Source organism: Cygnus olor, chromosome 16 (genome assembly GCF_009769625.2).
Source record: "Cygnus olor isolate bCygOlo1 chromosome 16, bCygOlo1.pri.v2, whole genome shotgun sequence".
NCBI lineage: Eukaryota > Metazoa > Chordata > Aves > Anseriformes > Anatidae > Cygnus > Cygnus olor.
The window spans coordinates 5,909,794-6,046,845 of record NC_049184.1 but is presented as its reverse complement, the minus strand read 5'-3'; the positions used below and the strand labels follow the sequence as shown (position 1 = coordinate 6,046,845).

The window sequence follows — 137,052 nt, the reverse complement described above, 5'->3', positions numbered from 1 at the left end:
AGGGCTGTCAAGGACAGGCAGTGTTGGGACACCACCACAGCCACGTGCTTTCCGTGGTCCCCTTCCCGTCTCCACTCCCACCGTCCCCACCAGCTGCTCGTAGGGGCCGCAACGCCAGTGCTGGTGGGGCAGCACCTACAGGGGAAGAAACAGCTGAGTAGGATCTGGCTACACCCAGGAATAAGCACCGGTATTTAGACAGGAAGCAAAAGGGCCAAACATTTAGCTGCCTGGGACGGATCCTGAGTGCTGGAGTTGGTGGAGTTTCTTTGTGGCTGGGCTCAGCAGAGCCGGGGATGCTCTGATCACACCGAGATGCGCGACTTCCACTGCTCCGGGGCAGCCCCTGGCTGCTATTGAAAACACATTGGTGCTTTTACAGAGGGGAGCGAGAACAGCAGTGCTGCTGTCACCGGGCAGTGAGACCCAGCTCTGGCAGGGGAGCCTCAGACTCCCTTTGAGCCCCCCCGAGGCAGGTGGAGGTCCGCTCTCCAGAGGGATGCGTCGCCCAGAACTGAGAACTCGAAGTGAGCGCAAAGGGGTGGTGAGTGATGGTGATCCTGCAGCCAGAAAAGCCTCTTTCCTGTAAATATTTCCTGTCAATACAGCAATACTTGCAGCAGGAGCAGGGCCAGCGGCGGCAGCCAGGGTAGTTCACGGGGCAGAGCAGGGCGAGCGTCTGGAAGTGTCGGAGTTAGAGTGTGGCAAATACTGCAAAAAAAAACATCCCTGACTGTTTGTGTTCAGGCTCCTTCTCTGTTTGCTTTCCTCAAATATTCGAGCAAACAAATTTCCTGGCAGAAATGTTTGTGGAAACAGCAAATGTTGCAGAATTTTCAGGGAAGGCGTATTTCGAGGTAGTGGCTGTATCGCGAACCCGGACCTGACAGCTCTGCTCACCGGCGCTGGGCACAGGCACCAAATTTCCACCGGGGTCCCTGAGCTAAGCCAGGTCCCAGAAGCAATTACTCCCCAAAATAACTCATGTCCAAGCTTCGGCCTGAGCATCAACAGAAATCACTTAGCAAATCCCTTCAGGAAGTGCAAGCCTCAAAAAAATAACGTGCTCGAGACAACGCACCAAAGCTCCACGCGAAGCAGCTTCATGCAGAGCTGCAGCTAAGGAAAGGCACCAGCAGCCGAGGAGCAGACCCTGGCTCAAAAAGCCACGTGTCTGCGTGGCCGGACCGGATTCCTACCCCAAAATGCTGCAGCCACTAGAGGGACTCTGGCTGCGTCCCGTGGGACCAGGAGCCCCAGTGCCGAGGGGCGGATGGGGACCATCAGCGTGGGCTCAGCCCTCCAAGGCCCCCACACGGAGGTGTCCCCGGGGGCTCAGCGGGCGCTGGCATCTCCCCAGGGGAAGAGGAGTGGAAGTGGGGACGGTGACACCGTGGGGCACCATGTGGGCTGCCTCCTCCATGACAATGCGCTGGGGGCTCCGACACCTCCTCCAGCCATCCAAGCTGCTTTTGCACGCTGGTTTTCATCGCAGCCCTACGAGGGCTCTCCCCTCACCTTGCTCATCCCACCCCAGGCTGCCAGGACACAAGCCCCCGGCAGCACCTTCCTTGCTGCTTTGCCCACGTACCCCAAAACTCAACCAGGCTCAGCTCCTGCCACTGAGCCTGGGCACCCGAGCCCACCAGCGAGGGACCAGCGGGTATCTTTCACCTGCCTCCGCATGGGAAAGCTGTCCTGGCCGTCCCGGCCATGGGCGTGTGCAAGATTTTATAGGTGATAGCCCCTGGGAAAGGGGGGAAAAGCAGGGAGAGCTGTACACTCAGCTTCTGGCGTGGCTCTGCGCTCTGCTTAAGAGCGCCAATGTCAACAGATAGACCTGGAGGAAGGAGCGAAACCAAATACACGGGCACTTCTCAGAACAAGAGCTGTAAAACCTGCGCAAACCTGAACAAGTGGCACAACGCTCTTTTTATATGGTAAGAATCAATAGTCGAGCCCACTCAACATGTTTGCCGACACATAAATGACAGCCACCGTGCTGCATTTATGGCCCAGCGCCTTCAGCGGAGCCGGCAGAGCTCAGCTCCCACCGCCACGCTCGGTCACCTCTCACCCTCTCCGCTCTGACGGGATGCTCCGAATTTTGCAGCATGGTCCCCACAGCCTTGACTCCACGTGAGAAGCTTCTGCTCCTCCTTCCACCGCACCAGCCCGCTCCACATTTCCAGAGGATGCACAAGTCCCACACCCTGCCCTGCCCTGTCTGTAGGGGAACCAGGGTCCGACCCCACCGCCCTGGTGAGATGCAGCAGCCTGGCATGAAGATTCATTGGTGGTCACCCCAAGGAAATTCAGCCACAGGCTGTGAGGCCGGACAGGGTCGGGTTAATGGATAGGGCAACAGCAGGGGACAGCAGAATGCATAAAAAAACAAGCGCCCCACGGAAAAACTCCCCTGCCCGGTGCTGTAGGTCCCCAAAGGGACTGGCACTGGCAGGGCAAAGGCAGCACCAAGAAATCAGGGTAAGGTAGGGGGTAAGCAGCAGGGCTTTAGATCCACAACCCTCTCTGCTCCCCCTGCCTTGGAGGGCTGAGGTCAAGGAGTAACTGGTGGTGGCTTGGTCCCCACGGGGACATCCTGGTGGAGGCAGAGGCGGGTGCTGCCCGCAGCTCCATCCCTGGGTGTGTGCCTGGTGACTGCCACCGTCTGGGAGAAATCTCTGTGTACTGGGTGTGTTTCCCTGCTACGGGAGTTAACACACCGGTGTGGAAACAGACGGGTGAAGGGAGGTGTCACGGGGTTACGCGCAGTTCAGAGCCGGCCCTGCCCTCCAGGCAGCACGATGCTGCTCCCAGCCCCGCACAGACGCGCTGGGCATCTGTGCCCATCACCAGCCAGCATGGGGCACGGGTACGGACCTGCTGGGCTGGGGTCCCCTCCCTGGCTTCCTCGGAGGGACTCAGGCTGTCCCTCCAGGCCCCGCATCTCACATCCATCGCACTTCTTGAAACCTCAAAGCCAAACTGAAACTTGCCTTCCCCTCCGAACAGCATCTTCTGTTTGAACTGAATCGTCATTCCCCATCCGTGGCTCACCAGGAGCCTTCTGGAAGCCCCTGGCAGCTGTGCTATCAAAATTAACTCTGATGAGTCCCAGGAAGCCCAGGGTGGGAGCAGAGGCTTGCAGAGGTGGGACAGGGACAGTTTAGTCACGACTTTGCCATTAGAATTGTGCCTTTGAGAGGGCAGCGAGGGGTCTGGCATCTCTGGGAGAGCAGAAAGGAGCTCTCCTCCTCTGCACGGTGAGAGGAGGGGCAGGCTCGGCAGGAGGAAAGCTCCCTGAGGAGGAAGGAAAGTGCAGGAAAGTTTGTGTTTCAGATGGGCTTGGCCATGCCGATGGCTCCTCGAGGTGTGGGGGCTGACCAAGGCCACGCTTGCTCCTGGCCCTGATCAGGGTGGCTGCCACACAGCATGCGGATGCATTGCAAAGTCACCTAGTTCTCCGTTTCAGCATGTGAAAACTCAGTGAAGTGCCACTCTAATCCCTCACCTAATTTTACTCCTCCAGGCTAAGCAGGGCCACACAGCGCCAGCACACTCCTCGCAGAGGGGACTAATCTCAGCGCTCAGCAGCTTCTGTGCTCCCCGCTGGACCCGGGCCATTGAGTCAACACGAGTGTTGTAGCAGCAATATCTCCAGAAAAAAAAAAATAGAAAATTCAGTGCTGCAATGGCAGAGAGGGTTCTCTGTTGGTACTTGGAAAATCCCTGTTCTTCCCAGTGGGCTTGACTCGGCTTGGCCACGGTGTAAGGCACATCCAGGGACCATGCTAGCCAAAAGCTCAGGCTGCCCGGGACATGGAGACTCCTCAACTGCCCATCAAGAGGAGCTGGGTGAACCAATACGCACCGTCTATTAAGAAACCTCAGCCCTGAGAGCCTTCCAGGTCCCAGTTTCTTTAGGAGAGGAGGGCTCTGACACAGGGCAGCAGAGCTCGCACAGTGCTGACACCAGGGCCGTTTGAATCATCGGAGCTGCTGCCCGGGGCTTTGCAAGACAAAAAGCTAAAGGCTGCCCAAAGGTGGGGAGCACCACGCACACAGCTCCCCGCCTGCTAACCCGCTGTGCCTTCGCACCTCCCTTCTCCTCCTCTTGTAATGGCAGCTGCCTGACATCGATTGCCCATGCGCGGCTGGGAGGTGAAACAAAGGTTGTTTCTCAAGGATATCGTGTTATGGGTATTTATATAGAAACATTTTAAAGCGAAAGCTCCCAGCCTCTCCCCACAGAGCCTGACCTGCTCCTGTTGTTAAACGTGCCCAGGCACATTTTGCGGCGCAGCCTGCACAGCTGCACGTGCAATCGGGCCCCCTGCCCTGCAGAAACGCAGCAGCAGGCCGGAGACCAGAGCGAGGGCACCTCAGAAAGGTGGCTCAGAAAGCACCGAGCATCGCTCTGGGCACCAACAGCAGGGCACAGACCCAGAGCCACCTTATAATTCCCCTCCAGGCAGTGGCCAGAACCCTTTAAAACCTGCAACTCTGCAGCACAAACTCCTGCTCCCCATCAAATCTCATTGTGACCAGCATTAAGGGATTAGCTGAGCCCTGCTGCCACACGGCAGCCAGCTCCCCTGCGCCCGCTCGGGCATGGCTCTCACCCCGCAGCCCACTGGGGGCTCGCCGGGTGCGCGGCCCCGTGCGAGGGCGAGACTCCCCTAGCTCTGCCTGCAGAGCCGGGCACCCCTGGAAGATGCGTGGCAGCAGATACCACCTGCTCCAGGAAACACCAGGTACCCCTACGTGTCCCCAAAGGTTCTCTTAGCGGGAAGAGAGCTGGCTCTGTGCGCTGCTCCCTTGCCCCAGCACCCACGGGGACCGTGGTGCAGAGGAGTGGGGCGAGGGGAGAGGCAGCGAGGAGGTTTCCTGGAGTCGGGGTGCTCATGGGGAAATCCTGGGGGTCCCTCTTGCATGAGCAATTCCCTGCAAGCAGGTCTTGTACTTGCAGAGGCTGCTCCAGCATAATTCATGCCCCCTGCGTGTCCCCAGCCACCACGCCACGGGACGGGCTCCCCACACCAGTGCTGTGCTGGGAGCTGCTTGGGGAGCCACGAGCTGCTCCCAGCAAATACCTGCACTCTTTATCAGCTGATGATTGATTTAGAAAAGTTCATGGCTTTGGCATTCCATGATACGTTTACTAGAAATGGTTCATTTCCTCAAATGATGTAGTTTATGGTCATAATATATTTTAATGTCTTTATGGCAGAAGAGGCCAATGGCACTGGGTCCTGCAGGATTGTAAAGGGACAAATAATAATGTTATTCTCTCTTGGAGACATAGGTCAAATACTCAAAGGGGAATTAGCAGCTTGCCATGCTGTTTGTTAGCTGCGAGCCAGGCGGTTGGTGGTGTCCTGGCCGTGCGGTTTTGGGACTGGTGAGATAAGTAATTCCCTCCCTTTGCTGCCACCCCACGCAACAAAACTTGCACGTAGAAAGTTCAGATATGTCCGTACCTTGCTATCTCCTGCAGTTTTTTATTTCTGTGGCAGTAAACAGGACAGGAGCATTACGTAGATGAGTGTCGTGGTGTCCACGGGCTGCAGGTGCTACCAGCAAGCTCCCAGTGATTGTTTTGTGTCCATTTTCTCCTTTGGCACTTGTTTCCTTAGGAGATCGAGGACATTAGGGCCAGTCCAGGCTATTCGGTCACTCTGCACACTCCTGTGGAGAAAAAGCATTTTGCACTAACTTGTTTCTGACTCCAGGAACTAGAATCTCTTAAATCTTACCCATCCTCCAAGCACACAGGTTTAGACCATCCCTCCACCCCCTCCTGATGCCTGCAGCTCTTCAAACCCTGACTAGTTTTGCAGTTGTTTGCCTTAATTTCATCAGCCCCCCGCCCCGGAGCTAGTGAGGGCCGATCCCGAGAGTCCCAGCAGTGACTGGAGGTCACTTCCAGCAGGCATGGCGTGCTGATGAAATCCACCTTTGCAAAAAGATAAATTAAAAAAAAAAAAAAAGCAAAACTTGCTTTGTAACCTTTGTTGATTTTGGCTGTTCTCCTCCTCAGCCTATTTCTCCACTGGCTGGATCAATTCCGGGGCTGTTCCATGTGTAGAAGGAACATCGGGTATAAAGTCAATGAAACCTAAAAGTGCTGCAAACAGCTGGCAGGGGTGCACGGACAGCCCGGGTTGTCTGCCAGACCATAGGCTGTGTAGGGATCTTTTACCCTGAGCAACTATAGGATTACTTCAGTTCCAAAGGGATCGCATTCACCTGTTGAACAAGTTCTCTAAAGGTCCAGGCGTGTGCTGCCAAGCTCCCTGTCATGCTAAATGTGTGAGCTGGCAAGGCACGGAGCGATAGGTGCTCCTTGCTCCCTGCTGAACACAGCTCTGCAGAAAATCTGACAGCAAACTTTCCTTCCAGTGCCGCTGCTTCCCCACGACTTCTGTTCCCCTACAGATTGGGGCTGAAATGGTTGGATTCGGGCTGAGCAGCTGCCAACACAGACAGTGAATCTGGACCATCACGTGGCAAGGTGGCTCTGGAGCTTTTCTTGATTTCCTCCTGAGCAGGCAGGAGAGTATTTTGCTGGAAAGCTTCCGGGTTTCCGTTCGGTTGTGTTTGGGATCTGACGCAATGGTCACAGATTATAGGGATTTGGGTGGGGCAGCAGGAATCGGAGGTGGAAGCTGTAACTTGGGCCAAATGCAGGCTGCGGTGTGATGGGATAAGATGAAATTAATAGTTCCTCTTCCTCGCTTGGGCTCATTGCTTGATTTTGCACAAAAACACACCGGCCAGATTTTCAGAGCCAGAAGCACACGCTTGTGGCTACCGACACGCAGACACCGTTCTTGAGGGCTGCCATGTAGCCAGAGCGATTGCAAATACAAACAAGATAGGCAAATGCACTGACATTTCTGAGGGCAGCTGCCATGCTGAAAACAGCTCCAACTTTCTTTGTTTCTACTGTCCTTGCAAAACAACAGCTCCTAAGAGTAACAATAATTACTTCCTCAAGGGCTCAGAGCCTTTGTTAGTCAGCATAATAAACCCCTTTCTGATCCCGGGATGAAAGGCACGCACGGTGTTATCGCTAAAGCAGTATATGCCAAAATGCTCTGTCTGTCCCCGTGTTTGCAGTTCTTTTTTTGCCGCTTTCACATAGCAGCTATTTATTTTAGCTCCATTAGTTGCCTCCAGCTCCAACATCCATCCCAGCTTCGGTTGAAATGCACATGTTGCTTTTGGAGAGGATTTCAAGCAGAGTCGTCTGCATCCTTTGAAGCACACGTCCAAAAATCGCCTTGGTTCGCTGTTCAGTGATTTTATGTCCTGGGGGCCTGGACTGTTCGGGTTGGTTTGGCTACCTTTCACAAATTTTGCACCAGTGAGAAATAACCCGAGTTTGCAGCGAAGCTGTCTGCGTCCTCCGTAGCTGTGCCGGGGAGCCCTAAGCACTGCTGCATGTCCCAGGGCTCACCAGTGGCAACGTGCCCGACGTCTGCTCGGGAGCTGCTCTGCCTTAGCTATTGCACTGTCCCGTGCAGCGTCCCAGCTGACACAGCAGCATTGCCCCAAGGCCTCCGAACAACATCTGTCCCAACCACAGCTACAGGAACTTCAGCACTGGGGAGAATTTGTCATTGAACAAAACGCCCGCATCTTCCCCAGGGCACAAATCTCACTCTGACATGTCGCTGTGGTCACCTCCTGGGGCCGGATCTGATCTGCTTCCCGGGTGAGCCATGCCCCACCAAGGGCTCTTCTGTGTGTTTTGCCAGGGCAGGGATGTGCTGCATGGTGCTGGCAAGGGGCAGACAGACCCTAAACAGCTTCTGGTTAATGATCTGTTTTCCTGGAGACTCCTCTCTGCTGCCGTGGACGTTTTGGGAACTGACACCTGTGCGTGTGTCAGCCAGATGATTGCCTGGAGCTTAAACGAAGATCCTCTGCTTCAACTCGGGGCTTGTTTCAGCTGCGCTGACCTGCAGTCCCCCGCAGCCCCTGCAAATTCCTTGGAGCTGCTTATTAACACGCCGGCAGCTCTGCCCCGTAAGTCATGACTCTCTGCAGTAGAAGGCAAAGGGGCTTGACAGTGTGGCCTAAATATCCCTGTTTACAGAAAGTCTGACAAAACACTAGCCCTTGGCTTTATCTTTCCCCTTTGGAAATAGCCACAGAGCAAATATACTTAAGGCACGAAGGCAGGGGGATTTATATTGACTTTAGAAAAAGCTGTTCTTTAAAAACAGGAAAAAAACCTCATCCTCGAGCTGCGCAGACTGGGTGCTTCACCCAAAAGTCTTGTGTTGAGGCTTAAAGCCTGCCTGCTAATCTGTAGCATTTCTGTGTGAACAAGTCATGCAGTAAACTGCTCTCTGTTAATTTTTTAATGCAGAATAAACAGGTCAAGAAATGATTAGCATGAGAATAAATTGAGCTTAATCAGGAGAATCAGAAAAGATGAGAGGAAAGAGGCAAATTGGAGTTATCAGTTAACCATATGGAGTGGCTTTGCCTCCAAGAGCTAATGTGCCCTCGTGTTTTCCATCCCTTCTGAAGCTGCCTTTTTTTTCCCCCTTCCCTAATTTAAATGATGAGCTAAAATTGCTAGTATAAGCACAATGGAAGCCCTTGTTTCACCTTCTCATTTTCTATGGCTGCCCAAATGAATTGCAGGTGATAAGGCTCCTACCTGGTTATTACAGATGGTCCTTCCCATTCCGCGTTCAGAAAGGAAGATACTGAAGATAAGGTTCAAATGCGCAAAATCCACTTTCTGCAAGTATGAGCGCTCTGTTCTGGTGCAAAAGTTTCAGTGAGATCCTGGCAGATCCAGGGACTGAGCGGAGGCATCCATGGGCAAGGGGAAACGCAGCCCTCAGGACTGCTTGGAGTGGAGTTTGGTCAGTGGTCGGAGATCTATATTCTCAGATAGGCAGGACTTTGTCCACAAACTGGAATTTGAAATTTCAAAGGGGAAAAAAAAAAAAGCAGAAGGGACCTTTGCATGTGTGGAGATGACTATGCTGGCGACGTTCCCCTGGGACTTTTGGTCTTCGTCTTGCACCTCAGCTTTGTGCTTCCCCACCAGCTTGACTTGGCGATACTGCGGTGGGTTTTGCCGGTGCGGTCCCTGAGCGGTGGCCCTGGGGCTGGCTGTGAAGCCCTGACCTTGTTCAGGGCTTTCCTGGACTGGAGAGATTTCAGACCCGGAGCCCAGCTCTACTTCACTTGCTTGCCAAGGAAAAGCCACTCCAGTTGTGGAGTGACATGGTAGGAGCGATCTGGAGCGGTGGCTGCCAAGTGGCAGGAGAAGCATCGCCAGCGTTCTGCGAGGTTTGTCCCGCTGGCTCCGGGCACTGGCACTTCTGCCAGGGATTTCCTGAGAGTGCAGAGCTGGAACAGGGAAACCCAAAGGTTTGCTCTGAACAGGAGGCTGGATCGGAGATTTCTGAGGTCCCTTTCAGCTTGAATTGCCTCTTGATCCTACAACACTCTGTGCAAGAAGGGCAGGAGGAGCCCTGTGAGAGGAGCCTGCTCACCCACTTGACATAAAGAGCTAGAAAGCGTGGAAGCTGATGGTATCCTTCCCATAAATGCTCTATTACAGAGTCTATTCCCCATCCTCATTTACTGAAAGGCATAGATCTTATTTTCAGGGAATTCCCTTTTGCTTTAGGTTAATTTGCCAAAGACATACAGATAAGGCAGAATTAGTGTCATGAGGTGCTAGAGTGGAAAAAGGCTGAAGGATTTATTGCTCAACTGATAAAAATTAAATAATTACTTAGTGCAGAAGGCTTCACGGCCTGAAGCTGTAAAATTTTCCTTTGCAGCCATCTTCTGGCATGGGTGGAGGGGACAGAAAAGGGAGGAGGAGATGGCCTGAAAGCTAAAATTTGCCTGAGCACCTGGCTTGGAACAGCCTTTGCTTTACCAGGGCCCTGCTTGGGATACAGCGTGGGGTCCCTCTGTGCCTGTACTGCATTGATAAAGCCCCTCTAAAACATCCTTCCCTTCCTACAGGACGCACCAGCCCTGGGTGCTCTTCCAGCCGTGCTTGTGGCCCTGGAGCACACCCTGCCTTCCCCTGGGTTTACATCCTGGCAGCCCAGCGAGGACAAACAGGCTGTCCCCAGTTGATTGCCAGCTTAGAGTTGTCTCTACCTCAAATAGAAAAACCCCAAACATCTTCCGTAGGGCAGAAGTGTTCAAATCAGCCTCCAAACCAGCTTCAATTCAGCACATCTCCATCCTAAAACAGCTGCAGGCCATCGTGGTCCTATTAACTACTATAGGCCATGACTACATTTGCAAGCTGTCCCAAAAAACCACCATGCAGGGATGTCAGACAGAGACAAGGACTCCCCAGGCAGCCTGTCCCCAGGGGGACGTCAGCCTCCTGCAGCAGATGCATTTCCAGCTGGGGGCTCGGCCCCGTGCTGTGAGCCCATCTCCGGGGCAAAGGAAGTGCGCGGTGTCCTTGGTGGTCTGGTCCTTCACCTCTGTGCTAAGACGAGCTTTGTGAGGGTGCACCAGGCAGAGGACACCGGTAACGAGAAAACAACAGTCAACACAAGCCTGCGGATGGAAAGCTCCACGTCCCATTGACAGCTCCCTGCCTCGTGAGCCACCTAATGCTCTCCAAACTTCCCCGCTCCTTATCTGCCTCTCTCACACACACACACTGCCTCCCCGTCTTCTATTCCCGGCCCTCTTAATCCTTCCTGTCCTAGAAGCAAACGGCCTTTGCAGTCCTATTTTGTCAGCAGGCTATTTAAGCAAAAGGCTTGTTTTGCTGAACAGAGCAAAACAGACCATGCTTTTATGATATTTTACTAGACACTGTGGCAAATCCTGCACATATTTGACCTAGTGTCTGTAGCATTTATCTAATCAAAGGGATCACTGTGGCCTGAGCAGGACTGGGACGGAGGGCCCTGAAATGAGGCCACAGCAGGGCTACACTCCACCTTACCATCTACACCCTGGTGCACATCATTAAATTCATTTTTAGCCCAGGACTCTTCCTGCCGAATGAAAGTACAACCAGCCACGTGAGTGCAGAGAGGGCCCAGCCTGTCTCTTGAGAGCACAGAGCAGAGGACTGTTTCCCCTGCAGAAAAGGATCACTTGTCACCAGTCCCAAATAGGAAATCAGGGGCTTTCCCCTGTTCCCCGCTTTGCTCCTGCAGATCTGTCGCCCAAAGGTAAAAGTGCTATTTGGAAGTGCTACATACATCCTAATTTAGCCACCATGGTGAGGATGGCTCATGGAGCCAGGGCGGTATTGGTGCACCCAGGAGGCACAAATACAAACATGTTTCAATCCCAAATTGGCAGCGTGGACCCAGCCGATTGTGAAATCAGGGATGTTTTCACTGCAGAGCAAACTGATACTGAATCATCAGTTGCTTGTTCTCCTGAACAATCCAGCTGACGCCATTCAGTGATCAATTAAATACCTGCTTGTTGATCTTGCATTTTTAGGTGGTGCAAATTACACTGGAACTTGTCAGTCCTGGAGAGGGCTGACATGCCCTGGATGAGCTGGGGCTCGGCGAGCACGAGCTCTGTCGCTTGTGTACCCCCTGGGGTCTGCCCCAAGGTGCCGGCCATGCCGGCAGGCTGGAGGCCTGTAAGGCAGCGGAGGTTGAATCCGCAGAAGGAAACTCCACACAGCAAAGCCCTGCTGAGCTGTAAAACGCCCAATGAAACTTTTAAGACGTGTCAGTCACAGCAGGGCTGGGGTGTGTCTGACACCAGGTGGCTCCAACGCCGGGATGAAGGGGACAGGAGCAGGCCCGGCCGTGCCTTGGGTGCCCGTGCCAGCCCCGGCCTGGCTCGGCCCCTCGCTCGCCGCTCCGCTTGCGTGCCTGGCGCTCGGCAAACCCTCACCCCGAAGGTTGTTTGGTCACGGCTGCAGAGTGGGACCTGTTTATAGGGCACTCAGCCCCTGTAAAACTGGGTTTATAGGGAAGTAAAATGAGCCCTACGTTGTTACTTTGCATAGCAACGTGTAAATTGCAATGCAGGCGCTGACCTTCTCGGAGAGGAAAGGGAGAAAAAAGGAAGAGCTGTGGGAGGGAGGGAGCGAGAAGGGGAAATCGGGGGGCGAAGGCAACGAACGGTGGAGAGGGGAAGGCGATGACAGAAGTGAAGAGCAGCCTTGTTCTCTAGGCAGGGTTTTTTCCAAGTTTTCCACCCCAGGTACAATTAAGACCAACAGCAGCAGCTCAGCATCAAGGTCAACAGCCCCAGGAAGGTGTTTCCTGGGTGGCGAGCGCCTTCTCTCGCGGTCCTGCGTGTGCCTGGGGCTGAAACGAGCACAGCGCCTCAAGATTCAATAATAAACAGTCAACAAGAATCACTGCTGCTCCACCAAAAAAAAAAAAAACAGCCTAGCAGCGTTCAGCAGTGGGTGAGATGATTAAAGATTAACCCCCTGCCTCCTGCCTCCACCCCTCTGGGGAGTATAGGCCTTGAGGCTCAGCAAATCCTTTCAGAGAAATATTTGAAATAAAAGACAACAGATAGGGGACGCAGCGAAGGCAGAGAGAGGCATAAGGGCCAATAGCCTCGGACAAGGGAATCAGTACAATCTGGCTGGTGTTTGCCGATGATAATGCGCCTTTCCAAAGCCCTGATAGACATGGAGATGGCAGATTATAGCGCGGCACTGGACCCGGCGTATACCACTCTGGAGTTCGAGAACATGCAGGTGCTGGCTATGGGCAACGGTAAGTCCCCGCGCCACCTCCTCTCCTGAGGGAGGACGAGTCCCCAAGGTGGTCACCGAATCGTTCCTGGGGAGGGCTGGGGGCACCGCGGGGCTCTCTGCTGCGTGGCTCATGGAGGCTTCTTGCTTTACCCAGAGAGAAATAGAGGTGGTGGAGCGGTGCCGGGCATGGGAGGGATGGTGCCCAAATACCTCGGGGATGGGCGCGCAACAAGAGCGCGGTGGGATTAGTGGTCCGCAACGGACATCAAGCCATGGCCCAGGGCCTGAGCTGAGGACAGGTGGGTCTCACTGCCCACAGGCTCCGAAAGAAAGAAAAAACCCCAAAGCTGCAAATTGAAATGCTGCCTACCACTCACCAGAAACTCCACTGAGCCCGTGACTCGAGCGGAAAGCCAGTCCCATCCCAGGAGTGGCTGTAGCTAGGTTTTCCCCAGCCCAGAAAGCTTCTTAGTGCCTGGTGAGGGTGGAAATCACTTTAAAAAAGTGATTCAAGTGCTGCCTCAGGAGCTGCCCTGAGGCCACTGCCCTTCTCTGTGCAGTGCTGCGTGGAAGCGTGGTCCCCGGGAGCACTGCGGGGCCGGGGGGCTTGGCCTGGCTGGGAGGGGAGCAAGCAGAGCTGGCAGGGGGTGATGAGAGCTCCCATCCCTTCGGGAAGGTGAAGTCACACTTAACCCACCAGGATTTGCAATGCTGGCCCACCCACCCATTTGGGGACCAACGAATCCTGTTGATTAATGCTCGGCAATAAGAGGAGATTCCTCTCCCAGTCTCCCTAATATCTCTCTAAATACATGTTAATGACTAAACAAGTAACGCTGCAGAAAATGACTCCCTGAGCCCTTTCCTCTTGCTTGCCGTATCACTGAGGCTGCTTGGGCACCCCTGTCCTGGCAGGACCGTGCCAGCAGCACAGATCTTCCCCCAGCTTCAGCTCCGCTCCCCGCAGATGTCGCATCGTGGTGCCAAAACCGTGCAACCACCTCCCCCCCTGCCCTCTGTGCCCAGGGCTGTCCGTACCCACCTGGGGGACTTGGGGCTGAAAGCAGCCCCCTCGGGCTCTGCCAGCACCCACCGGGACCTTTGAGAACAAGCCCAGGCTTTGCTCCCTGCGCTCCTTTCCTAGACAGCACACAGAGGTTTGTGTGTGTGGGGAAACCAGAAAAACTCACCCTGCACGGGACTGTGAGCGGGGGCTCCATGAGGCAGAGGGACTCGGGAATTTCGTACAACTAGCTCAGGGACAGCACGAAATTTGCCCTAGGGGCAGATGAGTCAGCAGCGTTACAAGGCACTGACATCTCTCTTCATCATGTGCCTAGATCCTGGTGAGGGGCTGGTCTCACCCCAGGGCAACTGCCCACGGAGTGCCAGAGAGCTCGGCTGGTGGCCTGTGGGGCTCCCCGGCTCCAGCCTGGGGTGGCCACTCAGCCCTGGGAAGTTTGCCACTGTCCCACTACAAACACATCCTGTGTTTGGGCTGGCTTGGGACCCCCAAGTTGCTCCTGTCACCCTAACTCAGCTGTGAGCTCACAAACCGTGTTGTTGTTTTTTCCTTCCTCCATTTACTTTAACTCCAAACCTATGTCTATTAAATTCCCTTCAATGCAGCAGCCAAAAGCACATATTTTTGGCACTACAAAAATAAACTTGATAGGAAAATTATCCATTAGATCACCAAAAATGGAACCAGCTCCTATCAGGTGAAGATTTCTCCAGTAACAGTTTCTCCTATTATATATTCCTCTGTTTAGAGCATGATACACCACTAGGAGGGATGTATCCGGGCTGTCACTGATAGACAAGTACTGTGACAATGGGCGCATTAGCTCTTTTATCCTCTCTGTTGCAAGCTCTATATCTAAACATAGGAAGCAAACTGAAAAGCTAACTTTCTGGAACAACATTGAGGCAGCTGAGCCCTCAGGATGCATTCAGAGGAAGGTTTTTGGAGGCAAGCTGTTTTTTTTTTGTTTTTTTTTTTTGAGGCAAGGGACACATGGGCACAGGGGAAGGGGCTCGGGGTGCTGGGAGCAGGGGAAGGAGCTTCCCGAGCAGGCAGGGCAGCACGTACAAGAACACAGCTCCTCCAGCCCCGAGGTACAGCCGGGTGTGCCAGGCTCAGAGAGGGAGCAAACTGTGACTCAGGAAAGCAATATAGGAGGGACACAAGGAACCAGAAAGCAAGCAGGGAAATGAAAACTGCTGCCAGAGCCAGGGGAGGGCCGGCTCGAGACGCCCTATGTGAGCTCACTGCCAGGGTCACGACATCCACTCCAAGCTACTTGTGCCCACGCATCTACACCAAGGGAAGGCACGAGTATGCTGTGCACCTCCCCATGCTAAATAAAAGCCAATATTAAAGTCCCAGGAGCATTACCTTAGCCTTCCCCCAGCACACAGACTCCAGCTAGCAAAGGCAGCTGCCCTGGGACCAGCCTTTTTATAGCCCCCAGCCCCCCTGCAGGCCCTTTCTGGTGGGTGCCAATTGGGAGCAGCTGTGGCCCTCCTCAGGCAAGCATTAACTGCCAAATCCAGGAGGAGCACAGCGAGGGAGAAGGCAAGAGGGGGATCAGGAGTACAGAGCTGTTCCCCACACACCTGGGGAGATCAGGGCTCACCCTGATCAGGGCTCACCCTGATCAGGGCTCACCCTCAGCGACTGACTGTCAGGCCTCCAGAAATGGGGGGTGAACGTCCTCTGGGGAGCCCCACTCGTTGTGCAATGCCCATCTCTGTGTTATGGGATGCAGGCAGGGTCACGAGTGGTGCCTGAGGACGTTCTTTTAGTGCCTCTGGCAGAAACTGCTGCTGTCTTGGTCGGAGCCTCCATTGGTCCTGCTGATCTCCATGACTGTCCTTTGATGGGGGCTGTCGGGATCAATATACTCGGGTATTAAAGTCTCAGCAGGTTTCTATGGCTTTGTAAATCCTGGGTATCATTTGCAAATGGGATTTCCACTGAGGCAGGGGAATGTGCCCATGCTGATACAAGAAAATGTGCACGGGAGGGGACAACTAGATCAACTGAATTACGAGCTGATCCCTTCAGCCTTGAGATTTGTTTGGCTTGCTGGAGGGGTGTTAGTGTGAGGCTTGTATGGTTTTGAGCCTTTCAGGTGTCCTTTCCTACAGAGACTGCTGCAATTCCCCACCCTCCCAAGAAAGCCCTGCACATGCCAGTCCCCTCACAGTTTGTAAGGACTGTGAGACACATCTGTCCCAGCAGTGGTGTTACCAGACTGGAAGATACCCAGCATACAGCCTCCTTCATGTTAGTGTCGCCCTTTCTTTCTGTGTTAGCTTGATCAGTCCTTCCTCGTATGGGTAGTATTAGCCCATGGGTTTTCCAGCACAAGCCAGCTGAGCCTGTTGTGCACTGAAAGCCTCGTTCAGCTGCAGACATGCTGCGCAGGCTGGAGCTCCGTGCCTGGCAGAGGCTTTACAGCAAAGGGAGCTGGTCACCTCATTTTTGTAACAGCGTCTGCTCAGGGCTGTCTTGGGCTGTTTCAGGGCTATAACACAAACACCTTGCTCATAACCCAGCAGCTCACCCTGAGCTGTAATGCCTCAGCTTTAACTCTGCACTAGCTCACTCTCTGGCCACACTACAGAGGCCCAAAGCATCTGCAAATCCCCCAGGAATTTTGGCTGCGCTCTGTTAAAGCTGGGTTTCCGTGTAGTCTGAAGGCATTGCTGGAGGCAGGCCTTTGGGGAGAGCTGTCTCACCCTGGCACACCAGCAGCTTGAGCACGTTCAGGCTGCAATGACTTAGGCCGCTCGGAGCACCACCACTCCTCACGTACATCTCTGACAGCCCGCTGCCACACAGCCTGGCTAAAGCTGCCCAGTTCTCCAAAAATCAGGTCTCTCGCTGGAAACTGAGCTAGGAGATGTTGGCTGTCTGTCTCACCCTCTTCTTCCTGTGTCCTTCCCCAAGCAGACACATCTCCATCAGAAGCAGCCAACCTCAACACCTCCAACAGCATCGGGGTGAGCGCGCTGTGTGCCATCTGCGGGGACCGCGCCACGGGGAAGCATTACGGGGCTTCCAGCTGTGATGGCTGCAAAGGCTTCTTCAGGAGGAGCGTCCGGAAGAACCACATGTACTCCTGCAGGTAAGGACAGAGGGGGACGAGATGTGTGGCAGAGGCTAAACAGTCCCCAGCAGCAAAGCTCTGTACAGCAAAGCTCTCAGAGCACGGCAGCATGTTCCTTCATCCCCTTCATCCTCCCTGCATCCTCCACCATATTCCCTGACCTCATCCCCTGGCTGGGAAGGGCCAGAGGCACAGAACAGCTCTCCCTCTGGCATTGCCCTCATGGGATCACTGAGGGAAGACCCTGTGAGCTCATACTATAGAGACCAAACACAGGTTCTTTGCAAATGGGTGTTGCCAACCACGGATGCGAAAAAAAAAAAGCCGGGTGGTGCTGGTGGAGAAGCCCCATTTCAGGGGCTGAGCACATTGCTGCCCTGTGCTCTGAGTGCAGCACAAACCCCATTCACTCCCTGGGCGCACTTAAGTGGCCTCCCTTCCCTTCTCCATCACGAGGTGGAAGTGTGTCTGCCATCTCCCTGCTGCGCTCTCTGAACACCTAAAGAGGCAACAAGTTGGGTAACGCGGTGTGCACGTGGCTGCGCGTCCCGTGACGGGACGAGACATGTGCACTGCTCGTGCACCTCACGCACTTCACCTGATGCTGCTGGCAGGAGGCCCACGGCTCTCCCATGCCACCAGTGGCTGTGACTTGCCTGCTCGCTGCTCTGAGCGACCGAGACCTGGAGTCGCAGTGGAAATTGAGGAATCCTCAGCTCAGCATGTCTGACTCCCTCAGGATCTTGGAGTGATCCATTCCTGGTGTCCTGACAGCCACTTGGACAGCGTGAACAGCAACATGACTCTAAAATCTGGGTGACAGAAAAAAGCCCCAGATTTAGCATGTGAAACATATTTTTGCCTGCACCCCAGGGTTATTTAGCCTGGCTGCCCAGGGAGTCCCCTCCGCACAGCTCCAGTGAGAAAAGCCCGGGTGCCCCGCTCTTTTGACGCTAAACCTTCTACATAAGTGTTACACAAATGCTTAAAGGGCTGCTTTCAGTCATCCATTTGAGGAAATCTTAGCTTGGGGCTTCCAGAAGCACGGTAGAAACAAGCCTTTTCAAAAGCTACAGAACTCAGCATGGCTGGGAGCCCTTTCCCAGTTCTGTATGCCTTTGTCTTTGCTTTGCAAGCTCGATCAATCAGCAGCAAATTAGAGCAAATTTGCAAGTGAAATTCCTGCTGCAAATGGCTACCCGGCTTGTGTTGCATACAAGAACCACACATGGGAGATCAGTGTATGTACTCTCATGTGTGATCAATGTGGTAATACAAGTGTGTAGGGCAGGATCTGGCTGCTTCCCATCTCCTCTCTGAAGCACAGGTGACTGCAGAGCTGTCCAGAGGTCAGGAGCAATCTCCTTGGATCCCACACTACCTTGGGAAGATTCAAGGACTTAAACTCACATCTATTCTTTTTTTTAAATTCGTAATAAATGCATTCTTCCTCCCATCTAACTGGATTCCAGCTTACAATAGAGGTTACCAAGGTGGCTCTGACCCTCCTGGCTCACAATTTGAACTTCCCTGGGGCTTGTCGCTCCATCTCAAGTACCCTCTGCCTCGTGGCCAGCATGTAGAGCAGCAGCCTGAGCTCCTGCGTGTGACTGTCAGATCTAGCCTGTCCTTATTGCTCAGCCAGGGCTAGAGCTGAGGGCTGAGGTGCTCAGTTTTAATCAGTTCAGATTAAAGCAAGCATGGAAGTGGCACAGACTGGGGCTCCTTTCTCAGGCTGAGCCTCAAGGAATCTGCTCTGAGTGTATCGTGGAGCCTGGGGCTCTGCCTTGTCCTGTCACCTCATTTCTGTAACAGGCTCTGTCTTGCTGCTCCTCACACCTCTGTTTCTTCCCAGGTTTAACAGGCAGTGCGTGGTAGACAAAGACAAAAGAAACCAGTGCCGATACTGCAGGCTTAAGAAGTGCTTCCGAGCAGGAATGAAGAAGGAAGGTGGGTCACGGCGTGGCTTCCCCATGCTGCCCTCAGCAGCGGTCATGCTGTCTGTCTGTCTGTCTGTCTGTCTGAGGAAGCCCTTGCAGCCAAAGGCCAGTCCCTGCCGGTTCGTGGGCACGCTCGCTCAGCCAGCTTAGCCCTGTCTTCCTTCCATAGTGCTCCCCTCTGCACGGATCCAGGCCTCCATCACTGGGTGTTAGGGGGAGTTTTGTCCCCTCATCATGAGCCCTGCACATGCTCAACCTGCCCTGCTGCCATCTGTACCAGGGCTTTGCAAGCAGCTCTCATCCCAACAGTCAATTAAGCTTCCAAGCAAAGCACAGGGACCCTGTGTACTCCTAAATTCAATTTCAGAGGCCCTTTTCAGGGGTCAGCATAGACATAGCCAGGAGGGTGCCACAGGGCCATGCCCATGGCACCCATGGCTCTTTAGCACACTCTCACACTGACACACACATCACATCTGCTCCCACATCCGAGCGACCTGGGAACGCTTCTTAACATCAGTGAGATGCAGGAACTTCAAAGAAGGCCTGGACAATTCGGAAACACTTTGGGAACATTACTGTCAGTGCTAGTGCCCACAGTCACCATCAGATCCACAGCGGGACAGGTGCCTCCAGCAAAGGGTCCAGCTATCATTTTGCCCCTTTGTTTCCTCATGTGCCTGTAGGTTCTTGTTGGCCCGCTGTAGACAGTTGAGTTTTATCTGATACATCAGCCATGGCAGGAAGGACCCAGAGCAAGGCGAAGCATTTTAACTATACCTTTACTCAAAATGAGTTAAGGCATCTGCCTGCCTGCACAGCCCTGGAGCACCCCACAGACTTGCCTGCATCTCTGTCTCTGCAGTCCTTCTGGGTCCCCTGCCCCAGACACGGCGGGGCAGGATCCACCCCCTGCTCAGCCCTGCTCGCTTCTCAGAAGCACTCACAGCAGCGGGGGCACCTGGGGCTGCCGGTGGTCCCGCTGGTGACCCTGCTGGTGGAGGCACCAAGGCCCTGCCCCGGGAACACTGGTCTGTGGGAAGTTCTCTGAGCAGGAACATTTCACCCCCGTTAAAGCGGATGAGGTGTTGCAAGGAACTGGGCTTGACTTTTCCTGAAGAACATAGGAATCCTCCTCTCCCTGCACAGCCCGCTCATCCCGTGCCCAGAGCTCTGCTGCTGTCTGTTAATATTCAATAGAAGTTACATTAGGTGCATGACCAGCTAATACTGAGCAAACATTTGGAAAACATCATGGCGTGACTGAACTCGGGGGCCTGCTACTGATAACAAGCGGCATAACCTTGAGAGCTCCTATTTACAGCCGCTGACTGCAGAGCTTTGCTTCTGGCCCAGCCTCATTATTGCTTTTTATCAGGCGGATTTATACATTGAGAACGTATCAATCCAGAGAGCCAAGAGCCTAAGGCAGAGACTGTTCTGTTTCCCCTGCCGTCGATCAATACCTTATTTGAGCAGATGGCTTTGGGTGACTGGCTTGGCCGTGGTGAGTTATGGCCAGCCCACGGCCTCGGAGCAGACAGAGAGGCAAATTCTCCTCCTCAGCATTCCTGCAGCTGCTCCGGCTGCTGCTGCCACTCAGACTCGGAGCTCAGGCCCTGCTCAAGAGCTGACCAAGCAAGGAGGCATGCTGGGGCGATACCTGTCCTGGGACTCTCTTTGTGTTAAGGTATGAGAGCATTGTTGCTCTGGATAGATACATAGGAGCTGTTTCACATTTTCTTCCTTATCATAGCTGAGAGAGAGGTTTGCAAACTGCACCTACCCAGTGCAGGAGCTTCCCAAATGCAGCTCACAGAAGTCGCATGGACAGACAGAATAGCCGTGCAGGTACTCAGCTGCTCAATTTCACACGTATGGGGGCTCCGTGTGTGAGCATGGCCACAGTCTTAGAGATTCCTCTAAGAGACTGATCCTATGTCTTGAAATCAAAAACCTGAGAGCCAGATCCTTTGAAATGAAACTCTCCCGTTGAACTCTGCAGGTTTCGAACCAAGTCCTTGAGCTCTGAAACACCCCAGTCCCAGGAAAGCCTAACAAAGGCAATGCGAAAACAGAATGGCTAAATGTAGTCGGCTCTCGCAGGCATCACATCACAACCCAGAGACAGCTGCACCCTGCCCTGCCAGGCAGGGAAGCTGGGAAACTGCAGCTCAGGAAGCAGTCCAAAGCACTGCGAAAGGGAACGCCAAAAGACTGTGATAGTTTTTGCTGTGCATTTCCATGAACAACCTGCAGCTGTGCCAAAATACTCTCTTGCAGCTGTACAAAACGAACGGGACCGCATCAGCACCCGGAGATCAAGTTATGAAGACAGCAGCTTGCCCTCCATCAATGTCTTACTGCAGGCAGAAGTCCTGGCACAGCAGGTACCTCTTCTTTCTTCTCTGGCAAATTCACAAGCACCAGGCACTATCTGGCCGCTAGGGCCTGGTGAGTATTTAATAGCTGAGTCTTCAAATCCCTGCCTCTTTTCTAAGCAACTTATCTGCCAACTCAGTGCTGGTTTTTCAAGGCATTTGTTACCTGAAACCTTCCCCTTAATGGTCCTTGGTCTGGAGCTGCGCTGTAATAATAGGCAATGTGGGGCACACGGAGGCTGGAGAGCCTGCTGGAAGAGAACAGGGGAGAGTCATTGCAATCCAAGGAGCTGCAGCAGTCTCTGCCAGCCGAGGGGCTGGCCTTGCACAGGCAGTTTCCTTTCCCCGATGCCTGTTAGGAACTCCTGGTTTCTAGCTTCCTGCATAGTTTCACAAGGAATCGGTTTTGTGCTTTTTTTATGTGGATATTCTTTCCAGTGTTTGCTTGAAATTCCTCATTGCCACAAACATGCTGCCAAAACTTATTTCCTAGAGCGTTCACTGAAAAGAGGACTCCGGTTTAAAAGTCTGCACACAGTGCATGTCAAATTGGCTTTGTGTGGGAGGACACAGGACAGGACACGAGTTCACAGGCCATGGCGAGGGCAGGGCTGTGGCTGGAGGCAGGAGCAGCCAACCTTTGTGGGAGCTGAGGAGAGCAGCACTCCTTGTCCTCCTGAAAACAAAGATGGGTTCAAATTGGTGGTCCTTGTTCTTCCTTGCTCCAAGGCTCATGATGACTGACCAGGGAGATGCCCCAGGACAGGACATGCCACGCTCTGGGCTCCGTGCTCAGGCTGTAAGGTCCTCCTCCTTGAAGAGGGGATGTCAGAAGGGCTAAGGGCCAAGCCTTGACAGCAGCAGTGTAGCCACTGTCATCCCATGTCTCACTTTGTCCTACACAGGTCCTAATGTATTTATATACCCTCCAAAAATAACATTGGTGCTGCTCCTGGAGAGGTGAGATAACGGGGTCTCAAGTCACCAGACCTACAAGGGAAGGGCATTTCTGGGCCCTGCAGTGACATGATATGTAAGGCTTGAGTGGGGTCTGCTGATAAAACTACAGCCATTGACAAATCCAGGGGAGCTGTTGCTCTCCCACAGAGCACAGACAGACTCATTAAACAAGGCAGGCTCCGGCACACTAATTGGTAACTTTTATGTTCCTAGTAATTAGAACAAGATACTGCTGAGGAGCTGTTTTCTCCAAGATCTTGGGTCACTCATTCAGAGGTCTTTATTTATTTGCTAAGCCTTCCGGGGCTCTCTGATTAGGGTAATACGTGGTGAGATTTTTACAATCTTATTTATTCAATAATAGCTCTAGAGCTGGAGAGCTTCCAGGTAATGCAACCTGAAAAAAAAAAATAAATGCAGATGGCATTTGAACTCCATTTCCTTAGGGAGGCTGGCAGGGTCCAAGCTGAAAATGCTGGCAGGAACAGGACAGGAAGAGCTGATGTTGTACATGAGCGGACAGGGCAGGCAGAGGGCAGTGACGGGGTTGAGTTAATTGCTTACAGAAGCATGAGGATGAAACAGTGACTAAGGGCAAATTTTCAGATGAGCTGGGTGAGCAGCTATGCATGAGAACCAGGCAGGAGGTTGGGTGCCTGGTTTGGGGGAGATGTTCTTTCTCTGGGTGAAGGGACTTGCAGAGTTGTCAGGCTTCTCCTTTACATATGAAATGGCCCCATTTGCCTCTGCAATCCCAAATAATTCTCCACGAAGAAAAGGGATCTGCGTTGTGGGCACGTTTGCACATGTGCAGTTTTGCAAAAAAAGGCTTAAATTCATGTGTGGGGGGGTTAGAGGGACACCAAGAGGGAAAGGCTGACTGCTACATGAGCCCCTTCGTTCCCCCTTGGATCTTGACCGAGCACATTTGTTCAGTGGGAGGAAGATCTTGGCTTTGGAAGCATTCGTACTGTAATTCTACTGAATTCTACTGAATTCAGACTATTCAAGGCATGACAGTTTACCAAGATGATCCACGGTCCCAGCTTTGCAACATTTCGTATTCACAGATCCCTAAATTGACCTCAGTTTGAAGTGAACTGTGCTGCATATTCTGGAGGCTGGATGTTCAGCAGAAAAAAGTAATCATCTCACCTCTGGAGTCTGCATCAACACACAACCCTGAGCCTCCCAGGCCTGGGATTTTCCTGTCTGCGTTCCCTCGGCGGCACTGAAAGCTGAAGGATCCTTTCTTTCCTTCCAGATATCATCCCCGGTTCCCGTGATGAACGGAGACATCCGAGGGAAGAAGATCGCCAACATCGCTGACGTCTGCGAGTCCATGAAGCAGCAGCTGCTGGTGCTGGTGGAGTGGGCCAAGTACATCCCCGCCTTCTGCGAGCTGCCCCTGGACGACCAGGTGAGTGCCCGCGGCCACCCGCCTCGCTCTGCCCCGACGAAGGCGGCTGGAAAACGAATGAGAGCCGAGACCTTCAAAGAAAATGCGCATTGTTCGCTCCGTTATCGGGCTGCTGCGGCTGATTGGGAGCCGCGTACATACAATGCCAGCGCAGGGCATTTGCATGTGCAACTGATCAGTCGATGAGCACTTGCGTGATAACAGTGAGCTGAAATTAGGCACACAATCAGGCGAGCATTTTGTATGGATCTATCAGTCGATTATTGATTGATTATAGTTTATGCAGCACTTTGAAAACCTGAAGTGCTATACAAATGCTCAGAGTAATCAGAATTAGCAGGAATTCTCACCTAAAGCCTGCTCAAGACTTAAAAACAAATGTACCTGTCTGTCTTTCTTTCTGTTTCTTGCCTGAGGATTTGTTGGTATTCATTCTCCTAGCGTGAAGTTATTGAAACTAAACACTATTTTGCTCCCAAGGCAATAAGAAAATCTCTCTTCAGAGCTAAAAAGCAGGAATATATTTACACTTAACACAAATAACTAAAATGATATTTATGGATTTCCTAACCAAGATAAGCACCGTGCGTTTGAATTCCTCTGTAAAACTGTACTGCAAGATCTCACGCTGCATCACAGAGACACAAAGAGCTATCTTCAGCTAAGTCTAAATTTCAGACCAGATGTCACAGGACATGATGTGCGTCCTGGCTCGAACAGTATGTGAGGATGGTGGGGAAGCTCCAGTGGGAAGGGAAACTTCTGGCAGCGGCCAGCACAGCTCCTGTCACTTGTAGGAAGGCATTTCCAATCTAGCCACTGTCCAGTCACAAAACCAGCCTAGGTCCTCTTCATCTAGGATTAGTCTCCAGCCCAGTTCCAGAGAGTATCCACCTGATGAAACTCCCCCCCCAAATGCTAAAACTGAGGTCTTCAGTAAAAATTCAGCAGCCCAGAGCTCCAGGGAATCTAATGATTTTTTAAAGCACAGTTAATTCCATTATTTTTGTCTGCTGTGTGAAAGTGCTAAATTGTTTAAAATGATAGTCTGCTAAACTCCTAAGGCAAATACAACAGAAAAATTATGAAAAACAAAATGGAATCCAACAGCAAATGACATTTACACAGCAAACAGGCTGCAGCCCAGCGGAGGCTTGGGGCAGCTCGGCATAACCCCTTCTGCCATTTGGAACAGAGGCAGTAAACCCGGTTAACAACTCTGGAAACTACAGCAATTTCTACCTGAGCTCATTTTACAATTGCGGGGCTGTCAAACCTTTCAGAAGATGAAAACAAAACCTCTAGAAGAGACTGAATGCTGCCTTCCCAGAGGGGAAAGGCCACGCGTGGAACATGCCACAGAAAGAGGTCTGTTATGACTTCCATGAGCAGCTCCCCCGTGATGAGCAGTTCCCCAAAGGGCTTGAAAGGAAAGACTGTGTTGCACTAAACCTAATCAGTTAATGACATCCGTGCTTTCGAGGGACAGTGTGAGAACAGAGACAGCAGATACTCAGGGGAGTGCAGGAAGAAGGACAGACATGCCAGGGAGCAGGAATGAACAAAAATACACGAGCCAATTGCCCAAGGGGCATGAGAGCTGGTCAAGACATGTCTGGTGGGAACATGTAATGCTGGGAAACGCTGTGACGCTGCCATTAAAATGCTGCCTGAGAATGAATCATCTCTGCCAGCATATTTATAGGAAAGGTCACACCCAACTCATTTTTCCTCTGCACCAAAATGTCAGAGTACTGGGTTTGATGGGGCAAACCATTCCATATCAAAGTTAAAGTTCTACTTTGTGGTGTTACAACTTTTATATTTATCGTTAAAGTTCTACTTTGTGGTGTTACAACTTTTATATTTATCCTAGTTGACAATGGAATGATGTGTCTCAGGGTGATCACTGCAAGAACAAAGAACAGTAAAGATGTCTTTGCTTTGCTGAAGTAATTTAGTTTAACTTTAAAGTAAATTGTATGGACACAAAAATGGTGCTTCCAACCTGAGCTTTTCTTGAATTCGTATTAGGCAGGAAATTTCCACATGGGGGGTTTGTTCCCCAGTGGGACTTGCAGTCTTTCCAACCTTCTCAAATTTTCAGCAGATGGGAAAGCTCAGCTTTGTGCAGCTCTGCTAATGACGAGCAGCTCAGTTAGCACACCCACCCATGTTTGGATAGCGATAGAGAGAGGCTAGATTTTGGCATACAGATAAAGGTTCCCCAACATCATGTGTGCATAGTCTTTTTGCAAGGACCTCCACTCTGTTTATTTTGCATAACTCTTTTACACCCCCTAGAAAAAAGAAAAAAAAAAACCATCTCTCAGACATCAGCATCTTTTTTAATCAGCGCTTTCTTCCATAGGTGACACACTTTCCTGACATTTCTGGTAGGGTAGGACTTTGCTTGGCTTTGTCGGATGCTGAGAGATAACACACTGGAAAAGGGGACCATTCCCATCAGGACAAACTTTTCAGAATCTCTCCTTTAATGTTTAATGATTGTTTTCTTCAGCAGAGTTTCCTGGCTGGATATTAAGGAGCCTCCATGTCAGGCTGTCCAATTGTTAACTTCTGTTTCTGCCTAAATCTCTGAAATTTTTAACCGAAGGAGGGCAAAAGATTCAGAACATTCTCAGGAGCCAATGAAGGGTGTAAAATGAAACACTTCAATCATTAACGCCAAGGCAGAAAAACATCCCTTTGGCTTCCCTGGCCCAAACGCCCACTGCTGCGGAGGGAACAAATGACCAGAGGGTGACCCACCCCAGCCAGTGGACGTGAGTCCCTGTGGGCACTGCCCAGAGATACAGCAGCCATCCTCCTTGTCCTGCGAGAGACAGCAAAAGCCTCGTCTCCCCTCACACAGGCACCTCGGGGAGACTCATTCCTGGGCCTCCGACCCCGGGTCACTGAGTGCAGCAGGGAGCTTTCAGCGAGGGGCGCGATGCACGTGGGCTGGGTTACAGGAATCCCCCCGTGCTGCCCCGGTAGGGCCCTGCTGCCCCATCCTACCCCGCGACCAGGCTGCTCTGCAGTCTCTCCACTGCCTTCCTCCACGGCGATCGTGGTTTCGCCCAGTCTCTCCTGAGATGGAGCCTTGTGTTCCTAAGCACTCACTCACTTCCCCCTCCCATACATCTAGCCAGAGGAAGGGCAGCTCTCCCCATCTCTAATATCACTCTGGGTGCAGAGCACTGGATCGTGCCTCTCCCCATGCCCCAGGCTGGAGCTGGAGCATCACCCCTGGTTCTGCACTTGGCAGGAGCTGCCTTGGCTGTAAACTGCCCACTGTGAACACGTGCTGCTGCTGGCACACGGTTCTGGGACACTCTAGCAGGGTCTTCCTCATGACATGTGCCACGAATATAGGATGCTTCAGGTGCTGTCTACTATCTACTGGTTCTGCTGGATTTAGAGCTCTTTATTCACAGAAGCAAACCATTTTTGGCCTTTTCCTCTGACTGTGACTAGAGAGAGGCTCTCGCTCCTCATTCTTGAGTGTAACACAGATTCTGGGCTTCCTCTGCTGCTTACATGAAATCACAGCCTTGTGTGTCTGTCTGTGCACCATCCAAGTAACTTGTTCCTACCCTTGCAGGTGGCACTGCTGCGAGCACATGCAGGCGAACATCTGTTACTGGGAGTTGCCAAGAGGTCCATGGTGTTCAAGGATGTCTTGCTGCTAGGTAAAGAGTGCACTTCTGCTCCCTGCCGATCTGCTTCTGCTAAGCTTCCCAGTCGGGATAAAGGAGTGTGTGGTTCAGTGTTTGCAGGACACCCTTTTTGCAGGTGCTTGAGCTTGTAAGGAGCCCAGCACAACCTTTGGGTGCAGCCAGGCCTGACACACATTCACACCCAGGCCGTGGCATGTTGCTGTGGCATAGGTGGGTGACAATTAACATCCCCATCGCCCCCTCAGGTCAGCGTAAGCAGGTTGTGGTGTGATTGAGGACGAATCTCTTGCTCCTCAATCAGCTTCTCCTCACTTGAGTGACTCCTAAGGGAGGAGAGGCTGCTCTGGCAGCAAAGATCAGCATTTGTGGTGGGCCACGCAAGGGAAAGGACAGAAGCAGGAACTTCTTAAGGCTTCCATCTCAAAATTATCTCAACATTAGTTACCTGGGTTTTGAATTCCTTGCCACCCTTCTGATGTCCTGGGCAATGACGAGGTGATGGTCTCTGTGCTGCTTGTCCAAAGGAAACGACCATATCATCCCACGGAACTGCCCCGAACTGGTGGAGGTCAGCCGCGTGGCCATCCGCATCCTGGACGAGCTGGTCCTCCCCTTCCAGGAGCTGCAGATAGATGATAACGAGTACGCCTGCTTGAAAGCCATCATCTTCTTTGACCCAGGTATGCTCCAGCTTGCAGCAGGCAAGGCTCATCGTCAAAGGGAACTAGTCGGCGTTATGCCAACTAATACTAGTTGTGAGCTGTGGAAGTGCTGCCTGGTCTCCTCTTGAGGCCAAACTGTTCATAGAGGGAGGGGTGAAGTCAGCCTAAGAAGAAAAAAAACGTCCACTGCCACAGACAGTGGAGAATCAGAGACAGCTCACCTCAGCCTGTGCCCAGACTTCATGTTATTACTGAAGGACAGTTCCTAGGGAAGCAGCCTGGATAGTTTGCTCTGTGGGTTGTTTCAGATGCCAAAGGACTGAGTGACCCCTCCAAGATCAAGCGGATGCGGTACCAGGTGCAGGTCAGCCTGGAGGACTACATCAATGACAGGCAGTACGACTCACGGGGCCGCTTCGGGGAGCTGCTGCTGCTGCTGCCCGTGCTGCAGAGCATCACCTGGCAGATGATAGAGCAGATCCAGTTTGTCAAGCTCTTCGGCATGGCTAAGATTGACAACCTGCTGCAGGAGATGCTGCTGGGAGGTGAGTGTTTGAGGGTCCTGCAAGAGGCCTTCCAGTGCTCCCTGATCACCATTCCCTTGAGAACCCTCACAGCCATCATTCTCCATCTGAAAAAGGTGGAGATCCATCCCGTCTGCAGGTCAGCCCTTTGACATGCATGCAATCTTATCCTCCCGGCATTTGCAGTGATAACACAGAGCACTCCACTTCTATTCACCTAAAGAGATGCTTTACCTGTGCAACTACTTACAGAGAGGAATCCCCAACCCTCTGCACATAGGCTAGTTTCACAGTGCAACCCCCAGACTCCTACCAGCCAGCTGTTTCGCTAATCCTCCTCTGTCAGAAGGGAGCCGTCAAAACTAAAGGGTCTGAAAGATCAGCTTGAAAGTGCATCCCATATTTTCTACTGGAAGCATCCAATGGGAAAAAAAATGAAAAAGACAAATAGAGAGAGAGAGAAGTTGCCACTGTGCTATTTTTTACCACAGAAATGTGTCTCAAGAGGAGAGGAATGTAACCCTATATAAAAGTAAATGCAGGCAGCAGGCAGGGTTACTGAGCCCAAGGCATCCGTGGAGAAAGATGGGAAGGGTGTGCTCTGATCACACAGGTACAAGCTGATTGTGCACAACTGCTGGGGAGGCCTGGGCATTTTGGTGCAGTGGGTTTCCACCCATCTGAGATGTCTCTGTTGCTGTAGTGGCAGCTAATGTGATATGCACATTTGTAGGTTCATCAAGTGAAACGCCGCATGCTCACCACCCCCTGCACCCTCACCTGATCCAGGAGAACCTGGGAACAAACGTCATTGTGGCCAACACAATGCCTCCTCAGATGCACAATGGGCAGATGTGTGAGTATCGCCAGAGGGAGGGGAGCCCCCGGGAAAAACTGAGAGCTTTCCAGTGTGTGGAGGTAGTTTCTGCCTTGCAAGGAAATTTCGATGCAAGACAGTCTCTGATAAAAGTCTGCGACAGAATGCAGAAAGGAGGGAAAGACAAACAGAGAAGTGGATTAGATCAGAGTAGGATAGACTGATTCAACAAGATGTTCCCTGGCAGACTGTAATTTTTACATAGCCCTTAAATTTAGAGATGAACGATCCCACCCAGTGCTTGCTGAGATCAGTGGAAAGGCTCCCCTTGCCTTGAATGGTCCAAACACATCTCACTTCGCCCTCTGCAAAAACACAGGAGAATCTGATCCAACACAAAAGGTTACCACGTGGGAATTTGGGCTGAAACAACCTCAGCTGACCAAAAATTGTGGCCAGTACAGACTGAAAGACCAGTAGCTCCCCTCATCCAATGTCCATTACTGTGGCTCTCCCAGGGCATCTAACCAGGCCCCTATGTCAGGGCTGCCCTGCAGCCAGCACACCGGCCATTAGGGGCTATTGTTTTGCTACGGAGCCTTTGTCTGGCTTACACCTGAACCTAGCTCGGATAGGGGATAGATCCCATTGCCATCAGGTCCATGTGGCCCTCTTCTAATTTTGTGTCTCTCTCTGTAGCAACTCCAGAAACTCCCCAGCCGTCTCCACCCGCGGGCTCAGGGCCAGAGCAGTACAAGCTGCTGCCCGGAGCCATTGCAACCGTGGCAAAACAGCCCAGCTCCATCCCACAGCCTGCCATCACAAAACAGGAGGTCATCTAGCAAGCTGCAGACCGGCTGGCCTCGTTTAGAAGACCGTGTGGGAGAAAAGCCCGAGCAGACTCTGTCACTGTGAAAAGAGAAGCCATCCAGAGGTCCTCGGGCACAAACACATGGACTTGCTTATTGGACTAGTCCACCACTACCAAAAGCTGTCTTCCTGCAGCTACGGGCAGCGCGTCCCACAGAGAGCCTCGAGTCACAGAACTAAGGTTGAAGCCTTACTGAAACCCTCATTCCTCGTAAGAAGGGCCAGATTTCTGTCTGCCTCCATCGGGAGGTTTGCAGGGACTGGCTGGGGACCATGCAGCTGGCTGTTCCCCCATTGCTGCCTCTCTGCGTCGGTTCAGGATACACCAGATCCTGCGAACAAGCGATTCTCCAAACCAAGACACTGTGCTGTGCAGAAGGAGGGCTTCTACCTGCAGCCATGCCAGCTCCCCAGGCAGCCCCCGTCCTGCCAGACTTTTCAGAGGTGGAAGCTCCCCCAGGAGCATCGCTACAGGTGAAGCACACTGGGATTTTCCCAGGCAGCACTGAGAGAATGGCCCCTCAGCCTCAGCTCACCCCAGATCTTCCCATGGTCACCCTTCAGCAAACTAAGCCCCCAGCCAGGTCTACCAAACCTTTTCAGCTTATACAGGCACAAAGTCTGGCCCACTGGGATTTTCCACCATTGGTATCTTGCTGTATTTGAGGGGTTTTGCTATTTCCATGCCATGGCTGCTTTCCCACCACAGGGCTCAGAGAGGCAGCCAGATCATTCCTTTACACCGCTGCCTCATTGCCACCCAGCCTGGGAAGTTAGGGGACTGTGGGATTCAGGGGATTCATAGGATGGGGCCACCTCAGCACAGGCTGTGAGGGTGAGAAGAGCCTGGGCCTCAGAGATAGGACCAAGGTCTTGGGCTGCCAAAATACCGGGAGTGTTGTAACCCAGGAGTTCAGCTCAGACCCTTAGCTTTAACGCTAAGACATGCCATATGATCTACGTGTCCAGTTCAGTGACACTCCCTCCGCTTAGAGTGAGTGGCTGATAACAGATTTATAGGGCTTCACAATGCGATAAGAACTCATTATGGCTCCTCCAGACCTCAGCGGGTTTGAGAGCAGAGCCTCAAAACATAGTGCTTCGAGTCCTGCAGCGAAGACCGACAGAGGTCAGGGAACGGCCGTCTCACCAGAGCCCCTCGGTCTGCCCCAGCCTGCACTGCTCCTTCCCTAGCCCCCGTTTCCCTGTGCCTGCCTATTTCTTTTGCTCTCTGAGGCCTGCCAGGACCGAAACCACGCAGGTTTGACCTTTGGTTTACAGCTGAAATCAGGCAAGGAGCCCTCCCGTTGCCTCTGTGGGCACGGCCTCCAGGCCTCTCCTCAGGTTCAGTTTTGGCAGCAGCACAGCGGAGGTGCCGAGAAACCCCGGAACGAATGTTTTTCGTCAGAGAAGGCCGACAGCAGATGCACAGCATCTGTGCCCTGGAAAATCCAGCAGGAAGGAGAATGATCCTGGTTTAGCACTGGGGCAACAGCAGCTCTAACTAACCACAGACCGCGTTCCTGCAGGCCCTGGCCCTGTGGGGTGATGTGGGCCCTGGCCCTGTGGGGACATGAAGCTGGTGGAATTGCAGCTAGAATGGGGCCTGGGAGAGGTCCCCAGAGGGGACGAATCTGAGCCAGCAAACCGGAGAAGCTGCAGATCTGTCCCGTGATCGCCAGCGCAAACATGAAACACCTCGCCTTGCGCCGACGGCGTCAGAAGTGTTGTATCGTCTCTCAGAGCTGGTGGCATTATACCGAGTAATTTATTGCAATGATGAATCCAATCATTTTCTGTAAATTATTTTGTAAATCACATTGATTATTTATAATTGGGAGATTAAATGCAAAAAAAAAAAAAAAAAAGTAATAACCAGGCTGTCTTTTCCAACTGCAGCAACCTTTTTTCCCGTATGTAGAGATACTCTGTGGGGAATCATTGTGGTCCATTTGCACCGAGCATTCCTCGATACTGTACATTAATTTTTGCTGGTTACTGCCTTCCAATGGAAACAGAGGAATATTTCTTCACCAGAGTTTGTATTCATTAAAAAAAAAAAAAAGAAATAAATGCCAAAATATTTTCTAACTTTTCCCAGACAGATGGATTTCTTTCTTCTGGGAAGATTTATTCTAAATTCAGGAGCTCACCTCCCTGTTGGTCTGAGCACAAAGCATATGCGTATTGGGGAAAAAACTAAAAAACAAGTGTTTGATGCCACTGCCAGATGTCACTATTTCATGGGGAGCCTAATGTTAGCTGGTGTCTGTCCTTGAAGCCATGTATGCTGGAATCATAAGGTTGAATGACAACCCCAATTTTCATTAAAAAAACAAAAACAAAAACAAAGAATAAATATTTACTTCCGTGATTCCAAAGAGCTTAAAGATTTCAATTAACCACACTCTGAGTGCCAAGCAATGGAAGCTAAAATATGTTATCAGCATTTTGAACCCATTCATTTCTAAGTCCCTCTTGTATTTTAAGGGACATTTTTGAGCACTTTGGGCCGATGATTCTGCTTTGGTTCACACACAGCCAACCTACAGCCGACAGCAGGTGCAGTCAAAGGCAGAGTGAGCCAATAGGGCACAATAAGACAATAAAGTGAAAGTCAGCTTGTCACCGGTTGTAAAGGTGAAGAAATGCACTGACAATTAGAGAAGACTCTTAATGACCTGCTCTGATCACGGGAGCCTGCTCTCAGCTGCAGCATTCCTGGCAAGATAACAGGAAGAGAGGAGAGAGGTCTAGATTGCTATAAGGATTTGGTATCTGGGGAGGAACAACATCTAGCATTTTCAGCGCTGACCCACGGGAGATGCCCTTCATGTCCCCCCACCTCCTGCCCCTAACGTGAAGTGAGGAGGACAGTCCCACCCCAGGTAGGAGGGCTTGAGGGGCAGCCTGGTTTTCCAGCCCGCTGCTTACATCACGAGCCTCCTTGCACATCCAGTGACCTTCCAGTGACAGTCACGTTGGAGAAAACTGTCAGCAGGTATGAGATGCAGCTATGTTTGAGGACTGTGTGGAGACAGCACTTAGAGTTTGCTTTCACTCTGCCACCAAGGGCCCAGAATAGGGCAGGCCTCGAACAACACACCCCAGCACCTGCGCACCCTTCCCTAGCTGATGATCCAGAACCCCAATGCCATTGCTAGACACGTTATATCAGCCCAAACACAGTGGCTGAGTGATTAGTCAAGAAAAGGAAAAGGAGTTAGTTCCTTGCCTTTAATGTGGAATAAAAACCAGGACTGCTCTGTCTGCCACAGCAACCCTGTGACCCACAGTTGGTTTCACCTGCATATATGCCCTAATAGCTCTGCATATGCAATATCAAATCTTTGAAGCAATAAATTCTCCTGGATTCCTTCCCGTGAACTGTTCTATCAAGGTTGCCCTTTACCTGGTTAATCTTAAATCAGTGCAGTCCCTACAAGAGTTTTCTCATTGCTGGATTCAGCTCACTTGGAAAAAAACCCACAACCAGCCCCAGAGACAACCTTGTCCTTAAGCGGCATCCTCAGTCACAGCCCTCACCCCTTCAGTCACTCCAGCCTGGAATCACACTGAGACACTGGTCGTGTCATGCATGGGCTATGTTTTATCCTCCTGGGCTCCCTGGAGCCTGCAGGCAATGTCCCATGACACAGGGGATGGCTTCTGTAAGGACAACTAGTATTGACTTTTAAGACAACTTCCTTACATTGTTTTTAGACAAGAGAGCCTTTTACTGTTCTCTTCTGTGCTTGCTACCTAAACTGAGCACATTATCCCAGAGATTAGCGTCTCCAGCTGCAAGACATTTTCATGATGTTCAAGCAAAGATCTGCAAAAGTGGTATTTTTAGGTACTCTGGCCACTAAGAAATGCATTCTTTTCATATTCCTTATATAACCCTCATCTGAAATCGCCAACAGGCTTTGGAGCCTTTTCCACAGCTTTCATATCTCAGTGGAAAGAAACAAACAAACAAAAAAAAATGGCAAATGAGCTTTATGGCCTGCATATCATCTCTGACAAAAGCAACTATTGCTGCTATTAAGCTTGCAAGTGCACACAGAGGCACAGATAGTCATGAAAAACAAGAGGCAGCTGGGACAGCTCAGCAACGTGGCACTGCTGAGCCAGGCAATTCTGAGTGCCAGGCTGTCCGGTTCCTTCAAGGCTGAGTGCAAAAAACACCAACCAGTTTGGGAATTCAGGCTGTGCACTGCACAATCCCCTTCCACTCTGAGAGACTGGAGAGGGAAGGGTAAGGTGTGGGTACGTTTAAAACCCCTCTCCCCATTCCTAATTCAGGTGTGACCCTGACAGTCATAAACACACCTAGCACCTGAAAAATTGCCAGCCGGGCCAATAAAGATGGCAATATACTGTCAGCTTCATTACGTGCGGAGTGAGCAGGGGAGCTCGGCCCAAACACGATGGCAGTCACTTCCTGCAGTTCGGTGCCCTGTGTAGGAGAGAAGAGGCTGCTGCGGTCACCAGCGTGCTCCCCGCTAAGGCCCTGGAGGTGAAGAGCTCTTGGTGTAACTGTCTTGGGAAGGAAGGTGGTTTGGGAACTGTATTTCCAAGGCTTACTCTAGTTTTGGGCCTGGAGTGATGCCAGGTTTACTGCTTCATCATCTTTCAGAGGCCTGGGGCCACCCCTGCTACAGGTGGTTACTCACAGAAGATACGGGCTACACAAACTGCTTCGTTCCTTCCCACTGAAATAAGGGCTTATGACGGGTACCAGGTTGAAAATCCCAAGAGCAAAGCACCCAGTCCAAACCAGGGAGTAGCAGCGTTTGTTTCATCCTGCCCTCACCATTTACAGGCTGGCTTTTGGAGGAGCAAAACCGAGTGCTCGTGCTGCTCTAACACACCCGGCAGCACTGTGCCATCGCCACAGAGGTGCTGGCAGGACACACGTGTCCCCGAGCAGCACATCCACAGCACCCAGCAAGGGCTGATCCTGCCAGGGACCCATCCCACCACAGAGCCAGCTGCTTTCCTTCCGCTGTGCAAAGACACCGGGAAGCGTGATGGAAGGCTGAGAAAACACGGTCTGTTCAGAATAAATAAAACTACAGAAATCCCATAATATTTAAAACAGTCGGAGGCCCTGCCAAGCACATTCCTCACCAAGCTTTTGTGAAAACATCGTTAGTCTTGAAGCTAGTAAAGCCAAGGAGGAAAGAAGTCTTTTCTCAGGCCCTGGGATGGGTACGGCTGTGTCTGTCACACTGTGACCTGGCTGCATGTTAGCATGACTTTACGTGGCTGGGGGGGGTCTCTGCCTGCATACAGCTGCTTCCACGGCAGATGTGACAGATTTGAATGTGTTTGCATATTACTGACTGTTTTCATAGCTTTGCATGTGGCTCTGGCCCGCCACACGTGCAGAGCAGGGGCAGAGCTCTGCAGAGGGATGCTTACTTCTCAGAACCAAAGTTGAGATCCCCTTCTCACATCGAGACACACAGGGCAAGAGCAGGCATGGAAGACTGGCTTGGAGGAGTTCTCCAGGCTTTGAGACCATGAATGTTTATGGTAATTTAGGGCATATTTTCGCTTCACCCTCATTGGGCCTATAAGCACGGGGAAATAGCTGTCGGATTTTATCACAGCCGAGCACACCACGGGCCAGCTACCGCGTTCGGAGCAGGCTTGCACCAGCCTGGCATGGCCCTGCTCAGTGGATAAATAGCAGCTGCCATTCCCCAATGCTCCTTTTCACCCTCCTGCACTGCTGCAATAGCAGAAACTCAGGCCTGGGATACAACACGGCCCCACACGTGGGCAGGCCTCACCCAGTGTCACGGACTGCTGGCTCTCTCTTGTGGTGCCCAAAAGGTTTGTGTAATTCACGGGGCGCCGAGGTCCCACCTGCACCCCGAGGGCCAGAGCCCCTCTTGGCCTGAACTGTACAGAGATTATCTTTATTACAGGACTGTTATGTTTGCACAGTTTAGCGATTTAATATCAGTTTAAAGCCTTCTCTGCTAGCAGTGCTGTTTGAAGTCAAGCTCTCTTCTCAGCCTTAGCTTGCCAAGACTGTAAAATGTTTATTGCTAATGGTGGAAAAGCTTGAAGAAGCCAAGATAACTTTCCCAGGCTGGGTATTAAGACTGTTTGGATAAGTAAATGAGTGAAGAGTATTACATGGGCTTCATTAAATATCAACCAACACCAACAGCCATACATTTATAACACAACGGCAGGGTGTGGGAGCACCCAGGAGCAGCAGAGCTGAGAAAGGTATGAACCACAAGTGATAGGAGAGAGGAACACGAGAAAGGCTGGATTCCCCATGGGGTCCAGGTGTGGCTCCAAGGTCAGGCAACACAACTCCTGACTGAAACTCATGCAAAATATGGTAGATTTGGGGCTGATGAAGTAGTAGAGCAAGTAGCGCTCATCCCCTCTCAGCTGGGGAGGTTTGCACGCATGTGATGCAGTATGTCCTCCTCCCTCCTGCAGCCACAGGTAAGGACAAAACTCTCCAACTAGGGGAGGACTATCAGTGTTTGTTTCCATTTTTTTGGCTTTACTTCCTTATAGGCATGTTTTGCCTTTACTGGTTTCTAGTCACAGGACGCCACACCACTTAGAGTAAATTACAGAAACTCTTGCTACTGTTTCTATGATTTCACATGCCAGCACTTTAACAGTCCCCCTGTAACTTGGCTCTGAGCTTGAAACCTTCACTTCGATTCACCACCACCCTTGAGTTCAACATTCTCCACATAAGGAAAATCAGAGCCAGACAGTTACTTCATTTGAGGACCACCCCCAAATTATGTTTCATTTCTAGTTCTTCTTCATTACACAGCATTCTCATTTCTACTTTCCTTCCTTATTCTCCTTTATTAACCTAAAGCTCCTGCTCTTATTTTAGTACTCTTTAGTATCACCAATCATCCCTGCTTGGTCCCAACACCCTGTTGCAGCAGCTGTAAACAGTTAGGTCTGGTACTTTCTCCCTGCTAAACCAGCCTCACTGGTACAAATTCCAACCAAATTCCACACCTTGTAGCACAAATTCATGATCACAACTCCAGCATTTCCTACCCCTTTGGTGTTCTTAAGCCTTTTCTCAGATCAGCTTTACCTCCTGCTAATTTCAGCAGTTAGCTGGGATCAAATGCACCTGAGAATCTCCTTCAGCTGTGATGCCACAGACCTGCCTTCCAAACACGCTCCATCTCCCTCCTTCCAGAGGGATTTTACCTGCTCAGAGACAGTTCCCTCCAAAATTCAGCTGCCAGTTTCAGGCTCTCACCTCTGCCCTGGGCCTCCACGTCCTGACTGTCTGCTTTTCTCCTTGTGCTTCACGGCTCTGTACCCAGGAGCTGTAAGAATGTAAAGAGGGGCAATGTAAGGCCTCTTGTTCTCCCAAAGTCCCTTCACAACCTCATTTATTCCCTGATCTACTGAAAAGGGCACAAAATAACATCACAAGCATGCTTAATTCACAGAGGGCATCCCAGCATGGGGCACCAGCTTGCCCAGCTGCACCCAGCTCTGAGCTGGCTGGACCCAAAATAGCACTGGACTGGAACACTGGCATTGGGTCAAATCAGTGTATTTCCCTTCCCTTGAAATGCCTCCCTGCAGGTAAACACCTGCAGCACATTAAATTTGCTGACGCATTGGTGTATCTCTTGCCTGGCATGGTGTCATTGCAATCTTTTCAGTTTTGGAAGGGTGAATCCTCGAAGAGGAGTAAATCAGGGCGGAATCTCAGGTGCTATGAAAGGCCTGGCTTCCCACTGCGGGCTCCTGGGATTCCCACTCTTTGTCCAACTATCCTCGACTCCCTCTCCTGGCTGCAAGCACAGGCTGCAGCCCAAGCCAGGAGCAGCGCCCACTGCCCCCCCGGGACCCTCCAGGTGGGGCACAGAGCCCAGTGTGTGCTGAGCCCCTAACGCCATCTCACTCTGTCCATTGATCAGCGGAGTTAAACGTGAGCCCTTCTTTCCCTATACCCTCACTAGCCCTCCCTGCTGGACCCTTTTTAATGCAGCAAGACTGGGGTGGGGCCATTAGTAGTAGTACACCACATTTCATGCCCCGCAGTCTGCACTCCTAGGTTTTCTGCCCTCTCAAAACACAAAGCCAGATCTCCGTTAGTGCTATCTCCCTCCGTCCACACTAAAATCCCCATTTTGGCCCAGTTCCCCACCCTGGGAGCTGGCTCCACTTGCCTGGACACTGCTGCGGGACCCCCCCAGCCCCTCGCGAGCAATGGCTGCTGCAGGGGGGAACGGACAGCAGGTTGAGAGGTGAGAGGTGAGAGGTGATCCTCCCCTCTACGCAGCTCTGGTGGGGCCACAGCTGGAACATGGTGTGCAGTTCTGGGCTCCCCCGTACAGGAGGGATGGAGAGCTTCTAGAGAGGGTCCTGTGTAGAGCCACAAAGATGATTAAGGGAATGGAGCACCTGTTTTATGAGGAAATACTAAGCAAGCTGGGCCTGTTTAGCCTAGAGGAGAGTGAGAGGGGATCTCACCGACCTCTATAAATACCCGAGGGGACCATGTAAAGAGGATGGGGTCAAACTCTTCTCTGTGATAGGACACGGGGTAATGGGTATAAATTGAACCCCAGGAGGTTTCATCACCATGTTAGGAAGAACGTTACAGTTTGGGTGACAGAGCACTGGAACAGGTCTGCCCAGAGGGGTTGTGGAGCCCCCTCCTCTGGAGACGCTCAAAACCTGACGAGATGCGGCCCCGTCTGACACGCTCTGGGTGACCCTGCTGGGGCAGGGGCCGGACCAGAAGATCCCTGGAGGCCCCTTCCCACCTCAGCCCTCCTGCGGCTCCCTGACCCTACACAGGAGCCCGCCCGGCCCCGCTCCCATCGCCGCGGCCACACGGGGGGGCCCGCTCCCGGCTCTCCGGGCTCCGAGCGGGGCCGGGCCGGGCACGGCGCTTCCTGGCGGCCGCTTTGGTTCCGGGGCGCCGCTGCCTGGAGACGGCGCTGCCGAGCGGGGCCGCTCCGGTACGGCCGGGCCGGTGGGTTTGGGGCCGAGAGGGATGGAGGCATGGAGGCATGGAGGGAGGGGCCGCAGGAGCAGCCGTCGCGGGCAGCGGAGGCCCGGTCCTCCCCGGGGAGGCTGGAGGCTGGCAGCCCCGCGGCCGGTCCCCGTGTCGCAGTGCTGTGAGCAGGAGCGGCTCGGGGGTGGGGGGAACACGGCTTGTTGTCCCCTCTTGTTGTCCCCTCCCGGCCCCAGGTGAGGCTGCGGGACGCAGGCCGGGCTCCTGGCCTTGCTGTTTGGCACGCAGCTCGCTGCTGGGTTTGGGAACCGAAGTGAGGATGAGCAGCGGCCTGCCTCGGTGTCCCCGCGGCGGTGTGTGACACCCGCGAGCGGTTCTCTCGCCTGTCCGCTGCAGGCCGAACCTGTGCCCCGAACTGTGTGCTCTTGGGGTGCTGCTGTGCCGCTCAGTCCTGCGGGTGGATGCCCAACCGATGTGGGGTTTTGCCGGAGAAGCTCATACAATGTCCTGGCTGGGTCTGCCTGGGAGAGCTTCTCAGAAGAGTGTAATTTGACAGGTTTTTCTTACGGAATCCAGCAATCCTGCCTAACCAGGACGTGTTCGCTTTGCTTCAGTTTCCAGTCGGATGTAGGAAATACACGTTAAGGCAAATTAAATTCTGTGTTTTGCAGTGGAGCTGCATAGTTCTTGTATTAATTCTTTTTGGATTTGGCTAGGTTGCTTTATACCTGCTATGCAGCATAAAGAGATTAGAGAACCTGCACTTCCTAATCCCAGGAAGAGAATTAGAATGTCTGGGCTGTTCTGGCGGTAGTGCTGGTTCTTGCAAGGATTGACTCTTTGGCAGGGAAATGGAGGGATGTGGGACATAAGAAGTATGTAAATATTGAATACTAGTCCATGGGACTGTTTGTCACTTGTAAGCTTGTTTTTTGACAGATTCCTGCCACATCATGTCAGGAGACAGCGACTGCACAAGGACGAGTCCATCAGCAGGGTCTCCATCCGACAATGAATTCTTGCCGGATCGGCCCAAGTATGTTTGCTCGCTGTCTCCTGATCTCATTACCAAAGCCCGTGAAGAGCTCCAAGAGAAACCTGAATGGAGGCTCCGCGACGTGCAGGCACTCCGAGATATGGTGTGCAAAGACTATCCCTCCTTGGGGACGTGCCTGGACGATGCTTTTTTGCTAAGATTCCTCAGAGCCAGGAAATTCGATTACGATCGAGCGCTTCAGCTTCTGGTGAACTACCACACCTGTCGGAGGAGCTGGCCCGAGGTCTTCAACAATTTGAAGCCGTCCGCAATAAAGCCTGTCCTAGAGTCTGGTTTTGTCACTGTGCTGCCTCGTCTGGACCCAGAGGGACGCCACATCGTCTGCATCCGTCCAGGTACTGAAATGCATGAATATCTTTGTTCTCCATCTTCAAGGTGTTTCTGGGCCAAAAATCTGTTTCCTGCTCTTCTGTGAACACTGGTTACTTTCACAGAGTACGTGGGTTCTCTCTGAAACTTGAACAGCTAACTTGCAAAGGGACACCTCTGTCATTAGCCAACGTTATACCAGTTCCTTTTCCTGTTTCAACAATAACTGCAGTTGAGTAAAAACCAAAATGCAGTGAGGTGGGCTGATGAAACATTAGGCGATTCAAGAAAAAATGTGTAGTAACTCAAATTGAAGCAGGGCTGCTGGCTTATTATTTGCTTTTACAATGAGTGGAGAGAGGAGCCTGTGGCTTTGACTCCAGTACAAATAAGCAGAGGCTTCAACGTGCTTTTGGTGCTGCCAGGCTTGCTGTAAATTTGTCTTCATTCATCCTCCTCTTTTCCATTTACCTGCTTTCTTTCTGAGCTGAAGCTGCTTCTAATAAGCTGTGCTGGGTGGAGAATGGGGTTCTTAAAACCATTGCCTTGACTCCTTGAAGTAAACACGAGTTGCCATTTATCTCTTTGCTTAAGAAAGGCTGCTCTGAACTAGGACTGTGGCTATTAAAGACTAACTTTTAAGAGTCCAGTAAAATAGAAAATCAGTTTTTGGAATGTGTATTGTTAGCTTATCTTTACTTTCCGACTTACCATCCATGTCTTGTAACCTCAGACAGATGGACACCCAGTAATTATCCGATTACTGAGAACATTCGTGCCATATACTTAACGTTAGAAAAACTCATTCAGTCCGAAGAGACCCAGGTGAATGGAATTGTAATCCTGGCAGACTACAAAGGAGTCAGCTTATCTAAGGCGTCTCATTTTGGTCCTTTTGTAGCCAAAAAAGTGATTGGAATTCTTCAGGTAAGACCAGAACTGGTGGGAAAATAAGCTTGTGCATTGTAAATGACTGCTTCTGTGTCTAGAGTTCTTGACTATGTCACCAGAAACTTAAGCAACTTGGCTTTTACTAGAAGAGTTAGAACATGTCCCTGTCCAACCAGTTTCTTAGATCCTTGCCAACTTAACTTGCTTGTCCTGTTTTGACTCGTGCTTCCCTAAACTTAAATTTGCATTAGAAATGCAAACATTGAGTTGGAACAGAAAAGGCCAGTTCTGCTAGCTAGTGATGAGGAACGGAGCAATGAATTGCAGTTAGGCAGAGGACTTCACTTTGCCTGAATGCTAAGGAATGTCTCTTGTTATTTAAATGGTTCCTACCTAAACATGTTTCTGTCAGCCACCGTGGATGGAACATGTCACTCGCTGACTGCTGGGCAAGTGTAAGTTCAAGTCCTGCTGCAAAAATTTTGCAGAGAGGATTCTTGAATGAGTGTGATTTGAGGAGGATTTCCATCCAGCTCCTGAAAGAGAGAGTTCTTCAGCACAGGGGTCAGCAAGAGACAGCAATAAAAAGGATCTCAGACTACACATTTGGAAGGAAAATGACGACGAGCAAGTTAGAGCAAAGATATAAGCAAGCGGAGCTGTAGAACATAGGAAGGTGAAGGCATAACCTGCTCAAAGTGGCAGGAAGTTCTCGTGAGTTTAGCTGATGTTCTACCCTGCTATATGAAGGAGTAAGATGAAGAAAATTTCTCTTGAATGGATTTGTTTCCTCGTTACTTTCTGGTCTGAGCTGGTTCTATTTTTTGCTGTGTCAGTGGAGGGATAATGAAGGATAAGGGCAATCAGGAGAGTTTGTGGAGACGAGACTAGTGAGTTTATGAATGTCTGTATAAGAAGTCACATAATCCTTAAAATTATGATCTAAATGTCATTAAACTGTCTGAGCCCATATTTAATTTGCACAAATACAGCGATGGCTGTCTGCTACTGTCAGTGGAAGCTATTAACAAAACAAAGAAGGTAAAGGGCGTAAGGTATGGGTAACATATAAACATGTTGCATCAACCTTGCTGAACTGCATCTCCTGGAGGAGGAGCCAATTCTCTAACCTTCATAAGGAGAAAAATACTCCCACAGTGCATGTATCTCCTTTTCAGCCAAAAGATGGACTGCTTTTTTTGTATAGGTTGAGCTGATCATAAGGGAAAGAAACTTCTCTGAGGCACATGAGACCCTAATAGCTGATTATGAGCTTTTGGCTTGGAGAGCTTTATGGAAATTAATCCCTCAGTACACAACTCGTAACTAATTGTTTTAGACCGTGGGCTGTACAGGAGGCGCCGTGTGCTCTGCTGGCAGCAGATCTGGTTGTCAGTCCTGCCTGACTGCATGAAAGGGCAGGGAAAGAAGAAGCCGTAGTGGCAGAGCCTGGTTGTATTTTGCAGTTAGCATGACAGAACAGTTGAAATGGCAGAAAAATAGGGCTAGAAGATTTCCTCCTCGTATAAAAGTATGTTTTAGATGTGCTTGGTACCCAGATGTCATAGCTGGACACACAGGAGCAACCTGTGCTGGGCTCCCAGCATAGTGCACTCACTCCTCAGAAGCTAGGAACATAGGGTCACAGAACAGTTTGGGTTGGAAGGGACCTTAAAGACCACCTAATTCCACCCCCCTGCCATGGGCAGGGACACCTCCCACTAGACCAAGTTGCCCAAAGCCCCATCCAGCCTGGCCTTAAACACTTCCAGGGATGGGGCACCCACAGCCTGTGCCAGTGCTCATAGTAAATCACGGTGTAACTCTGCATCCTCATCAGGGTTGGGAATACCCAAAGGACAGTGCCTGTGACTAAGCACAGTCACTAGTACCTCACTCAGCATCTTTCTTCAGGGAGAGAAACAACGTAAGAAAGGAAGACTTAGTGGCAGCAGTGTTTCCCAATGTTTCTTGTGTCTCGCCTTTATTTTTATGCCCACAGCCCTCGTACTGCTCCCCGTTAGAAGGTGCATTTTTGTTACCTTACCGGCTTATGTTGGTATCTCAGATGAAGTTTGGGAGCCAGTGGGTTGTACAGGCGGTCAGTCTTGGGAGATTTTAATAAGAGGAAAATGGCAGATGTTTTTAAACTGCATTATAAAAATCTTCTTTACCCTTCAGGATGGATTTCCCATTCGAATAAAAGCTGTTAACATAATAAATGAACCTCGTATATTCAAAGGCATTTTTGCAATCATCAAGCCTTTTCTGAAGGAAAAGATAGCAAACCGGGTAAGGATCTGCATCATTTTAACATTAATGCTGGTGTTTTTAAGTTCCTTGCTTATATCTGTTTAAAAATCTCACAGCTAGAAAAATCTTGGTGCCGCTTACCTGATCTAACCGGTCCTTTCTGCTTTAATCTTTAAAAAAAAATCCTGTTAGGAAAATTCTTCAAGAGAAAGAAGCTTTGAGGAGTTTAAATACTGGCATAACATTAATACGGATATTTAATGCATATGCTATATAATCACGACATTGATTCCACCCCTGGGGTTGGGCTGTCTTGGCAAGTAACAGGGTGCGCTTATAAGGTGGTATCACAGGAAGCAGCGCCGTCCTTTCCTTGGTTTTTCTTGCACCGTAGGACTGGATGTAGTTGCAAAGAATGATGCCCTTTTCCACAAGGGTAAGTACTTCAGAGTGCCATGAATGGGCTCGGGGATAAGCTGAATCTAGAATTTCTGCAGAGGCTAGCAAATCTCAAGTCTTTCTTGCTGGGATTTAAGCTGCACTAGACTTGGCTAATCTCAAGACTTCTCTCACTAGCGCATCCAACAGCACCTGCCCGATGTTGTATGCTGGCACTTACACGTAATGGCATCAATTCCAAAATTTGCTCTTTAATTCAAAATAACCTCTTTAGCTGGCTAGTAATATGCTGCACTGTTTGATACACACTATTAAAGCTATTTTTGTCTTTCCTCTCTAGTTTTTTCTTCATGGCTGTGATCTGAATTCCCTTCATCAAAACATTCCTCCAGTGATCCTGCCTGAAGAATACGGTGGTACTTCAGGGAAGCTGGATATATCAGCATGGAATGAGCTGCTGCTGGCCTCTGAAGAGGATTTTCTGCATGATTTCTCACAGCTGGTACTCCCATGTGACAGCTCTCCCCAAGACATGCTAGTGAGTGGGGATGCTGATGAAAAACAATGCGATGATTCCCTGCGAGGCATGAAACCTCAGCTCTACTACTGTTATTAACAAATCAGTGAAGGGAACCTTTCCAGCAGTTAAGACCTCTTCTGTTCTGATAGGTGATGTTGTGAACTCTGCCTTACTCCTAAACCCGCAGTTTAGGAACAGACTGCTGAGGCACTTTACACTATAGAACCAAAGGAAGCTGAAGAGGGCACAATGGGGGCAGGGCAGAATTCACAGAGGAAAAAGGCAAAGAGCACATAATTGCCGAGTTACATAGAATACCTAAAGTTCATTAACCTCTGTGGATGATGCAAACTTGCCTGTTGCTTCTCATGATAAAGACAAAAATGCAGGATGGTAAGCTTGATAGTTTCTTCTCCCCACCCACTAAAATTGACAACAACCATATGCTAGCTTTGTGACTGTCCATTCCCTTCCCCTTCTAAAAACACACAATAATCCAAAAAAACCAATTGCTATTTGCTTTTGAACCCTGTGAAATGTAGTTCTGTCAGCAGAGATTGCTTAAAACAGTAAGAGTCTAACTTGGCCTGTCCCCTATCTCTTGGTTCAGAGTGTAACTTGGCACTTCTGGAATACCCGAACGAATATTTGGCTTGAATTAACACAAAGGGAGACTTTTTTAATCCATGAAGACCAGTATGGAAATTCTCTCTGAAACTTCCTCACAGCAGGAAATTAACTATTACAACATCAATATCAAGGCTTAATATAAACAGATGCAATCTTCATTTGCAGAGAACAGTAAGTTTCTCAGATCAGGTAATGAGGCTTTTGAGTGGCTACAACTCCAAATACTGAGGTTTGAGACCAAATGAGAGAAAGCTGTCACCCACCTTCCCACATGATCAGTTGTTCTTTTCTTCAGCTGATTGCTATGAGGAATTTGGTAAGTAACTCTCATGTAGAATTTGTAAGGCAGCTTTGTAGCAGCTGGCATGACATATAGAAGGCAATACTTCATGTAAGAAAGCAAGGTGCTTCTTTAGCTTGTTACATTGGACAAATTTTGAACTTCGGTCTTTGTGAAACCAAATGCAGACAGGCTATTTGAAAGCACATTCTTAAATTTCCTGGTATTGTAGCATTTTGTTTCCTGTGCTTGTCTGCTCTTTTGTGAAGTGTTACAACTTTGGTTTCAGCTTTGTTAACCTCTTTTGTCTTTGTTCTTGTATGAAGTTAGACTTCAATAATCTCCGTAATATTTACCCATAGCTTGTATGCCTGTGCTTAGAGGTCTTTGTCTAGAGACACAGCTAAGACTCCAATGTCAAATCAGGGTAAGATATCCTATGTCTAAATAAGCTGTTCCCACTCCAAGTTCAAATGTTTAATGGTCTAGAATTAGAACTTAACTGTCGCACACTTTTTGCACATGTTTTTCTGCACTATAATAGTGCAGAGCTGGGAAACCTCACTAGGACCAAGAAAGCGCACCCAATTATTTCAAGGTGAAATACTTCACTGCTTGGTGAAAAAGAAATCCCTTCTACCATGAGACTTATCTCTAGAGCATTTTCTCTAGCTGAAATCTTTATTTAGTGCCAAGTGTGATATAAGTACCAGTTTTGTTTCTGTAAATATAAAAAAACAAAAGTATCTTGAGAATTTCAAACATTCATTTTTTTCAAAGTGCCAAACACTGTTTTGAATGTCTTTTTCTCCTCTCAGACCCCCTACAGCATGATTGCACTGCTAAAAAACTTTCTCCACCACCACAGTAATGAATTTCTGACCTGGCAGCAGACCTCATCCTGGAACTAAGGGTGGCAAATGCCAGACCTGTCATCCAAGCATTATAAAAGGAGACTAGGTTTTGAAAAGGGGTAAGCCATGAAGCTTTTTCCTGGGTGGCAGTTCAGAATTTCAGTGGGAGGAAGGAACTCATCACTTGACCTGCTTTAGAACAAAGGTGGGAAGAAATTAACTTCCCTCACTTGAAGCATCTGATTTTTTCCTACCTTTGTAAGTTAAGACTTACTCTTATTTGACAGTTACTACCTTAAGCAGAGGAAGAAAAATATCTTCTACTATATAAAATAAGGTAAAAGAGTAACACTAGCCACTTTCTCCTCACTTCTGACCAGAATTGGCTGCATGTTTTGCAGAGATTGAGTTCCTTGTACCACCTAGCAAGACATTAATACACAGTACACGACTTAAAGGTAAGTGGCTACCCAACCCGTTTAACTGCCAGAACGCAGACTGCTCTGGTGTTTGTATTCTTCAAGTGCCTCTTAATTGTAGCCACAATGTATAATTAAAAAAAAGTATTTTGACATGTCTGCTATAAGAACAGCTACTTTGACCCATCCACTTGTATAATAACTACTAGAGAGGGAGGGTGAATATTCAAAATTCAATTTTAATATCCCTTTAAAAAAAAAGTGGTGGCCAACAGAAGGTGGCACTTGAGGAACCTTTAAAGAAACCAAACCCTTTTTCAGGGTCTTAGATTCTCTTGCATGGTAGAGAAAGCAGATCTTACCCTCCCCTTTTCTGTTCTGCTTACAGTGGAACTAAATCATCTGCTTTATTCTTAAACGTAACAGGTAAGGCTACATTATCCAAGCTGAAAATAGCCTGTGATATGCCTCCAGAACTTTATTCTTAAAGCTGGATGCTTGATGTCAGGATACATGAGCTAAGCCAGGCTTACCCGTGTCAATCATTTAACTAATATTCTAAATTTGCTCTTCCTTGGCTTTAGAATTTAGAGTGTACTAAGTTTGCAACTCTGTCTATAACCCTTTTTAGGTTTGTAGCCAGTGCTTAGCTTGTCTTACAGCGAGCACAGCTCTGTCTCATATCTGACAACAGAGCCGAGGAGCGTTCTTTGAGCTTCAGCACTTACTAACAAAGAAGTAACTTTAGTCCCAGAATTTCTTGTCAGATTAGGAAAATAAACACTTGCTTTAGATATATAGTCTCCTTATCTGCAGGTTAAGAGAATAGATAAGGAAAGCTGTTTAGCTTGGTGGTTGTGGTTTTTCTCCCCCCTCCCCACCTCTTCACAGCACTAAAACTGATGTGATTTTTTTCCCCCCCACACGAAATAACTTTGTTTCCAGAGGTTACATGCCTCTGGAAATCCATCCCTGCCAAATCCAACACATCCTAAGGAAAGGTACTCAAACTGCATTGTGTAGTCATGGCTTTTGGCATTAAGTGGGATAGCAGTTAGCTGCATACTGTACATAAAAATACTTGAATTTATACTCTTGCAAATGGGTGTTACAAACCTTGAGGTATTTTCAGGAAGTGGGTGAAGTAATTTTTTTTTGTTAAATCATTTTGGCATGAGTTAATCAGTGTTACTCAAACTAATAATTTTGCCTTTTTGTTGTACGTGGGCCTAGAGGTGTTGGGTGGTTAAGTGTACATCTTATTTTGACAAAATTTATTTTTATATTGCATTTTATAAAATGGAGTGGTCAAAATGTGTAATTTTATGATGCATGACTGGGTGATTAAACACATTATTGTAACAGCTGCTAATGTGGTATTTTGAATACATTTGCCTTGCGTCATCTTGGAGTATTTATTGTGAAAGTGAATAGCAATGTATGCTTAGTTCCACACTAAACACATGCCTGCAACTAAGTATAATTGCCAAGGAATTACATTAGAAAAGGTGTTGATTTCTACTGCAGAACTAAATTTTACTTGAACAGTACCCAAGCAATTTCAAGGAATAGGATTTGACATTCAGAAAAAAAACCACATGGAAGGTGCACTTTCAAAAATACATCGTGACTTACTGTCTGCTGCATGGAGAAGACATCCATTCACAGTCTAAGTGGTGACTGTAGCAGCTAATTAGCATTGTAATCTTTAGATGCAATATTTTGCATTAGAGAATAACTGCCCCAGTCCTCAACACTTCTCAACAGAGCTGGTAAAGTTTCAGTAGTTAGCCTGTTTTATTCAAATGAGTTTACAGTGCAAATGCCTTAGTGCCAATAATAATCATTTCATGTACACTTTTATAAGCATACTAGACCAGTGAAAATTACTTAGCTCTATTTTCCACCATAATCATGAAGTTGTTTAAGCTAGTCATACGCTTACTACTCAATATTTGGCAAACGTACTAAGAAAGATTATCACAGAAATTGCCTCTTAGAAAGAGTAAACTTGTTCTTAAAACAAATTAGTTAACAGCTTTTCAGCCTCAAAGTTCTGTTGTTTTGGTGAGGAGTAAGGTTTTTTTTGTCACAAAACAGAAACTTCTGCTTTAAACAAAACTTTTGCAGCAGAATGTAGAAATTAAGCAGTACGGCTTACACTTCCAGGAACTGAAGTGTTAGCATTAGTGCATTATGCTGAACATAACTTGTTCTTTAAAATATATTACTTCATATTTAGCTAAATGTCGCTTCTGTTCAATATTAAGGTTGGGGCTAATGGACAGAACAGATACTTTTTGTGCTTTGACAGCACAGCTGTAGTGAATTTGTAAAATGCAGTAAAAAGAGTTAACCATGAGTTAAGATAGAAAGATAAATGATAATTTTGATCCTGCATCAAGCATTGTGCAATACGTAACTGTCCATCCACCTGCATGTTAACATTAACATAAGAAGAAACAGTATTTGCCTTAATAACTAAAGCAATACATAACATTTTGGCTTTAAGCAAAAAATTCCCCACTTTTGTAAGCTCAGACATGTGCAGGTATTTAACTGAAGTCCCTACTGGTAAGGACAAGAGGAGCCACTAGGGTCCAAAGGTAGAGCAGGAGACACAGCCAGCTGGAGGTTATCTTCACCCACACAGCTGGCCACTTACTTGTCATCGTTTTAAAATCCGCATCAGGGCTAAAAAGCAAAGAAATCAATTAGTAGATATAACACTCCTTCAACCATTACTTGCCACCTCTCAAATCAAATCCAACTCAGACAATTACTGGGTCACTCCAGTACCAGAGCCCTTGTGGGACCACGGTGAGAGAACTAAACGAGCAGTTTCCCAGGGCTCCTTAGTAGGCCTGTTCCTCCCAGCTCCCCGTTTTCAAAACAAACCTGCTTGCATACACTGATGTGCTACTCGGAAAGAAAATCTCCCAGTGAGCTACATAGTATCAGACTCCTGATAGTTGCCGCTCTGTAAACATATTTGCTAATTTACACAATATTGCAGTCCTGGGGAAAGCTATTCTAAGCTGCAGAAGCTAAGGATATGTCCAACTCCCAGCAGATCTAGGAAAACATCTCTCTGTTTAAGTGGCACATCCCTGGCATGGCTTTCCCAGGGTGAAGACATTAGGCAGGCCTCTGACAAACTTCCCAGGAGGCTGCCTTAAGCCAAATTTGTATGTATCCTTCCTGCTGCTTACATAGTAAGTCTGGTAAGCATGCTTTCTACCCTTGCAGCTGAAACAGTCCACTAGGAGTGCAGCTACTGATTTATTTTTTTTTGCCTTTTTCACAAGTGTTTGTTTTTTTGTCATGTCTTTAATTCAGCAACACAAAATTGAGAAGCCACAGCTGTAACGCAGCTGGCATAGGGACTGCACATAAACAGCTTGGCAGGGGTAGCCAGAGCAGGAATCTCCTGTCCACCTAGAAATACCGGCTAGCACATGCAACCTATCATTTTCTGCCTTGCTCTTACCTGTACCAGTTCGTGAGCGTCATCATGATATAAAGAGAGGCAAGAAAGAGCATGAAGTGGAAGAAGGTATAGCTGTACTGAACACCGTCCTTCTCATTATCCACGACACGGCGCACTTCTCCTTCCTCGGCAGCCCCGCTGCCTGCTCCCCCAGTCTCCTCCAGAATGGCACTGTCGCTCCCAGACAGCAACAGCTTGTTCACTTGGCTGTTACTTGAAGAGCGAATGCTGCAGGGTAACCCAAAGAAAGAGACCATTAGGAACTCCCTTTTCAGGTAGCTGTTTGCTAATAAAACAAGCAACAGCTGAGAATGAATGTCTGCGACTAGCCAATTGCATTTTTTTTTTTTTTTATGTCTGGAAACATCGAGGAAGCTCCTTGGAGAGAGCTGTTTCAATCTGAGCTTTCGTTAACCAAATCAAACAGCGGTCCAAGTCCAGGTCTTATACCACAGAGTGTACCATTTTGTTATCAGAATTGGGCTAATAAAGCCTGTATTTATGCACAAAACAGGATGCAGTTTCATTAGTTGTATTTGGCTTGGGCCTGGGACCACAGTTAGACATGAGCAAATGCTGATACAGTTTTCACTGGAGCCAGAATCAAATGAAAAAGACAAGCAAAACTCATTTGATAACAGCACAGATCCTACCTGGAATACAGGAGGCAGAGGACAAATATAACCAATCCAACAATACTCTGGGCATCCCACCACTGCAGGGACTTGGGTGGAGCTGGAGTAGCAGGTACGACCGTGGTGTTGGCAGGAAAAATTGTGGGTGTAGCTATCTGGGTAATGATGTTCAGCAAACTTGGGTTACAGTTTCGCTCTGAAAGGGATTTTGAGGCAGATTTAGATGAGATAAGCTTTGACAGCAAGTAGCTAAGAAAAGATGATAGACTTGCAATTTATCATTCCCTTTAATATCTTCAATTCCGCAGAGGCAATAACGGCATGGAATATTTTTCCTTCTTGATAATTAGGCAAGGGTGTATTATTAAATCATAAAATCACAACGCCTTCAACAGATACCCCAGTTTATTCCTGAAAGAGGCAATTTGATGGTCTCACTAAACTTAGCTTTACTTTCTGACTAGATTTTATCTAGACAGAAGATCAGCAATCCCCCCACGGTGATCTGTAGTAACTGGGTCACACCAATAGTTTCACACCACATTGTGTCACTCAGGACAACCTGTTACTTACCAGGCTCGTTAGACATGGCTGACCACGTGAGATACATGGTGTACAGAGTAATAATAGAGGACTGGAGGAGGCCAGAGTGCGGCTGATATTCCTGTTCAAAGACAGGACGAGATGAAAAGGGTGGCTTTTATCTACAGCTGGATGAAACCCTATGGCCATAGATATAACAACTGTTGGCATTTAAAACTAAAATTTTTAGAAATGCATTTGGCTTTGTTCTGTTTAAAAGACAGGAAGAAACTCCTTAGAGCAATACAATGTATGCAGCAATAACTCAAACATGGAAGGAATACGGAAACCAAACCCAGTTCTTCTGTGCTCAAGACTCAGGTACAAGCTCTAGCCAAGTTAATCCCAAGTTGCTTAACAGTTTTGTAAATAGGAACCTAGCATATGATTTATTTGAGCAATACCAGTTCAGAATCAAGCAACATGAAAGCTTTCTACTGATATTAAACACTCGTACCCACAATTCTGAAGCCATAGTTTTTTGGACCCCCAAAGCCACACCAGCAATGACCCCACCTCCATCCCCCGGAAACAATGTCCAGAACAATGTGAGCCAAAAAAAGCCTGTCTTCAGGAAATACATCACTATATAGTGCATCGGTTTCAGATCAAGGTTTTTTCTGTTGTTTTTTTTTTTTGTTTGTTTTGTTTTTAAATCTTACTTATTTCTCAAATATAGCTATAGCTAGCATAGCTATAATAGACAAACTTTGAAGTTCTTATGTCTAGCTGAATCAGTGTGACATCCTCCTTACATCCCTGCTTTGTACGTCAGAAGAAAACAGCAAAGAAAAACGAGTACCTGAACTTTTGGCAGGATAGAAACGATGGATACGGCAATGCACAGGATCATATTAATGCTTATGAAGAACTTGTTTTCAGCGCAATCCTCAGGCTTTGTGTAGAAAACATAGAAAAGCACAACAAAAACCAGTGACAAGCCGTAGAACAAGCTTGTACAGGACAGCAGAGCTGGAGGGGAAAAAGTAACCGTTAGAATAAAGCCATAGTTTAACAGTACATCTAAGGTAATTCAGTGGCTAGCTACCGCTGTAAATGGACGGGCCCCTTCCTTACGTCTAAATCTGGTTCAGAAAGCTGGACTAGCAGAATGTATTTTCATTAGGTACGGCCAAATGTCTGCTTCAGCTCACTAAGCAGCGCAGCTCAGGAGAAAGCCAGTGCTGCCATCAGGGGAAAAAGAGCTGCCTTCCAGCTGCAGCGTAATTGGTTTTACTGGGTTGTCAAGCCACAAAGAGCACTTTTTGCACACTTTAATCTACTGTTTACAAGCCCTGAATTTCCCCCTCTATGCTAAAGGCCACCTGTTTTCATTCCCATTCTGCTATGTTCTTTATAAGAAGCTACAAAACGCCGTTGCAGCATTCACAGCTGTAACACAGAACCACAAATGTTGGCACTCTGATTTCAGTGGTCGAGTCAGCGGCACGCACTGTGGCACGGTGTTGGAGAGCAGCCACCATCGCTGACATAACGGACTTCCTGAGAACATCAGCAGGGGAGGCGACAAGGCAAAACCAGAACTAAAAAGATCCAGGCTACTAGTTCTGCACTCACTCTGCAAACTAGACAAGTTAAGTACTGTTTAGTACTACCGTCAGACCTGCTAGTCACAAGCCTGGAGCATTTTACATTGTATTTAATGAGAAAAAGGCAACACCGCAGTTATTAATCCCAAATATTTACAGTAGTGACTCAGGGAGACTGTAGCGTATAATTCTAGGATATGTTTGCAAACCAGTACATGATATTCTGCAGAGCACTGGCCAGCCAAAATAAATCCCTGCCGGCTTAAGATTCCTACCTGCATACCAACATTTAGAGTTTCCCTCCTCCATTCTCTCAACCCAGTTCTCATTCCAGGAGTGAGCAAAGTCCACGAGAAGCACCAGCTGGATAAGAATGAAGCAGAAGGCTCCAAAAATACCAACAACAAACCAGGCTAGAAAAGAGAGTAAGAAAAACAAGCTTAGCTTTCATCACTTGCACGTTAATCCAGGAAAAAGAAAAACACCTATTTCTAATTATACTGCAGACAAGTAACAAAAATAAATCTGAAACTGTATTTTGAAGTGTTACTCGCTTTGGCCTCCATCCTGCAGGATCATGTGAGGAATCGCTGCTACTTCACAGCCGTGGCCTACACTAGTCAAGCTGAGCGTGGAAATGCTTAGCCCTAGGTGTTTTCAGAATGAGTTCGAGATCCAAGTCAAGATACCTCTGTGTACGTAAGCGCCACAGGGCCGCGTTTCTCTAAGGAACAAGAACCCTCTCGAGTTCCTGTAATGTGGCCAGACAGTGGAGGTACCTCGCAGCGATTTTTTTCGAAGGCTCTGGGGTAGTAATTTGCACTCATTACAGACAGCGTTCTGAGGGCTCTCATCAAGCGTCAGGAGGCTCATCCCAGCGGTTAATGTCAGAGCAGCGTACTACTAACAGACAGCGCCTTTGTGCTTGAGAGGAGATTGCTTCAGCTGGTCACTAAAACACCAGGCGAACCAAAATATTCATTCTAAAGAAGGACAGAATCCACGTCTTCTACAAGCTAACTTCCACTACCACAACCATAGCCCAGCAAGTCTGTGAAAAGGTTTGAGTGTAATAAACAATCAACACAGTACGAATTTTGTCACCACGCGTTAACTGTACCTCTTGTGAAAGGCCCTTCAGGAATGTAAAACGCTCCGACCATGATACCCACAATCGCAGCTATTTTGAAGAACCAATACCTTGAAAAGAAGAAAGTTTACAGTCTTACTCCGCATACAATATTCAAGTTTTACACAACGTACAAACAGCTTGCTGCACACCGATGAACATCTGAGAAACAAACCAAAAAGTTGCGTTCAGTGGGATTACACAAAGATCTTCACTAAACGAGGGAGAAGGGCAAATGCAAAGTGCTGCACCTGGGACAGAAAATCGCCACACAACAGAACAGGCTGGGGCCAAAGGTTTGCTGTACGAGGAGCTCCTGCTCCAAACAGAGCGTGATTCAGCAGCAGGTCCTCGCAGGGAGGAAGGCTAGCTGCGCTGTTCAGCTTGGAGAAGGGAAAAGGGAGACCCAACAGCTGTGCTCAGCTGCCTAAAGGAAGGTGTGAAGACTTCTGACAGTGTGCAGACTCTTCGTGCAGGTACACAGTGAAAGGGCAAATGGCAACAGACGAGTTGCAGAAAGATGAACTACAGTCAGATAATACGAAAACAGAAGTAAAAATAAAGCTACACAAACACGGGCTGTGCAGAAAGGTCAAAGCAACCCTTGGAGGCATTCAAAAAAAAAAATCAAAGAGGTCATGACCACCTGCTCCACGTTGGTCCTGCTCTGATCATTCACTCATCTAGCCCAGAACTAACCCAGTGACATCGGTAAATTGAAAATCAGAGCCCAGTTTCTGCCGGATTAGCGTCAAACTAGCCCCCTGTGAACGAGCCAAGGAACGCCACAGAGAGCACAGGGAAGGGGCTATAAACCAACTGGCACCTAACATCTCTGCTGACACACGGAGGAGTCATCACCTCCCTTCTGCATTAGCAGCGATGCCTGGCTTCCCCTTATCAGGGCATTGACAGGCTACACAAACAGGAAGCCTTTTAGAAGGCCGAAGCATTGCTCTTTATTCTGTTCAAAAGAAACTCCAGGCTATCTATGCATACTTTGGCAATTTTCCACTGTGTTCAGCAGAGAAACCTGAGAGAAAGAAAAGAAACAAGTTAGAAGACCAGAGAGGCGGCTTACAGACATACCCGTTGTGCACTGCTGCTCTTGGATCGTTACTTGTTTTCACTGCTATCATCATCAGCGATAAGACAAAGAAAAACATTGCCATGGCAAAGCTGATTCGATAGACAGCTCTGTAGCCAACAAACACATCGCAGCTGACGAAGCCGTTCAGATGCGGTATCAGAGTGTGAAGCCCCTCGTCACAAAATCCCGGCACCTGAGTAGGGACACATTTAATTGTTAATTTACTTCTGTGTTTGCAGTTACAGTCTTCAAGCACTCTAACAGCTACGCACCTCAGTCAGCTCTCTTCTGGGGCATCTGTTAACAAAAGACCTTTTGCTCTGCCAGCCCGCACAGACCTCACTGTCATCTGTTGCTTCCCAAGCCATCACTAACAGCATTCGGGAAGACTGAGATACCAGAGCTGCAGACAGTGCTGGCAATGACCAGCAATCTCTACGTCTGGTCGAGTGAAACTGGTCTGGTTGAGACGAAACATTCTGAAAAACGCCCGTTTAACGAATTGCCTATTTCAGCCGGGAGCCGCTTGGTAGGCGCGGGCTCTTAACGCAGGGGCACCGCCAGCTCAGGAATCACCTCAGGGATCACGCTCGCGGCTCCTTTGTGCTCCGATCCGAGTACAAATAACCACGAACCGCTGGCACGCGCCCCGGCTTTGCTAACAGCCAACCGAATTCCCCCTCCGTACCTTTTTCAGCTGCTCCTCCATGCCCGGCGCCAGCATGATGCAGGCGACAGCGGTGCTGAGGAGCAGGAGGAAGGCGTAGATGAGGCGGGTGACGGTGGAGTTGTTGCCGCTGGGGCAGCAGCGGCACAGCAGGCAGGAGGCGCCGCCGCACAGGCACGGGACCTGCAGGACACGCACAGCCCGTCAGGCCGCGGCTCCCGGGGGGACCCCTCCCGGGGGGACCCGGGCTCCGCTTCCTCCCCGCGACCCCCGGCGCCCCCCCCCGGCCCTCACCCAGCTGCCCAGCGAGCACAGCGCCGCCCCCATCGCGCCGCCGCCACCGAGCCCCCGCCGGCCGCTTCCTGCTTCCGCCCCTCACCGCCCGGCGGCCGCCCTCCAGCGTCGCCGCCGCTCATTGGTTGTCCCCGCCATACCGCCCGCCAATAGGAGGGGGGGGAGAGCGCGGCGGGAGGAAGGAGGGCCCGCCCGCCAGCCCGCTATTTATTTTGACAAGTGGCGTGGTTGTGAGGAGGAGGGCGTTGATTGGATGAAGAGAAGGGAGTGGGTGGTTCCACTAGCGGCTCGACCAATGAACGGGGTTAATCTGAATCGTTCCTCTGATTGGCAAGTTTTTTAGCCAATCCATACCCGTCTTTCCCTGAAGCCGCAAGGGGCGCTGCGGGCGCCCCGCGGTTGCCACGGCAGCAGGCGCCACGGCGACGGGGCTTGGTGCCAGGCCGCGTAATGGCGGCCGGCTCCCTGAGGGGCAGCCCGGGGGAGCTCTGCGGGGCGCTCCCGTTCCCAGCCCAAGGGAATGGTCGCGTTATGAGCCTGCCTGCTCGCTGCTGGCCGCTCCTCCCGCCTGCTCGGTGGGGCTGAGCCGAGCCGTTAGCGGGCTGCGGCTGGAACGGGGCTCACAGGGGAAGTCCCCGAGCCTCCCAGAGGCGGTTTGTCAAGCCGCAAACACTCAGTCCCTGTTCTCAAGGCGCACAGCTGTAAAGCTAGAGCTGCACGCCTTCTGTAGGATCATTAATGAGGCTGGAAAACACCTCCAAGCTCACCTGGTCCAACCACCCCCTACCACCAATGTCACCCGCTAACCCATGTCCCTAAGCACCACGTCCAACCTTTAAAACCTTTAAAACGGAGGGAAAGGAAGCATGTGAGAATAATCATGGTTCTGCTGCTGCTGCCCAGAGCACAAGGGCCTCTCCAGCTGTGCGTTACCAGCGTGCTGCACAATTCGCAGCTTGGAGGAGTTAAACAGCGCAGTGACTGCGCTATGTGGCTCAAGTCCGGAGCAAATTAAAGGGCTGGGAGCTGGCCGTGAGGACGTAATCAACAACAGCAGGAAGGTGACAATGGTTTACACAGAAGTTTAGACAAGCCCTCTAGAGCTATTTAATCGGTGCCAGTGTTGCAAAATATCAGAGGTCACCACTGGAACTGACCAGCTAGCGTTAGAGGATATATTTTGGCTATGGTAGTTCCAGCATCACTTCCTGCTGCGTCAGACCCTTCTTTCCTTCACACAATCCCTCTCAGAAAAAACCGACGTCCATCACAGTGACAAATAATCAGGATGACAGCTTTACTGCCTTCTAAAATTGCCAAGAAATGACAAAAAGCATCCAGTAAAACAGACACTTATTTTCCGCAGCAGCCTTAACACTCAGAGTATATGAACATTATGTTAACAGAATCATCCCTCTTGTAATCAGCCTTATTCATGAAGACATAGAGGCTTCTTTCAGAAAGAGATCGCACCATAAATCATTCAAACTGTGCTTCCCTCAGATAATACGTGAACCTTTACCTTATTATTAATGTATTTTTCTCACTCTTTTGGGAGCACCAGCTGGATCTGTAGGCTTTTGTCACAGCCCTGCTACTTCACTGTTTGTGCGTATGAATGTATGCAGAAGAAGGCAGAGTCCAAAATTCTGTGTTCTTTCCCCAGTAACCTTGAATAAATCACTTCATAATTATATTACTAGAAGATATGAAGCTTAGCTAAATCCTCAATCTAACAACACTTTCTTCACAGGAAACTTATGAACCTAAATAGTTTTGTTAAGTACTGTGAGATCCTCCACTCAATTATGTGAAAGAAAGACAAAGTATACAGATATACTGGTTTTGCCTTCCACTGTCCATGTAACAAGAGATTTCCTTCCAACATAAAACCCCTCTGATTCTGCATAACATCATCTCAAAGCACACACATTTAACAGGAGATAAGGATGAAGCCAGCCTTGTTAATGTCAGCTGTGGGAACAAGGCTGGATATGGCAGGAGGTTATCCTAGTTGTGCAAAAATACCTTGCTCTGGTATATTAATCAGTTCTGAAAGCAGAATAAAATGATGCATCCTTTACATATCTATGTTATATCCCATACATATCTATATATTAGTTGTTTGAAGTGCCTAGATTTTTTTTTTACCTTGAAATTATGTGGTATTTGAAAGAAATGTGCCAGATACAGTCATTGGAAAGTAGTTCTCTGCGGTTCTTTTTGCAACAGAGCTAATAAAAAAATGTCACTCAAGCTTGTGCGTTAGTGCTATTCTTGTTAATCTCAAGGGTCTCCCTTTCACGATATCAAAAATGCAGAACTTTCCTGATGTTCCCTGGAGTATTCAAGGGTCCCTGCTCTGCACAGGCTGTATTTTTGCAGGTGACAGATCCAGGTTATAATCAAAAATCCTTTGACTGACCAGAATCTTTCAGGCAGGTGTTTAACTGGGGGAACTGCAAATTAGAATGGCTGGGTTAAATCAACTGTAAAAAAATTAAAAAATAAAAAATCGGTGTTTCTGTATACAAGACCTGTATACAGGTCTAAACATCTTCTTGTGCTCCTGCCTGCATAAACTTCAGAAGTTTGAAGTATTGGTGTCAGCTTTCTAGTAAAACTCACCGAATTACTGGGCTCCTGTGAAGTGTTTAGCTTAAAGCAGTATTTTTAACTGTGCTTCGTTTGGATCTCCAGAGCATAGTTACAGGGTTTTCTTAGGAGAGAACTGTTTTTACAGCTGTTTAGTTCAGGCTTTGGGTTGAGCTATATTCCACAGTACTGATCTTAAACCATGCTTTCAAAGTAGCCATCGAAGCACACTGTCTCTGAGGAAGTTAGCAATTAGATAATGGGCAAAACCCTGCTAAGGGTGAAACCACTAGTGGGTTGAGTTTGCCTTTACGTGGATAGAGTTAATAGTTTCTACAAAGTCATGATGTTCCAGCAGGGTAGAAAGTCCTCCCAGGTATAAATATCATTAAGTTTATGGAGCTCCCAGATCATTTTTGGTGGGGCATATTCTTATCACATGCCATGGATACAAGTATGCATTCCCCACTAACACGTCAGGGCTGACAGGTATCATTTGCTGTGATTCCCCACGAAGCACGGGGACCAGTGCCAGCAGCATGGTTTTTCATGGCTTACAGGCTGGCTTTAGGCTCACAGGTCCCTGCAGCTGGAGACCAGTGAAAATCAACTTAGTCCACAGTCAAGTTTTTAAATATGCAAGCTTCTTTTCTTCTCAGTCCTTTGCTCACGATTTTATAATTTTCATCTTCCCTTGACTGCATGCATTGTGACTGCATTAACACCTGCCTCTGCTCTTCTTAGACTATTTTCCTATCATGTCATGGACACATGAGTCATCTTATTTGTGATCTGCTGAGCTGAGTGAGAGTCATAGTAACGTTGTGCGCTTCAAGGCCATTAGTAACGCTGCTAAAACTTGCATAATATATTCTTCTGTGTCTAAATCCCTAAGAGATTGAGTAACTGTTTTCTTTTTCACCCTAAGTGACTATGCAACTGCATGAGTCACTCCTGTTACGATAGAGAAATTGTAATCTTTGTGTCTTTCCAGTTTTGTTTGGCCAGAAATTTATTTTATAGGACACCTTTGTTCATTCTCCTCCAAGTCCTTATATGTCACTGGAGATGTTTTCACTGACTTTGGTTCACTTCAAATCATGTGCTTTGGTCTGGAAACTGCTTTAGTTTTGGTTATTGGTAAAACAGATGGAGAAACATTCATCTTTACCCAATGATATTACTAAACTGTTTCATCTTGTTACTTATGGAAGCATTAGTGAGACTTAAACATATTTAAATAACAACAACAACAAAAGCTTATAATAATAAAAGAAATTTTAAAAAAAGGAAAAAAATATGCTGGAGGGAATATTTTGTACAAAAGATCTGCAGTGACAGCTGTGAATGAACCATGAAAGGGACTAGCAACAGATGGCTGGTAAAAAGGAGGAGGGAGTGAAAGGTGTCCTTCTGTAATAGGTGAACATGATATCCCTGCAGACAGCACAGGGCGCTCCCCAAAGGGAGCGGGATCTTGCACAGAAAGGCCATCACAGCTCTTCCAGGGCTGCTGAAGCAGCCTTAGCCCTGCTCCGATGCTGCTGTTAGCAGCTGTCCCAGGAGGAGCTTTGCAGCCAGAAGAGCTGCTGGAGCTTGGCACCTTGTTCTGTCACTGCGAGCAAGACTGCGTTAGTGCAGAACCAGGTGTCAGCCCCTGCTCGTCAGCAGTGCTGAGCTGGGCTTGGTTTTGCTGCTAGAGCACCTCGGGCTGTGCAGGACATCAGAGGTCCTGCTTTCAAGTATCCACTTCAGCAATGAGTAGGCACAAAGCAAATTGATCTCCTACTTGAGCAACGCACAAGTACACTTAAAAAATGTTGCTGAATTTATTGCTCGAAATGTTTTCATGATTTCCCTCTTCTGATACACATTTTTTATTAAGCCAGGACCTTTTTCCCCTTCTCTCTGTGACCTCATCTCCCCCCCAAAGCCTGCACAGACACCCAGCTGGCCAGCCCCGTTGGGTCAGCAGTCACTGTGGCACAACGTACACCGAAATGCCAGTGGAAGGAAAAGTCAGGAATTTCTGGATTTGATCCTGCCTCTAGCAGCGACGAGCTGTGCAGCTTCAGATGAGCCACAGGACTATGTGAGTCAATACGTCAAGTGAGAAAAGGAGCATATCCTGCAGCGGCGTGGCAGTTCATCTTTCAGAGAGGGAAATGCAGATCCCGAGCAGCTGCTCCCCAGGCTCGCCGTTACTCGGAGCCGCAGCCTCGCTGGTGCGAGCGGCTGCACAGCGGGACTGGGAGCTGGCAGCAGCCTAAAACTTAACCAGAGCCCATCCCCAGCTAGGTCTGAACTGACTTAACTGCTTGAGCATTGCCAGCTTAAAATCAGATGAGTGCTTCACCAATCTTTTCTCACAATAGAAAGCAATGTAGGATCATACCCGCTATGGCCATTTTTTTTAGCTGTTTTTATTTTTTTTCCCCTCTTTTTCTACTGTTCCCCATTCTAGTGCTTCTGCTTTCCAAGAAGATATTCTGAAGCTGGTGAGATTTTTTTTTTTTCCTCATAAATCTTTTACATCATGTAAATCCCCTCAGTGTACCAGCTGACATTTTAGAGGTTACATTTTTGCACTTGAGCCAGGAAGCATTTAGCATGTTACAGTGGCTTATGTTGTTGTATTTTTTTTTAGGAAGGGAAAACAGTTCCTTCCTCTTGTGTCTCCAACAGAGACTGTTTCTCCTTGGGGAAGGAGTTCACATGATCGTATAGATGTGTCAGATAAATCCCTTCCCACGTTTGATATTTGCTAAGTTGAATGATTGTTATTCCAAGCCGATAGCTGGAATGGCTGTGTGATTTAATATCCAAAACTTCTTTCTTTTCTTGTGTTCACAAACTTTAAAGAAATGAAATATAAAAATGAAACCCTTCAGCTTAGACTCGCTAGCCAAATACTCTTGACCACATTATCTACACAAATATTTCTCCCTGTTTGTTTGTTTAAAGCTGGCCAAGAGTGAGGCCGTGAGTTCCAGAAATACTTTTAAGATAACAGAAATGGGCATCCAGATCGAAAAGGAACTCTGTATTTAGAAACTCTGAAATACTACTGGGGGGTGGCTGTGCTGTTAACTGTTTTCTGTCTGCTCTGCATCTCCATGGCTTTGGAAAGTGAGTCATGACATTCTTCTTTATATAAACGTTTTTCCCATCCTAGATGACTTTAAAAAAATACCCTATGGGAGTCTAATAATACAATACCCATCTCTAGTCACATCGCTGTTTTCAATAGGGCTGTTGCTTGAGTGAGGCTAAATTGAGCCATTTCCCAAAGGCAGTGTTGGGCAAGAGCTGACAAGGCTCAGCATTCACGGAGCCCACGTGCACCCCGTGCAGAAGCAGCCACAAGCGTAATGCTGGGAGGGAGGGCAGGGCAAGAACTGAGGGGTGAGTGTTGGCTTATCGAGGCATCTTACAAACTTGGCCTTCTGCTGCAGAACACCCTTGGGAACACACTGGACCTCCGCTAAAAATTCACACAAATTTTAAAACACCTCGGGTAGGTGTCACAGTATTGCAAAATGTAAAATATTCCCAAGAACACAAAAGCAAGGCACCTCGCTGAGCTTGACCTCCGCTGGCATTTCAGAATCAGAGTAATTTTCCCTTAATCTAAATATTAGCTCAGTTCCAAATTTACTCTTCCTCAGAGCGAATGGCAGAAGTTTGGTGTTTTTTGTTTGTTTTTTTTTTTTGTGTGTGTTAGTGTGTATTTTTTTTTTTTGGTTAAACTAAAGAACTGCTTACAGTTTCTAAAATGTGTGTTGGTATCATTATATTTTTTACCGTGTTTTAGGGAGTCATGTGAAACCGAATGCTTTGACAGGCCAGCAATGCACTTCTCATGGGTATTTTCTTTCTACCTTCAGATGGAAGAAGCCACTGCTTCTTAGCCCCAGCCTCTACTTACTGCCATGGGTACATTGGTGTCTTATCTTTAGATGAATTTTTGTGGTTCTATAATGTGAGTCTGCTTGTAGCCAGATATTAATTTCAGTGAAGATAATAACGTGCAGAACCTGGCGCATCCTGGTCAGCAAGGAATGTGCTGGGCAGCTGTGATCTCTGCTCAGTTATCTGCGGAGGCTGAAATTTGGTTAGTGTTTTATGCTTAGGCACCAGATAGAGCTAAGATATTGCTTAACTGAAGAGCTATTATTTACCGTTAATAAAACTGACACCATGACACATTCCTTATGGCGTAGATGTGCTATCATATCTTGGCAACGGTAACAGAAGGAATTATTCTGCCTGGCTTGCAGTCTTTTCTTCATTGTAAAAAGAAGAAATAATGAGGCTGTAATTACCCAGCTTGGAACTAAATGAACCCAACTGAAAATGCTGAATGATGAGCGATGACTCCTAACAGCTTCCCAAACTCAGCTTGTTTGGATGCCATCACTGATAGTGCCAATGCCAGCATCAGATCCCGGCTCTCGCTGGGCTGTTTCCATAGCCAGGAGTCATAGTTAATTTGTTCGGACTCAGCGGTGCCTCAGCCTGAAGTAGTGGTGAATAAATAGTGGTAAGCATGCCATAAGCCCTGCCAAAATGATCCGTTTACATGACAAAGTCAGTGTGTTGCAAATTAGGATGAAATTTATAGCACACAAACCACTCCACCCCACATCTTGGGGTAAAGATCTGTAGTGGTTTGCTTCAGATTAGGAATTACTTTGCATGAAGTTTCTCCATGCAGTGTGGTTACTAGTTAGCATGCTATAAACTTCCTCTCCAGCCCCAGATGAACCATATTCTCTGCGTAGGCAGGTCTTGAGGACAGGCTGTCACCACGCAGCGAGCAGTCATTCCAGGGCAAGCAGGATCACACACGCCTCCCTCCAACCTTTCCGTATCAAGTCTGTGAGGCTTCTCTAATTTTGCATCTTAAATTTATCTAATAAACCAGCCGATTCAAAGTCTTTTTTTTGTTTTCTTTCCTTCCTGCAAATGCAGAAGGGGATCTGTTATTCCATTAATTCTGTTTCTCAGTGTCACACAATGTCTTGTTAGCCAGATATGCAACAGCTCACAGACTTGCTTCCCGGCTTGGTATAGACACTGCAGAACTGGTGGCCTGCTGCATTCAGCACAGGAGAAGCGTGTTTGGCAGACCTGCAGGAGAGAGCCGGGATGAACTTCCCATAGCAATGAAGAGGCATAAAGGAATGCTTCTAGGTGCCCAGCTGGCTCCATTCTTGTTCAACTCATCCTTTAAGACTGCTGAGAGTTAATTGTATTAGGAACAATATGTTGCAATGCCTAGAGACCTGGCTAAATACCAACTAACGAGGCATCTTAGTGAAAAGAAATAGGATTTTCCGTCGTGGTTCCTCTGTTTGAACCCTGATTTCTGCAGGAAGGCACACAGAGCTGCTAGGAAGCGCACACCTCTTGCCCAAACGCTGTGATCTCTCGCTGGTTGCCATAGCAATGGGGAGAGCTGAGGCCATTTGGGTTGTCGTTCCCAAGGCACACGCCAGCGAGGTGCAACAGCCCTGCGCTGAGCCTCAGACACCTTCCGGCGACCACATCCAGCCCGAGAAGGGCAGCTCTCAAAGCGTGGCCGTTTTACAGACACGTAGCTTGTTGTGGAGGTTGCTCCCTTGAAGGAGCCTTTGTAGGATGGCCAAATGTTACCCATATAAAAACAACGGCACACCTGTCACACCAACGGCTTGCAGCATACGTGGCAGGTCACAAACACTGCAGCCACCTCTGCACGCAGGGAAGAGCTATCGGGCAGCAGAGCGCTTTGAGCAAGGGGTAGTTTGGATGGGGACCAACATTTACTTCTCGCTCAGTATTAAAGGGCAAGGAACACTGGAGCAAACCCAGACTTGGGGATCAAATATGACTGATGCCTTTGGACGTAGGCAGGACAGCCTGGATGCCAGGCTTTTACTGAAGGGCCTTCTGCAAGAACTTCTCAAAAGACACCTAACTCAGGATCGTGTGGAGATAAAGTTTTAACATATGACTTGAAAAAGCTGATGTCTATTTAAACACCACTGCTAGATTATTATGATGGGTAATCTGAATAAAGATACTTGATGCTCTATCAGGACAACTTTTACAAAGTTGGAAATGATTACTTTAAAGTTGTTACGAAAAGAAATAACTTAATCCACACAAGTGAGTGACAGCAGGGAACTGTATGGAGACATTAAACTCTCTGCCCCAAAAGCTATAGCCCTGCATAAAGGTGAAAATTTTACACCAGTTTTACTCTCTCCTGACAGGTCCCTACATCCCGCCTGCCTCCCTGGAGCCATCATCGTGCCCTGCCCACAGTCAGCAAGCAACAACCAGTTCTTGTCAGTGTGTGGTGGCCATCACCTTGGTCAGGAGCAGGCATACGCCACGGCACAGCCCAGGCCTGAGAGCAGGGGCCTGCACGCGGCGCCTCAGTGAAGGCTCCCAGCTCACCAGAGAAACCCTGCTTTTATTTTGTGCGTGCTGTTAGCACGAACAGAATATTTTGTTCCCTGACCAGAACACAGAGCCCTTCCCACACAGCGCCCTGAACTCCTGCTGCTTTCCGAGCAAGTCACGGGGAAGCTAGCTGCACCTCCCCGCTCGTAGGCCCGGGTCTCCAGAGCAGCTGCACCCGCCGTGCCTGAGGGCACGGACGCAGGGACGGTTTTCCTGAGCTGCTTCAGCACTAGCACTAGTTACATGTACCCCTTCACCAGGCACGGAAAGCAGGGAACTGTGCCAGGAGGGCAGGCTGAAGTCCTTCCTAACCTTAGGTACGGGGTGAGCGCACGCGGTGAAGCCCTTTGCCTCACCAGAGGATTAACCAGCTGAGTCTGATCCCCCCCACGCGCCAGCAGCGCCCTGCTCACAGCCCTGGAACAAAACCATGTGGAAGCCCGTTGAGCTGGGAGCACGAGTCAGGATCAAAATATTTACAGGGCTTCTGCACATCTGCAGCAGAAATCCTTCTCCGGCTGCCAAACGCTGGGAAAAACTGTAATGGTTGCCTGGGTGGCTCTGGCACATCTTATACAGAGCTGACAGATGACTTTTTCTCATTTATTAGTGTACCCCTTTGCTCTCCAAAAGGGATAATTGCCATTGCCAGCCTAGCCTGCTGCTTATCTTCCTCTAGCTCTTGCATCTTGCAGAAACAGAGGGACAAAAGGAAAAAACAACTGTTTGGGAGCCTTTGAGGAATGCCTGCTTCCCTTGCAGTAAGACCTGAACCTCATACATCCCTTGTTATACCTTCTCATCCCAACAGTCATTTTCAGCCCTTTCTGAATATCTGAACAATCTGGACAAGCAGAATGAACCCATCTAACTAATACTCACATATTTCCCCCTCCCTGAATATGTCCCTCAGCTGACACAGATGCTGCTATCCACCCCGTCACAAACAAGAAAGCTTTGGCCAGCAAGATGATTTTCTGGTGAAGCATGTGCTGGATGCGTGACCTTTGTGGGTTTATACTGAAGAAGCTTCTGGATTCCTTTAGACAAACAAATCCCTTAACAAGCAGGATTTATGCTTGTTCTGTAGTCTTTGTGCTGCTAACCAGCTGCCACGCTTTCTCGTACCAACAGCAGGTAAAGTGCTTCTTATATAGTGTGCAAGGGAGCTTGTAATGGGCTGTGGGACCCTCACGGGTAAAACGTGGGACGAGACGGTGCTGTCACCGCGTGGTCTTGGCTTGCCAGGAGATGTGACTTTGAGACTTTCTTGTATTTGTTGCAGCTGCAGAGAGGTAGCTATCAAGTGACTAATCTGCAAGGGCCTTTGGCTGGAAGGAATTTTGTAGAAATGAATGATTGGAGGTGCACGGCCAAGATTTGCTTTCCACAAAAGCCTCAAAACAAATTTTGGAGGCTATTTAAAAAAAGGTCTTACTTTCCAAACTGAATGCCTTCCCTAGGGAAAAGGAAAAAAAAAAAGCAAGCCTGGGATGAGGTTCCAATCAGCAATCTAACTAGGGTGAGCCCCTGGAGGTGTCTGGCTCGGCAGACCGAGGAGATAACATCCTGCTGTGGCTGAGAAGGGGGTGGGATGAGTTCTTGGGGTGAAATTGCCCAGGAGCACAGCACAGCCACTCACTTTGCATTGTAAAGCTTTATCATCTCCGCACAGATTACTGGAGCCAAAAATAGCTGCAGCTTAAAGCAACCAGTTTTTTGAGCGCGCTCTGCCCTGCTGGCATGCCAGCCCGTGCAGAGCCCCTGGTCCAGCCCCGTGTGGCCCCACGCTCCTTGGCGCCAGCCTGGGCCCCGAGCCCCTGGGGGTGCTTCACTAATGAGCTCAGCCTCGTTAACGCTCCTCCGAGTTCCACTTGTTGAGGAACCTTTCTGGGTTAACAACTCCTGTAAAAGCAAAATTGGTCTGAATGTCAAATAATTCACCGAGGCATACTGACACCCACTCTCGTCCTTAATCTAAGCAACCTGTCCTTCCTGTGGCAGTTAAAAGGGTGGCTCGTCGCTAACGCTGCTTCTACCTGCCGGTTTCTCTTCTTCTCATGAATCCGAGTACAAGATGTCATTCGAGGGCTTAAAACATAAGCATTTTCCTGAGGGAGCCCAGCACACTGTTGAAATATGTTTTGCATTTTTTGATCCAAAGTTTATTTAAAGTATTTGTTCTGGGGGGTGGAAGTCTGGAAAAAATCAGTTTACCACATTTTTTCCATGTCTAATTTGTGCCATTCCGCATTTCCTTGCGATCTTGATGACATCAAGTGACATGGACAGCTCAGCGCCTGGGAAATGCCATGAAAGTTGCTCTTGCATGAGGACGTTTGACGATGCAAGTGAGGGCTGTGGCAGCACGAGCTTTGGAGGGGCATGAAGCTCAGGCTGCCAAACGTTCAGGTCAGATCCTCCTGTAATGACAGTTTGGCTCCTTTGGCTTCGGAGCCCCTGGACAGTCCTCTGCACAGATGCTTTTTCACGCTGGAACATGCAGAGCATGAGCAGCACTGCAGCGCTGTTCTGGGGATGGATTTCTGTATGTTAGTACCCTTTGGGATACTCTCAGCTCATCTGGGGATGTGCCCTACAGGATTGCTCCTTGTTCCTCTTCCTTTTGGCCACCAGGCGGGTGGTCACCCCGTGGGGCAGCTGCTTGCTCCTCACCGCAGAGCAGAGGAGTTGGTACCTGCAGTGTCATGGTCCCATCTCTTCCTTGTGGTGCTGCTCCCCCCAGTGAAAAGCTGCTAACAGCCTAAAAAAAAATAAAATAAAAATCACCACAATCCTCTGCAGACCAACTGCACCATCAACACCAGTATAACAGAGCAAAATGAAGCCTGCTGTTGTGCAGGGTGGCAATGGCATCGATGCCATCCCTGGGCCACGCAGGGTGGCAGAGCGTAGAGCAGCTGGATGCAAGAGGCAGCAAGAACCTCAGCAAAGAGGAGCAGATTAGTCAGCTGGAGTAAAAGCCATAGGAAAGAACAGAAAGACACAAAAGGCTGATTGTGGCTTCGGCTGAGTCTGCTCGACACTGCAGCACAGTCTGCCATTCAGAGCGGGCCATGCCAGGCATCTATAACGTCTGCTCTCTATTGTGAGAGGAACTGCATTTATTCCTTTATTCATAGCCCACAGCTCAGGATGAATGTCCTGGGGTGTCTGTGACGCCAAAGCCTCTGGCATCTTGTACAGAGCGATAGGACAAGAGATGGTGAACCTCAGAAGTAGCCAGAAGTTGGGGTGGATTTCCAGAGAAAAGTAACAACTTTCATTTAAAAATAGTAAGAATGAATACATCGAAAGCAATGCATTTTTAACCTAATGCGTTAAGATTTCAGGCAAACTGAAAACTATTTGGCATCTCACGGCTTGGTTTTTCCTTGTGGAAAAAAAAAATGTTCTGTAGAAAACACTGTTTAATCCCAAAGTACATTTTTCTACTTCAGAAGAGTTTTGATGGAAAATGTTAGGCCAGTCCTTGCAGGGATGGTCCTGGACAGGGAGGGCACCGTCAGGACACAGTGCGGGGAGGAAGGAGAGGGCTCTCCTGATGGGTGCTCTAGGGAGGTTGTTCCCAGGACCAGGCACAGGATTGGGAGGTTTGAATATGTCAGACAGTTAGTAGACATCTTATTTATAAAGCTCACGTGCTGTGCTCCTGGATTTCTGAAGTGTTTTGCTGTTACCACCCCTATGTGCTGCACGCGTTGCTGTCCAGGCAAGGCCCGGCTGCTGGTGTGGCAGCACTCGTATCTCCGCAAGATCTGGCCTCCAGACTCCGCGGTCTGAGTGTCAGCATAAGCACAGCCTTCCAGATTGCTTTCAAATATGAGCTGGAGTAAATGCAGAAAACTTCAGCTCTTCCAAGGCAGTCGAGCTGCCTCCCAAGGCTGCGGCCACCTTGGCATGGGGGCAGAGCCCTCCCAGGCCCTCTTGCCCGGCAGCGCGCTGCAGCCGGCTCCATGCCATCACTGCCTGGTAAGTAATAATGCATGACCCAAAAGCACTGGGGAGAGGTTAGTTTCGGTCAAATGATACATCTCTGGAAATCAAACTGTCTTCCCGGAGCTGGTTTTAAAATAATATAGAGGAGAATCGAGAGGTGGAGCTATAGGAGGGTCAGCGCGGTTGCACTAAGCGTGGGGATGTTTTGTTTTATTGAGGTTCTTTCCCCTTCCTCAGCACCTCCTTAGAGTCGTCAGGGTGTTTCCTGCACTGCCAGCTGCTTTTGTTGGTATTTTTATCTCTTCCTGCATGCGATGGCAGGGCGTGGGTATCTGCCATCACCAGCAGCTTGCAGGCACAGGGCTCGTGGCTGGGAGGGGACGGCTGCTCGCCGGGGTGGGCAGCAGCGGGGCAGAAACACCGCTGTCGGGCCTTGTGCTCTGCAAGGTGGCAGCCTGGGAGCAGAGTCCTCCAGCTCACACTGCTCACTGGACTCTCAGCCCGAAGTTAAACCTTCTGTAGCTCCAGCAGGGACTGGATCAGGTTCCTGGCAAATGCCCTCCAGCCAAGTCATGCCCTCTAAGTCTCCCCTTTACAAGGCTGCGGACGGTAGCACCCTTACAGCAGGGAAAGACGCATCCTCCACCCTGCTGGTGAAGCAACTGGCACTAACGAGCCCTGGTTCCAGGCTGGGCTGTGGGGCAGGGTGCCCCGGTCAGGTGCCCACGGCTGCCCAGCAGGGCCGTGCCAGAGGAGGACAGGCACGACAGCACTGCCATCAGCTGCGTGTGACTTCTGTCACCCAGAGTCGCCTCCAAGGCGGATGGGACGCAGGGAAGTGACACCACCCAGGGTGACATTCCTGGGCAGGGCTTCCTCTCCTCCTGGAGCAGCCCGAGTTTGCCAAGAGCCCCCCTGCTGCACTCACAGCGGGGTGGGCGCAAAGGCAGGTGCTTGGCACGCAGCGCTGCCTCGCCACGAAGACCTTCCCCCTTCCATTCGGATGCTGTCACCAGCTCCGCATTTCACCCCCAAATAAGGCTGTCACAAGGGCAGGTGAGCACAAGCACACTTGAATTTCACCAGAGATACCCCTCAGGAGCCTACAGTGCAAAAGGCACTCCAAAAAGACATGGAGCTATTTCCCTGGGAGGCTCTTCCACCCGGCAAAGCCGCCCAGGCGGTGTCAGGTGCGATGGAGCCCGTGGCTTGGCCCCGATGGAGGGGCACGGGGCAGCTGAGCCGTACATCCCGGCGATGCGCCCGAGACGCCTCACAGAGCTGCGGGTGCTGCCGGTGACAGGTGGAGCCCACAGAGGAAGTGCCCGGCAGCGAGAGCCACGCATCGAAGGAAGGATGTTCGGGCACATGCAGCTGCCGGGAGATGAGGTTACAATGCAAAGCTAAACAAAGATCTCAGCGAGAAGGAAACGGATCCCTCCTGCCGCCTGTAAGGTAGGAGCCCGGCAGCGGCTGCTTGACATCATCGGGACGAGCATTGGATTACAGCAGGCAGGGACTCACCCGGCGGGGAGCAGAACACGCCCCTCGGCCCCACAAGTGCAACTTCATTTAGCAGCTCCCAGCACAAGGAAGCCGTGAGTCTGGAGCTGGCTGCGGCCAACCTGGCTGGCGGGGCGCGTTTCCAGCCCTGAATCCCTCTGGCAGCAGCGGGGCTTTGGGACTCGAGCAGCAGCCGGAGCCGTCGTGCCCGTAAGTGAAGCGCGGGGAGCAGGGTGCGAGGGGCAGGATGGTGCCAGGGGCACGTCCGCGGCTGGGGGCTGCCGTTGGGTGGTTTCTTTAGAGACAGACTTAACTTTTACCTAACGGCACTGCCAGCAGCGGGATTTTGCTCCCTGCAAGCCGTAGGCTGAAAAGCAAGGCTGCGTGCCGGCTTTCTGCCGTGCTGGTGGCAGGGAGGTGGCTGTGTTTCACTTTGAAAATCGCGTCGCTCCGTGCTTGCTGCGGAGGGGAGAGCAGCTGTAGCAATCACAAAGGACTGTGGCTCAGTGACCCCCGTGGGGATTTCTGGCCTCCTTTCTGCCGTTTGTCCATTTATTTTGAGAAACTGGCCAGACAGGATCCCTTACGACACAGCGGCCACGCTGTGCCTGTCCAGGAGTAGATGCCAGGCTGCGAGACACCGGGCTCCGTGCCCGTGGTGTGGGTTGGGGCCACCCCAAGCCCTAGCGCAGCTGAGAGCCTCACAGACGCGGTGGAAGCAGGCTCGGAGACTCACAGGCATCCAGCTTCCCAAGCAAGTGTTTTAAAAGGCACAGAGTTGGGATAAAAAAAGAACTGCTGTGTGGCGATATTCTCAGGAGGCTTTGAAAATTCCTCCACCTCGGAGCTGCCTGTCGCTCTCCTCTCTCCGGTTTCCCCTAAGCAGCTGGCAGCGAGCAGCAGCGGTGAGCTGGCACACAAGTGCAACGCCTTGGTCCTAGAGGAGCATTTGGGAAGCATTTCCCTTGCGTTGGAAGGGGTAAATGCGTCCACGGAACAAGAACCAAGCTTAGCTGTATTCCCAGGAGCAATGCCCCTGGTGGCTGTGACCGTGGGACAAACGAGGAGGACGTGCCAGTGCCGGATGAGCAAGAGGTGGCTGTGGCGGGGCGGCTGCAGCAGTGAGGACAGCTCCACGGGGAGCGTGTGGCCGGTGGCAGAGGCCGTCAGACACACGCAGCCCTCGGGCTCTGGGCTGTGCTTGCTCATGGTGAGGTTGGCGTGCCCCGTTCAGGTGGCTGTGGGACGTGCTTTGGCTTCATAGACTCTTGGCTGGAAGGGGCCACCTTGGAAATGAGGGGCCACCCAACTGAGAAGCCATCACGTGTTTGCTGAGATGAGGGACAGTGTCTGGGAAACGAGGATGCATGAAGAGATCCTCTAAGGCTGAGTTAATTCATAGCATGGATACGGATTAAATGGCTGTTTACAAACATGGCTACACCAAAGCTTACTGCACCCTGAGCACAGGACAGGGCGCTGGGCTCCATGTCCCCCATGCCATGGACACTTGCCAGAGGGCGAGGACTTGGATGCCCCAAAGAGCTGGAGGCCATTAAAATAAAGTACATAGGCTGCCAACACAAGTAGCATCATAGTGGAGATGCTAAAACCCAAAGATATTCATAGACCTGCATCTTCTAGCTGCTCATTTTTGTACTCACAGTGGCTGATTCTGACCAGGTGTAAAGGCTAAAATGAGCTAAAATGCTCTGTTTCACTTCCCCATTCTCTTATACCAAAGAAAAGAGAATTTTGAGCCCACTTGGAAGCCTGTGCACAGACATACAACTCTGCCCCCCAAAACACAGCTATGAAAAACATTTTCCACGTTGCTAATATTTCCTGGATCTCCCATGTTTCAGGGCCAGTTATTGCACTGATCCCTCCAACCTGCCTGGATAACCAAACACTAGCATCATCCCTGTTCTACTGGGGCCAGGCACAAATCAGGTGTTTTTCCTGGGCTCATACAGGTCTGTAGCAGAACCAGGGGATGAATCTGAAAGTCTACAAGGAACAGCAGAAGCTTTTATTTGCCTTACTGCACCACCTTGATCTCAATTTTCACATTCAAAGCCTCGATTCAACTGCTGCCCCACACTGCTGAGGGTTTCCTTCGAGTCACCAGAGCCACACAAACGGAACAATCCGGAAAACAAGTTTTCCAACACAGTACCTGTTCCTTAGAGAGGATGAGAAAGGGGAAAAAACAAACAACATGCTCCCAGCCAAGCCATAAAGGGAGGTGCTCCCAGAAGCTTACCGGTACCAGCCGGTGCAGTGGGGAGGGTCGGCGGCTGCATGCACTTTGTCCCCAGCTCCTCCCGACGGCAGTGACGGAGACGCGGAGATGTTGCTCCAGGGCTCAGCCTGGGACCTGTAGCATGAGCAGGAAGAGCAGCGGTGGACTATGAACCATTTATTCCCCCGTTTCTAAACTTTCACTACTTTCAAGCCTGCAGGGCTATGTACTTTGCACCACTCATTTCTGGCTTGCGCTGTGGGTTCCTAAATGCCTTCCTTCCCGGCACAGCCCCAAGAGGCACAGGGCTCTCCGCCTGGCTCCTCCATGCCTGCACGCTGCTGGCCACAAGCTGCTGCCTTGGGAACTCCCAGGCCAGGACCAAAATGCCAACATTTGTTGATATTGACAGTGATGTAATAAGCCAAACATCCCCACCAAAGCGTCAACTTTACTGGAATTACTCTTTCCACAAAGTAATTAGCCAGTGGTGCTCATTGCCTCTAGATATCACTGGCACTCAGAGTTCAGAAGGCGTTGTATTGGATGCCAGGTTGTTATGTAGGTAACAAAGCTATCCTGGTTGCAATTATAAGGATATTGCATTTAAAGGATTATAAAACCTCCTGGTTCAGGGCAATTAGTAACTGATGAAAAATATCCCATCACAACTACGAGTCTTCTTGCACCTCTGAGCCAAGGATGCCAGCTGCTGTTGGAGACAGGATACCGAGCTAGACAGTCTTTCAGCCTGCCCCAGGAGGAGCAGTCTCCCGTTCTAATCAGTGATGCATTTGGCCTGATGTTTACCCGTGAGTCAAGAGCTATGAGAACGACCTTGTCTGCTGCCACCACCTTGGTTGAAACCAAAAAAGGATTTCCTCTCTGGATCAAAAGCAACACCAAGACATCTGCTGTATAGAATAGGGCTGAATTCTGCCAAAAAGCACTCCGGGCTTCTTGGAAGATGTACTCATTTTGAAGCAGTTCATTTGTTTTGTGTGTGTTCCTTCTGGGTAACAGCTGAAAAACAGAGTGAGAATCTGGACCTCAAGCAGTGTGTACCATGCTGATGGCAGTGCCCTTGTAATTCACTCCTCACTGGGTGTGGATGTTTAGCTATCCTTTGGACATTTCCACAAGGTCCCTAAATAGCACAGTACCTCGATGCACTATAGAACCAGACTAGGAAGAGTAAAATATTATTTCAGAAGTTACTTCAGCCCATCCCCATCACCAGCCTCAAGCCCCCAGACCCCCTGTGTGGGATGCTGCCTGCCTGTGCACATGGGGTCTTGCAGCTCTGCCCACCCCCAGGGCTGGGACAGCCAGCAGAGGATGGAGCAGGGCGCCCAGCTGCCGCTCTGCAGGACTCCCCAAGTCCCCAAGGTAGGGCCGTGGGGAAGAAACATCCAGCCGGAGCCAGTGCTGGAAGAATAGAAAGCCAAGACCAGTCACTACAGGGCTCCTCTCTCCAAAATCAGCTCTTTTGAGAGAAAACAGGGCTTCCCCAACATCCCCTCAGGACCAGGATTATTTAGTGATGGCTCTTCTAGTTCAGAGCATCCTCGTTCCAAATTGCTTTAAGCATCTCCTGGCACAGGGCCACAGATTTGAAGAAGTTTTGCAATACATGCGAAGTGCCGGAGGTTTAACTGCTTGGGCTGCATGACATGGGAGCTGGAGTGAGGCAGGAATGCAAAGAGGGGAAATCGAGGATCGAGAATTTCCAAAGCTGGCTTTCTTCCTTCCTGCTTTTGTTAGCCCGGTTGGTGCCCCGAAAGAGCGATGTGTATTCCCAGAGTTGTGGGAATGCTGTTTCTTTTCCTGTCTAGCACTTCCAATAAGTACTTCACTGTAAGTGCAGTAAACACTGACAGAAGTGTATTGTTAAATCCTTGCGCTTGTGCTTGGATACTGCCATGATCTTAATTAGTATTTTCCACTTCTGTAAGCCTGTCATCTGCAGATCTCAAAGCTTTACAAATATTTGAAACATCTAGTGAGGAAAGAGTATTAATAGCTCCATTTAACAGATGGGCAAACTGACACACACAAGCAGCAAGTGCCCTGTCCTTGAGGCGGGGATGGAGCAGGCGAGCAATCCTCGGCTCCAACAACGAGGCAGTTTTAGAAGTGGGTCAAGGAACGAAGAGGAAGTCTGCAGATCTGTCCTGGTTTGGAAAATGACTGCAGTCAGAGTGGCCCAGAGCCCAGGTGGATGAGGCAGAATTGCTGAATGAGCTGCTGCTTGCTTCCTTAAATGGTTAATCTCTTGCTTTTTGTCTGCTAGTATGTGTCCCTGGGACCAAGTTAAAAAAGAAAAAAAAAGCAGTCCATGATGTTCCAAAAAGTCTGAAAGCTGAAACAGCTGCTAAAATAAGCAAGTGTCTTGTTGGCTGGGCTCTGCAGGTCAGGAGATTGCATGTCATCCGCAGATGTTAAGGCCACAGAGGAAATGTCTCTGAGTGGGGCTTAGGGACAAAGGGAGAAGGCACAGCTGTGTGCAGAGAACCAAAGAGCACCAGGCAAACCAAGGCGACTACAATTACAGACAAACTTCCCCTTTTTTTCCCCTCAAAGCAGCTAACATGGAAGTTTCACTTCTTTAAATGGCAGTGGGGCTGCAAACCAGTATTTATTTATACTTTTGTCAGCAGCACCGAACCCCCCAGGCCTCCCTGTGGTGCAGGTCAGGGGACCGAGTGGCTTCGGTTCTTCCCAGCACGCTCAAATCAAGTTGTTGAAGGGAGAAGTAAAACCAAAGGGGACTTCTGTGAGGCCAGGCCACTGGTTGGGCTTTCTTTGCTATTAGACCCAGCAAAGCAAACCACTTCTAATGTAGAAAAACACATGCTGAGAACATTTCTGATGAACACCCGTATCCTGAGGCCTCTCACTGCTCATCTCAGTGCTCACCAACCCCACGCTCCCTCCCCTGTTACAGTCACAGGTGGTGGAAAAAGCTGCTGAGCTTTCTACCTCCTAACATGAGCACGGACACTATTTTCTTACATTTATTTTGTTTTCCTTCCCCAGAAGCCACTGCCCTGCTGTGTATGAAGCTTGTCTGAAGTCATGTCCAGAAGGAAAGTCAACTAACCCAGGTAGGGATGCACACTGCAGACTGATAAGATTTTTATTCACAGGGAAGTATTACATAAACAGGGAAAAGTTTTTCCTTCCTGTTTTGTAAGAAGTCATTTGACCTCCTCTGTATTCTGTATTACTAGCTGCTAGAAAGTTGCTAAGAGGAAACCAATATCCGCAGTTGTCCTGTAATGACTTCCCTGCTGCATTTTCCATACTCTGCAGCCACGCACACACCAAGCCATGTCACGGTGCCAGCTCTCTGGGCAGCCCTAGCATGAGCTGCATAGCACAGCCCCTCAGCGTGGCTGATAGCTCGGGAGGGAGACACCACACACAGATCCTGCCCTTCCTGCAGCCTGCTCCCACATTGCCATGCCAGTTTTGCTCTGCAGATAGGGTCAGCCCAGCAAAATGCAGGGAATCCCCAAAAAGATGCAGGGAACCCCCAGCTCTGAGCCTTTCTGTGACATTTGTGGGAGTGGTGAGCCTGCTGGCTCAGACGATCCTCCCTGTGCTTTCACTCCTGTGTCTCCTGCTCAGAGCTTCTCAGCCCCACGTCTGGCTGCGCAGGTCACCTTGCTGCTTTCTCTCATCACTTACAGGCTGTTTGCACTGAGCAGGTGTCTGCAGATCTGGCACCAACACATCTCAGGGCTGGCTGGTGCACTGTCATTCACCCCGCAGGTCCCAGAGCAGCTCACCTATACCCAACGCCTTTCCGTGCATGCTGGAGACACCCCGTGTCCTTCTGTGCCCAGGCTGCATTTCAGTAGACCATAAAATATTTGGCAATTAATTTAATTAGGCACTTTCCCCTTTGAGACTATAGCTTGCAAGGATCTCTCCAAGTACACGCACAGTGTTTTGGTGCATCTCGAGCACCACTTCAACTCATGTCAAGATCCCATATCCCTGGTGACTCACGTGCAGGGGACTTACCCTGCCTGCAGCAAGGCTCAGTAGCTGCTACACCTAACACAGATGTACCAGAAATCTCCCCCCACCACAGCAATGCTGTGAAGTGGGTGCATGGGGCTCCAGCAAGGCAGCACAGCCAAAGGGGCTGCTGCTTTCAGTGGGTCACAGGAGCCATGGGGTCACACAGAAGGACTCAGCTCAACCAGCTCCTACCAGCTGTTTTTTACTCCTACACTTCCCATTTTAACTGTCAGCAAATCTCCAATAGCAGCAGCCCAGACACTGACCCCTGTCACTGCTCCCAGGGGCAGACTTTCCCCCATTTCCCAAGCAAGCACTAACCCTCTCCTCTGAGTTATGTGAGTGATTTTTCCTCTGTGCAGCAGCACGAGTGAACCAGCCAGGTGAGCCCCAGGGAGCAGAGCTAAGCCCGTTTTCACTAATCAGCCTGCCTCATTCCACAGTGACGCTTGTAAGAGCTGCCCTGGTTATTTTTAGGGACCACTGGGAGCTGCCAGGGCTCTGGCCCCTCAGGAGGCCCCAGGGCTTCTCCCACAGCCCCTCACACTGCACTGAGGAGGAACACACTGCTCAGGTGTGGATGTGACACCCGTGGGGCTGTGTGCGCCTGGATGAGGCAGGGCCAGACAGGTGTGTGCACCACAGCTAGGATCTGCCTTCCTGCAGCACTTCCACACAGCAGCTGAACTCAGCCCTTCAGACCACAGAACAAGGCCATGCAAGATTTGCTCTTTGTCCCTCTCAACATATAAGTAAAAACCCCAAGCCTACATACCTCTGTCTTTATAGAAAGGTCTTCCCACAAACACAGCTATCCCATCAAGAACTGCTGGGGCTTCCCCCTCCTTTTATACATACAACGGCAGCTATGCTAGAAAATAGGTCCCAGCTGCATCTCCTCTGGGCTGAGGGAAATCCTCCTCACCTGGGGAGGCCGCAAGGTGCTGGTGTGGTGGGCGAGCATCCCAGGCAGGGGTTGAGGAGGTCACCGTCTCTGAATTCAGTGCCCTGAGGTAATCAGAAGAGCTGTGGGGCCGTTGGGTAGTTTCCAGCCTTTGTAGGAAATTTGAGGTGAAAGACAGCAGGGACTTTACTTCCAGAGGCCTGGATGGTCTGAAGGGAGGCAGGGGATTCGTGGGGATCCCCATTACATAGGAACCCACCAAATCGCCTGGCCGTGCTGGGACATCACAAGTGGGGACAATACAAGGGTCCTCCTAGGATATGACTACAACAGCAGCTGTGAGACTGTTACAGCTGGAGGGTTTAAAGCGTCTGGTCTGTGGTTAGTCTGTTTTGCAAATTCAGCCATTAGCAAATCTTCCACAGCCATGGTTTTGCTCATGTGAAAGTGCATTCACGTACAAAGGCAGCTAAACAAGAAGTGGGGGGAAAAATAAAAATAATGGTGGGTGGAGCCCTCCCCTTGTACTCTTAACAGCTTGATGGGGTCTCTGTGGGGGACCAAGGAGTGGGGGCTCTTGGGGCCAAGGGTGCTTGGATGAAGGGCTTGGGCTCACCGGTCTGCACAGCACGGGTGGTGGAGCTGTGTCTGCCTGCACCGGGAGGGGAAAATCAGGGGAAAGCAAGGCAACAACTTGCCACAGGCCAAGGCTACCGTGTCTCCCACCATATGGGTGCTCACCCTGCATGTTGTGGGGCTGCCCCAGCCCCATCCCATGGCGCTGGGGCTCATCCTGACCAGCCCTGTCTCCCTGAGCCCCGAGGGATGTGTGGCTGCCCGAGGGATGGGGACAGCGGCACCTTGAAGCTGTGGGATGCAGAAAACAAGCTCAACCTGGGAACAAAACACAAATACAACTGCTGTCACGGCAACTGGCTCCAGATGCACGGAGAGACCAATTATTTCCATTAATCAACTTGGTGAGAAGCTGCAGAAGAGGCTTAAAATGCAGATGAGGTCTGGATGCTGTGGGAAGGGAGGAGCCCCAGAAAAGCTTGGTTGCCAAGGAAAAATGTGATTTTTCCCCTCGTGGAGGGCAATGACTGGCATCCTTGTGCGGCCACAGGGCTGGAGCCTGATCCAGGCCAGTGGGGAGATCGGCGCTGAGTAACGCTAACAAAGAAGTTGTCATTGTGGGCTGGGGGGCTGAGCGATCTCCCCCGTTCCCCCACAGAGACACAGAGCAGGGGTCCCCAAGACCAGGCTGGGGATGTGCTGAAGGGCAGGACTGAGGGAGAAGCTAAATGCAAAGGGTGTGAAGTCCTAAGTCCTACAGGAGTCAGGCTAAGCCACATCTTAAATCAGAGGCTAAGCAGTGAGTTACCAGCTCTACAGGCCTCAAGCGATCTTCCTGCCACAAAACAAGGCCAAAGCAACAGATGGGATCTGTTTCACACACTGAGCCTCAATCTCCCTGCTGTGCCTCTTCTTCTGCTCTGTGAATGATATTTTTCCACCAAGTCCTAGAGAACCCTAAAAGCTCTGTTCTTGCAGAATCCCTGCAGTGGAAGGAGACGCCGTGATGTCGGGGCTGGTTGAATTCACTGCGTTTAGTGTCAGAGCCAGAGGGTGCAGAGTTACTATGAGGAATCCCACAGCAAAAGCCTTCCAAAAATACCAATGTGACATGCCCAACCTTGGCATTTCTTCACCACCCCAGCACAGTGAGGCTTTTCCACGCCGCTCAGCACGTGAGATGGACACCCGTGCCTTGGCAGGAGATCAGGCTGTTGCCTGTTTTCTCTCCCAGCCATGAAATTGGGGGCCCTGCAGCTCAGAGCACATCAGTTTGGGCAGAGGCAAGGCCACCACCACGTTTCAGAGGATGCAGGCCCAGCAGGAGGGCAGGGGAGCTCTGTGCCATGAGCAGGCCCTGCGGCCAGCCCTACCAGCAGCACCAGGACTGGGCACCCTGCAGGGCTTCCACGGCGTCACCCTGGTTTCTGGCCCTAGATCGAAGCTCCAAGACACGGGGGTCTTGAGCCGTAGTGAGGTCTTAAAGGCACTGGCACACATCTAAAAATACTCCCTAGCCCTGATAACCCCATTATGGAGCCCTCATACTTTGGTGTGCAACCTCTCACGCATGTTCCCAGACAAGAGCCAGTGGAAAATTTGCTGAAATTCCAGCTGGAAGCTGTCAGACAGTTGGTGGAAACCCCCTGACCTCAAGTGCTGGCTATTGCCCTGTGGGATTTTTTTCCCTCCTGGCTGGATGAGGCTCTCGCAGCAGGGAACCTCACAGCAGACCGCAGAGAGCACAGAAATCCCAGTGCTGCCGTCTCTGTGCTCTACCAGGCCCCCTCGGCAGCAAACCATCTCACGCTGTAAATATTTTACAAGCCCGGCAGGGCTGTTGAGTGTGTTTTGCTGTTGTTATGGATCTGCCCCCAGCAGGAGAGGGCTAATAATAGTCATGGTACCCGGGAATGAAAGGGCGAGGGGTACAATGCGGAGATCTCGATGGCACTGTACGTCTCCATGCCCTCGTCCCTGCAGGTTGGTGGTAAAGAGAAGAGAAGCAGGATGCGAAGCCTGAACAGAAAAAAGGGGCAGTATCCCTCTTCCCCTGCTGAACTGCAACACAAATAAGAAGTTTCACCCCAGAAATGCAGCAAGGTTTAGTTTGGTTTGGGAAAAAGCTTGGCTGGACCTCCAGAAGTTCGTAGGCCAACAGCAGCAGTTAGATCCTCTGGTGTGGCACCAGGAGAGCAGGATCCGGCCCTGCGGGCACGGAGCTGTTGGTCCCAACTGCCGCTCACAACGGGCGGTGGGAGCATTGTGGGTGTAAGTGTGGGGGACTCCTGCACCTCAGGGCTCCATGTCCCCGTGCCAGGCCTTGCCGGCTGCATGTTGCGGTCACCGAGACATTCCTCAGGTGTCCCAGGGGACAGCGCGCCCTCGAGGAACGGGGATATCTCTGTGTGGCCCCAGAACCAACGGCGGGCACAGGCCCTGCCCTGCCCAATGCCACGCCTGGGAGCGGTGGAAGCAAGATAGGGCCCAATTCCACTCCCCCCGGTGAAGGGAAGCCGTGTGGGCTCGGGAGGTGCTTCAGGCTCAGTGCTGCAGAGAAACCTGCTGCTGTTTAACCTTCGTGCTTCGTCCCTTCCAGCCACCCGCTGGGCTGGGCTGGCTCCCCTAAGGGACAAGGATGTCTAAGAAGTGCTCAAAGGTGTCCTGTAGCAGGAGGTGCCACGAGGAGACGTGCAGAAATTTGTCTGACATGGACAGTTTATGCAGTTACTGCGAAGCCCAGTTAGAGGTAGAGCAAAAGCCTGACACGAGCCTGAGGTAAGAGAGGCAGGCCGGGGGCAAGCTCAGCATGGCCATTCTGCCTGCCGGTAGCCCGGGTCCACGTGCAGTCCAAAAATAGCTCTTCCTAGCCATGAAAATAGCTCTTCCTAGCTTACAGGTTAACCTAGATGAGGGACAGATGCAGTGTCACGCGAAGGGCTTCCTTTGAAACTGGAGTCCAGGGCTGGGTGTGACTGCAAAAATCCACCCGAGCCCGCCAAGCCATGGGACACAAGCCATGGGACGTATGTCTGCACTGCAGGTGCATGGCCCTGTGGTGTGTTTAACCCCCCAGGGGTGTTTCCAGGCTGTTGTCCACCTCCCAGTGCTTGCAGTACCTGCGTGCTCGTAGTGACGGGCCTGGGAGCCATGCTGCAGAGGAGCAGGCAAGGGGGAAATGGGAATTTGGTGCTGGCTTGTCAGTTGGTCAGAGGCGGTGAGTTCACCTGAAAAAAGTGCCCTCTTTTCTGGCTCTCTTGCACACTGGAAGGCAGAAGAATCGTTTAACCCATTAATTTCTTAGCATCCACACCTTCTGAATGTGTGAAATTCCACCTGGCTGTGAGCAGGGCTCGCTGGTCTGCAGCAGGGAAGTTCAGACCCCGGAGTGCAGAGCCAGCTGCTCCTCCCGCTGCCCACGAGCTCCCCGGGGAAGGACAGCGAGCCCAGCCGAGGTCTGGCACCAAAACCTGCCCCGAACGCCACGTCCACGCCAGCAGAGCCGAGACCATTGCGGCTCAGATCTCCCATTTCATTCCAGTCCTCGCAAGATACTATGGAAAAATAAGCTCGAGCCAAACAGCAGGCTTGGCAGGGCAAGGTTATTTCAGCAAGGCGAGGGAGCTTTAAACTCCGGAGCCTGCCTTGGGGAGCCACTGCTCCACAACCATCCATCCACAGTGACGACTCCAACTCTGCGGGCAGGAGGGAGGTGGTTCTTTCTTATCACTGGCCGATGCTAACAGATATTTCACTGGCTAAACCCCACTGAGCTGGTTTGGGCCTGCCAGGAACTGCAGAAAAATCACATCTCCCCCTGAAAATTGAGGCAGTGGCTCCTGGATGCAGGGGCTTCCCGGCGCCCTGGTGGCCATGCGGGTCGGCAGGGACCCCCTGGCCCGGCCTGGGGGAGCTGCAGAGCGGGACAAGAGCCTGGAGCGAGGGGCCGGGACAAGAGCCTGGAGCGAGGGGCCGGCGCTGCGGGAAGCGGCCGCCCCGGCCCCGGTGGCGCTGCGGGGCTCCGCGGGCTGAGCCCGGCGGCAGAGCTCAGCCGCCACCTCCCGGTAGCTTCTGCCCCAGCATCGTCCCCGCTGCTCCCCACGGAGCTGCCGAGCTTCGGTAAGGACTTGGAAGGGGATGGCTGAGCGCTCGCCGTGCCCCAGGATGGGGCGCTTTGCCTGCTGAGGTCCGCCAGCCTCGGCGGTGGAGGCTGCGAGGCTCCCGAGGCTGCGGGTTTGAGGAGCTGGGCTTCCCAGCAGGCTTCCCTGTTAGGAAGATCAGCATTGAGCAGGATTGGTGCAGGAGCTGAACAAACCTCCCAGTGGCACATTGACCCCAAGACACAAAAGCAAGTGAATGCTACAAGTTGCCTTTTTTCCATTAGATGCCGGTGTTCCCGACCGGCACCTCCTCCACGTGGAGGAGCAGGGCGGAAGGCGTTCTTTACAGTGGGCAAAATAAGCCAACTGGTAGCCTCTAACTTCCACGCAGAAAAAACAAACCGAGTGCCAAACTCAGTGAGCAGGAGAGGGAACCAAGAGCACCAGGTTTACAGCACCGAGGCAGCATGTGACAGCTAGCTCCGTGCCCGGATGCCAAGACGCTTGCGGTACGTTCCCAAAGCTGCTCAGCTCCCTGCACTGTGTGCAGGACAAACGCTGGCAAGTTACAGCCTCAGCTAAAATGAAAACCAACAGCTTAAACATCCACCAGGCTGGACCAAGAGCTGGCCAGCGGCTTGTGTTCATTGTGAACTTTTCTTTGCGCTCTGCGCTTGGCACAGACAGGAGCGAAGGGATCCAAAAACCTCACAGAAAGGTTGATTTTCACATGTTAAAGTGCTTATCGGAAAGCCATCTCACTGAACTCTCTGTCAGCTACATGAATGTGACAAACACACCAGTACTGATGTGAAGCACTCACCGGCTCCTGGAGCTTTTGGGCGGCTGCCTGCTGGAGCCCCATTTCTGATTACAAATTCAGGTTGGATCAGCCCCCCCAGTGCAGAGAGCCAAATTCAGCCTCCATTCAAAGCTCCTCGAATGGCATTTGGAGGAGGAAGAAGGGCTTGGGCCAGGCTGATGTCGAGCTGAAACGCTGAGCTTTGAATCCAAGACAGCCTCCGTTCCCCCACCGTGCCGGGGAGCCGAGCGGCAGGCGCGTGGTGTGCGCTGAGAACAAAGCTGGTGACAGCAGAGCCAGCAGCAGGTCGTTACCTGAGATTTCGGTAGCTGCTCCGACTGGGAGCGGAGTTGCAGGGGCTTTTTTTTTTCATGCTGTAATTTACCTGCGTAAAGTCATCTAACCTGGATGCAGCCATGCATCCAGGTTGGCCGAGTATCCTTGACCTCAGAGTTGTATTTCCTCTGCAGGATTTTGGATGTGCATAGAAATTCAATGGAGGTAGAGTCCAGCACATACACTGACTTTATTTCCTGCGATCGGGCTGGCCGGAGGAACGCTGTCCACGACATCCAGCGAGATGCAACCACCATCAGCATGCGCAAGCTGACCGAGGACATCAGTGACCTCACCGTCGAAGGGGCAGGTGAGCTGCCACAGGCACTGGTAACCACAGCTCATGGTGCCCAGCCTAGGAGGGCACATCATGAAACAGCAGCAAAGCAAAGTCCCTGGGAGCCAGGCACAACAGGGGGATGCTCAGGGGGAACATCCCATCCCTCCGTGCAGCCAGCAGGAGGCTCACAGGCTGAGGGTCTCTTGCAACCAGCGGGGTGGTCCCTGGGGTCCTGGTGCAAGAACACTGCAGTCAAGGTCCTGGTCCTGTTTTAACAGGATAAGCACCAACCAGCAGCCTTCCCTGGGCAAAGTACACATCAAAAATACCTTAGGCCTCATAAAATCATGGGGGTGGGGGCTGTAATTTGCTTTTTCCATTTTTTAATTACCCTTTAAATAGTATTTTAAATAGCAACAGCAGTAATTTTAAACACCACCAGCCATCTCCATGCCTTTCCCCATAGCCCAGACATGGCAGCATCACCCTGCTCAACGCTGCTGCCCAGCTAGCTATGGGATGCACAAATGCTCAGCTCTGAGCCTGAGGCTGGGTTCACTAACAAGCAACAAAACACACAGCACAGCTGCAGAGAATAAACTCCTTTCCAGCCCTTTCTCCAAGCTGCACTCTGTAACTATAAAAATGCTTTAAAATGCATTACCCCAGCTGTACCTCTTCAAATATGTCCCTAATAGTACGTGTCCATACACCTGTCTGCAATAAGCACAACCTGGAGCGCATCTAGAGAGAGAACCCGGGTAACTGCCTGGCTGTCCACTTGGAACTTGCCTACACAATTTAGGCAAGGAGAGCTCATCCCTGCTTTGAAAGGGACTGTTGGTTTAGGACTGCTGTATCGATGCACCCTGCAGTCATATAAAATCCTTGCACCTTCCTTTGAGACCTGAGGCACCCTCGCAGCACCACCAGCTACCCTGCTTTGAGAAGGGTTTGTGCTCTGGGAACGTGATGGGACAACCCTATACATTTAAGGCAAATATCTGGCCACAGGTAGGTGGCAATAGGGCTTCAGCTAGCGAGCTGAATGAAATCAGCTGTAGCAATGACTGATCCCTTGTGTCCTGAGCACAGCGTAACCATGCTTTCCTCCCACTCCTCCCTTCTGCAGACAGCGAAGCACCTAGCACCTCTTCTGAGAGCGACCCTGGAGCACGACCAAAGGAGCAAGAAAACAAACCCTCTCCATGACAGCGTGCAGGGGGCGGGATGGGGCAGCAGGAGGGACTTGCTGTGAATGTTAAACGAGAATTTGCTATTGAATTTGTGGACAAAAGCCAACCTGGACCAGGCAGTTGTCTGTCACACGCCTCTGCAGCAGCCATTTTGTTTAGAACACCGCAAGATGCTGCACAAGGACTGGTACCTCCAAAAGACTTCTGCTCCCATCCCTAATGATTTAGAGCAACACTGCAGTGTTTGTAGTGACATGAGCCATTCTCAAGATGCCTTAGCTGCAATTTTCCCCTACGGGAAAAAGCGATTTCAGTAATAATATACACACCAGACTTTCCTGTCCAAGGTACCTTCCCACTATTGCAAATTTAGCCTATTATTTATTCCGTTTCCGTAGATTAGAAGTTTAGACAATTGGTTTTTCCACACACTGCCCTCATCCTGCATCTCACAGCTGAGCTGGCCTCCGGACTGCCCGTGGGGCCGCTCGCCAGGGCAGGCAGCAGGGGGGACCTGTCCCGTCCCGCACGTCCATGGCCAGCCCCATGCAGCCCCACTGCTGCTGCTCAGCACCAGGAAAGGACCAAAGCACAGCCCTGTGTGGACAAGCTCCACCGAGAGGCCCAGCAGCATCAGCCACAGGCATCTTTTTCTTTGGGTTTTAGCATTTTAAAGTATTGTTAAGGGGAGGGGAGAAACATTTTGCTGTTTTGACTGTTGAAATTCAGGCTTAACTTCGCAAGCTGTTAGCTGAGATTATCTCCGGTAGGATCTCACACCATTCTCTCTTTTAGGAGACATGTTTTGTGTTAAAGATGGTTTGATAAAACTATATAAGCTGTTGGAATAAATAACACAGCCTTCAAGTACTGAAAGTATTCTGCCTGGATGGTTGTTCTTCCTCCGTTTCACCTTGTAACAGGTTGGGCTGCAAGGAGGTTACACCAGCCTCTAACAGGGAGATAGGGAACTGTATGACAAGAGAGTCCCTTCTGTTTGGGGCTGTGAAACCTCCCCAAACATTTGCAGCTCCCAGTTAGAAGCAGATTTAAAGTTGGGGGTGCAGAATGCCAAAAATCTGCCCTGACTTGCCCAGGTTTGCTGCAAGGCACCGCTTTTCCAGGTTTACTGGAAGTCAAGCAGAGTAAAGCTGGCTTAGGACTTGGCAGAGCAGCCGAGACACCAGGAGAAGAGATGCCGGTGGGAAGAGATGTCCTCAGCACAGCACCAGGCTACAAGGACATCCATCACTCACGTTTCATCCACCCAGGACAGATGATCCCAGCAGAGCTCTGGGAGACGGCTCCAGCCCCACAGGGATCGGTCCTGCAATGGACAGGGCAAGGCAGAGCCAGCCTGAGAAAGCCTTCAGCAGTGACATGGGGACAAGCACCTCGACAGCTTCGGGAAGAACTGAACGTTACAACTCTGAGATTTATCAGAGCAAACAAGGCCATAAATAAGCAGAGAAGTTGCTGCCAGACAGCAGGCGAATTGTCTGTGGGTCTCCAAGAAGCGATGGCTGCGGGAACAGGACAGAGATGGATGTTGCTCCAGCCTGCCCAGGAAACAAGGACTTGGCAGCCAGGTAGAGGCTGCATCTGCTTCCTTGGCAGCCCCACACAAGCTCCCCCCGAGCTGCCTGGATACTATTGCAGCTCTGTTCCCAGACGGCGGCCAAGAGCCTGCTCCCTTTTCCCCGTGCTGAGGGGCAAACAAGCAGGTAGCTCCTGATCTTGGCTGACAGGCGGTTTGGTCTTCAGGCCCTATTTCCAGCTCTCCTCGCTTCCACCGAGCAGTATTTTTGGCTCAGACACGTATACGAAGCAAGCTGAAAGGCAGTGCAGAGGGACTGTGCACCACGCATGACCTCCAGCAGTCAAGAGAAGGCTAATCTTGGGTCTCCCTGGTCAGAAGATAGCTGCCACAGTTATATTTAGGCAGATCACCAGTGACCCGTCGGCCAGCCACCCTCGGAGCACAGGCATCAGGTTCCCCCCACAAGTAAAAGAGCCAGGTCAGCTGCCATCGCTGCAGGACCAAGGGCACTGGATGAATCCAGCGATGTCCTGACTTGCAGAGCTGCTGAGTGCACAGATGCTCTGAGCCCCTGATTTCAGCTGAACATACAGGCATGAGGGACCTCCACCAGCTCCACCCGAGTGCTAAGCGATGGGAAAGTCGATCAAAAAACACCCAAAACACCCTCCTGCCTGAGCTGATACCACAGTCCAGAAGCCTTGCAGACCAGACCGTACTGCTTCTGGCCCTCAGCATCAACAAAGCGTGCAAAACTCAGGAAGTGGGGAGAAAATATCAACTATTTGTGATACATGACAGAAAAAGTGATAAGGATTCTGCTTCTAGGGTAAGATATGCATTTCTACGATTACTGAAAAGACGCAAGGTTGGAACAACTTGCATCAATAAGTCCAGCTTGTAAGTCTAACAAGGGAGCATGAGTACCTTTCCTCTTCTGTGCCCTACATTAAAACTTTCAAAGCTACCTGCTAGCAGTGGGAGGCAGGAATTGGGCTGCCACACCAACCAATTGACCCCTCTGCCTCTAGCAGGGGTACAACGGCTCACATTGCAGCCTGCGGAACAGCTCCTACCAGTCATCTCCCTTGAGCAGAAAGGCGAGAGGATTTCTGTTTTAATATAAATTTGTTATTTTATTAAACGGGATTAACAATCAACTGTCCAGGATCCAAACAAGCAGCTTCTTCAGAAACAAATTTTGGAGAAAAATTAACTCAAAAAAGCCTGGCTCTAACAGCAACCATATTCTTAAAAGTGATGATTTATAATTTGCTTACAAAAAAAAAAAGTTAGAAATTCACTCTCTCCTATCTATCTAGGTGTATATATGCACCACGTATTTCAGAGATGAGTATTTTACTCAGAAGACAAATATGGAAGCCTAGAAAGAAAGGAAACATTCCCAGCACTGGGGCGCTGCTGGCTGAGGCTGGGCAGCCACTGTCCAGGACCACCACGGCCCTTCGCCAAAGGCAACTTTTTGGTGTAGTATCTTTGGAGCATGCACCTTCGCAGACGCCTGGGATGCTGCAGCATGCCACACACACCACGCTCCCTCCTCATGTGCATCGAGGAGCTCTTTGTCAGTAGGAAAACTGTCACTTCTCTGGCTGCATGGCTCTATTGCATATTTAGTAAAAATACTGTAATGCACCAAAACGGCTTAGGAATTTTGGTGAATATTTCCTTGCAAGTTCTCCACCAAACTCAAGGTCTGACTCCTAGCAGGTGTTGTGGTTAAGCGAGAAAAGCAATTCAGATGGGACCTGAGTCAATATTTGATATTGGGCCCTAGCTTATTAATCACTGAGTTTAATAGTGCCGTAAGATCATGTCACGTTAGGAAAAGCGCAGAATGGTTAAAACAGGCAATCGAGCACAATTTTTCTAAGGTCCTAAACAAGGATGCAGGAAGAGCAAAATGCAGTTTACAGGAATCGTCTAGGATGAGTACAAAACTGGGGAAGTCCCAGAAGGCAGATTTGGGCCCAAAATGGTAAAAATCCATTCCAACTTCCTATGCATGTGTGAGCACGCTCACAGCCAGCTGTGAGCTCAGCTGGAGCCCACGGTGTGCGCTTCCGCAGCAGTGACGTTGTAAGGCCCGATACACAGAACTCCTTGGCTGAGGGAGGATGCCAAAAAAGGCTTTTTTTTTTTTAAAAAAAAACAACAATGCCCTTCAGACCTGTGCACCAGCTTCCAGCTTGTTCTTGTCCTGGGCCTGTTAGCACAAGACTAACCACAGGTAAAGGCAGCTGCAGCCAAACCTCCCTACCCGCACGGATGGGGATAAACCCTCACACCTACTCACTCCCGACCTGGCACACCTTTTTCCTAGAACGGTGGAGATTAACCCTGACAGTCAGAGCCAGAGGAGATTATTTCTGCACCACGGGCAAGGGCTAAGGCAGGTCAGCAGGGCACGAGAGGTCCTTCTGCTCTCGTTTATGGTACAGAGGGACCAGCAGCTGAAGGGAGGCGTTTGGGTCTGCGTGCACAACAGCAGAGGAAGCTGGATGTCCATTTGGGAGACGGTTCACGGGGACGATAGGGGTGTGTGTATGACAGGAGCCTGATTCTGCTTAGCACTGTAAAGGTTAACATGGGATGCCAGGAATGGAGACTGACCCCAGGCACCTTCTGGCGCTCCCACAGCCCAGAGGAGAGTTGAGCACACACGAAGAAGGGCCATGGCTCCACGCTAGCTTGCAGGGACGCATCATGATGCGTTGGGCACCATCCCGTAGGCTTCATACAGCGTATTGAGAAGTTCCTGCTTTTCTTTCTCGGGTAAGAAGCTGGACTGAGCTGCATTGATGTTCTGGAAAGGCAGACGGGGAATAGAAAGATGTTAAGGCACATCGGAGATGAAGATGTGGCTGTACACATCCTAACCTATCTCCAACCATCAACGAGCCAGGGAAGGTGAAGTTTCCACTCCGAGATACATTTCCACAGCCTCATTTCCCAGGGTAACTGCTCTGGCCCACCACTAGCAGCAACCCCGAAAGGAACAAGGCAGGCACGAGGAGGAGGCCTTTAAGTACTCTGGAGTTTGTAGGGTACACACATTAGAGCTGTTCCTACACTCCAGGTGTCCCTTTGTGCCAACACAGCTGGTGGTGACAGCCTGACGCGTGCTGCCATGACAAAGCCCAGCTGCACAAGGTCCTCTCCAGGGACCTTCCTTTTGTTACACAGAGCCAGGACGGCTTTTGCAAGGGCAGCAAAGGACGGCTGGCATTCAGGGACCCCAGGCTCAGAGCTGCCCTTGTTCTCCTGCACCCGGGGAGCCAGGTCTACAGTAGGGGCTCCTTTTCTGGGGGGCTCCAGGCAGGCCAGCACACCCTTCAGTGCATTTCCAATTCCAAGCAAGTGTCTTTGCAGACATGGAGGTGGCAGTCATGAGCATGACTGAATGCTAACCAGGAAAGCTCCCTGGATATGCAGATAAGCCAAACTCCCAACAGTTATCCTGTCTTTCTGCTTTGGGTGAGTAATTCAGAAAACTAACAAGTAAAGCCAGGTTTTGGGATGTATTGAAAACACATAAGTGGCTGCGCACCAAGCCAGCAGTCGCTTTGTTTTCAGTTCAGTTTACAAGTGCAAAACCTGCAAGCTCTTTTGCATATGCGGAATCTTACTAGCTTCAGGGCCAGGCCTTGAAATAACCTCCCTGCAATTCCAAATCCATGGAAAAAAAGCAACTGGCACCTTCCTTCCTACAGTTAGATCTGTTTTGAAGACTCTGCTAGACCGTTTCCACCCTAACCTGTTCTCCACAAAGCCCAAAGCAGCCACATGGGGGCTGCCACCCCCAGGGCCCCCGCTGCAAGAAGCCGCGCTCAGCTCCTCCTGCTCGCTGCACCCCCAACAGGATTTTATTTTCCCTGAAAACTCTCCAGCTTATAAAGAAAACAAGCAGATGTCTCTGGGCTTCACCAGGACCCCTGCAGAGCACCAGCTGAGGCCAGCTTACCATTCTCTTGAAATCCTCCTCGGTGAAGCCCATGTAGTCCTTCACTATGCTGTAATCTGTGTCAATGTTGGAATTGAAGATGAGGGGGTCATCGGTGTTTATCGAATAGTTAGCCCGATCCTTCCTAAATCTGTAAGGGAATATAAAAACGGCGGGCAAAGCTCTGTGCGTGGCAGTGTTCATGCACTTTGCAGGGTGAGATGTGGTAAAAGCAAAAACCTCCCAGCAGCAAGGAGCAGAGCGCGGGGTGCCTGCTGTGTGCGGGTCCGGGCACCCAGCTCTTACCCACCTGCACCCCTGGGACGTACCACTTTGTCCCAGGTGGTTTGCATTTCCCTCACACAGCAATAAAGCAGCTATAAGTAGCCAGGATTTGGGTTAATGACTTTGAGATTAAACGTTACGCGTGTGTCTTACTGCACGGCTGGGTGTTTCCTGAAGTCCGGCAGACATGCTCCAGTCAGATAACTGGACCAGGGGCAGACCTGGTTGGGGGAGTTAAAACAAACATGAAAAACAGCATCAGCCACACAGATCTGAACTGCAACTGTGAACGCAGATAGTGGTGAGCAGGCAAACCAGAAGGAGGTTCAGGGCTTTGTTCACGGCCCGGGGAGCTTCTACCCTCCACCCAGACACGCTCTGGTACCGCAGCCTGCTTTGTGGGATAATTCTGCAGGCTTGAGGTCCACAAATCAGCAAATAAGCTGTCCAAACCACATCCTCAGCCAGAACAGGATCCGTTTCCTCTGCCACACGCTTGCTGCGAGCTGCTGCGCGCTCTGTGTGGCCCAGAGCCCGGCCAGCAGCCAGGCACCAGCACCGCTCCTGCCGCGGAGCTCGGGGCACCCGGCTTCCACTGCAGGGCGTCCTCACCTCAAAGTGCATTTTGGTTCTCAGCAGCTCCTTGTAGAGCTCGGGGTCCTCCAGGACGTGGTAGCCATGGCCGATGCGCTCAGTCTTCAGGAGATACACTGCCTGGAAAGCATGGGGGAGTAGCTACAGCCTCTGAGCCGAGCCACGGCCCAGCTCCCTGCCCGCCACGTGAACACAGAAACCCCTCGGGATTCCCCTGGGGCTTCCCAACCCCAGTGCCCTGAGCAACTCGTACCTCCTTGATCATGGCAGGCGGCCCGGCCTCCCCAGCGTGGACGGTGCGATGAATGCCGCATCGTTCGGCTTCCTGAAAGGCGAGGGAGGAAATGCTTCGGTGCGAGGGCAAGGTCAGCAAAGCTCCGGCACAGCCAGTGGGCTCGGCTCCCGGAGCTCCCGGCCCACGAGGGGTCAGGACAGTAAGACCAGCAGCAACAGCACTCAGAAAGCTGGGTCATCTCCCACCCGGAGCCCAGCCTTGCTTCAGGCTCTTTTAATAAGCACTGGGCTGTCCCCTCCCCAGAGGACAGCAAGCTCGGGGCGCTCCTTCCTCCACCCACTGGCCTCTGTGCATGGACTCACAGCAATTCCCATCTGTGGGGCTTCTTCCTACTCCAGCAGCAGCCAAGTGGGGGGATTTAAAGCTGCTGGGGCAGGGGAGGTGATGCTCGGCAGCCTCAGGGCTTTTTGGCTTGATCTGCCTGGCGCTGTGCGCTTAGCTCCAAGCTCTCAGGATGCGGTTAGGCAGCGATGTCTGCCTTTAATCACTGAGATACAAACATGGGAATAGCTTTTCTATTTAACAAAACATTTTTAATTGCTAAAGTTAATTTTTAAGCTCTCCCAGCTGCTTGTGGTCTGGGTAAAGTGCTGCATGTCGCCTAGCCAGGAATAACTCAGCGTGTGCTTTCTTAGCGCTTCTTTTAAGAAGCTTATTTGACAAACCTCGTAAGCCTCCTTATGGCCAGAGGTATCCTCCACCTTCAGCGACTCGTCTCCGGCCAGGTCTATGGCCACCACGGAGTCGTTTCGATACTTCTTGCAGAGCTCCACCACCTCCGGAGACCAGCCTGGAAGAGACAGCAGCAGGATTCAGGAGAAAGCTTTCATATAGTCACACTTTGAGAATTTTTTCTAAACACGGAAAAAAATGTGCTTTCATGGTGTGGTGTCATGGAATAGTTTGGGAGGCACCTCCAGAGGTTCCCTGCGCAGCAATCACCCTGCCCTGCTGCACAGCATCCTCCACTCCCCCGGACAAGATGATGGATGCTACTTCTGGTGAAAAGGAGCTGCACAGCCTCCTGGAAGGCTGACCTTTAACACACGGTTTTATCTTTTTGGCATCAGTGGGAGAGAGTAACAAACGGCTAACAACCACTCAGGAGTTATCTCTGATCAGGATGCAGTACAATCTCTGACAAAGCAAACACATCTATTAGCTGATACTTCACCTACCCTTAGCAAAAAGGCCAAGAAACAGAGATAAACTGCAGAGTTAATAATTAACCGGCACCTGCTGTGCATGTGCAGTCCTGAAGTCATATGAACACACAAGAAAATGGGTTCAACTGCAACTTCTTTTATCACCAGTTTCGAACTCGCCAGGTTAGAGCCATTATTTCATTGATAACTGAGATGTAGCTAGCTCTGGCTGGTATTTCTGCCTCTCTCTTGACACTTCCTAAGTTTCAGGGTGGCTTCCCAGGAAGAGCTTGTGCCCAGAGCCACCTCTTCAGGTAGCACACGCACAAAAATGCAGACTCAGCTGTTTGCAGGAGGAACTCCAGCCGCTGTGCAAGCGCACGCTGCACGTGCTGCTGGCTGCCCCCGCAGGCATGTGGGACACAGGCTCACAGCTTCCAGTTTCTACAAAGAAAGAAGTTTTCTTCCTAGAAGCCAGAAACCCAAGGGTCAGGATTTCAGATTATTGTTTGGTCGTCTTTTTTTTTTCCCCCCCCATCTCTACTTGGACACCCTCAAATCTTCCAGTTTCCAGGATTTATTTATTTATTTATTTATTTATTTATTTTGCATTTCTAGGAACAAATTAGCTGTGTGTTTGTTAGAAAAACTTTCTGCCCTATTAAACCTGCCTAAAATTTATCAGGATCTGAAGGCATTTGTAGCAAAGTTTCAGCGTAAGACAATTACTGCCAGACAACTCACTCCTGCTTTGCTTCTCCCTAGGTGAAGATGCTCACAGAGCTCAGCAGCCCAACAAAATGCTGAGAATTATTTTTTTCCTATTCTGTGTCATAGTACCTGCTATTGAAGAAGTTCAGAGCTGCTTGTTTTGGGAAAAACACTTTATATTTGTGACTTAAACATGTTTTACTTGTTTTTCCGGCTTAAACCAACAGTGAGTTAGCAGCCAGCAGATTCTCTGGCTAACCCACGCTGGGGCTAATGAAGGAGCGTGCCGCTGCAGCGGTGTGATGGTGAGCTAGAAAGTTTAATTTCTGCCTCCAGAGCTGTGGGACATCAGCCTGGCCCTCCTCTGGGACCACTTCTTCCCAAAGCAATGTGGCCGCTGGCTTTGGCAGTGGCTTCAGCCAGCCAAAGGAAAGCTCCGAGCCCCGGGCGGGGAGCGAGGTAGGAGCAGAAATCCCAGCTCCCACAGGAGAGGCAAAAAAGAGCTCTGTGTCCCTTTAGCAAGGCCTCCAGCTGGCTCTCCTGACGCTGGCTGCACCTACAGCCCCGCTTTCACTTCCAGCGGACCCTTTATGAAGGGTAAGGGAGCAGAGGACCCTGACCGAGAAAGAACAGCCCGTTCTCGGCACCATGCGGTCCCACATCACACACAGGGCCACGGGGCCGGTGCTTTCCCCTCATTTCCGCAGGGACCTGAACCCAGGGGACATCCCCCCCCAGCCGCGCGTCAGGGAAGGGGAGCAGAGCAGCAGGGGAGCTGCAATACATTACTTGGCATATGGCGCATGCAGCATAGAATAGACCTGGCTTTGATGTGGAAATCCCTTTCTCCATCCTGCAGTCCCTGATTTACGAGGTGAACAACTTCATCCGGAGTGAGGTCTCCCCTGTGGGGCAGAAGAGGCGGTAGTGAGAGGCTGGGCACCGCCTGGGTGGGCGGGCAGGAGCTGCAGGGACGAGAAGTCGGAGACCCCACAAAGCCCGGGCCCCGCTGGCGGTAACATCCCCGGGAACCCAGCTGGATCACCCCGAGCAAACAAGCACATTTTGCACCCACGCCACGCGGACGTGTCTAGGACGATTTAGAAAAGCCTCAGGGAATTAGATGCCACTGCTGCTTGGGCACTTCCGCAGCAGTAGGTGCCCAAAGAGCTCTGCACCCAAAGGGCTCCCTCCTTTGGGAGGGAGCGCTGCAGAGCACCTGGGCCAAGTTTTGGCCAGCGAGCCACGCAGGGGCAAGGCGAGACTTCGGTCACCGCCTGTCCAAGCAAACGCCCCGAGGAGCCGAGCCCAAGAGCCTCTCGTTTGCCAGGGCAACTCATTAGGATGCACAGCCCCCTGCAGCGTGGCGAGCACAGCACGCCCAAAGCTACCACGACACGTCCTGCAAGGGGCCACCGAGCCCAGCACTGATTTAATTAGCAGCACGCAGCAGCGCGGGGGTGACATTTAAACAAGGGAGCAGATTGCCAGCCCCTTGCAACACTGCCCGCTGGCTCAAACTTCTACTTTGCAGGCAGGCAACCCCTGTCCAAGCCCTGCTTCCCCCTGTCCGAGCCCCGCTTTCCCTCGCAAGGGGAATGGCTTCAGCCAAAAGCTCAAGCGCAGCTGCCTCGCACATACTGAATTAAGCGCCTGCAGCAAGGCGCATCAAAACACGACAGCACACAGAGGTATTACAAGAGGAAAAATGCTACGGACAGGGCAGGGAGAGGGAAAAGTGCCAGAGCTGGCTGCACCGGCGGAGCGAGCAGCCCCAGGTACCCAGAGGTGCTGGCTCACCCACGCGGGTCCTGGCTCCTGGGTGCTGGCCAGGGAGCTCGGGCAGGGGCATATACAGGTACAGGGCAATTAAGTTAAAGGCCGTGATGAAAGCTTACTAATTAACGTGCTGTGGCAAGTTGTGAGAGGGAAAAAAAAATTTATTAGTCTTCACATCTGACCGCGTTGCGACACTTTGCCTGCAGCTTTTCAGGAGAAAGGATGACGGGGTGGCCGAGTGGAGCCGAGCCCACCCATCGGCACGGCCCTGCCCTGCTGCCCCCCTGCCCTCCTGGGACGGGACGGAGGGGATGCTCGGGGGGGTCACTCACTCGGCTTGTCCCCAGGGGATGGGGCTGACGGAGCAGTTGGCCAGGAGGTGAGGGCTGTAGCGGACCTCCACGTAGACGACGCCTTCCTTCGCTTTTGTCTCCACCAGCTCGTAAGCGATCCTCCGCACCGCCTCGCGGTCCCCCCTGCAGGGACAGCGACGGGACCCGTCAGCCCCCGGCACTGGGAGGGGACCCGCAGGGACGCCACCGAGCGCGGACAAGCAGGCAGGGGGTACTTACGCGATGGCAGGCATGTAGTGATTAAATTTCTCTAGAAACTCGGTAAGCGACAGCGGCGTATTGTAGCTGATGTGCTTCAAGAGGTCATCAACAGTGTCGCCGGGGAGAGGAATCCCTCTTTTCCTGGAAAACAAGTCACGTTTTACCAATGGGGAAGGCTATCGTGTTTTTAAGAGGTCTCTAAGCGCGGCCTTAGCTGGCAGCATCAGCCTCCGTTTCTTCACAGAAAAGATATGGCACAAGCTGTCCTTCCAAAAGCTCCTCGCAGACGTGGCCCTGGATCTCCGCGGGAAGCACGGCGATCCGAGACACCAGCAAAACACGAGCACATCGAGATGGAAGCCCGGGGTGACCCAGCGGGCGCGGGGCCAGAGCACATTTCAAGCTTAAGACAGAGCTCCTCGGGAGGGGCTCTGCATTATTTCTTGGCATCTCCCCCTTCTCGAATTGCCAAAATTCCTTAGAAAAGTTAATTTCTACTTATGGAGGCTCAAGGGCCTGGGAAATGACAGGGAGGTGTGCGGGCTCAGGACCACCCGGCTTTGCTGCGGGGGAGCCCGGCCCCAGCAGCGGCACAGGGGGGTCCCCGCAGTGGCTCCCATGGGGGGCTGCGGGTGCCAAAGCCCACCCAAGCTCTTCATCATCCCCATGCACCGTCACCTGCCTGCGGACGCCAGCCTAAAATCGGGAATAACTAGACATTTGGTTCTAATCCTCTTTCCTTCCTTCCCGGCGCTGCCGCGATGAGTTACGGCTGGCTGATGGATGTCTCCCTGCTGACGGAGACCAAACCCCAGTGACAACTCCAGCGACCCGCCGCCAGCAGCTGTCCCGCGAAGCAATCCGCAGGAAAGCGGCCTGAACGCCGCCAATCCCGGGCTGAGCGAGCGCTGCTCCTTTCCCCGTTCGGGCAGAAAGGAAAGCAGCCCCGGGCGCAGCGTTCAAAGGCAATCTGTCCGGATTAAGTTGCTGGCACTCAGTGGGGGCCGCTCAGCGCTGCCAAGGCATCAGCTTTCCCCCCCGCCTTGCCCTTTCCACGGCAGTGACACATCGCTGTCTGCTCCAGGAGCTCTCTGCCCGCCCGGGGGATACCAAACACGGAGCCCTGCAGCCAAGCTGCTCTCCTGCCCCCCTCCACGCACCCCCAAAGCATCACCAGCGGCAATGGTGCTTCGGGATGACCCTCAGCATGAGGATGCTGAGGCTGGGTCTCTGTTGAAGCAGGGTGGTGGATGTGGCCACCATGGCTTTGGAGCTGCTGTGGAGCCCAAACCCCCAAGAACTGCAGAGTTCAGGGCTGCCCCTGGGGGCTCATGCACCCCAGCAGCTTTGTGCTACCTGTACGCGTCCAGCCACCACCTGGTAAATTGATTCCCAGCTCTTTGCCTCTAAAAATAGACCACAAACAGCTTTGTATGTCCAGGGTGAGGTTGTAAGGCAGTGTCCTGCACTGCCCCTTGGCTTTGGGGTTTGTGTACACACTTGTTTTAGAGGCTGCAAATAGCACAGCCTCGCTCCACCCCAGCTGAGCACCGAGGGCTGGCAGTGCCGGGGCTGCTTAAAAATAGGAGGGAGCTCAGCATGCTCCTGGGGAACCAAAGTTCCTGCCCTAAGCAAGCAAGGAGCAGGGGATCCTCTGCCAGGTGCTGTCTCCTCCAGGCTCCTGCTGCCCTGCCAGGCACAGCATGGGCAGCAGGGACCCCACTTGTTTGCCCACGGGGACTTTCATCCCCGCACCACAGCCCCGCAGCTTGAACCTGATGCCACAGCGATCAAGGGGGATGTCTTCGACCCGGCCTCTGTATCCAATTGATGAATCTGTGGCCATTCCCAACAAAAAAAGCAGCTTTAGAAAGAATAGCTCCCCCAGGATCACTTTGCCCAGGAGCCTGCTGGGCTCACAGGATGCCAAAACCACTTCCCACCCTCCCCAAATTGACTTCTTCCCTAAATTACCAGAGCTGTGCTTAACAGCTGTTTCCTGAAATCTCTAAGCTTGACACATCCTTGATCTGCACCTATCTGCTACTACTGTCCCTTCACTTTTTCAAAAATCTCACCGGAGGAAATCCTAAGTTTATTCTGCCTCCAGCTACGGAGCCAGGTCCTCGCCCCAGTTACTCAGCCAAAGCTAACCAACTACCCACAGCTAACCCATTACTCACAGCTTTCTTCCCCCACATACTCACTTGCCAAAGTATAGGATTGTTTCTGGTCTAATGGCTCCATCCAGGTGGATGTGAAGTTCTACCTGCAGTAAAATAAAGAGAGATCAGTGATGTACTCTTAGAGCTGCAGCAAAAGCTTACAGGTAGGCGGGTGGTGCTAACGCAGGTATAAATGCAGCTAACAGAGGGCAAAGTCATGAAAAGGAAGCGCAAAACCATTCAAAAAAAAAGATTATTTTTTAATATCTAAGTATTGTCCAATTACTTTCTTATTCCTACTGCAGGTCACAGATTTAATAGATCTTGCAAATTTATCGTGTCTTCAGTAATCTGCACACTGCTTCAGGAACTGTTCTATCCATACTTAGCTTGCATGGCTTGGAGTTTGGGAAGATTAAAAAACAAAAACAAATAAAAAAACAAACAACAAAACCAACCCTCAAACAAGCATCGATTAACTTGATAAGAGCATCATTACACAAGAAGTCAGGCTTCACTTCCACGAATCTACTCCGGGTTTATTGGTAATTATCTGGCATTATCACAGCCTGCAGGATTTCTAATGCTACACACGGAGTCCCAAGGTACAAGGTGCTGTAAACAAAAGGACAAGAGCTGCCCCACAGTGCGCACAAGCTTCTTTCAAAATAAAATGGTTAAGTTAAAATGGGACAGTAATTCAGGTCACGTTGAAATCCCGTTTCCTTATTATTCCTTAAACAATGGATTTTGGAAGAGGAGCCACAGAAAAGAGCCAGCTTTTTCCATTAGGCAGCTGTGACTTTGGAGGGACATGACAAATACATGACAAATGTAATTTGGAAGTTGAGCTGGGAAGGAAAATCTTAGCTGTAAAACGTTACAGCTAGATCTTATTTCCAGAACTGCCTGCTTTTAAGCAATAGAATAGCCTACTATATATATATTATATATTATATATATTAAAGGAAGGACAATCTGAAGCACAAAGCAGTTACTGGGAAGGAATGGCTGCAGGACCGGCTTTGCTCATTCCAGGTCTTTCAGATGTGGATGAGTTGAGGCATCTGAGTACTAAGATGCCCAGAGACAGACTGCCACATTGCATGGGACACGACTGGGGCCATTACCACCTAGGAAATAGGTTTGTAAGAGGTGGCTCAGGGACATTTTCTCTAGTCCCATAACGCCCCGTGCAAGCCAGGTGTGCTTGGTGCCCAGCTCACGGTCAGGGTTTTCAACAACCAGGGCTGCTGCAAAAGGCCAAGGCTGCTGGGGTGCAGCAGCACTCAGGTTTGGAATATGCGTGGGATGGCCGTGAAGCTACTGCTGAGATGGTACATGCAACGGTGCAGCAAACACCGGGATGCAAAGTGCAGGCACCAGGCTCGGGGCAGTGTGAGCCACCGACCCTGTGCTGCTGCAGCCAGCCAGCCCAGGGGCCAGGAATATGCCCACAGACGTGGAAGGCTGTAAAAGGATATTGCTGTCACTTCTCCTACCCTTAAGACACGATCTGAACCTAGAGAGATGAAGATTTTTAAAGGGCAAAGCTTGATCTTTCCCCCTGCCCGGAGTTGTGCAATTCTGCTTACGAGGACTAAATGTCCCGAGAAGCAGCAGATAAAATAACAGGCTGTGGACACGATCCGCGCTGCCAGATGTGGACGCCTGGCACGTTTTCCACTCTTGAGCTCTGATTCCAATTTCAAAACCATGCGAGCTCCATTCCTTGAGGTTTTCAACAGCCCTTGTGACCCTCCTGGTGGAGTTACAGGCTTGAGACACGCTCGCACTGATAGGAAAACCCAGCAAGCTGAACCCACCGGGGTCTGCATACCCCAAACATCTCTTGAATGTTCCCTACAAGAACATCCCAACGTGACACTTCCAACAACGGGAAAGCAAATTTAGTGGTGTCCTTCACCATGCAAGCCACCTCCTGCTGCTGCAAGTGAGATGCTCATGAAGCAGCAAGGCTCTGACACCAGCGGGCTACTGCTCCACGAACGTGCATTTCTTGGGGCCTGGAGGTACCTAAGCAAACCGCTAAGAGCCTTGGACTCATCCTAAAACTTTGTGGGGTTGATCCCAGGGGTCATTTCCTGCAACTAGCAGCTAACGTTGGCTATTTAGATTCCTGGGACATTTAGGCAAAGAATTAAAAGCAAGCCCACGAGGGCGAACATGAGGGCTCAGCTTCCCAGCTGCCTCCTGCGTGAGCTCCGCAGGCCCCGGATCCGCAGGAGGCTGCAGAGCTCCGCTGCAGCTCTCTTCTTCTGTGTTTGCTCTGGGCAAACAAAGCCTAAGACTTTTGCAGATGGAAGTGGGTGACACGACCTTGCTTTAAGCCCAGTGCCCAGATAAAGATGAAAGAGGTTTCACTGAGCCATGGCTCCATGAGATGCTGCCTGAGCAGAGGCCAGGCGGAGCTGGGAGACCCACACACAGGGATCTCACCCCGAGCCCTCTGGTTTATCTGAGGCACACGCATTAATGGGGATCTCCACATTTGGTCCAGGACCTGAGCAAGTCAATAAAATCCCCCCAGTTCTGCTAAAGAGCGGTCCAAAGCCCAAGCAATGAGTTCAAAGGACACGAAATGCCCAAACGTGTGTGCTCTCGGCACACAGGACTCCCAGCAAGGCTGTCGCAGCAGACAGCACTTGCCGTTTCTATGCAAAAATAAGCAGTTTTAGATCAGCCCCAGTGCCTGGCACACTAGGGCAGTTATCAGCAAGACGTTGTGGCTTTAAGCAAAACAATGCTAAGCTTTAAGAGTTCTGGCTTGACCTCTCTCTTCTGAAAACACTGTCATGTTTTATTTTCAGCCTAATAACCTTCAAAATAAACTCAAACACAGAATACGGTACTGCAAACAAACACGTTCCAAGTCGGATTATTTTCAATTTAGTAAAATGAGGAGGAAAAAAAATTAAGTAAACATTCAAAGCGTTTCCAGCTACAGCCAACCCACCAGCACTTCTCTCTTATTCTACAGTTTGCTCAGCGGACTGCGACAGATCAGTTCGCTGCTCAGCTTGCCTGCTACGTGGCATGAAAAGCACCATCCAGCCTGGGGCACTCGAGGGAGTTTGCAAACCAGGTGTTTGTTCTTTTTCCTTTAATTTTGTTTTGATACAATGACCAGAGTCAGCTGGTTGGGGCATAAGCCGAAGAGCCCTAATGCCAGGGTAAAACCTTCGCCTTTTTATTTTGATCATTTCTAGCAGATGTTCATTGATAAGCCAGGCAGCTCCTGAAGTTTCGTCATTTTAAAACCCTAGCAGTGACTTTGGCAAGGATTATTTATCAGCACATTAAGAGGTGATAATCTGAGGTTTGCTTTATTGATTTCAATAACTGAGTGATTACAGCTCTAACTGGTCAAGACACAAGGCAGAATAACAGTAACAGAGATCAAAATTCCACAAGAGATAAGATGAATGCTAACCCCTGCAAAAAGAATGAACTGTGTTCCCCAAATATAGATTATTTTTTTCCCCAAATATAGATTTTTTTTTTCCTGGGAGATACACTCCCAGGAGCTAAGCTGTGAACTTCATAACCTCGCTGTAAACCCTCATTTTGGAAGCAACACGTGAGGCTGGACCAGGAGGGATGTAAGGCAGAAAAGACACGGTATTATTCCCAAACCTGATGAAACCCCTAAATGCCTACTGGCGGACAAACCTGGGGGTTTGAATCTTTAAAAGAGAAACAGGTCGGACTGCAAGACCCAGGCGACCTGCTGCTCCATGCAAGAGATGTTTGTGCTTTCTAGGGAAGCATTCACACGGTGTGTTGTGGCTTTGGTGGCTGGCCAGGAGGATGCTGAGCGGCGTTTGGTGCCACCCCTCATGGCACCAGCGACTCAGCCTCCCTGCACAGAGCTCCTGGTGCTGCTGGGCCATGGGATGCTGATAAGAGAAGGGGGCTCTGGGGCATCCCCCAGGGACAGCAGCGCCGTGTCCCTGCCTGAGCCGTGCGGGGCTGGGAGAAGGCAAGCCTTCGGAGCAATAAAACCGAGTCCTTGCCCTTCGAGTGGCACCAACCGGCCTCAATTAATGCCATCACTGATGGGGTTATCAGGGAATGTGCCTGCGCTGCATACTGGAGCACGAGCACCCACAGCAGTGCTCAAAGCACGGCAGAGCCCGATGCTGCCGGGGGTCCCCAGTGCGCTGCCAGCACCATGGCTCAGACAGCACCGAGCTGGCTGTGCCGAAATAAACTTCAACCTCCTCAGGGCAGCCAGCGGAGACCTCGTGCGAGGGAAAAGCAGTGTGAAGGCAAGGGGTGCCCAGCCAGGGAGTGCTGGGAGACCGGTCGTATCTCTCTGCAATTACCAGCAATTTATTATTATTATTTTAAGCTTTGCACCCAAGACAAAAGACCTGTACTATCTGCTCAGCACAGCTGGGCAGCTCTGTCTTACATAGCGGGAGGACAGGACCCTAGAGCAGAGCTGGCACCTTCAGTGACTCCTGGATTGGGTCACTTGGAGCTCTCCTGGCCTTTGATGGGGACACCGACATCTACAGCGAGCTCAGGGACACCTCTCCCAGCCCCCAGGCAGGAAGGACACACTGGATACAACTATCTTACTTTGGATGGGGGTCCCCAAAACACCCCAATGCACACTGTGAGCCCCGCAGCAGCTTGTCCAACCACCTGCCCAAAGCAACCTGAGCTTATTTCGGGAGCAGCCAGCAGCAGGGCTGCAGTGCCTGTAATGGGGTGGGGGCCAGACACCAGGAGCTCCCACTCCTGCCCCCCACAAGGCTTTTAGGGCTGGGATTTCAGCTGCGTCAGGCTCCCCATTTTGATGGCAAGCTGAAGGAAAAGCCCCCAGGTAACCCACAGAAGTGGCGCAGGGTGACCTGCAGGATGAGTGCCACATGTCCCCAGCCCCCTGCACGGACACGGGCTCTGCTCGGGGTTCGGAGAGCCCGGCCTCAGAGGGAAGAGGCTGATGGTTGGTGTCCTCAGTCTTTTCTGCTTTTTTATGGCCTACGATAAGCAGGGGTCAAAGTCACCCCGCGGCAGCCCCAGCAGCTCCCTGCCCGCCCGCTGCAGCAGCTGGGAGTCAGAGTGTTCCCGAAAAGCGGGCGGCAGCCCCGGCCCCTCGCCCGGTTACCAGAAACGTCCCTAACGCACAAAACTGGCCGTTCCCAATCGCAGAGGGTCCCAGGGGATGAATAGGGGTGATCAGGGCTCATTAACTGACTTCAGATCTCGTTTTTTTTTCCCAGTCCTGACTTAGCAGGTTCGCAGGACTGAAAGGGACTGCCTGACTCATGAAATCCGGGCTCGTAATCGCCGACAAGCAGACAGCACAAGTTTGACCTTAGCGCACAAACACGGCGTGGTTTGCCCAGGTCTCTCTCTTCTGCATCCTACTATCCCACACAGAAAAATCAGGAAGAAACACGACTGAAAGGAGAACTTAACTTGCTTCTTTCGGACAAAAATGTAAAACCGCTGGGGTAAACCAACAGCTTTTGTTCTCAGCAGAGCTGATGAAATGGCAGCGTCTCCTAAAACTGAAGTGGCCTGAGAAAGGCTTTAACCACCCACAGATATCAGTGCCCCCTGAATTTCGGTATCAAGGTTTGCCTGCTGGTGCATGGGTCGCCTCCCCTGCGAAGGAAACCTCGGGCAGCAACCGACTGCGGTGTGCGTCAGACGTGCGCATGGAGGTTTTTCCAAGTACACCGCGCTGCTCTGCTGCAAGCTCAAACGGAGAGATAGCTGGTTTGGGAGTGGTGGGGGATGCAAACAGTAGAAAAAAATATAAAAAAAACCACCCACTCAAAACCACGCTCTGAGGTTTTCAGAGGCAATCTTCTTCCCCAGGAAAGCACACACACTTGCTGCCTCTCACGTTCTCCCAGAGCTGCTGGGAGACCCCACACTGCTTTCTCTGTCTCCTCTGCCCCTGCCCACAACCCACGGCGCCCAAAGACACCCAAAGAAGAAAACCCCTTCCCCATGTGCCAGCTTACCCAAGACCACAACCCAAGAGCAGAGGTTCCCCGAGGAAAAGGTAATGCTCTGCCACCAGGTAGGAGGCTCTTGCTGAACACACCTGTCTCATCTTCTTCCCTCTCACCTCTTTTATAACCCGATTAAGAAGCACATTACTAGATGATCCTATCTGGGGGATATTTATACAGCAAACAGTGAGACTGGAACGATGGAGCACCCTGCGATAGCAACCACCGAGGTGGTATCTCAAGAGTAACAGAACTGAGCGCTTAAGAGACTGAAGAGAAAGAAGAAGAAGAAGAAAAAAACTAAAAGCGGTGGGGCTGCCGGCCCCCGCAGGGACTTGCCACCCGCCCAAGAGACCGTGCCCAGCGGGGGTCCCAGCGCCTCGCCTGCCCCGGGGTGCACAGACCCCGGCCGGCACAGGCGGGTGGCACGGCACGGCACGGCACGGCACGGCACGGCACGGCCCCGGTGCTCGCCCCGGCTCCCAGCCGGGTGCACGACGGCCGCGCAGAGCCGGTGCACGGCCGGCTCCCAGCCCGGTGCACGGTGCGAGGACCTGGTGCGCGGGGCAAGGACCCGGGGCACGGTGCACACCGCACAGTCCCGGAGCACGAGGCGCAGACCCGGAACAGGGCTCCCAGCCGGCTCCCAGCCCGACAGCACCGCAGCCGCCTCACCTTGGGCCCCTCGAAGACCGCCAGCCCCTGCTCCATGCTGCCTCCGCCGCCTCCTCTGCCTCCGCTGCCTCCCCCGGCCGTGCCCCGCCCCGCTCCGCCCCGCGCAGCGCCGAGCACCGGGGGGGGGGACCCGGGGGGGGCCCCCGGGGGCTCCCCGCCCCGCTCCGGCACCGCTCCCCCCAGGCGGGGCTGCACCGGGCCGGCACCGGCTGCGGGGACAGAAAGGGAGAGGACACATCCTGCCCTGGCTGCGGTGCTCAGCCGGTGCGGGGATGCGGGTTTATGGGGGTTTAGCCCCAAAAGAACTGCCTTGTTCTTCGGTTTTAAAGTATTCAGCCCTCACTCCCCTTTTTCTGCTTGCGAAGGCGCTGCTCGGCTGCTCCCTTGTTTTGCCTGATGGCTTTTCAGGATTTTTTTGGGCCCATTTTACATCTCCTGCTCAGAGTTAATTCTTATTTTTAGTCCCCCAGCCACGTTTTCTGCTTTACCTCCTTCCTTGCTCTCCCCCAGGAGAGTGAGGGCGTTCGCCCTCGTGGGCTTGCTTTTAATTCTTTGCCTAAATGTCCCAGGAATCTAAATAGCCAACGTTAGCTGCTAGCTGCACGTGGCAGCCCACATCGCCGAGGGATGGTGGGGCAGAACACCCTGCTCCTCCCCGCCTGCAGCACCGGAGGAAGCCGAGCTGCACTCGAGGAGCACCCGAGGGTGCAGGAGCAAGAAAGCTGCTGCACGCCTGGAGCACCCGCAAAGCAGCACCCATCCGGCACATGCCAAGCTGCAAGGCAGTGGTCCTCCCTGGTCCTCTGCAAAACGTGCCCTGGGTCCTGAGCTGCCCAGAGGGCGCTGAGCAGGCAGGCAACGTCCCACAAATCACTGCTGAGCCAGGGACCTTGGTTTTGTCCTGCCCCACTGGAGTTCACCCGCTCAGGTGAGGCTGTCCCCAGCCCTCGGGGCTGATCTGCGGGGAGCTTTGGGCACAAAAGCCACAATATCAGCGTAAAACCCGATTATTACTTGCGTGGTATGTAAGCACACAGAGCGCTTGGAGCCGCAAGTGTGAGCGCTACCACAAATGGATGGAAAATAAAGTTCCCTCTTCTCCTTGCCCGGCTGTGTTTACAGCAGAGGGACAGTGTTTGGGAAAGCCTCTGCGGGGGATTAGCTGTGCTGCAGCCCTGCACGGGGGACGAAGAGGGCTGTGTGCTCCGCCAGCACCGCCACGCTCCCAGCTCCACCATGGGACATGCTGCACAGACCTCATTCCACGGGGAAACATCACGGGTGATCCCTGGTCCCTCTTCCCTGGCTTTGACGGGATTTCTGCCCCAGAGCCACGTAGGCACTGGGAAAGGCAATTTTTCAGCTCCAGTCCCGAGCTAATTTGGGTGAGCGCACTGCAGCAGAGCCTGTGGGAAGAGCACGGAGCCAGGCACAAGGCTCAGCTGTGGAGGAAAGCTCAGCAAAACGTCCTCTGTCATCAGCAGCACCTAGCAGAGGTGCCCTGACCACCTGCCACATCCGTACCGCCTAGCTGAAAGCCAAAGTTAAATGGCAAAACGCATCCTCTGCGACTCAGCAGCTGGCAGGGAAGGTAACCTCCAGCTGCAGGGCACAGGGACAGCGGTGATCAGGAGCCCGCGGGACGCAGCCACGCTGCACCGGGCCGTGGGAAACCAGCAGGAACGAGCAGCGGGAGTTTTCTGTGCTAAAACTTGTGATTTCGGGAGCCACCAAGAGGTAGCATTTTCCAGGCTCCCAAAGCTTTATGAGTGTTGAATTTGGGTAAACCTCCTGCTGTGCGTGCCCAGAGGCTCTGAGCAGAAATTAAATGCTTGAACGTGCAAATTAGGGTGTGAAATCAAACTGCCCCTTTGAGTTTCAGCTCTCATGGCCTATTTCATCTGTGTCATGGGCTTTTTTAGCATCCACTTGGAAACATCTGCTTTGCCTGGAGAGTATCACATGCGTGGAGGTCTGACTTCTGGAGCAAAACAGCCGCAGCACAAACGGGCCCAGGGTGAACACACGGGGCTCCGCCGGTCCCCTGCACGCACAGCCGTGCTGGCTGTGCCACCTGCACCAGGAGGACAGAGGTCACTTACAGCATTTATTTGAGGTTAAAGGAAATCGCAAGGAAAAAGAGCATGGGGGTAATTTTCTGCCAGGAGAAAAGTTGTTAGCAAAGGTCAGGAAGGCGAGAGGAGCTGAGCCGGCCCAGTGGACTGGGGACCGGCGTGGTGAGGTGGGGTTTTCTTCCTGCTGAGCAAGTGTTTCTGTCTGCAGACTCAGCTTTTTCCAGGAGTCAGCATCAGGACTGTTATTGGGAGCACCCAGCTCTGCCGGAGCCTTAGAAATGAGGCTTGGGCTGGTCTGAATTACCCGGATCCACTGCATCGATCTGTACTGCTGGCCTAATCAGGCAGTCGCCGTGCTGCTGATATGAAGTGAATGCTTTCCTGCTGAGAACATCTCAGCCCTCTGCAGCCAGGAGGCTTGAGCAGAACAAAGGTTTGTGCCACTTCATGGCCAGGGCTGGTTTCCCACCTGGGACACTTCGGTTTTTTGGTTTCTCACCCTGGAAACCAGCGGGGCTCAGACAGGGACCTGCCTGATCCCAGCAGCTGCTTGCTTTCCTCGGGGGCTGTTTATCAGCCGAACACTTCAGGTCCCTGTTGTTCTCCCATTTCAGTCACACCTTTAAATCCCTCCTACAAAGGAAGATGTCCCCGCGCTCGACTCAGCTTTGGGGAACGGCGCTGCCGAAGCAGGGAGGGGACCCAGCCCCGCAGCACCAGACACTCCCCATTCGGAACAGAAAGCGAAACAAGTCAGGGCAAAAAACAGGGTGACGAAGGTCCCCAGTGTGGTTTTGCTTGCTTGGTTCACATCACTGCCCCGAGTTCAGAGGGAGGGAAGAGGGACAGGGGCTCACCTTCAGCTTGGGGGGCTCTGGGCACACACCGGGACCGTCCCTGGGGGAAGGAACAGGCTCTGCATGGCCTGCCCACGGTGCTGGTCTGCCCTCGACTCTCCTCTGTAGCTTTAGGAAAACCCCAGGCAGTAAATTAGAGAGGAAAGTGTGATCTTGGTGGATACTCCAGCACTTATTTCCCAGGGGCTGTATTTAATCCCGCTCCTTTTTTCTTGTTTCCGCAGGTGAAGACCAGCTGGGAGCTGGTTGCTGACACCTGCTTCCCCCACAGGCAGCTTTCCAAAAATACTGGAAGTGTACTTGTGCCAGGCTTAGATTTTTCCAGAAGAGACTTGTTTTCACACCTTTGTTGGCTTTTGTTGTTGTTGTTTAAAAAAAAAAAAAAGACACTGAAGAGTGTCACACTGCAGCCCATTATAAGTGGCCAAGCAAGGGAAAAGTGTTTAAGTTCTATCAGTAAGGGATTATAAATGCTGATATCACATATAGACATCACACTTTTGCAAGAGTGGAAACTCTCAGCCCAAACACCCATTGCAAAAATGCTTGAGGCAAAGCCCTAACTCACATCAGTATTTCTCATTTATAACTTCTGCAGCTTCCCTGTGGGGCCAAACTCTGCCCTGTGCTGAGCGCCCCCCAGTCCCTGTGCTGGAGCCACTCATTTCCAGCTGGGAAGCCTCAGGACCTTGCACAGTTAACAGGAAACACAAAGAAAGCCCCCTGCTTCTCCAAAGGGACTTCATTCCCACACCACACTTGGAGGAGTGGAAGCAGCCCCAGAGCTGAGAGCAGAGGGATGTGCTCAGCTGCACTGGGGACCTGGGGGGCCACCGAGCACCCCTCGGGGCTGGCAGCTCCTTGGCCTTGCCCAGGAGATGCTGAACACCTGGGTGATGGCAAGTGCCTGGTGCTGCTCCAAGGGCAGCCACAAGGCTTGCTCCACTGAATGCATTGCTAGCCTGAAAATTGGAAAAAAAAATAGTTTGATTTTCACAGTGGAAAAAAAAACAAAAAAAAACCACTGATAGGTACCCTAAGGTACCAATGGTGTTGTCCCAGGGACACCAGGGTGTGCCCAGCTGGGTGACAAGCTCACGGGTGTGCAGGCACACTGCTATGTGCCAGGGCACAGCCACCCGCAGAGCCATGTGGGGTGCTGCGAGCTCATCCCCTAAGTGGATTACAGATAAAACGGCCAACTTGCACCGGACCGTGCTGAGGTATTGCGACCTGTCCTGGACATCTCCTGGGCCAAAAGGCAGCTCCAGGGCCCCCAGAACACCGGCACAGCACAGGTTAGGTGGTGAGGCAGCAGAGAAAAGGCAGGGAAACAATGTCACTGCTTTGTGCCAAGGAGAAGAGCAGAGGCCTGGGTATGGCAGTGCTTCAGACCTGGAACCACCTCCAAGGCCTGCTCAGAGCCACAGGTTATCCCAGGACAGCAGGAGCCTGCTCTCCCCCAGCTCACACGGAGCACTCAGCACCTGCAGGTGAGAGCAGCTCACAGTGCCTGCAGCGTGCCTGTCCGTGCTGTGGCTCTCTGCATCTCCAAAACCAGAGCTCTCCTGCGAGTCAAACCTGCCCAGAAGCAGCAGCACCATGCCCAGACCAGTGCCTGCTCAGCCCCACGGCACGCCAGGACCATCCTGCTCGCAAGGAGGAGCAGGAGGAAGGGTGCCAGGTCCCCTCCCTGCACGCTTTGCTAGGAAATGCTGCGAGGAGCAGGGTGGTCACAGAGCAGCACAAATACAGCTCCTGCAGCTAAGTGCAAGCCCAGCTGTGGCTGCTTAATGCTTCCCTATTCAAGCCCGTTTCTGAACAAGTGATCAGGAGGCACACAGCTGATTTTATCTCCTCAGGACGGGGCCCAGAGAGCTGAAGCTCATGCACTTTTACACGTAGACAAAGCCCTGCAGAACAAACTCCACGGTGCTCCCGCAGCTCTTCCTCCCATTATCCAGGGCTGAGCAGAGTGAACTTCCACAATCCCCAACCACTCCAGCCCTGAAGGAGCTTGCTCAGGCTTCACACCCAAGCACCACCTGCAGTCCCTGCATGGGGCAGGGCGACACGAGCCACAAAACCTCTCCAGGCTGCTGCACACACACCTGGCAGCCGCCCATGGCAGAACAGCCTCCTCCAGAGCAGAGGATAACCCCAGGCACGCAGGGTCTCTGCATGCGTTGAGCAACCCCAGCATAAACCAAGTAATTGGATTATCAGTGCTCAGCCATATTCTGCCACCCGGGCACTAAAGGACAAAGTAGCCCTGAGGACAGCACCTCTCCGGCAGCCTGCGGGGCTGGAGGTCAGCACCACAAATCCCCATCCCTGCTAGAGCAAAAAGAAGGAAATGCTCTCACCCAGCCTGACCTCCTCAGGGATGCTTCGGTCGGGACGGAGCAGTGAGCACAGCGGAGTAACATTGCCCCCCTCAGACACTCCGTAACATCGCAGCTGCATCCCCAGCACGGTGCTGCCACAGGAGGAAAACCCAAAGCCCAGCAGGCAGGGCCCAAGGGGACCCGGTGCCACCTCTCAGCCCTCCCCAGTGCCAAGGGAGCACTTTGTGCAGGCTGTTTGTTTTTTTTCCCCCCCCCCCCCCCCCCCCAAGGGCTCCACACAATTAACTTCGTGCTTCTGCACTGGCTTTAACTGGGCTCCCAGCCCTCCATCACAGCATTCGGGATGGGGCTGTGTACTGGGCCTGGCTGGAATGAATTAACTCCTTTTTGATGCCCAGTGTGGGACTCAAAGGGCTGAGATAACAGTCGATTCGATCAAAACACTTGCAATTAACATACTTAGTTGTGAGTCACCATGTTTTCTGGTTTGCTGTTAATACTTTTCTGTGTGACCATATTTTATGTGATCCATGCCACATTCTTCCTTCTACTGCATATCAGGTCAGAGTCTGTTAAAGTTTTTTTTTTTTCTCTCCAGTTTGCTGTGCTGTAAAGCACTGGCCTTGAGCCTAATCTGGTATTCAGGCCCCACATTGCTATCATCTCTGTCCCTTGGGCACTTATCTTTGAGAAAATTAAGAGCTACACTCTCTTCCTTTCCGCCCCTGGATGTCGGTTTGTGGATGATATCAGTAGTGGTACCTCCTTTCCCTGTGGGCTAATTACAGCAGCTCTGGAGTATTTTGACCATCTGTGGGTAACCAACATGTTCTTATTTCTAGGTCTGTAGAATGTGTTGCTTTTCTCTCAAAGGCTAAGCGCTTGGTTAAGGATATCACCTTAAGGGTACCACCCAAACACCTGCCCCAAGACAGCGTGGTGGTGGGTGGCAAGGTGTGGGGCAGGCTATGGGCAGGTACCTGTCAGTGTCTCCTCCAATGGTTTTGAGCTTCACCCCCAAACAACTGCAAAATCCTAAAAACTGATGGTGTCTGGAAGACAAACACTCTGACCCTGGCAATGCCAGGGAACCACAGCTTGCAGCTCTGTGCTGGGGCCTCACCTGTGTCTACCCAGCAGAAATTAGCACTGCCCAGTTACCACCTCCTCTTCATAACTAGGGCCTCCCCTCTCCTTCCCCACCTTTTATTGCTCCGTGGGGCGCCCTATGGCTCAGCGTGACACCCTCCTGCCCTGCCATGGCCAGGCACTGCCTTGGAGAGGAGCAGGGCTGCAGCAGGACATGGGAGCCCCTGCATGGGGCACCTCAGCACCAGGGGAAGCACCCCATGTCTGAATCCCACCACACCAGGGGTGCAGCACTGGGTTATCACAGGCTCCAACCCAGGCACCCAGCTCAGGCCGTACACAGCACTGCCAGAGCCCAAAGGCCTCCCTGCTCCTTTTGGTACCACCTGAAGCACAGAACTAGAGTCCAGCACTATTCCTACCTTCCTCTCCATCCCCGGCCAGACAGGTGGATGCGCGCCCAAACCCAGAGGCAGCAGCCAGGGCCAACCAAGAGCTGCATAAGGCAGCAGCATCACGATGTGACAGGTCCCATGGTAAGCCAGAAAGTCCATCTGCAGGTCCTGAGTGACAGGGCAGGGCTAACACCATACCAGGAAGGCAATGGGCACATTGGGATTCCCAAGGCCAGGCTGAGCTGGAGGCCAGCACCCCTCCTGCGCAGCTCAGAAGAAAAGTGAGGCCCTGTGCTGAGCTTAAATAGAGCTCCTGGGCCGGGGTGCGGGGACCCAGGTGAGGCTGGTCAGGGCCATAGGGGCCATTAGTGCCCTCAGTGACACCTGTAGCATCACAGCCCTCAAACCAAGCCTGGGGGCATGCGCTGACTCCGCTGTCACCCCGACGCAGGGCACAGCGAGTCCCCCCGTGCTGTCAAACCCAGCAGACATCAGAGTTTGGGGTCCACAGGGCTGCGGGTTTGGGCTCTGCCCCTTCCCCAGCCTCTCTCTCCAGTCAATCTGATCTGCTGGGAGCCAGGAGCGTTCCCTGAGGATGCTGGAGATGTGGGGATCATCTCTCCTACTCCACAAATCTCTTGGCACTGACAACCTCTGTGTCACGGACAGCCCATGTAAGTATTATGCCAGGTATTGGGGTTACTGCGTGGGGTGCTGTACGAGGGAGAAGCAGCAGGAAAGGACAGAAAGGCAGGTGAAGGGGAGGAGAGGAGCAGGGGGCTCATCCCGTCATTCCTGTGCCGGGTCCCATCAGGGATGGTGCTGGGGGTGCAGCCGGGGGCTGCCTGGCTGCTGCCCCGGGCAGACTGGGCACGGGCTCCTGCTCCAGCAAGGAATGTCTGCAGAGAAAGCGATCCTCCCCGCCTCGAGCTGGGAACGTCTGGAGACACTTTAATTTGCCTAATCCAGGGCCCCAGCCCAATTAATATTCTATAGGATCTCCTGGAGCTCTTGTTTTGTTCTGTTCTTGGCTCGAAGGGCTGCCGAAGAAATTGAAAACAGATTATTGGGAAGAAAACAGCTTCAATTTTTTGACAGCTGTCTCTGGCGAGGCTGGCTGCGTTTCCAACCATTCCCCGGGTGTGAGGCAAGCCTGGCCGCGGTGCTTTCCCCCGGCGGCAGCAGGGGGGCTTTGCTGGAAAGGAAAGGCGAATACCTAGGGATGGTGCCGGCCTCGTTCACCCCCAAACACCCTGGCAAGATCCCCTAGGTGCCACCAGGGGAAGGCAGAGGCCGGAGCTGCTGAGGGGCTGGGGGCTGCCTGCAGGGGGGGAACCGGGGCTGGGGCACCAGGGTCAGTTGGGGACAAGCAAACGAGCTGTGGCCATATATACGAGCTGTTCCTAAAGAGCCTCTGGAGGGATGTCTGCTCCTCTGCTGTGCCGGGAAGGAGCTGGCAGGGGTGTGCTGTCTGTCCCCACAGCCGTGGCTCTGTCCACAAAGAGCTCCCGGTCAGCCCTGGTTAATTCTGCGGCCGGGTGCAGGAGACAGCTGGGGACAGGATCCCGTTCCCCCTGCAGGCTCAGGGTCTGGGACACAGAAGCAGCTCAGAGAGTGTCTTGTGATAGCCCAGTGATGTCTCAAACACCTTAGTTCCCACTGAGGGCTTTGGGAAGAACAACCTGGGGTCAGGCAGGTGAGCTGACAGAGGACGGGGATCTCAGCCTTTTGGGGGAAGAATGCTGCGGGTGGAGCGGGTTCCCAGCGAGGCTCTCACCCAGGGCCTGTCTGCCTCGGGGCTTCCCAGGACAGAGCAGGAGCCCAGGGCTGCCCACCCGGCCCCTCACCATGTGAGGAAGGAGCAGGGAAAGCAGAGGAACGTGCCCCAGCCCCGTGGGCTCATTCATCCTCCTGTTCCCGGCTGCGGTGCTGCAGGCAGCCCTACCACAACGCCGCCCTTTGTTCGCTGTGATCCACGCGGCCGCACGCCCGCCTCTCATCCCCTGCCAGGGCCTGCTCTCCCGAGGCACCTCGAGCGGAGCCTGCCATAAATCAGCCCGCAGCCTCCATCCAAGACACGCAGGGCCCGCATTGCCCTGCTGAAACACGAGTGTGGAGCTTTTCATCTGAACACCTGCAGCGGGCAGGAAACCGCGCTGACCCGGGGCGGCATTGCCTGCTGGATGAAAGGCGTGCTGCTGCTCTCAGACTGCCTCCCTGGCAGGATCGCCGTGCTCCAGCATTGATCTTTTCCCCATGCAGGGCAGGAGCAGGCTCCCACGTCCCATTCCCTCGAGCTCTCGGGTGCCTTGGTGCAGCCCGGTGCTGCCAAAGTGAGCTCGGACCCGCCAGCCTCTTGCATTCGCTGGTGCAGGTGTTGAAGGTGGTCATTGTAAAATGACCTGGTGAGAGACTGGCAGCAAAACCCTCCCCTCTGCACCGAGGGTGGCTGCAGAGAGCCGCCGTAGTGTGGGGAGGGATGTGCCTGGGGGCTCCTGCCTGACCCCAGGCACCCAGGGAAATGTCTCCAGCAGGAGAGACGGGCGCAGGTCCAACGGTGCACCAGCACATCCAGCTCCAGAGTGAGCACGGCTCTGCTGGTCATGGCAGGAAGGACCACACCAGGAAGGACCATGGCAGGTCCCTCCGCAGCCCCCCAGCCCCTCTCCCTCTCCCCTTGCCCACCGCCTCAAGCTCCCCGTGCTGCTCGATGGGCACAGCCCCGCCTGGGGAAGCTGGAGCTGAGGCCAAAGCCACCTTGCTTGGCTTTTGCTTGCTGCTGAGACCTTTTCTTTTGGGTTTATTTTCACGTGAATCCTCAGACTGCAGAGACAAGCAGGATAGTGAGAGCTCCAAGAAAACAGGAAAAAGGCAGGTTCTCTGGATTTCTATTTTTAACACTGCAAACAGCATTAGTGTCATTATATTTAGAAAAAAAATTCAGAGCGTTTCCTGGCTCCCCTTTCAATACCTTCAGCTATTTCCTTGCAGATGTTTCCAGGGGCCAGCGCTCCGAGGCAGGAGGAGACAGGCTGGGCTCTTGCCCCGCAGACTGGCCCAGGGAGGGGAAGGGCCTGCGAGGGGAAAAAACGGCTCAGAGCAGGTGCCCGTGACCATGCGTGGGTACGGGGAGGACAACCAGGCTGTGCACGACGTGGCCAGCTCCAAGCAGCCAGCAGCTCCATCACCTCCTCATGGCCACGTAGCCTTTGCGATGGGGACCATCACCTCTGGAGATGGGCAGCAGCAGCAACAGGAGGTCTGAGTGGGCATGGGGAGATGGCAGAACACGGCACTTGCTGCTCAGCTTTGTGTGCCACGCTGCTCAGAGGAGCTTCCCCCTGGCTTTGACAGCCCTCGGCTCGCTGCCCTGTGCTCGAGGACTGCGGTCGGCACGGCGTTTGTGTTCAAATCCCCGGCAGGCGAAGCACAGCCTGCTTTCTGGAGGGCAGGCGGCGGCGTGGCTTCGCGCGGGCAGGCGGCAGACCACATCTCAGCAGGACCGGGGGATGCAAAGAAAACTGGGGTTTGAGTGCGGTCAGATTGTGGCCGCAGAGTGTGCAGCGAACCGCTGGGAAGCGGCGCTCGTAACCCCAACCCCGCCGTGCTGCATGTGGTTTCCAGCGACATCCCGGCCGAGGGAGGCCAGGATTTTTCCACGTGGCCTGGGGAGCTCTGTGCTCGGGGGAGCAGACATCAGAAGCGCAGCACGGACAGTGTGCACAGCAGCCAAAAGCACCTGAAATGCAGCCTCCAGCCGGGCTGCGAGCGAGGTCTGGGTGCACACAGCGCTCTGCCCGCACTCCTGGCCTGGCAGCACCTGCAGGAGACTTGTCCTTCGCCCAGCCAGAGCAGATGTGTGTCCTTGCTGTCAGTGCGAGCTGCCGGGCTGTGTTTCCTGGAGCCGGGTCCACAAGAGGAGCTGCCTCCTGAGGTGCTCCCTTGGAGCCCAGGTAGCTCCAGCCGGGAGAGGAAAGCCTGGCTGGAGCAGGACGGGCGGAACCACGGGCCAGGCCGCCACCACCAGCCGGGCGCCGGCAGACCCCGCAGCCAAACCCTCCCATTCTGTATTTCCCTCCAAAGCCCTGCTGCAGGTGGAAACCCAGCCTCAAACAGTCTGTGTTTGAGGACTCCAGGAAGGAAGCTTTGCAATTTCCAGCCCAGCCCGTCCCAGTTTCCAGCGTGGCTGGGGTGCTGCAGCCAGCTGGGCAGGGTGCTGGTGCTTGGCGGGGTGCTGGGTCAGGCAGGGGTGCTCCACGGGCTCCTCTCACCCCAGGATGTCCGAGCCCCCTCCTGGAGCTCACCAGCGGCATCCCTTGGGGGAGCAGCGTTCAGGGGCACGTCTGGAGGCTGGGAGGAGCTGATCTGCTCGGCAGAGCCAGAACCAGCCCAGTTAAACAAGCAAAAAAGGCAACCCGTGGGGAAGGGGTCCAGCTCAGAAGCAGGCGCTAATCCAGAACCTGACACATCCCCCAGAGTCACAGGGGGGCTGCTTTTCTTTTCTGTGGTCACCACAAAGTGCCCCAGGCAGAAAAGCGAAACCTTCCAGAGCAGCCTCCCCTCACCACCGAGACGGAGGGAACCCACAGGGACCTATTTCCATGGCACAGCACGGAGTTTTGTTGGACAGAGGGCAGGGCTAGTGTGGTGAGAGCCAGCAAAGACCCGTTAAATAAGAAATGGGGAGTTTGCTAAGCCAGCATCTCGTGGGAGTAACATCAGGAGTAACATCAGGGCAAGGCAGGTGGTGGCCGTGCCTTGCAGCCTCACCCTGCTGGCTGAAGGTGGAGATGTCACCAAAGAAGATAGAGATGTCACCCCAGGAGATGGAGAGGACACCCCAGAAGGTGGAGAGGACACCCCAGAAGATGGGGATGTCACCCCAGAAGGTGAAAAGGGCACCCCAGGAGATGGAGATGCTGCCCCAGAAGGTGGAGATGCCACCATGCAGCAGCAGCTCGGATCCGCAGAGCAGCGTGGGCTGGTGAAATGCTCCATCTCCCTGCTCCTCCTGCTCCAGCAGTCCCAGGGGAGCTCCCAGCCCGGGAGCTCTGTTGATCTTCATCTCCCATCACTGCCTCTCTGCGGTCGTGGTGCCCGGGGATGCTCCCTGGAGGAGAAGAAAAGCAGGAGACCTCCGCAGGGGGGGTGCCCAGTCTCCCAGGGGATCAGCAAGACAAGAAGGACCCTGTCACCCCCCTTTCCTCACCACATCAAAGAAAGCACTGGTCTGCAGGAGACCTCCACGCCCTGCGGGGGTGCCAGCCCACCCAACACCCCCACGCCACGGGGTGGGGGACAGCGTGAGGCAGCCTGGCTGCAAAGGGCCAGCCTCGGCTCTCGCCTTGCGGTCGGGGTGTGAAACCAGCCCAGCCCAGCCGTCTGCTTGCTCATAATTAGCATCGGGACCTACGTGAGGCAGCCGCCTCCGCTCCTTCGTGGGGGATTCTCGTTAGGGGCCGTGGGTTTGCAATTAGCAAGCCACCCCTCTGCCCCCCCCGCGGCAGGTCCCCTGCCCGTGGGCAGCCTGACAGCAGGCGGGAGCCTGGAGCCAAACACCTTTTACAAATCACCCTGCATAGCTCGCATTCCCGGCCGGTTTATGAGCGTTTCAGCTCCTCGTATTGATCAGGGCTGGAGCCGGAGTAATTACGTTCATCAGAAATAATTTCCCCTGATTTTGAGTCATATTTGAGCCGGTGCCCACCTCCTCTGCTCACCCCTCTCGACGCAGGCGGCTCTCCGCTCGCTGGTACATACTTTCCGGGCGACATCGTTGCTTTTATAACTGTAGTGAGACCCAGAGGCTTGTTTTTCTCGACTGGATCCCACACACACACTAAAGGTTTCAGTCGTGCCTTTATTGCCTTGGCTGGGGATGCGGAGAAGAGGAGCTGCTTTGTGGGACGTGCATGTTTGGGAGATGGCTCCGGCATTGGGACGGGGTGTGGGGGAGAGCTGGGGGCCTGGGACCCCTCCACACACGCAGGCAGTGCTGGTCTCAGACTTTATAGTCTGGTGGGATGCTTGTTTAGGAGATGGAGAGCCAGCCGAGTGCTGGCTTCATTCCCTTGGGTGCAGGGAGGAGGCAGGGCTCGCCCCAAAGCCTTCGGTGTGAGCCCTGAGAAGCAGCGGCATCTCCCCTTGCCAACCAGTTTTGGACGGCGATGCTTCAGGCTGGTGGTGCACGAAGCAGGGGTGCAGGGTGGGTGGGCGGGCAGCTCTCCTGTCATCCTCACAGTGCCCATGGTGAGCTCTGTCAAGGTGCCCAGTGCCGAAGCTGAAAGCTCTTCTGTGCACTCCTCCACCCGCCATGGGTGCTGAGATGTGCCCGTTGCACGGGGTGCTCAGGCAGGTCCCTGCAGCCTCCTGGCACCTCCTCCTCCTCAGCCTGGGTGCAAGGCTCCTCTAGGTTCACGCTCAGGGTCTGCTGGGCCCTCAGCCCCCGCAGCCCGGTGCTGCGGGACGTGGGGAAGGGGTGGGTGCAGCGGGGCCGAGCGCCAGGCCAGCCTCTGGAGAAGGAAACGGCCACAAAATCACAGCCACACCTCGCGCAGCGCATCATCCTGCAGGGCCCTCACGGAGTCCCACACCCAAGGCTGGGAGGAAGCACGGACGTTGCCCAAGCTCTCCCTCCACCAGGCAGAGCTGGCTGCAATTAGAAGGGGAGTTTGATGACACCCCAAGGCATCACTGGCTCTGTGCACGCCTCTGTTTGCAGCACTGTTGATGCTGCAAGAGGCATGGAAGTTGCTTGAGAACACGCAGCACACCCCACCAAGACAAGAACCGGAGGAAAAACTTGGCTTATTTTAGGCCAAAACCACAAGAGAAAACAGAGATAGCCGAAAAGCATGAGCCATTTGATCAGGAAACAAGTTAGCCATGCAGCTCCATGGAAAATACCAAGGGTCTGTCAGGAACCACGCAAGGTCAGGGTCTGGGTTTTATATCTTGTCTGAAAGACAAAACTTGTAGCGAGATTTTAAAAGAAGCTTATGCTTGGTGATGCTTCATACCAAAAATAAACTCTCAGGGGACCATAATATTTGATACGTGATGATTTCTGACACTGTTTTCCAAATAATAATGGGAAGACTCATCAGGCTGAGGTTTCCAGGCTTTGTTTTACAAAATTCTTATTCCATGGGTTATCTGAATGTTTAACTTATGGGGACGATTACGAATAACTCTTGTCTGGGCTTCAGCAGAAAATCTCACAGAATTCTTGCCTAGGGTTTGATATGCCTATTGAGAAAAAGCTTTCTCCTTTCACAACAGTTGATACATGGCTGGGCTGTGGTAGGGATAAGCCCCTCTGTTTGAATTATGAGGTTTTCCCATAGTTTTGGCTAAGGAAGCCATTTCTCAGTTGTGATAGTCCATTTGCTTCCCTGGGCAATCTCTCAGCTCCTTCCTCTTGGCAACTGCAAGGTTTTGGTCACGAGCACAGAGCCCCATTTATCAGCTTCTTTTTAATGCAATCTACTTCAGAGCACCCCAAAACCAAGCCAGGACCAGCCTCCCATCACCTGCTCCCATCCAGCAGACCCTTTTGGGGTGGCAGAGGGCTGTGCTCACCCCCGGCCCCACGGCTGGCAGCCCGCAGGGGTCGGCCGGTCCCAGCCGAAGCCGAGGTTTCTGCTGCCGTTGCCTGACCATCAGGAACTGGACGGCAGCCCTGAATTCTTTTCTCACAAGTCACTTGGCCGGTCACCAGATGGTAAATACTTTCAGTCTCTCCTAGCCCGGGCTCGGGGTGGAAGCAGTGACCTCAAGGTAAAGGATTGCAGGGCCCGTCCCTCGCCCCTCGCCATGGCCAGTTGTCCAGCCCGGCTCCCACCCCAGTAAAGGTGCAAGAACAAGGGGGAATAAAATTGGCTGGATGGGATGGAAATGGCCATAAAGAGCCCTCGGCTCTGCTGCCTGAAGCTGGAGCAGTTCATTCTGGGTAGGAAACAACTTTACCACCCTGCCAAAAACATAGGTATTTCCAAGGTTCCCAAAGCCAGGGTGTTTCCAGAAGTCTCACGAAAAAGAGCCAGCAGCTATCCCAAAGGGCTCAGCAGCCAGGGGAGACCTGGGATGTCGCCTCTTCATCTCGGGGCTCCTGGCTCTCCTGAGTGTGGCATCTGCCCAGGTTCCCCAGCAGTGCTACCCTCCCTCCTGCAGCCACCCTGCTGCGGGGATTGAGCCTCGGCTGCCCAGGAGCAAGAACGTCCTCTCCTCCAAGGTGCAGGGCTGCTCTTGCCCCTGCCTGTGACAATCTCCCTATTCGTACAAAGAGGAATAGACCCAGAAAGTAGCAGGACAGCCTTGGTGCCCAGCACAGACTGACGTCCAGCCCTGCTCCAACTTCAGCCAGCCCCGGGGATGCTCAGCACCCGGCACAGAGCAAAGATGGGGAGAGTCCGAAGCAAAAAGAAGCTACAGCTTATTGCGGATGGGTGCAATTCCAGATGAGCGGGGTGCACACTCACAGTGCTATTCACAATGGCGTGTTAAATGTCACAGCCATGAAAAAAACCACAGCTGTCTAAAATGTAGATTCGCTGGGTTAGTTCCTTCATTCCTATAGAAACAGCAGAGCTTGCCAGCGGCTAACTCAAAGGAGATGTACTCAGATCCCTGTATCAACTATTTTCTTGCACAACTGACCACAAAAAAAGAAAAAAAAAAGCTGACAATAATACCATGGAAACTGTGGAGCACAACATGTGGAATTAATTAGTAGCTATGAAATCACACACATGGTACAGGACACATATGGGGTACATGCTCCAGAGCGGAAGGGTTGTAAGTGAGTATTTAGAAAGTGAGCTGCTAACGTGCTGCTTCACAAACCAGAACCTGTGCGAGGGCTCCTGCGCTGCCCCTCGCTGCCCACAGCCCTGTGCAGTGAGCTGGGGACATGGGGACACCGTGAGCCTGGGGACATGGGGACACCGTGAGCACGGGGCCATGCTCAGGGCAGGCAGAGCCCTGTAGGTACAAGACATGGCTTTCCTTCCCTTATCAGCACGAGATCCTGGTTTCTAACTGGAAAATGAAGTCATGCCCATTAATCTGGATGTGCCAATAAACAAGCCCCGGACAATGAATTGAATTTCCTGTCCCCCACAGCGAGGCTACATCAGGGCTCTGGCTCCTCTCGAGCCACTGCTGTTAGAGGCACTGCGGCTGCACCGCTCCCGGACACAGAGGACTGAACAGCAGCACGGGCTGCCACGGCCTCGTTAACAACGCGACAGCAGCTAACGAAGCAGAAGTGGAGCAGAGAATCCTGGCGGTGACCGCAGAGCTGGCCCCGCACCCTTCCATCCCTGCCCTCCCCGTGCTCGCATGCAGCAGCTCCGTGCCCGCAGGGCTGAGCTCGGGGACAGCAGTGCTCGGGACTGGGGACCTGTCACCCGCTTTGAAGTCCTCGTGGACTCGGTCGCAGCTTTTTCAGGAGCGGAATTTGGGTTTACAAGGCTTGAAATCAGCAGTGCCAGAGTTGGATGTCCCAGACTGGATTTTGGATGGGCAGCTACCCCAGATCATTCACAACCCTGGAGAATGGTGCTGGCTCTGTTTGGCAGCCCACACTCAGGAGGCAGAGGCTTTGGCCATCCCCGTGGGCACCCCGGCCCCCTCTGCCGTGCCCACATCCCTGGGGACAGCGTCCCTTCCCTTTGCTTGCTCTCCTGGCAGGCAGCACGCTCTCACCTTGAGGGGAGTGGAAATGTCAGCTGGAATGTGGGCTGGAAAAAAAAAAAAAAAGAAGCAAATCTTGAGGCTCGTCCAAACCTACTCCTGTTTATATTGGAGCCTGGGAGTGACATCAGAGCAGGGAGAGTATAAACACCAGCGGGACCCACTCGGGGCTTTAAAGCCTGCGAACACGCTGCTGCCTCTGGCCGCCCGGGGGGCGAGGCGCTGAAGTGCCACGGGGCGAGCAGCATGAGGCTCCGGCTGGAGAAGCAGCTCCTCTTCCTCTCCCTGCTCTGCATCCTCTCCAAGGTAAGGGAGACGGGGTGCCGGGTGGCTTTAGCCTCGCTCGGGGAAGCACCCGGCTCTTCCAAAAGGAGGCTCAGGCTCCGGTGCTGGCTCGAGCCCTAGCTCCCGCTGGCAGGCAGGCTGCGTTGCTGCAGTCTTGCAGAGGCAGAGCTGTGCTTGAGAGAGTTCAAATTAACCAGCAGGGTCTTAATGCTCATGGGCCAAACGCCGCCGTGGTGCAGGCAGGAATGGCAGCAACGTGCCTGGCTTGCTCACCCCTTCCCTGCAGCCCTCCCTTCCCTGCGGCTTTGTGCCGGCTCCCGCAGGCTCCTCGCTCCGTGCTGGCCAGGCAGCGAGCACCAGCCCCAGGGGTACCCAGCTCTCTGCCTGCCCCAGGATGCTCACATGGAGCTGATGGATACCTCCGACAGGATTTGGGTTGTTCTATGATTTGTTTTTTCCCTCTTGTTTCTGCATGGCATTGCTCTCTGTGCAGAGCTTTGAAAGGCAGGGGGAGAGCGCAGCTCCAAATTCTTCTCATCGCTGCTTGAATCCCAAGTCAGATGTTGTGCAGGCAGGGACATCACAGCAGCTTCGTGCCCATTTGACTGCTTTCCCAGGCACTTAAAATCTCTAATAGGAGCCACATTGTCATCTAACGACAAGTTAATTACAGGGAGCAAGGGGAAATGGATTAATGGAGTTGGCTTGGCTAATCTCTCTAAAACATTGTTCTGTAATAGAAACCTGAAAGATGAAAAATGCTCTTGGCTCCCTGCTAAGCTGTGACTGAGGAATGGCTCCTACCCCGGGAGCACTCGGTGAATTTCTGGAGCATCACCAGCAGCCTCTTGTCCCCAGCCCAAACCTTGCCATCACACCACAGCTGGTCCTTCGGTCCCTGCCTGGGTCTCGCTGGCTTCCGCTGCTCATTGATAAAACTGGAACAGGGCAGGGATTGCCCAGCCCATTTTGGACATATTTTATCTCTAGTTCCTGGCACAGACATTTCTACAGGCCAATAAAAAGCCATCTGGTGAGCTGAACTGCTGCAAGCAGGTGAGCAGACAGCACACCTGTACCCATCCCTAGCTGGTCATGCCAGGCTTGATGCTGGAGGGAGAAATTCTAAAAAAGAGAGGAAGATGGTTTCTAAAATCCACGTGCTCCAGCTGAGTCCATCATCTCCTGGCAGGCTCAGCAGACACCCGTGTCTGGATCAGCACAGGGCTGGTTTGGGTTGCACGTTTGCTGAGCTGCTGCCAAATCGCAGGTGCTGGAGGCGCCGCAGGCAGAGTGCTGCAGGAAGGGAGCGCAGGGCTCACGTGCAGGCATGGCTCACATACACACCGGCATTGTCCAGGCCAGGATTGGAAAGAATTCACTTCCAAATTGCAAATTCCAAATCTTTTGGCTTCAGGCCCAACATGCAACAGCCCCAGCAGCCGCCCCTGTCAGACACAAGACAAGCGCTGCCTGCAAAAGCTGTTTGTGCCAGGGTAGCGGTGTGTGCAGCACGAGCCGCGGGCATGAATGCCTACCTGCCTGGGTCAGCCCCTGCAGGCACGGCCCTGGAAAACAGCCAGCAGGGCAGACAAACAACCATGGTGCACAGACCTGCCAAAGTCATTACTCCACGTAGCTGGGAGGAGAAATTTGGCTCACAGTCCCTGAAAGCCCCTGTCTACGTGCTCCTCACCCGGTGAGCCGGGCAGAGGAGGCTGGTGGACCAGAAAGGACAGCAGTGAGCTTCACTTGGCTTCTGTTCCCCCACTGCAAATACGTTGCCCCATGTCTTGGCCCATCACGCCCTACGAAGATGGTCCCATTCCGGGCTGCTTTGCCATATTCCCATGGATGTGCAGAACCTCCCTCCACCAAAACTCTGCCCCCACCCATCGTGACCGACTTTCAGAGAGGGTTTCCTGGCCGTCCCAGTGAAACAGCAGCCGTCAGCCAAGCAGCCAGCGATGGTTTTGTCCCCACAGGTGTGCGCCCAGCTGTGCCGCCGGCCATGCTACTGCCCCTGGGTGCCGCCCCGCTGCCCCCGCGGGTCCCCGCTGGTCCTGGACGGCTGCGGCTGCTGCAAGGTGTGCGCCCGGCGCCTGGGAGAGCCCTGCGACTTCCTCCACGTCTGCGACCGCAGCCAGGGCCTCGTCTGCGACTACAGCACGGGGACCGGAGCCACCTGCAACTGTGAGCACTGCAGTGCCCGCGCCCCCCGGGCTCCAGGCACCGTGCCCAGGGACCTGGACATGGCTCCACTGAGGATGATGCATGCGGCCGGCCTCGGGGCTGTGCTGCTGCCCCAGCCAGCTCTCACTGTGGTTTCTAGCTGGGTCTTCGGGGTGATTTGAGCCAGGGTGGGCCCAGGGATGTTGCAGCACCAGTCGCCCCGCTGGGGCTGGAGGCTGAGGTGCTGCAGAGAAGTTGCAAAGAAATTTTTTCAAGTCTGAAAACCCTGAGAGACGTAGGCAGAGCCAGAGGGCAGGGAGTTTCTCACCAACTGGTGAGCTGCTGCTCTGAAAAAACGTGAGCTCAGCAGAGAGGGCAGGGAAGGGGAAGTGGGGTGATGCACACACTGCTGCAGGTGAGCAGCAGCAAACCTGCGCCCACCCTGCACCTCTGCCCCTTGCGCCCCCCCTGCCACCCTCAGGAACCCCTCCACCATCCCCACCTCACCGTCACCTTGTCCCTGACGGGCTCCGGGGCTGTCATTGCAGTTGAAGATGTGGAGGAAGGCTGCGAGGTGAACGGCCGGGTCTATCGGGACGGGGAGGTTTTCCAGCCCAGCTGCAAGCTGCAGTGCCGCTGCCTGGACGGGGGCTTCACCTGCGTCCCGCTCTGCCAGGAGGACGTGCGCCTGCCCACCCCGGACTGCCCCCACCCTCGGCGCGTGGACGTCCCGGGCAAGTGCTGCCCCGAGTGGGTCTGCGAGGCCGGAGACCGGCACCTGCTCCCGGATGCCGGGGCAGGTAAGAGGAGGATGTGGCGGTGAGGGTTTGGTGAGCACCAGCAGGAGGCACCTCGCCGCACGTCTCCCCGCCATGCAGGGTTATGCCGCAGTACCCATCCTGGGCATGCTGCATGGTGCTGGGCTCCAACCTCTCTTTCTCCATCCTCTGTCTCCATCCAGCCCCCGCGGCAGCATCCCCGGCGGTGCCGTACCCATGCCGGCCGTGGGGCACGGAGTGGAGCGCCTGCTCGGCCACCTGCGGCGTGGGCATCTCCACCCGCGTCTCCAACCAGAACCGCTCCTGCCGCCTGGAGACGCAGAGGAGGCTCTGCATGGCCAGACCCTGCCCGGCCCTGCCAGCGGCACCCCCTGCGGTAAGCGAGGGCCTTGGTGCAGCCGAGACCTCTGGGCAACAGCTCTGACCGGGAATGGGGTGTTCCAGCCAACACGAGCCATGGGACCCCCGAGTACCCGTGCACACCCCATTGCCCCTCCCCAGCCACGAGCCAAACGTATTTCGGGGCAAGACAAACCACCCGCTGGTGGCGGGTGCACTTGGGAGATATACGCCAGCTATCCGGCAGCAGGAGCAGGCTTGAATTTGGGGGCTCTGGATGTCTGAATCTGAGAGCATTGTGGGTCCCGTGTGGCTCTGCACCCTGCAGCCGGGCTGGACCTGTCCCTGCAGCAGAGGCTGTGCTTGCAGCTCCTGCCTGGCTGCCTGGGTACACCGAGGCTGGGCTCTTCCATCCCTTTAATTAGCCTGGCACGACCCTATTGTAAACAGAGTGCACAACTGCCTTGATCAAACACAGCCAGCACTTTCCTGCTCCATGTGCCCCTGCTGCTGCATGTCCCTGCTCCCCAGACGTGGGGGCCATGTCACCACCCCCACCACCCCATCACTCTGCTCTGCCTTTCCAGAGGGGATGAGGAGGGCATCTGTGGCCGTGCCCACCCTGGTTGCAGCCCAGAGCCAACGCCTCATCCCGGCAAAGAGTCTGGCACAAGCCCATGGCACTGTGGTTTCGGCGGAGATGGAGGACACGTCCCTGAGGAAACCGAGGAAGAACCGATGGACCTTGCCTACGAAGGAGGGTGGAAATAGGGAACAGGATCCCCACGTCACCCACGTGCACCCTGTTGCCCCGGGCTGGGTTACTGGGCAGCATCCCCCAGTTTCTTAGGCTGCATGAAATGGGGAAACCCCGTCCCAAGCATGAACCCACCTGAGAAGCGGGGACTTGGTCCTTTCCAGGATCGGTGGGGCTCTGGAGAGGGCCGGGTGGTGCTGCTGCTCTGCTGGGCACCATGCACACTGCTCTGCTCTGTGGAGGCTGGCAGAGGGAGACCCCCAGCGGGACCCCTAGTGCCAGGGCTCAGCAATGCACTCACCCGTCCCATCGCATCCCATTGCCAAGCAGCTGCCGCATGCCTGGGTGTTGGCAGAGGCGTCCCCGTGGCAGCTCGCGTTCACCTTCCCCGCATCCCTCCAGGATAAACAGGACTCTTCCTGCCCTGCCTGGCCTCCTCCTCCCCAAAGCCCCGGTGGTTTGGCAGGGCTTCGGCGAGCGAGGAGCTCAGACAGAGGAGGCACCGCTCCACGGCACCAGACACACCACCTAGCACCCAGGCATGTACCCTGAAAGCTAAGGGCCAAAGCAAAGGCAGGAGAAGGGAAAACAAATTGTGACGATGGACTGGAGAGCTGCTGAGCAGCTCTGCGTTTGTTTTCCCCCAGCAATAAGCCTCATGAGGGCCACGCAGAAACGAAGCCCAAATGCCCTATAATGGCCTCACAGAGGCGAGCAGAGGCACTGCACATCCCACGGCTGGGCAGCGGTGGTCTAGGCTGCATGTCCACGCGAGGGATGCACGATTTGGATATGTATCCATGGAATTAAAGCGTTGAAACCTCTGTGGCAGTGTATGAGCCTGGATTAAATGTGCCCCTGGGCCAGCAGCAGGAAAAAGCAGCGAGGCCAAGCAGCTGCTCACCAGCTCCCCCGGCCCCTGCAGGTGCTGAAAATAAAAGAGATGTCAATGACGCTTTCAGCCACCTCTTTGAAAAAAAAAAATAAAGAAAAAAAAAAAGTCTCACTGCTCACACAGTAAAAGCAAAACATTGTTTACAAAGAGAATTATTTACTGTGATCAGCTGGTGCGCTGCCCGAGTACAGGTGGTTAATTCAGTTTGCTATCGGAACACGGCAAACCTCTGGCAGGCAGCAAACTGCAGAGCGAACCTGGCCCCGGCTGCAGCTTTTCTGGGCTTTCTTTGTTTCTTTTTACCTCTGCAGTGGCTGTGCCACAAAAGCAGTGACATGAGGCTCACGTAGACCTTAAAACCACAATGTTCCTCTGTTGACACAGAGAAGACATGTTCAGCATACTGAAAATCCTGGTTTGAAGCCAGTTCTAGTTCCATGGTGGGACATGGCCACCAAGGTGATTTCCCAATTCTCAGCCCCCTCTGGATGACAACAAAACCCAAAAAGGTCACTTTTTAAGTGGCAACCTGCAATTCTTATCTCACACAGCAATGACTCAACACACCTCTTGGATTTTTTTTTTCTGGCAGCAAAATGTCACTTCTCCCTGATTCACTCAGCAGAAAACATCTAAACAATGAATTAATGAATCCGAATAAATCAGAGCTATTTTTCCCCAAGAATAGAGGGAAATTGACTCTTGAGATTCGATTGTGAGGCTCACAATGTCCGCCGTTCCCCCTGAAGCTCTGCTGCCCTGGAAATGTGCCTTTGAGGTGTTTGTGCTCATCGCAGCCCCCGACACTGTGAGTTCTGGGCTTTGCCTGCCCTTTGGGGTGTGGGTTAAACTCTCCGCACCAACAGATAATTGTGGTCACCCCTAAAACTCAACCCCAACGAGAACCCAGCTCCCCTCGCACACCGCTGCCACATCCATGCACCAGCGACATGTGATCTGGCAGCCACGCTGCTGAGCCCGTGGTGAGCAATACAGCGCAGGTCATTTCCTAGCAAGCACATGTAGCCTCCGAAAGAGAAACTGTGGGCTACCACATGAGTAAACACCACACAGAACCGTTTTTTTTTTTTTTTTTTCCATTCAGCCCTGTGAATGATGATGTTTAAACGCATGGAAATGGCTGAGAAAGGGCTGGTGAGCCCCTTGGTAAAACTAAGCACTTTTAGATACCTCCCTGGGCACAAGGGTGCAGTGCTCAACAACAAAACAAGATTTTTTTTCTTATTTTTTTGCTATTGGTGCACCTCTAGTGAGAGTGAAATTCTGGACGGAGTGGCATGCCAGGAGCACGGTCCCACAAATACCCCACCCCGCTGCAGTCAGAAAAGCCACATCCCCACGGGAACCTCTTTGCAGCTGCACACCCTGGGGCATGCCTGCAGCCCTCAGATTTCACCCCATAGGCAAGCAAAAAAACGTATGGATCAAAACTGCTCAGAGGAAGAGGATTTTTGTCTGTATTTGGGGGAGGGATGTCAAAGCGGGCAGCAGCAGTAAGCTGTCGCAGGGTGTTGAGGCTGTTTTTGGGGATGGGGTGACCACCTTCACCCCAACAGGATGGGACAGAGCCACAGCAGTGAACTGACGAGCTCTCCCACCGGGTGCATCGCGGGGCCACCCCAGTGCATGCATCCCTTCCTCCCGCCCCCTCCAGCACCACCAGAAATAGCCGGGAGCTCTGGCGCCGGGCTCAAAATACCTCCAGCGGGCTGACAACAGGGAGCTGAGCAGAGGACGGCCTCAGCCATCCACCTCCCGGGCTCTCTGCTCCCCGTGCCCCCCGGCCAAAGGGCATCAGAGAGGGGAGGCGAGGGCAGCCACAGCCCCGGGCCGGATCCTGACGCTGCTGCAAGCACCGCCCCAGGCACCGCCGCTGCCAGCACCGCCCTGTTTCCTCCCCAGCCCTGGGCCAGCTTCTGCAGCACCCGATGGCGGCCCAGGCTCCGGTTTGGGGCAACTCCAGCAGCGCCTCATGCCCCATCAACACCGCCTTCGCCCATCGCTTCTTGCCCGGAGTCTACCTGGTGGTGACCCCCCTGGGGCTGGTGGGGAACGTGCTGGGGCTGTGGCACCTGTGGGCCGCTCCCCGCCGCCCCCTCAGCCTGCTGGTGGGCAACCTGGGCCTGGCCGACCTGCTGTACGTGGGCACGCTGCCCTTCCTCGTCAGCTACTACCTGCGGGGCAGGGCCTGGCCCTTCGGCAGGGCCTGGTGCCGGCTCACACGGGGCCTCTTCCACCTCAACCTCTACGCCAGCATCGGCTTCCTCACCTGCATCAGCCTCCACCGCTACCTGGGCATCGTGCACCCGCTGCGGGCACGGGGTAGGTGCCAGGATGTCTTCTCCTCCGTGTGGCTCAGTGCCGCGGTTTGGGGGTGGGTGGTGGCGCAGGTGGCCCCCGACCTCGCCTTCAGCAAGATGGACCCTGCGGAGATGCAGTGCCACGACACCACGGAGCGGGACAGCCTGGACAGTTACTTGGTGTACACCGCAGCCATCACCGTCACTGGGTTCGTCGTGCCCTTCCTCATCATCATCGGCTGCTACTGCCACGTGGTGGTGGTGCTCTGCAGGAACAACACCATGGACCCCAGCCTCAGGAGAAGAAGCATCAGACTGGTGGTTCTCGTGATGGTCCTCTTCTCTGTCTGCTTCCTCCCCTACCACATCTTCAGGAACCTCAACTTGCTGTTCCGGCACTGGCAACAGCAAGGGTCCTGCACGCAGGCTTCAAGGGACATCTACGTCTCCTACCAGGTAACAAGGGGCCTGGCCAGCTTCAACAGTGCCCTCAACCCCCTGCTCTACATAATGACCAGCAAGGACTGCACGTCACGTATGAGAACCATCTACCGAAGGGCCAAGCAGTCCCTGGGATCCGTCTTCACAAGGGAAACCTCTCGCCAAGCATTTGAGACGAGGACAAGCAACATCTCTGGTGAGCAGGAGGCTTCTGATGAGCTCTGAGGCACCCAGCCCGACTCCTTCCCCAAAAGATGTGCTGCATCGGCTTGTGCTTGGCTCCTTCTTGGTATCAGCCCCTTGTCCCCACCACGACGTCTGCTTTGCGAAGAGATGGTGACCTTGGCACCACCAGCTCCATCCTGGTGCCAGGGACGGACAGGACCGTGGGCGTCAGACACCAAAGCGAGGTCAGGTTTTAGAGCAAAGCTACCAAACCCAACCGCTTTGCCTACAATATGCCAGGAGATGGAACAAAATAGATGCTGCCTTTACCCCATTCCTGAAATATTTCTCAGCCCTGCCTCCAATGCAGCAGTCCGAGGGGGGTTAACAGCCCTTGGCTGCTCTTTGGGCTTCTCGAAGATCAAGGGATGGGGACGAGCGATGCTTGGCCCTGCAGCACCTTCAAGCTGCCAGACTTTTGGGGGGGACGTGGGCTGGAGATGGGCTCCTTCCCTCACCCAAGGAGAGGGCAGTGTTAATTGACTACTGGCATTGCAGGGCTGCTGAGAGGGGAAGTGCTTTGGAAAAGGAAATATTCATAAAAATAACTCAGTTTAAAGACATGACTAAACCTTGCCAGTTGCTGGGCTAGTTGTTCTGGGTGATTGAGCTGCTTCAGGATCTGTTATCCTCTGCTGCCCACCTTCTTCACAGACAAAAAAAAAAAAAAAAAATGTATTTCAGCATTACTCACTCTCTTCTGGAAGACCATATAGCAGGCAACAACAAATTGGCATTTAAAAGTTTCCAAAGGTTTTGGTTTTTTCTTCCTTATTGTTCTTTGCAAGGCAAATGACGGCAGCAGCCTGAACCCGGGGCTCAGCAGGCAGCTCCCCGGAGAGCGCCGAGCCCCGCAGGTGGGCGGCTGCAGCTCGCTCTCCCATCCAGCCCCACGAGGATGTTTAAAATTAGATGTGTCTGTTGCAAATTAGATGTGCAAATGCCAGCTGAAGAGAGGCTCGAAGACTTCTGGAGGTAAGGGTGGCTGGGGAGGGCAGGATGTGCACCAGTGCCTGTGGTGGCCGTGGGGAGGAACAGAGACTCCTGAGCAGTTTTCCCTTCTGCTCTCTGTGTTCCCCACCATGAACAGCTGAAATATTTCAGTCCTTGTGAAAAGAAGACTGCACGCCTTCAGTCCTGCAAGGTGTTTTGCAGCAGCAGCTTTTGCACCCCTGCTGAAGAGAGGAGGCTGTGAGTTAGAAGCGCCCCGTGCTGGGAAAGCACCAGCCCACGGGCGCTGCGTGTCGGAGCAAATTCTTACCAGCCGGCAGCCGCTCACAGCCCCACCTCACCGCTCCGCGCAGGAAGCCGTGGCTGGCTTTCAGGCAGAGTTAATACGCCTAATGTGCAAATAAACACTTCGTGCTTTCAGTCGTGAGTTGTCTGACTTCTGTTAGAGCTTTACGGGGACACGGGAGCCAGCTGTCCTGCAGGCAGGAGCAGCGGGGAGCTCCCCAGGGCTCTACAGAGGGGAGCTGCTGGGAGCACCCAGCGAGGCTGCAGGCAGCTGGCAGAGAGATCACCAGAGCCTGCTCTGGGTCTGCCGGGGTCTAGCACAGCCCCAAAACTTTCATCTCCTGCCTCATCCTCAGGAAAACAAAAGGCAAAGCTTAGTTCTCAGGTGAGCTGATCTTTTGTCTCTGCATCAGGTGTTTGGGGCGTTAGGACCAGGGCTGGCCTCTGCTGCTTGCACGCTCCCAGGATCTGTGTTCCTCCAGAGCTCTGAACTCTTTTACTCCTTTTCGGAAAAAAAATAAAATCTCCTCCCACCCAACTCCCCCCTCCAGTGCCCCCCATGTCACTGTTAAGGATGATTTAAAGATCTGCATCCCAAGACCCAGCTCCGAGCCCCAGGGGCTGTTGCTGCCCTAGCACATCTCATTTTTCTGTGTCCCACATCCATCAAACCACCAAAAGCCATTAAGGATCCACATGCCGGGATGATATTTCTGGGATTTTGTGGTACCTTGTGCTTTGCAGCCCTCTCAATCAAGTGCTCAATCGAGCGCTGCTGTCCACATAAGCTGCAAAAAACACTCCCCCCAAGCACAGCCGAGCTCCTGCCCTTTATTAGCTGCATGTAATTAAGCACAACCACTGGCATATGAGCCTGGCTCTCACAGCTGGGTGAGGGAGAGCAAAGCAGCCCAGCTTCCTCCAGCCCTCGTTCCCTAGCAAGGATCAGCTGCCGTCCCACAGAGGACATCTCGGTGCCTGGGCACCTCTGGGCACCCTCTGGCCCCTCCGAGCCACCCAGTGTGGTGGCACTGTCCCTTGGGTGACCAGCAAGGGGACAGGGACAAGAGGGAGCTGCTGTGCTCCTCCTTCCCCTTGTCCTCCCCTTGTCCTGGGGGGGCCAGCAGCGTTTTGGCAGGGCTGTGCCCCAGTGCACGTGTGGCAGAGGGGAACAGTGCCCCCGGCGCAGCCACAGCAGTGTGGTTTCACCCAGACCTGTCCCCTCTGCTGCAGGCAGCTGTCTGGTTCCTGTGTGTGAGCTGCTTTCACAGTGTGAAAGGGCTCTGCAGGAAGGGAAGAAACTCACTTCACCTCTTCTGGACTCCTGGCTTTAGATGTGTTCCCCTTCCCTTCCCTGGACTCAAAGATGCCCAAAATCAGGCGAGAGGAATCCCACCCCCCACGCCTGCCCTCCTGCCCAGCCCCAGCATGGCAAAGCAGAGCAATGAGCCACCAGAATCAGACCCGACAGAGATTTTTATCCGTTTTCCCCAGGTTAGGCTCGACCAACAACCCAACGTGGTGGGAATTCTCCTGCCGGCATTAACGGGATCGAGATCAGGCCTAGAAATTTGGCAGCATTTCTTGCTTCATTAAATAAACCTCTCTTAGTTGAGGGTTTGTAGCAAACATGGCTGAGATTTGTTATGTTAAAGATAATTCTGAGCTGACAGCCCAGGGAAGCCATTCAGGCAAAATTAACAGGCACGAGCACAGATGCACAGATGCACAAGCCCTTTATTTCCCTTGAATGCAAAACTGTTTGGCTTGGCATGCGAAACACCATACAAGAAGAACACATCACTGCCTTTGACAGATAGATGCAGAGGACTCAACTCCGTTTAAATCTTTATTTTTACTTTGCACAGATTTTTAGAAGGAGTCTGAAGCCTGAAAGGAGGGTTTGCCCCCACTGGCGTTCACAGTGTACGATACATGGCTGAAATTAATGCTCCGGGGAGCTTGGTGCAGCTGGTAAATCCTAAAAGAGGGAGGCTGGGGTGGATGGGAAGAGGGATGGAGAAACCCAAAGCCCCATCACCCGGAGATGCGGCCCCAGACTCAGCGCGAGGTGCTCAGCTCTTCAGCACAACGGTCTCATCGTGCAGCTACCTTTGGCTCGAGGGGGAGCAGACCCCGCAGGTTATCTCATGTACCGAGGGCATCGATTGCACTTGGAAAGGGACAGCAGATGCAATTACTGCAGGTGACCCGGGCAAAAAATGGTAAATATATGTGGGGTTGGGTGCTGCTGGTGAATATTTCAGTAAAAGAGAAAAATCTGAGTCTGTCTGTGCTGCAGAGTGTTTTGGCATCTGGGAGACCAACAGCCTGTAAGAAGAGCAAAGCGTATAAATAGAACAACATTTAGCGTGCCTGTGTGAGGCCACCAGCCTAATATTACTCCTGCGGTGCCTGGGTTATAAATAGGTGCTGCGGGTGGGACCTGCGTGGGGCAGGAGCCCGGGGAGGCACTGACTTGCAGCTCGGCAGCAGCTGCAGCCATAGCACACATTTGTATGTGTGTTACAGAGCAACTGCGGCTGCACCGGGGCCTGGAGGGCTCGGCGAGCCCAGGCTCGGCAGGGATGTGCTGGTTTTTAGAGCATCCCTCTAAATATCCCTCCTCTGAGCCCCTCGCTGGCAGAGCTGGCAGCTCCAGCTTCCCGCACCCAGCCCGCCCTCAGCCCCCAGCGCAGGGGTGCTGGTGCAGGAGGGGATCTGCCGGGGTCGGCGCCTCTTCCCCTCCTGCCTGGCTCCTTTTCAGAGCTCCTCGCCTCTGGGCTCGCTGCCGGTGGCTCTGGTTAGTCCCCTGGGGAGCAAAGCCAGCATGGCAGCACGACACAGGCTGGGAGGTTTTATTTTGCTTTCCCGTGCCATGGGGTGAGGACGGGAGGGTCACAGATGGACCGAGCAGCAGGCTCAGTCTGTGAACGTGGGGCGCTGTCCCCTTGTGAAGGCATGGCACAGGAAGGAGTGGAGTGCTTGCCATGCTGCAGATCATGGGGTGGGGGTGGCTCATAGACAGCAATTCACGTCTGCTTCCCAAGGCAGAAACCCCGAATGCCCATGCCCTGGGTTTGTCACTGCTAGGAGGTGCCCTGGGGTAACCCAGGAGAGCATCACCTCCCGTGCCGCAGCTCGCACCCCAGAGGCTCAAAGGAGGCACTTAAAAGTTACCCAAACATTCCTCATCCCAGAGGAACCTCAGGCTGCTTCTCCTGCTCGTCACAGGTGGTGTGCCCGGCTCCCCAAAAGCCGGGTGTTAATTTGATTCCCTGTGGCTGACTCACGGGGCGCTGGTGCCTGGAGTTGCTCTTGCTGTGCCCCAGGGGCCCGCCTCAGCCTCCGAGCAGCGCTGGGAAGCAAGGGCCAGGGCTGGGGCAGGCACGGGGGACCCTTCGCATTTGCATTTCAGGGCAGATGCCTCTCATCTCCCCAATTAAGCCTCCCAGAGAGGAAGCAAACTGCTTCCAAACGCACCAGTGCCTGGCGCATTCCGGCCGGTCTGGGGAAGGCAGTCAGCTCTGCGCTGCTCAGTCCCTGAGCTCTGGCTTCAGACGGCAGCACAGGAAAGGGAGCGCTCATTGTGAATAATCAACGCACTTTTTCCCGGTTAAAGTGGGGATATTTGCAGTACTTGCATATTTGCGATGCATTCCCAGAGCCTCTGCCCCCCGGCTCGCAGCAGGGAAGGCGTTTATATATAGCATCGTGACGCTGCGCGTGGTGGGAGCAGGATCAGGCCCTGCTCTGCCTTCACCCAAGGCTCTGACGTGGCCGTGGTCCTGTGGTGAGCCCGATGCCACGGCTGCTTGTCCCCGGAGCCACCGTGCAGGGCACCAACGTGGGCAGCCCTTACCGAGCCTCTGCCCCTCGTCCTGGGACCAGTCCCCGCCGCGCTGGGACACTCATCCAAACTTGGGGCTGCTCTGCTCCAGCAGCCTCTCGGTGTGTATTCCCACTAGTTAGCAAGCAGGGACTTTATTACTTTATCTTGGTTTTATTATTGAAGCCGAGGTGCTCAAGGTAAATAAAGGAACCAATCAAAGTGGCTGAGATCAAAACCCCGCTGCAGCAGCGCAGCACCTCTCCGGCTGGGTGCCGGCCAGGCGTTTATGGCAGGTACTTTGTGCCTGGCTGACGCTCAACTGACAGCTTTCCAAGCACATAAAAAACTTATTAGGCTGAAAATAGAGTTTGTGGTCACAAACTGACAAGAGCACCGTCAGCGTTTGTGGCCCAGCTCCGCTCCTTGCCCAGGCTCCAGCTGTGGCAGGGAGCAGGGGTGGGGGCACAGGGCCGTGCAGGGAAATGGGGCAAGGCTCTGCCACGGGCTGTGGGGTGCCAGGGCGTCAGAAGGAGGCACGGCCGAGGTTTGGCAGGGCTGGGAGCTGGCAAGGAGGCTGAGGACAGCCACACGCGGGGCTGTGCCCACCCCCACGTGCCCTGGGGTTTGCAACCCGCAAGCCCCATCCGTGGCGACCGCGCGGAGGCAATCTGCTTTGGTGACCAGCTTATATTCTGATTCTATACCCAGCACTTTATTAATTCACTGCGTGAGCTTCCAGATTGCACAGCAAAGTGCCTGCGGCCATCCAGGCTGCGCAGGGCCAGGGAGAGAGGCAGCGGGGAGATCCCAGAGCCCAGGGAAGGCCAGGAGGATCCTGAGTGATGCTCGGGCACCCCGGCGTGCCAGGACTCCCACCCTCAGCTACGGCAGGGGCAAACCTCTGGAAACAAACAGGGGGAGCCTCGGATAGCCCAGGGCATGGCCTGTAGGAGAGAGGTGGGCTAGCTCCGGCTAGCAGGAGGGTGTTGTGCAGGACGATCAATGGAGTCACGGGGCAGAAGTTTCTGTCTGCAGAAGAGGGCAGCGCTGGCACCTGGTGTGGAGAGGGGATCGCTGCCATGCCCAGCTCCCCGTGCCCAGCTCCCCGTGCCCAGCTCACCATGCCACACGCCTGGGACCACTGGGCATTGCCTGGAGCTCCAGCCTGCTGCAGCTGGTGTGGGCACTCGTCTCTCAGTATCTAATCCTTTTTGGAAATGAACTAATCCATTGCTTTAAAAATATCCTGCGGCATTGCGAGGCTATAATCTCAGTATTAAATGGCATTAAAGCTGATTGGCATTAAAAGCTGATGCGTTTACTAAGGCAAAAGAAATCATCTGTTTGTTCTTTTCCAATAACAAAAGAAGCGGAGCGTGCCACGGTGCTCTCTGAGCCACTCAGCGACCTGGAGCACCCCACGGCTGAGCGCAGGGAGGTGCCAGCCCCCTGCCTCCAGCCCTCGGTGACACCCGAGGGTGGCACACAGTGCGAGGACAGGCGGTGTGTCAGGGACCCCGAGCTGCTGGGCCCGGCCAGCACCGAGCGAGGGGCGCAGCGTTGGTGCGCAGAGCAGCTGGGGCACGGCTGATGGCATGCACCCACCTCTCACGTACATCAGACAGCAGCGAGGAGAGATTGCTGAGGTGTTTCAGAATGCAAAGATACTGCAAGATGTCATCTACAGAGACCTCCAGAAAGGAAAGGGGAAGTAGCTGCCTGGAGGGAGCTACAGCCCCTTGTCCCTCTGCCATGGGAAGGAGCAGAAGGCAGGCACTTGGACCCCAGCTTCAGCTTTGCCCTTACCTTTTAGCAAAGAGGAGCACGGGCACGGGCTGGGCACGGCGCTGTGTGCTGCCCGAACTTCTGCCCAGATGTGGCAGGGGAAGCAGGACCTCCGGGAGCCGCCCAAACAGCCTCCGCTGCCGGCCTGTATTTAGCATCTTTCCTCTGAGCCTGCTGAGCAGCTTTGCCTGTTTCAATCCATTAAAACTAGGAAAGCTTTTTAATAAATTCCTTGCCAGCCCCGAATTATTAGCTGTGAGCCAATTAGACACATTAATTAGGCCCTGTTTAAGCGCAGATGAGGCCTGGCTTTGTTTGCAGCCTCCAGGATGCAGGCAGCTTCTCCAGGCTCGCAGGGCTGGCCGGACGAGGAGCACCCGTCCCGCTCACAGGCGCTGGCAGCGGCAGCACACCACGCAGCTGCCGCTCGATTTCCAGAGCTCTCACCTTCCCTCTGCCTCCCCGTGCAGTAAAAAAAATCAGGCATTTAATCTCATAATGCAACGTCTTGCTGGAAATCGATGATAAGGTACATTATCCTGCCTGGTCTGATCCTGCCGATGCCACGTGAACTTTCCCAAGCAGAGCGAAGGTGGTGGGAAGCCAAAGGTTGAACGGAGTGAAGTTCACAACGGGGAATCAAGAAACAATTCCAAACTGGGTTCGGTACTGGGGGTTCTTGTTCTTGACCCTGCCCTTGTTCCTTCTG

The 137,052-nt window shown here is 52.3% G+C and overlaps 7 protein-coding genes and 2 long non-coding RNA genes across 15 annotated transcripts; 5 read left to right on the top strand and 4 right to left on the bottom strand.

Annotated features, from left to right (window-relative positions):
* The first annotated feature begins 12,432 nt into the window (after nt 1-12,432).
* Nucleotides 12,433-32,126, top strand: HNF4A (hepatocyte nuclear factor 4 alpha). 2 transcript variants are annotated; one of them, XM_040576010.1, is made up of 10 exons: nt 12,433-12,728; nt 16,671-16,845; nt 18,683-18,777; nt 21,051-21,157; nt 23,373-23,528; nt 27,136-27,223; nt 27,736-27,891; nt 28,182-28,418; nt 29,131-29,257; nt 29,873-32,126. In XM_040576010.1, exons 1-10 carry the CDS (start codon nt 12,608-12,610, stop codon nt 30,054-30,056), a joined length of 1,446 nt encoding a protein of 481 aa, XP_040431944.1. In that variant the 5' UTR covers nt 12,433-12,607; the 3' UTR covers nt 30,057-32,126. The 2 variants fall into 2 exon arrangements, with proteins under 2 accessions (XP_040431944.1, XP_040431943.1); XM_040576009.1 differs by having other exon boundaries at nt 16,668-16,845; nt 29,131-29,253; nt 29,914-32,126.
* Nucleotides 32,127-38,990: 6,864 nt separating this feature from the next.
* Nucleotides 38,991-48,058, top strand: TTPAL (alpha tocopherol transfer protein like). 2 transcript variants are annotated; one of them, XM_040576007.1, is made up of 5 exons: nt 38,991-39,083; nt 40,019-40,471; nt 41,179-41,372; nt 43,518-43,628; nt 44,329-48,058. In XM_040576007.1, the coding sequence occupies exons 2-5, from the start codon at nt 40,033-40,035 to the stop codon at nt 44,602-44,604; spliced, it is 1,020 nt and encodes a 339-aa protein (XP_040431941.1). In that variant the 5' UTR covers nt 38,991-39,083; nt 40,019-40,032; the 3' UTR covers nt 44,605-48,058. The 2 variants fall into 2 exon arrangements, with proteins under 2 accessions (XP_040431941.1, XP_040431942.1); XM_040576008.1 differs by having other exon boundaries at nt 38,998-39,097.
* A 416-nt stretch (nt 48,059-48,474) lies between these two features.
* SERINC3 (serine incorporator 3) lies at nt 48,475-56,248 on the bottom strand. Of its 2 annotated transcripts, none has more exons than XM_040576005.1 (10): nt 56,129-56,248; nt 55,856-56,017; nt 55,167-55,360; nt 54,069-54,148; nt 53,224-53,361; nt 52,201-52,370; nt 51,390-51,480; nt 50,835-51,012; nt 50,182-50,409; nt 48,475-49,385 (listed from the first exon to the last, which is right to left on the bottom strand). In XM_040576005.1, the coding sequence occupies exons 1-10, from the start codon at nt 56,159-56,161 to the stop codon at nt 49,247-49,249; spliced, it is 1,413 nt and encodes a 470-aa protein (XP_040431939.1). In that variant the 5' UTR covers nt 56,162-56,248; the 3' UTR covers nt 48,475-49,246. The 2 variants fall into 2 exon arrangements, with proteins under 2 accessions (XP_040431939.1, XP_040431940.1); XM_040576006.1 differs by having other exon boundaries at nt 56,214-56,247.
* Nucleotides 56,249-69,301: 13,053 nt separating this feature from the next.
* Nucleotides 69,302-88,806, top strand: PKIG (cAMP-dependent protein kinase inhibitor gamma). Of its 2 annotated transcripts, none has more exons than XM_040576004.1 (4): nt 69,302-70,591; nt 75,924-75,991; nt 83,769-83,944; nt 85,047-88,806. In XM_040576004.1, exons 3-4 carry the CDS (start codon nt 83,794-83,796, stop codon nt 85,124-85,126), a joined length of 231 nt encoding a protein of 76 aa, XP_040431938.1. In that variant the 5' UTR covers nt 69,302-70,591; nt 75,924-75,991; nt 83,769-83,793; the 3' UTR covers nt 85,127-88,806. The 2 variants fall into 2 exon arrangements, with proteins under 2 accessions (XP_040431938.1, XP_040431937.1); XM_040576003.1 differs by having other exon boundaries at nt 69,316-70,849.
* LOC121079128 lies at nt 71,731-81,175 on the bottom strand. 3 transcript variants are annotated; one of them, XR_005824891.1, is made up of 2 exons: nt 78,562-81,175; nt 71,731-73,019 (listed from the first exon to the last, which is right to left on the bottom strand). It is a non-coding gene; the product is annotated as an uncharacterized LOC121079128 (long non-coding RNA). The 3 variants fall into 3 exon arrangements; XR_005824892.1 differs by lacking the exon at nt 78,562-81,175 and adding an exon at nt 77,842-78,505; XR_005824890.1 differs by lacking the exon at nt 78,562-81,175 and adding an exon at nt 77,692-77,835.
* A 280-nt stretch (nt 88,807-89,086) lies between the features above and the next one.
* ADA (adenosine deaminase) lies at nt 89,087-104,922 on the bottom strand. The gene is made up of 11 exons (XM_040576001.1): nt 104,817-104,922; nt 98,185-98,246; nt 95,996-96,118; nt 95,756-95,899; nt 94,434-94,549; nt 92,454-92,578; nt 91,747-91,818; nt 91,512-91,613; nt 91,053-91,120; nt 90,636-90,765; nt 89,087-89,477 (listed from the first exon to the last, which is right to left on the bottom strand). The coding sequence occupies exons 1-11, from the start codon at nt 104,850-104,852 to the stop codon at nt 89,376-89,378; spliced, it is 1,080 nt and encodes a 359-aa protein (XP_040431935.1). The 5' UTR covers nt 104,853-104,922; the 3' UTR covers nt 89,087-89,375.
* Nucleotides 104,923-106,367: 1,445 nt separating this feature from the next.
* LOC121079125 lies at nt 106,368-111,848 on the bottom strand. The gene is made up of 2 exons (XR_005824889.1): nt 111,608-111,848; nt 106,368-108,710 (listed from the first exon to the last, which is right to left on the bottom strand). It is a non-coding gene; the product is annotated as an uncharacterized LOC121079125 (long non-coding RNA).
* A 9,567-nt stretch (nt 111,849-121,415) lies between these two features.
* On the top strand, nt 121,416-126,432 carry CCN5 (cellular communication network factor 5). The gene is made up of 5 exons (XM_040576000.1): nt 121,416-121,582; nt 123,547-123,754; nt 124,282-124,533; nt 124,695-124,888; nt 125,439-126,432. The coding sequence occupies exons 1-5, from the start codon at nt 121,523-121,525 to the stop codon at nt 125,445-125,447; spliced, it is 723 nt and encodes a 240-aa protein (XP_040431934.1). The 5' UTR covers nt 121,416-121,522; the 3' UTR covers nt 125,448-126,432.
* Nucleotides 126,433-126,572: 140 nt separating this feature from the next.
* LOC121079123 (P2Y purinoceptor 1-like) lies at nt 126,573-131,527 on the top strand. The gene has a single exon (XM_040575999.1). It carries the CDS (start codon nt 128,453-128,455, stop codon nt 129,488-129,490), a length of 1,038 nt encoding a protein of 345 aa, XP_040431933.1. The 5' UTR covers nt 126,573-128,452; the 3' UTR covers nt 129,491-131,527.
* Nucleotides 131,528-137,052: the final 5,525 nt, after the last annotated feature.

Excerpts from the sequence above, each read along its gene's own strand:
- HNF4A (XM_040576010.1), top strand. The coding sequence starts at position 12,608 with ATGATAATGCGCCTTTCCAAAGCCCTGATAGACATGGAGATGGCAGAT. Across the intron at positions 27,892-28,181 it reads CATCATCTTCTTTGACCCAG|ATGCCAAAGGACTGAGTGAC; the intron begins GTATGCTCCAGC and ends GGGTTGTTTCAG. Across the intron at positions 29,258-29,872 it reads CACAATGGGCAGATGTGTGA|GTCCATGTGGCCCTCTTCTA; the intron begins GTATCGCCAGAG and ends CATTGCCATCAG.
- TTPAL (XM_040576007.1), top strand. The coding sequence starts at position 40,033 with ATGTCAGGAGACAGCGACTGCACAAGGACGAGTCCATCAGCAGGGTCT. Across the intron at positions 41,373-43,517 it reads AAGTGATTGGAATTCTTCAG|GATGGATTTCCCATTCGAAT; the intron begins GTAAGACCAGAA and ends TTTACCCTTCAG. Across the intron at positions 43,629-44,328 it reads AGGAAAAGATAGCAAACCGG|TTTTTTCTTCATGGCTGTGA; the intron begins GTAAGGATCTGC and ends TTTCCTCTCTAG.
- SERINC3 (XM_040576005.1), bottom strand. The coding sequence starts at position 56,161 with ATGGGGGCGGCGCTGTGCTCGCTGGGCAGCTGG. Across the intron at positions 56,018-56,128 it reads TGTGCTCGCTGGGCAGCTGG|GTCCCGTGCCTGTGCGGCGG; the intron begins GTGAGGGCCGGG and ends CGTGTCCTGCAG. Across the intron at positions 55,361-55,855 it reads TGGAGGAGCAGCTGAAAAAG|GTGCCGGGATTTTGTGACGA; the intron begins GTACGGAGGGGG and ends GTCCCTACTCAG.
- PKIG (XM_040576004.1), top strand. The coding sequence starts at position 83,794 with ATGGAGGTAGAGTCCAGCACATACACTGACTTTATTTCCTGCGATCGG. Across the intron at positions 83,945-85,046 it reads CCTCACCGTCGAAGGGGCAG|ACAGCGAAGCACCTAGCACC; the intron begins GTGAGCTGCCAC and ends TCCCTTCTGCAG.
- ADA (XM_040576001.1), bottom strand. The coding sequence starts at position 104,852 with ATGGAGCAGGGGCTGGCGGTCTTCGAGGGGCCCAAG. Across the intron at positions 96,119-98,184 it reads ACAATCCTATACTTTGGCAA|GAAAAGAGGGATTCCTCTCC; the intron begins GTGAGTATGTGG and ends CTTGTTTTCCAG. Across the intron at positions 91,819-92,453 it reads GCCATAAGGAGGCTTACGAG|GAAGCCGAACGATGCGGCAT; the intron begins GTTTGTCAAATA and ends CTCGCCTTTCAG.
- CCN5 (XM_040576000.1), top strand. The coding sequence starts at position 121,523 with ATGAGGCTCCGGCTGGAGAAGCAGCTCCTCTTCCTCTCCCTGCTCTGC. Across the intron at positions 121,583-123,546 it reads TGCTCTGCATCCTCTCCAAG|GTGTGCGCCCAGCTGTGCCG; the intron begins GTAAGGGAGACG and ends TTGTCCCCACAG. Across the intron at positions 123,755-124,281 it reads GACCGGAGCCACCTGCAACT|TTGAAGATGTGGAGGAAGGC; the intron begins GTGAGCACTGCA and ends CTGTCATTGCAG.
- LOC121079123 (XM_040575999.1), top strand. The coding sequence starts at position 128,453 with ATGGCGGCCCAGGCTCCGGTTTGGGGCAACTCCAGCAGCGCCTCATGC.